The sequence below is a fragment of the Pleurodeles waltl genome, chromosome 12 (genome assembly GCF_031143425.1).
Source record: "Pleurodeles waltl isolate 20211129_DDA chromosome 12, aPleWal1.hap1.20221129, whole genome shotgun sequence".
In the NCBI taxonomy this organism is placed as follows: Eukaryota; Metazoa; Chordata; class Amphibia; order Caudata; family Salamandridae; genus Pleurodeles; species Pleurodeles waltl.
The window spans coordinates 659,070,004-659,214,182 of NC_090451.1; positions in this window are offsets into that span (position 1 = coordinate 659,070,004).

Below are 144,179 nucleotides of genomic sequence, written 5' to 3' on the forward strand. Positions count from 1 at the left end.
ATCCACCTCATCAAATAAAAAAACAAGTACTTACAGTAGTGGATCTTTATCTGATGGATGGAGCACAGATGAAAACCAACCACCACCATTCTTCCACAATCCGCCTTACCCCGTTAGTCACCAAATGGCGTGGCAACCTCCCTATCCATTTTTTCAGAGGAAGAGGCAGAAGGAGAGGAAGAGGCAGACATATCCAGTGGTCCCGAGAGGAACCCCAAATGGTAACGAGGAGCCAAGTAAGAAACCCCTGGCGAGAACTTAGTTGTAAATCTCTCTTCCAAACTACTCACGGAGGACAAAGTCAATGTACTAAATAAAGGCCTGGAATTTGTGCCTACCCCTAAGGAGGATTTGTTTTCGGTTACATTCTGAACTAGCCAAATTCTTTTGCAAAATTCGACTACACTTCTTTTTCCAGGAGAGACAGACTGATTCACAACCAGACGATTCTGGTTTATGAAAACCATCTACGTTTGTTCCTCCTTCCATTTCTATGCCGAGTGAAGATTTGACTTTTGAAAAGGCAGTACTAGCTGACTTGGACCAACTGTGTCCCAAACAGGTTTACATTAATACACCTACTAAAGAGAAAAAAGCATTACATTCCTTAGCAGCAGACTATTAAACAAGCCGATAAAGGAGGCGCCATTGTTATTTTTAACTCTGCTGACTATAGACACAAATATTTACGTCTTCTAAGTGATTCTACTTATTATGAAAGAATAAGGAGCGATCCTACTGGAAGATTACAACTCCAGATTAGGTGTCTAATTGAAGAAGCTAGAAATAATTAGTGGACTTCTGCTAATGAAGCTGAATTTCTTGATACCCCCCCCATCCCCGGACTCCGGACTTTTATTGTTTACCAAAGATTCATAAGGGGAAAACACCTCTGCCTGGGCGCCCGATAGTGTCCGGCCAGGGTTCAGTTTTAGAACCTTTATCTGTTTTTTGCGATCATTTCTTGCAACCTTTGGTAAAGAGATCTTCGACTTACTTACAAGACACAAAAGACATCCTAAATTTGATTGAAGTTATTAATAGCACTGGTGAGGTACAAGGAATCATCACCTTAGATGTCGAAGCATTGTACACTAACACCCCCCAAGAAGCTACTTTACAGGTTGTGGAACCTGCTCTTCTTGAATACCAGATCCATTATCTACTCCTGTTTGCTTCATTATCCAGTGCGCTACACTGGCTCTAACAGAAAACTATTTTCAATTTGAAGATCAGTTTTTTCATCAGATTAGAGGTACATCGATGGAGAGCACGTTCGCTCCTAGTCTGGCATGTCTATATATGTATGATTTAGAAAAGAAGCATATTTTACCTTTGACTAACCCCTTTTATAACTACATAAGATTGTGGCGACGGTACATCGACGACATCTTGATTATTTGGCAGGGTCCACTGATCGCGACCAATGAGTTTGTTGCTTGGATTAATACCATTGATCCCTTTTTGAAATTTACTTAGGCGTGTCATCCACCCATCTACCTTTTCTGGATCTCTTGATAACCATTAACGGTGGCAAACTGTCTACTACCATTTACCACAAACCAACAGACCCAAATAGCCTCTTGTTATACGAGAGTCACCACCCGAAATCTCTACGAGATAACTTACCTGTCGGACAATTCTTGCGGTTGAGAAGGAATTGTAATACCTCCCTTGAGTTTGATCGCCAGGCTGATGTGCTTCAAGCAAAACTCTACGGACGACACTATCCCACACGAGTTGTAGATCAAGCACCTAAACGAGCGAGAAATAACCATCGGGAGGCTTTGCTGGAAACTATTGTCAAACCACCCCAGACCAGATTAACTTGTGTGTCTACTTACATCCCCTTATCTAACCACATCAAAAAACTGATCAATAAAAGATGGTCTATACTAACTAGTGGCGGTGTGCAAGTTCCCAGACCATTGTATGCCTACAAACGCTCTGCAAACATTAAGGATATTGTGGTTCACACTCGCCCTCGCAATTCCTCGTCTACTTCCACCCAGAGGACGCTATGGGGACTACCTCCAGTGGTGGGGCACCACCCTTGCGGCCATTGTAATGTTTGTTCACTTACAAGACATCTCACAACAGTGAATTTAGACACCATTGGTACTTGGCAACTTAAAAAACATACCAACTGTAACACCAAGAATTGCATATACATGATAACATGTCCATGTGGGTTGCGATACATTGGTATGACAACACGTCCAGTGAAGATACGTATTAATGAACACAGAAGCAATATTAGGTGTAATAGGATTACAACCAAACTCTGTGGACATTTTTTAGATACCCACATACCCCAGATGATTTATGGTGGATGATTTTGGAAGCACCCAATGTTCGGTCCAATGACCCCAAGTTTTTATTCAGAACTGAACAAAGATGGGTATTTAAATTATAGACCAATGTATGGGGTCTAAATGATGAGATACCATGGTCACATTTGTCATGACTTCTCTAACTCCACCTCAATGTAGGTTAACCCGTGATTTTACAATACTGATTTCTTTTGTATAACCCGTTGAGGACTGATTAAACGTAGTCATTTTTTCTATGTATTTCACTACAACTTTTCATTTTTATTATATTTTTGTGTGGGCATTATTAACATTTATATTGCCTAATATTTGCTGTACAACTTCATTCTCTTTAGGATTGACTTCTTAGCCTTGAAGCATTTTTGCCATTGAATCCTCCTTTTGTTTCTATTATTGATTTCACTAACCAATTTTTATTATATTTTTGTGTGGGCATTATAAATTTTTTATTGCCTAATATTTGCAGCACAACCTTATTCGCTTCAGGCTTGTCTTTCTAGCCTCGAAGCATTTTTGCCTTTTTATCCTCTTTTTGTTTCTATTATTGACTCCTCCCGGAGCCGTGTGTCTGTGTCCTTCCTTTATTTTGATTATAAGCACTTTGACGCGTACACCGGAAGACGTCTTGCTTCCGTGTTTTTAAAACGCGTATATACAGCGTCTCCGACTGCGTTTCCCTGTCATTTGACGGGAGCGCACACCGGAAGGTAGGTCCACCATTCAGGACCATGGACTGAATTGTAAGTACGCGCAGTAGTTTTTTACCTAATTTTTTACCGATTTGTGAATACAGATTCGGCATTCATTAGTCTGGGCACGTTTGGATGTATGTTTTAACAATTAACTTTTGAAACAATGACTACTTTCCTGACATCTTTTTGTCGACTATACCTGAGTAAATTGCTCTCAGCTAGTTTGATTCATCATATCATTGTTGCAGTTTTTCTACATACCTGTGGTTGAGCTCACTGCATATTTCTGAGTTGATATTGATTTATGACTAATATGTTCAGTGTCCTTTCTAGTCCTGGGGTTGCGCTTTCCATGGAGCTACATCTCTAAGTTGGGGATGGTAAGCATATATTTTTATATGGTTCCCCTTGACTACTCACTGTATTAATTTGCACTATTGATTTTCACTTAATTTGATGCAATGTTTTTCTTATTATTGTCTTCTAAGGCGACCTTTTTCCGTGACATAATCAGTAGATTAAATGTAAGTGACTGGTTTTTGATAATTGTTAATTGGAGAAGCTTATTTTTGGTCCTGATGAAGCGTCGATGGATCCTGATGGACCACTAGACGTGAAATATGTCGACCCCATATTAAGAGGCACCACAGAGTTTGTGGTCCTCTTGTTGTGCTTTGAAAGTTGTTGAGCATTATACTCATTTCTTACTTTCATTTTTGTTTTTAACCTTGGTCTTCATTTCTTCTATACTGATTAAAATTATGATGTGATTGAGAGATGAATAACTAATTTTAACGTCTTTCTTTTGGCTCTCCCATTTGTACTGGCGGTCAGTATAGTCCGCATCTATTAGCCATCTTAAGAAACAATACGGTTTAGAGCCCCCATTAGGGGAGCCTGCCAGGCATTGCAGTGCCGGCCTGGCGTGGAGCATTTCCCGATGATGATGCCAGTCATCCATTGTCATGCGTGAGGGCTTTTTTTGTATCTGGAACAGTGTACCTTGGTTTTGTTCATTACTAAGTTGGGAGATTGTACACTGGACCATCAACCTCCCGGTCCCTCCCCCCTTTTTTGTTTTGACAGAGAAAATTAGTCTGTTCGGAAAATCTCTTGAGGAAAAAAATGCTTGTTGTGGAAGAAAGATGTTACAACATCTAATTCTGATACAGAGAGGAAACCTTTGGATTACAACAAACGGAGACCTAATAAACCCAAAGACTTCAATACTGGTTGTTACAGTTTTGGTACAAAGACCATTTTGACCACAATGAAAGTTGTGCTAACAAAGATGTGCTAATTGCGCATCATAAGCCATTATGCTTAAGTTTGTAGGAAGACATGTTATTCATCTAGTATTAAGTTTGTTGTGGACAATTTAAGTCTGGAATTGTCTGGTGGTGAAATCATACTTGGTAGTTTTGCTTCACATATTATGGGCGGCCCAGAATCACCTTACAAATTTCTGAAAAAAACACTTCAGTTAAATAATTTTGTGTGTGTGATTGGTAAGGTGTTAGAACTTATGGACATTTACCTAGAACGTTTCTTTGGTGAAACCATTCTCATGACAGGGTGCAGAACACTAACCTGAGGGTTTAGAGGTAAAAAAAGACAGGTAAAGCAAAGGGGTAGCTGAAAAAGGTACACCCGTTTTAAGGTGGAAAAAACAATGTGCACTAGGAATTACATTTGACCACAACAGTAAAGATCAAGTTTTGATGATCAATGACAGCATTGTCTCGAGCGGTTTTGGAATTGAGGGGGTGTTCCACACAAAGCAATCCTTAGATGTAATGGCATACCTGTCTCCCACAAGATGATGAATATACAATTGAAGGTGAGTAAGGAAGTTGTGTTAAAACTCAACAAATTAGAACAATGATTGCATATGCCAGTAGTTCTGGCTTATGAATGAAAGAGCCCTTTGTGTCACTCGTGTTTAGACATTCAATGAGTCATCATATTTGCACACTGTCACTTATCTTTGCACTCATGCATCCATTCATCCAACCATTGGCTCTTTCTTGTACTCAGCCTCTTACAGAAGCACAATAAAACACACATAAATACCAGCATATGCAAGATAAATTAAAAGACTTCAAGTAGAATAAGGAAAACATGCTGCCATCTAAACACGGCAGGAACTTACTTGCAATAATGAAACTAAATATAACAGCTGATGTCCATCTTGTAGAAACAACATATGTAGTCCATAGTTGGTTTAAAGTCCACATTAAGAAGCTATGTGTTAGCCATCTTGGAACGGTAAAACGATACACTGTAGACAACAGGATTCCACAAAGGTTGCTTGGTTTAGAGGAAGTGGTCACATGGAATGTGATACACTGCAGATGAAAGGGCAGAATGCAAGCGTTCCTTCAGCACTGCCTAGAGAACTTTGGCATTTGCTTAAGAACACTTCAAGAAAAAAGACAAGGATCAAAATAACTGAAAGGGGAACAATTAATGAAGGAAAATGAAAACTGGAAGACTACTCAGTCAGCTCTGACATTGAAGGGCATTAATTTTCAGGTGGATGAACACGTGATCAGAAACTGCAGTCAATCACATGGCAAGAAAGTCAATGACTGATGTGGACTTAACCATGGACCATTTAGGTGTCGCCAGGGGTCACAGCTGCGGCCCCTGGCTTGCCCTTTGTGACCCCTGGCACTGCTTCTGTGACCCCTTGCTTAAGAGGTGGTAAATTCAGTGCCAGGAACACAGTGTCGGCTCCTCCTTATAGACACCTGTTGGGATTCTGCTCTTTGTTTTCTGTCAATTTTTTATTACACTAGTAGTGAATAACAAACATATTAGTCAGTTCAGTTCATAATCTTTATTCGGCTATCCCAACAGTAAGTCATAAAAGCACATAACCAATAAAATACAACAGTAACTATAAGACAATAAATCAATAAGACTCATAAAATATTTAAGGTAATAAAATATATAAATTGTCGTGCTGCCTTCTGTCACCATTTGCAAAAATACAGTAGGTACTTTAAACAAGTTTTTAAAGTGCAATAAGGATCTTCCTAACATGTATGGCTTTTAAGATATAATGTGCCACCCTACAGCATATATTCGGGGAGTCCAAGGCTAACAGGAATTCCGTTGCATCCTGATGTGTTCTTAAATTAAGTTCATTAAAAAGCGGTTTGAGGTAGAGGATTCTAACATGTTCATAGAATTTACAGAATAAGACAAAATGCAATGTGCATTGTTTGCTGACTCCATCACAGTGGCATCTAGCTGACTCTTGCGGGCAATGCCTAGTTTGGGGAAATGCTACTAGGTGGTGTGCAATGCCCAGTCTTAGTCTAGTTAAAACAAACCGGTGCTGCATGTTGGTGACTATGGAAAGGTAGCCAAACCTACTTGCATCCAATGAGAAAGACAAGTAAAAGCCAACAGTGGTTTTAGTGGATTCAGTTAACTTCCTATCATCCGCCTTATATTGCATAAATGTGTCCTTAATAAAAAAATTTAGACAGCACGTCCTTTGGTTTAGGTTTTGTAGATCTATTAAAAACAGATTTAAAAGAGGAATCAATAAAAGCTAGCCATGGTATACTCATTGCATTATCCAATTTCATACAGTTTACTATGAGTTCTTTTGTAAAAACAGTGGCTTCCTTAGACCATATGCTGTGCCATAAAAGCAGAGGTCTCACCTGTAGCACATCTTCCAAATATTGTATACCCATTTCTTGATGTGTAATTCAGTTAGAGGCTGAGGTGGGTAAACACAGCATATGTTTCAGAAAACAGTTCTCTAGTTGTAGGGGAGCGCTCTTAGTGTATCCCCACACCGTGCACCATCTGCTACTGTGGAAACAACTCTAGCCCTGTAAATGTTCAACATAGTGCCTATGGGACAACTCCCTAGTTTACTGGCAAATCTAAATATAGCTCCTGAATTCTTTCTTAGCTTGTCCCTACCTGAACAAACCAGCTGATCCCTCTGCCCATTACTGAGAACAATACCCCCACATAGTTAAAGCAATTGACAGTACTAATTTCCATGTTCTCAATGTAGAAACTCCTACATTTCTTTACTTTCTTGCCAAATGCCATAGTACATGTTTTAGATTTGTTAATTATCATACCCCTTGATGACATGAACTGTTCATATCTGCACATTAACTTCTGGAGCCCCATGGGTGTTCTGGAGATCAGGACAACATAATCTGCATAAAGTAGGGCAGGCACAGGGGGTCCGCTCACATACTGGGGATCAGCCTGTGGTCCCTGCAAATGTTTATCTACCTCGTTAATAAATTCAGAGAACAATAACAGGGCAAGGACGCAACCTTGACGAATACCTCTTCCTATCTTGAAAGAGGTGGTGCATTCTCCCAGTTGGCTGAAGCAAGCTTTGCTTGTCATATCTATATATACGAGAGCCAAAAAATTTATGATATACCTTGCAGCACCCATGTCTAATAATGTAGGCCAATGGAGGGCCTGTTCCACTAGATAGAAGGCGCTACTGAGGTCTGCAAAACATAGAAATAGAACACCTTTTGGGCCTTGGTGTACTTCCCTATAATTAAGTCTAGGTTAACACATTGCTCTATGGTACCCAATCCCTTCCTAAAACCAAACTGTCCAGGAGGCAGGATGTTATTTTATAGGACCTAATAGTTTAATCTTACCAGAATGATTCTACTAAAAGTTTTCAGGGAAGAATCCAACAATGATATTGGACGATAATTTTTAGGGTCGGCCTCATCTCCCTCCCATCTTATATATTGGTATAATAATGGAGGTGTACCAAGACAACAGAATATCCCTAGATATGGCCAAATTGTATAGTCTGGTCAGACTTGGTACCCAAAAATTTCTGTTATGTTTAAAGGCGTCCACTGGCCTGGGGCCTTACCCTCTGCACTGGTTAGAATGGCAGAATAAACCTCTTCCATGGTAATCTGTGGATAAATGGGTGGCCCCAACTCGATCTGCCCAATTAAATCTACTGTCACAGTCCCTTCCTTGAAGACCTCTGAATAGTGGGCCACCCATGTTGCATAAGGTACACTAGATCCCAAATCTGGTGGCGCCCATTCTGAGAGGAAGGGGGCATTAATTGTTTCCCAAAACAATTTAACGTTGTTAGTTTCCGTCACCAGGGCTAATTTAGACCATGCCTCTTCCCTTAGTTCTTTCTTCCTTTGCTCCTGTGCCTTCTTATATTCTTCTCGGAGTGACTTAATTACTATCAAGTCTCTGGGTGTTGTCTGAAGGGCTAATTTAAGATTCCCCCTGGCTTTTGTGCAGGCGTGATTGAACCACCTCTTTTTATCCTTAGGCTGCCTATGTTGAGGGTTTTGGGTCAGGAGCCCCTGTATATAAACAGCAATTATACTAAAGCACCTTAGTAGCATTGGTGCTTTGATATCCTCCTGTAAGCAATAACCAATTTCTTGCGGGTAACCACCTATGACATTCCGCAGAAAGTCAACAGGCTCAATATCTTCCCATTTCCGTCTCACCCCATTTTCTCTATGTACCTCATCCTGATTAGGGGTAGTATAAAACACATCCCTTGGCCCCCCCCAAAAAAGACTGGGAGAAAGATCAGATCATGATCACTCGGGAGGGTCAGCTCCGGATAAGGTGTGTCACAACCATTTAGTGCAAAGGATGACACAATAATATGGTCTATAACCGAGGATGATTTGGGACCCCTATGAGTTATCTCCGTGCTTACATTCCATAAGCGTTAAATCAAATGTGGACAACATCAAATTAAGGGCCTCCCCATACTCATTGTGGCAAAAATGGTCAAACCCTGCCCCATCAGGGGTGGTAAACCCACAGGACCGAGAAAGGGTGCGGAGGCAAGGCTGGATATTAAAATCCCCAGCCCAGAATTTAATGGGATTAGTGCAGTTAGGGTGTAAAAAAAATTGTTTAAACTTTGGTCCAGGGTGTGAACAACCCTACAGCGAGTGGCGTCAAAAACGATATAATAATTAATTATGGCCACATCAGCCATATTCTTATGCTTAAGCCACAGCAATTGGAAGTGTGCGGACTCCATGTAAGTCTTTTTTACCACTACAGGGAGTTTATTAGAGATAAGCACCAGGAGCCCCCCTTTGGCCCTCCCAGGTTGTGATGGTGTAGCTGGCAGGAGGTGTGAGGTAAATCTGCGCACATAGACAGGTGAAATGCACCAAGTTTCTTGGATGCAAACCACGTCTAACTTGCTAATTATTGAGCCCCACTTTTCTGTCTCAATTTTACCACGTAGACCCTGTACATTCCACGTTGCAAAATAGTGGCGCCCTTTAGAGTTGTCGACAAGCACCTGAATCCGTGGATCCTCCATTCCGAGGGTGGCTGCTTTTTGAGCTACTTCTGTCGGTTCCCCATCCCCATTGTGGATTGTATCCTCAGCATCCATACCATCTGTGTACACTAAGAACGACTTGTTGGGGCTCACGACCATCTTAAACTTGACAATTCCCTCAATACAAACCCTTATCGTCTAACTGTCTACAGAACCCTTGTATGGCAGTCATTCATTATCTGCCAGTGAACTTAATGCCTTGGATTTATTACTTAGCGGTAACTGGGAGGTAGAATATAAGTTATCAATACATTCGGAAGCCTGGGTGTGCAGAGGTAATCCATGGCTGCATATGGAGCGAGTGTCTGTATCCTGGCTGTCCTGGTTGCAAGTGTCTATAGAATACACCTAGCGGGAGCAGTTCTGGGGTGTTTCCAGCTTGGGGGCGAAAAGAGGCCCTGGACAGGATATCCCTCACCAGCCGAGGATTTCTAAAATTGATAATTATACCCCTAATGTCTTTCCCTAGGGGGCCCACTCGCCCTTCTCTCCGTGTTAGAATTATCTGGTGAGCATGGTTAATTGAGAATAAATTGTTCTGCACTAGCCAATGCATAACCTTATTCTTCAGGTCCCCCTGTTGCTCATTCTAGTCAGGCCGTTGAGGGGGCACATTGGCCATAATAATGACATAAGGGCAACACTCTGGAGGTAGATTAACAGTAGGCAGTTCTTCTCTCATATGTAGGTGGGCAGACCCGCTCTTCTGGGGGTTCAGGGTGAATTGTTCAGATGCTTTGGGATTCTGTATAGGTCGTAAGCCATTTGAAACGAGACCCAGTGGTCTCTTCTTAGTGACTATATGCCACCCACTAGGTTGGTCTATATTTTGGGCCTCCCTTACTAACCCTTGTATAGGTGCCCTATATCCAGTGTTCAATACAGTTCCTGGCAGATCTATAGTGTCTGTGCCCTTTGATATATGTGTAGGACCTGTCTCGTTATGGGTAGTATTGTGTGCCACAGGAACCTGGAGGTTGGAGGACACCATTGGTAGAGGGAGCTTCTGGCAAATTGCCAGTATGTTTTCCACCTCTCCCTCCAATTTGTCCAATTTATCATTAATAGGCTTAAGCAAGTTATCAAGGAGGGATGTGAAATCTTTCCAAACTGCAGATACCATATTTTCAAACATAATAGGGCCCAGGTTACTATCAGCCCCCCTTCTGCACCTTTTTTCCTTTTTACAGTGGGTGACTGGCTTGCTGGTGTAGGGTTTATGTTGGATGGGGTCCTAGGCTCTATCAGGGCATCCCCGTTCCTCATGACCGTTGTATCTGTTGTGAGATGAATATCGGGTGCATATTCGTGGGTGCAAGGGTACCCTCTAATCCATCTCCCAATCCTGCTGCCCCCAAGGATAAACGCTTTTCGGCGAGGTCAATCGTGGTACTGCAAGGTTCCATATCTGCCATCTGTCCCCCCACCTTCCTCTTACCCATAGTTTGGATTTTGTGTTACCACCTCCTTGGATAGGCAACTTCTATCAGGGGTTGGGGGGATTACCCAATAGCGTAGTCCAATGGGGCCAGAGCTCCCAAGTTTGCAGGTCTATACTTATTTAAGTTATCAAAACTTCCAGATAAGTGACTGAAGAGATTTCTAAAAGCCAATAAATGTATAAGAATGAAATGCATAAAAAGAGAAAAGGTCACTAAACCAAGAGGGCAGGCCCAGCCCAGCCTCTGTTGGCTGCTGAATGGCACAGACAGGCCAGATCTTGGCCTGGTCTTTGCCCCGGGCACGCGCCCCGGCGTGTTCCGCGCAGCAGAAGCGCAAATCCCAATTAAAGTGTCTTGGGCGCGGCAGAGCGTCGTGGGTGGCCTCCTTCCTCTGGTCTCCTGGGAGGTTTGGTTCAGCTCAGCCTTCTGCCCCGTGTCTATGAGCAGAGTGATGCGCGCAGCAGAAGCGCGAGTCTCAATTAAAGCGCCTTGGGTGCGGCAGAGCGTTGCGGGCGGCCTCCTCCCTCTGGTCTCCTGGGAGGTGTAGTTCAGCCCAACCTTCTGCCCTGTGTCAATGAGCAGAGTGATGCACGCAGCTGAAGCCCCAGTCTCAAAGCGCCTTGGGCACGGTAAAGCGTTGTGGGTGGCCTCCTCCCTCTGGTCTCCTGGGAGGTGTGATTCAGCCCAGCCTTCCGCCCATGTCAATGAGCAGAGTGATACATATTAGTCACTACTAGTGTAATAAAAACGTGAATATGCCCTTCAATGGCAGCTGCAGTAAGTAAAATGCTTTTAAATATATGTGCTTGCAGGTGAGAGTGTGCTTATGTGAGAGTGTGTGTGTGTGTGTGTGTGTAAATGTGAATTTGGATGTATGTTAAAGTATGTGTCTGAGTGAAAGTAGAGGTCTAAGGGCACGTGATGTCACATCCGCTACCCCTGGCATTTTAGTAAATCGACGTCCATGAACGTAACCATGGCCTGCAGTATGCTGTCAAGGATGGAAGCAGAGTGTAAGGGGAAGACCAACAGAAGAAGACTGGATCACAGTCCCTCTAAATATCCCTAGGGATCTATCTATCTATCTATCTATCTTATTTAATGATTTTATCCTTACAAGATCTTGAGAGACAGCTAAGCCTGTCAAGCCTTCCGAAAGATTCTAGCAAGAATTATGACAGTGGGAATCTTCGACCCCTAGTGTTTGTCAGGTAACCAATACCAAAATCCTTCCTTACTACTGTATTTTTTGAGGTTCCATGTAACAAAGTACCTCTCCCCAGGCTTTAACACAATACACAATCTTATGCCTATTGACTTTATCTCATACTTTTCACAATCAATATGTCAGGCTTACTTTTTTTGTCTTAACTTTTCATTATAAACATATCATTCCTGTGGAATCTGTTGTATCTTTTCCCACTGAAATTATAAGACATATCGCCTCTTACATTGACTTAACACTATGACTAACACAGGCTTACCTAAGCATGCATAAGATGGCAACCATCATTCATACTGTTCTAAAATGACAAATATGTACATAGCTATAGTTGGCAAAACAACATACAGAAGCTCTCATAAGGGTCTCACAGCATTCATCACACAGTGAAAATCTACTTCCAGAGTTTGTCAAATTGGGTGACCAACACCGAAACCTTTGCCTACAGTGGTAACCTGTGAGATTATATGTAACCAAATATCATGTCTACAACCTTGATTCAAGCATCTTAGAGGTCTATTGGCTTTAATAAATGCTGTTCATAGTAAATAAACCAGTCATTTTGCCTTTGTCATAACTTTTCACAAGACCAGACCTATAGCATCTGGCATAATGTTTCCCTGTGTACCAATCAGGCCTACGACTGTTAATCATTGGCTCCTCACTGTAACCAACCTAGGCCTACTGTACTGAGTATAAGCGTGCCCATAATGCAACCGTCAGGCATGCAGTCAAAAAATGTAAACAATATTACAGGCAAAGCAAAATAATATCTGTTCTAAAACAGCTTAACCAGGATTCTCACAAATCTTCCATACCCATGGTTTGTCTGAGGGAGCAACAAACACCAAAAACGAAGCTTATTATAGAATCTGTGAGATTGCTGTGACAAAATGCCTACCTGTAGGCTTTAATACAGAGTAATAACAATACACCCTTAAATGCCTGTCAGCTTTAACATATGCTTTTCATGATAAATACAGTTTGCCTACTGCTTTTTTGTATGATTCCATGATAAGCAGATCAGGCCTATAGCCATGATCGTAGGCTTGCCACCGTAATCAATTTAGATCTGCTGGTGTGTTTATAAGTTTTCCCACAGTTCAAAAAGTGCAATACACTCAGGCCCTCATTATGAGTTTGGTGGTTTTCGGGCAAGACCGGCATGGAAAATGCCGCCGCCATGGAAAATGCCACCACCATCCCGCCAGTGTTGGCCGTACAGTGGGCGCCGTATTACAAGTCACATCACCAAGCAGATGAAACACCGCCAGAAATCCAACACCGCCAGTGCCACTGACGGCGAAAGAGCAACTGTCTGCCCGCTGGGCCTGCCACGCCAACACCATTCCAGCCACCATATTATGAGTCACGTTTCAGCACAGCGGAACATGGAAGGCGGGAAACCATTGGCAGTGCGCACCTTGGCGGTATAGAAAATCACCACCAATAGAAGGCAACACCAAATTGGACCGGTCGATTACCCAACACCTGAAACACATACACACACACAACTGTTCACTGCATTATACAACACACACCCTCAAACCCTTGCAAATACTATCACGACCCAGAAATAGACGACCCACTGCACATTGAGCGTTTATTTTACATGGTGCCCCGCACCCCCACAACATGTCACGCCACAAGCACCCATGCTTTACCGACAGTGTGTTGCGTGTCATGGTGGACGAGATCGTCAGAGTGGAGCCACAACTGATGGGAGCACATGTACAGCAAACATCTATGGCCAGGAAACCGAGCTATGGTAGAGGATCGTCGACAGGGTGAACGCAGTCAGCAGCTACCCATGCACAAGGGAGGACATTAGAAAGAGGTGGAACGACCTCAGGGGAAGGTCCATTCCATGGCGTCCAGGCACAACATCACCCTCAACAAGACTGTCGGTGGACCCCCACCTCCTCCCCTTGACTTCACATTCTGGGAGGAGAAAGTCTTGGACATCATGCACCCTGAGGGCCTGACTGGAATCATCGGAGGGATTGACTCTGGTAAGGAAGCAACAACCCCTCCTGAGCCCTAACCACTCCAGTCCTTCATGCCTCCCAAGGACCCACTACTCCCCATACTATCACAAACCACAAGACTGCCCCCACACTATCACCTCACCTTCCTACTCTGCATGCCACCACCCCTCTCTCACCATCCACACAACCACCATGCACAATGCACGCTAAACCTTCAAAATCTCAACTACCACTCCCGCAATCCATCACTATGCACGCCAGATCTGAGTCACACTCACACCTCACAGTGGAGCACCTGCATGGACAATCATCCAACAGCCCACCCTGACTGCTTTCCAACACCGCCTCCCTACCTATGGCAATTACAGGAATGTTAAACAGCAAACCCACAACTACATATGATATGAAAAGCATGGCCTAAAGCCCATTCACCATGCAGTGTCTGCATTGCTGCAAATGTCATAGCCATCCCTCGGTAACAAACCCACCCACTGCAAGCAGCACACCATGGCACTACAACGACATAGCCACGTACTAACTCTCACCCTTTCCATCCACAGCTTACCCTGCTACTGCCACCCAGCAGAGGATGGCAGGGTCAGACAGCCCTCCCAGGATGAAGGCCGCAGTGGATGTCTGGAGGACGACAAATTGCCTGGGCCATCTGGGGCGACTGGCCAGTCCACCCCCAGCAGCCCCAACCTGGAGACCCTGGACTCACCTTCCCATGTGGCTACAACACCTCAGCTACCCCCTCCACCCCAAATCTGTGCCTCAGGGACCATTCAATTAGAGGTGTGCCCCACAGTACAGGGGCCTGAGTCAAGGACCCCCGCCACAGACAATGAAGGTCCTGGTGCTACTGGGAGTGGGCACACTGTCAGGGGCACAGGCACAGGGAGCCAGGAGTAGTGGGAGGGGATCTGTGGTCCAGTGGGGGCAGCAACAACATCAGACTGGCCAGGAGCCCCTCACCTAAGTTCTGCGTGCATACAACCAAACCCAGAACACCATGGCTCAGATCCTCGCTACCCTGCAGGAGACCCAGAGGCTTGAGAGGGAGAACCATAAGGAGGCCATGCAGCAGTGGCAGACCCACAATGCCACCATGGCTACATAGCAGGGGTGCTGACAGAACTTACCACCATCCTGTGTCAGTCCACCTCCCACCAGCAGGCCACTAGCATTAGCCAGATCACATCTGAGTCCTCCATGTCAGCCTCAGCCAGTGGAATGGAGGCCCTGCCACAGGACACGCAGGACACCAGCACCCCTTCTCCTGTAGCTGAGGAGCCCCCATGCAAGTGAGGACGTCCAATCAGAACTCCAGCCTCCACTAATACCAAGACCACCGCCAGGACGAGAGCCACTTCTGAACATACCCCCTTGTGTGTCACGGCAACACCCTGTTGACCGTCCACTGTTGTAACTCCGTTTTCACATGGGCATCATACTGGACTTCGACTCCCCACAGGTAGGCTAAGTACTTTGATGATCCCACTTGCCATGACCCCACTCATCAGCCCATGCACTTGTCTAATAAAAATAAACACCTTTGAGCACAGTTATTGCCTATGACTTTATCTACAATGATTAAAAAAATAGACAGCCATGACATGTAACAGGCAGACCAATGTCCTACCAATTTATGTGACAGTGCCAGAAGGGGGAGCACTCATTTTCAAGTTCTGAAATACAGATAACAGCACCACATCTAAAGTTATGGGTTCACCCAAAACCCACATTGAATACAGAACCCTGGTGGCAGCCGTGCACACGGCAGACATTGCTACTGGTTGCATAGAATGGCTTTTACACATACCTGTATGTCAGTGGAAGTATTGTTGTATCAGCTCTGCTCTAGAATCAGCTGCATCCTTGTCATCCTCCTCATCACTCCTCATGTCCCTTTCAGCAGCCACTGGCACAGTTGCACCCACCTCAGCATCCAGAATATGATGTGACATCTGAGAGTAAAATTGTGTAACATGCAGCACGCTACAATGATCTGGCACACTTTAGTTGGTCTGTACAGTAGGGCCCCACCATTAAGGTGCAGGCACCGGAATCTGGTTTTCAGCACTCCAAAGGTGCGTTTGATTACCCGTCGAGTCCTTCCATGGGCCTCATTGAAACGGTTTTCAGCTGCTTTAGTTGGATGCCTGAGAGGTGTCAGTAGCCATGGCAGGTTGGGATAACCAAAGTCCCCAGTGTGCACAGAGGGAAAAGTCATATTGAAAAATGTTGGTAAATCGTCCAGGTGGTGTAGAGTGTTCACTATACAGAGGCACACATATGACACGATACATACCAATGAGCCAGGCACGATCCCTTTGCGGTGGTGCCATCAGGTGTGGGATGCTGCTGTTCCGCAGAATGTAGGCATCATGCACTGAACCTGGGAACCGGGTAGTCACTTGTGTGATGTAAAGGTCTGCGAGACATACCGGCTGCACATTGGTTGAGTAAAACTTTTCACGGTTCCTGAACACCTGTTCACTCCTCCTGAGTGGCACCAGGGCAATATGGGTCCCATCAACAGCCCCAATCACATGTGGCACATGTGGCACATGTGCTACAGCGTAGAAGGCTGCTATCACAGTGAGCAGATCGTCACGTTGGGGGGACCTGATATAGCTGCCTATATGTTTGAGTAGGGCACATTGGACGTTCTTCAAGATGTGGCTGAACATGGGCTAGGGCACTCTAGCAGCGCAGCCCACTGTAATTTGGAAGGACCCATAGGCAAGGAAGTGGAAGATTGCCAACACCTGTACTGTGGGTGTGATGGCATTGGGATGACTCATACCAGACCGCAGATCCTGCTCCAACAGCCTCACAAGCTCCATGATGGTCGGACGGTTCAGCCGATAGCACTGGAGGACGTGGCGTTCTTCAAGGGTCGCAAGATCTACCAGTGGCCAGTAGACTGCAGCATTCCTCACCATCATTCTACCATAGTAGCTGGGAATAGGAGGGAGTAGCAATCATTATGTGCATTAAGGACTATGTGGACGTAGTGGAGCTGTGCACAGGTCACTGTAAAACATCCATGACGCACCTCATAACCCCCCCATACACATTGTAGAAGTAAAATGGCAGCTGTCTGTCCTGCATGCACAGGACAGATGGAAGTGAGTAAATCCCGCCGGCGTAAGACGTCATGGCGGTAGGCGGTCGCAACCGCCGTGCAACTCCTCATTGGTTAACATGGTTGCCTATGGGAGACATGAGCCAATGGTGATCACTGCCGGCAGTGACAATGATGTCCGTGGCGGCCGTGACCGTCATTTCATGTGCTCATGTTCACTTGACTCCTGGCACTTGTGCTGAGAAGACCTCAACTGCATGTGCTGCTGGATGCTGACTCTGGTAGCCAAGATGCTACGTGCTGCTGGGGATAGGGCCCCAGCCTTCTCACAGGAAGAACTAGAGAAGCTTGTGGAGGGTGTCCTACCCCTGTATGCCCATTTATATGGGCTCCAGGGCAGCAGGTGAGTCCACTGTGATTGTACTGGCTGTGAGTGGTACGAATGTGGACAGGGCCCTTGGGACGAGGATGAGTGACTTGTGGAAGGACCTGACTAAGGGCTGTGAGGACAACTGGAATGTTGAAATGTGCATATGTTCATGAGATGTGTTGTGTCCAATGCACTCCCTAAGATGCCATGCTATATGACTGTCTCCTTTTCTCCGTGTCATCCATGCAGGTGAGCGCCCTTCAGAAAAAGGGGATTTGGTGTGCCATCGTCAAGCAAGTGCGGATCCTGGGGGTCCATGCCCGGCGGAGCAACCACTGCAGAAAGCGGTGGGAGGACCTAAGACGCTGGGCCAGGAAGACCTCTGAGGCCCAGCTGGGGATGTCCTCCCAACGAGGGTGGTGTGGCGGTCGGACCCTGACCCCCCTTATGTACTGAATTTTGGCGGTGGCGTACCCTGAGGTGGAAGGGCGCTTGAGGGCAGCACAACAGCCAAGGGGGGGTGAGTTCACATTCGTACATAGGTTATGTGGTGAGTGATAGGTGCAGCCTGTGCAGTGTGTGAAGGCTGTGGAACGTGTGCTAGATAGCTACTGTCAGACTAGGCTTGGGACACATTGAGGTCGGATGTGCTACATACATGTGTCAAAATGCCGTGCAGGATGTAAGTTGAGGTTAACTTAACTGGTAAGTAGTATTACGTGGACATGGTCCCTGCGACTGGAGTTCACACTCATTGTAGTCCCAACTATCCAAACAGTGTGGCTGGGGCCATATCCCTATCTGCTATCTGCTGGCATGTGGTGTATGTGTAGTCTGCGAAGTCTGAGGTTTCACATCACACAGCTATATGTGCAACAGTTATGTGGCTGTGCATGTATGCTTCCAAACGCCCGTAGAGTATTTAGTTTGGGTCTTGAAATCATAAAGAGCCATGACCCAATGGGCTGGTTCAGCCATGTGTTGAGGGTATGGCTTTCATCCTGTACAGGATTGAATGTGTGTCACCATGAGTGGAACACATGTGCATGACTGTGATGGCACGCATGGTCTGTTATTGGAGTGGCATGTGTGAGTGAAGGCACGGCATGTAAGTACATGGCATTAGAGTATGTTGTAGTGACTTCAGTGTGGCTGTTGTGCTGGCATTGACCAATGCTCCCTGTCTCTCTCTCTCTCCCACCTTGTCTCTCACTGTCCCAATCTCCCTCCCTCTCCTCCTCTGTCTTTGTGTGCATCAGCATCATCTGGTGAAGGAGAAGCTGCATCCCACAGGAACCAGGAGGCTGATACCATCAGAGCCAAGAGGACCAGTGGGACGGAGGGTGAGTGGAGCACCACAGGGGAGACAGGAACAACTACAGCATCATCAGATTCTTCCTCCGATGGTGATTCCCTGGTTGTGGCGGATCCTTCAGGCCCTATGCCTGCACCATCCTTGTCTGCCACCCCCCTTACCAGCACCGCCCTCCATGTAGCTCCCCACCCAGTTGCCCGTGCCCACTTGCCCAGGAGGGTCGGCATCTCCTTTGCCCCAGGCACCTCTGCCCCTGCCCCAGTCAGCCCCGCTGCCCTCAATGAGGAGGCTAATGACCTCCTGAGGTCCATCTCTGTTGGGCAAACAACATCGTGAATGCCATCCAAGGACTGGCATCCCAGATGCAACAGTCAAATGCGTTCCTGGAAGGCATTCACAGTGCCCTGTCTGCCAGTCAGAGATCGTTTCAGGCTCCGGCCTCCTCATTGACGGCAGCCAGTGTTTCTTCTTCTTCCGTCCCTCCTCCAACTACCTGTTCCCACTCCCACATCCCTCTCCCATTTCCCATCCAAAGCACACTTTCATACCAGCATGCATCCCCTCCAACAGATCCAGAGCACAGTGATAATCACATGCACCACAAATGCCACCACCGCCATGCACACACCCACCATTCAGACGCACACACAACAACATTAGATCCCTACACTGACTCCCTCGCTTCCTCCCCCTCACAGTCACATAGCCACTCACACCTGCAGACACCACATCCTCAGTCCCAGGTTCAGCCACATGTGCTGTCACTGCCACAGTCACCACAACAGCAGACCCCCATACATCCACCCCATGCACCACATGCGCACGCACCACAACAGTCAACACTACCACATGCAGCACATTCACCCTGCCTGCACACATCACCCCAACTTTCACTTGCACATCCTCCCTGCCATCTCCCTGTGTCTCCTCCACTCCTCCTCCCACTACACCTATACACCCACACTCATCCACCCAACACACACCCAGCACACATGTCATACACCCATGCACCAGCAGCCAAACCACATCCACGTACACACTGTCAACTATCCCCTCGTCCTCCCCTCTCAAACGCCTTACCCATGACCTACCCGCTGCCCTGAAAAAAAGATTCCTACTTGAGTTTTCCCTCTTCCTGTCCCCTCGTCCAGTCCCTGTTTTCCGCCCCCCCCAAATGCCCTGCTTCCCTTCCCAGAACCCTGCCTTCCACCTCCTTGTCCAACTCTGGGCTGAGCCATGCCCTGAAGACAGCAGTCTGCAGTGCTGCTACGACAAGCAGCCCTGCTACTCACACCTCCAGGCCTGGTACCACTCCATCTGGGACCCCTGCTGTCGTGGCCTGCACCGTCACCCCACCAAAGAAGGCAGGAAAGAGGGGGAAGGCTAAGGCGTCCCCCAGAAAGCAGAACAGTAAGGAGGGGAGGCCTGGCAACAAGAGGAGGGACCCCCCCATCCAAACCCTGATCACAGCCCCATTCCCCCAACCCCCCTTCCCTGAGGTGTCTGCGTGCCCCATTGATGCCCCTGCTCTGTGGAGGTCTGCACATTGCAATCAGGATTCAAGCTGGGTACTCCTCAAATGCCCAGTGTGCCTGGGACATTTGGACACTCATGCACTGGCCCTTGTGGCACTATGGGGCTCATTACAAAGCGGTAACCGCCGTGCGGCCGCCATTACGACATTCCCGCTGGGCCGGCGGGGATGAGGCCGCAACATAGGAGCCGGCTCCTAATGGAGCCGGCGGTGTTGCGGTCGTGCGATGGGTGCAGTAGCACCCGTCGCGCTTTTCACTGTCTGCTATGCAAACAGTGAAAAGCTGGCCGGGGCACTGTTAGGGAGCCCCTGCACTGCCCATGCCAGTGGCATGGGCAGTGCAGGGGCCCCCAGGGGCCCCAGGACACCCCTTACCGCCAGCCTCTTCCTGGCGGTGCAAACCGCAAGACCGTCAACAAACAGCTGACCACCTTCCTGGAAGACAACAACCTGCTCGACCCCTCACAAACCGGATTCCGAACCAACCACAGCACTGAAACCGCCCTCATCTCAGTCACAGACGACATCAGAACCCTGATGGACAACGGTGAAACAGTCGCCCTCATTCTTCTCAACCTCTCGGCTGCCTTTGACACCGTCTGTCACCGCACCCTAATCACCCGCCTCCGCTCCACCGGGATCCAAGGCCAGGCCCTGGACTGGATCGCCTCCTTCCTCGCAAACCGTTCCCAAAGAGTTTACCTCCCTCCGTTTCGCTCAGAACCCACCGAGATCATCTGCGGCGTACCTCAAGGCTCATCGCTCAGCCCGACACTCTTCAATGTCTACATGAGCCCCCTCGCCAACATCGTACGCAAGCACGACATCATCATCACCTCCTACGCCGACACCCAACTTATACTCTCCCTCACCAAGGACCCCGCCAGCGCCAAGACCAACCCACAAGAGGGTATGAAGGACGTCGCAGATTGGATGAGGCTCAGCCGCCTAAAGCTGAACTCTGAAAAAACGGAAGTCCTCATCCTCGGCAACACCCCGTCCGCCTGGGACGACTCCTGGTGGCCCACGGCCCTCGGCACCGCACCGACCCCCACAGACCACGCCCGCAACCTCGGCTTCATCTTGGACCCTCTTCTCACCATGACCAAGCAAGTCAACGCCGTGTCCTCTGCCTGCTTCCTCACCCTCCGCATGCTCCGCAAGATCTTCCGCTGGATCCCCGCCGACACCAGAAAAACCGTGACCCACGCCCTCGTCACGAGCCGCCTGGACTACGGCAACACCCTCTACGCCGGGACCACAACCAAACTCCAAAATCGCCTGAAACGCATTCAAAACGCCTCGGCCCGCCTCATCCTCGACGTACCCCGCAGCAGCCACATCTCCGCACACCTGAGACACCTGCATTGGCTCCCAGTCAGCAAAAGGATCACCTTCCGACTTCTCACACACGCACACAAAGCCCTCCACGACAAGGGACCGGAATACCTCAACAGACGCCTCAGCTTCTACGTCCCCACCCGCCTCCTCCGCTCCTCTGGCCTCGCACTCGGTGCCGTCCCTCGCATCCGCCGCTCCACGGCGGGTGGGAGATCTTTCTCCTTCCTGGCGGCCAAGACCTGGAACTCCCTCCCCACCAGCCTCAGGACCACCCAGGACCACTCCGCTTTCCGGAGACTCCTAAAGACCTGGCTGTTCGAACAGCGATAACCCCCCCTTTTCCCCTAGCGCCTTGAGACCCGCACGGGTGAGTAGCGCGCTTTATAAATGTTAATGATTTGATTTGATTCATAATCCCCAGGGCAGCGCTGCCCTGGCGGATTATCACCGCCGGGGCTAAAACGGCGGGAAACCGCCGGCCCCGGCGGTGCGACCGCGGCGCTACCGCCGCGGTCGTAATAAGGGCCTCCGTACCGCCAGCCTGTTGCCGGTACGGACGCTACATTACCCCTGGTGGTCTCCGACCGCCAGGGTCGTAATGACCCCCTATGTGATTAGATTTTTTCTTTACTGTTTTTAATTGTATAATTATATTTATCTACAACGGCACCGTTGGTGTCGATTCTACATAGCTTGTCATGGCTTTCCTTGCGCATGAATGTCTGATGAATGTGTGTGTGTGTACTAATGTCCTTCCCTCCAGTGTGTGCTAGGGTGGGGTACTTTCAGCTGGTTTCTGTTGGCATCGCTGGTCCTGGATGTCAATGGCCAGCATGAGCATTGCAAAGACTTGCAATTTGCATGCCATGGCACCTATGGACGTGCCTGTGTTCCAGAAGGTGGGTGCTTCCTTTTATGTTCATTTCTGGCATAGTTTTTGCGGCAGTTAGACCGCCCCTGAAGTCCTGGCACTGTGCAACCTTCTAATACGGTGAGTGGAAACTGTGTGACCGCCGGCCTGAAAGGGCCTTCCGCCGGCAACAGCGGTCCATCCACAACGCCGGTCCGGACAGAAACGTGACTATGTTCTGCAGGTGCCTTCCCAGTAATCGTAATATGGCGGTCCACTGACCATCAAACTTGTAATGAGGGCCTCACTCTTTTTAGTGGAAGCACACAACTTCAGCCAAGTCAGTTTCTTTATTCAGAGGACCCAAAGTGTGGGTGAAGCCTAAGCCACTATAGCAGTAGTACTTGGAAAGCTCTTTTTTTATTCATCGCATAAGGTCTTGCGACAGGTGACTGTCAAGGCTGACCTAAGAGTATATATGGGCCACTGTATCTCTGGACATCCCATATTGCTGTCAAGCACACAGCAGCACTCTGAAGCCTAAAGTTAATGATGGAAAGGGAAGTGGGTCTGTGCTGTTGCCAGAAAAAAATGTACACCTTAAATTACTGTCTAGGGCACTTTAACAATGCTATGTGTGTGTCCCGGGAGGTCAGGCTCCATCATATTGTAAGCTTGATGCTTTGTGTGATAGTGTGCCTTCTCCCTGCAACCCTACTGCTGTTGGCACATGCAACTGCATAAACAAAATAATCACAACTGCGTGAAGATTGAACACTTTTTCTGTAGAAGCACATAAATTCTATCCCAATAAAAACATGCATTCCTGTCCACCAGAATGTGGGCTGTGCGAAGGCCCCTCTCTGTAGTACTCCTGAAAACTTTTTTAGGTTGATCACATACGATCTGGCAAATGCACTGCTGTGAAGCCTGACCTAAAAAGCAGGCATTTTTGAAGCAGTGAAGCAGCTGAATAGATGGCTTCCTATGTCATGGCCAGACAAGTCAACATAAAAATCCATTTGTGTATATATCTTGGAGACTCAAATGGTAATATACCCATTAATAATTTTTTGTTACCCAGAATAATTGAATTTCTGGCCATGACCAAGAGAATGAACTAGTTCTCCGCATTAGATTTGACCTCGGCCTATGACCAGGTGCCCCTACACCTTGACAGGAAAAATAGCTTATCTTGATTTTCTGTGTTTCCAGTTCACCCACAGGGCTTTGGGGTGGTCCTGCGATGAATGTCTTCCAAAGGTTTATGTCTAAAATCTTTTAAGGTAGTGAATGGAGTCATTTTTCTCAAGTGCAATGGGCAAGAGTAGAAAAAAACATGACAAACAGCTGAGGAAGGTACTTAGGCCCTCATAAAAAAAAAATGGAATTATGACCACGGCGGAAACCGCCCACACAGACAGCCACTTTAACACACCGACTGCCACGGCGGTAACAACAAGCACCACGGCGGTAACTGCCAACAGCCAGGCGGAAGAAAATGTACCGCCCACTGTATTACGAGGCCTATCCGCCCCCATTTCCGGGGCGTTACCGATATCAAAAGCACGGCAGAAACAGTACACAGAAAGCAAAGGACTCATCTCTGGAGGCTCAGGGAAGAACCACGCCGCCACTGGTGTTCCCCATGCTAGTCTACCTCCTCCTACACCAGGAATACCAACGCCGGCGACGACCATCACAGTGAGTACTGCCACCTAGCACACAGGGGAGAGGGAAGGAAAAAGAGAGTGAGAGGCACACGCAATACCCCCACCCCCAACACCATACACACAAACAGATGCAACAACATTACACATCCACCCCGTACCCCTCCGGAATAATGCAAGGACAAAAATAAGTGATTGAAGTGAGTGTAATAAGATAAAATACTAGAAATACATCCTCAAAAATCAAAACAGTATTTAAATATATACAAATGGAGGGACACTGCCCAGTCCTTAATGTCTGTGGGTCACAGGGCCACATCACATAGACCAAGGCCCCACATTACTCCTGCATCAACACAGATGCTGGGGCATCATGTCGAAAATACACAGGCTCCTCAGGGGGACGGGGAATGGAGGGGGCTTTGTGCCCAGTGTGCTTCATCCTGGCAAGGACGGGGTGAATGGATGCCTTCTTCCACTGGTTCTGGAGGGGGCTTTGTGCCCAGCTTCATCCTGGCAGGGATGGGGTGAGTAGATGCCTTCTTCCACTGGTTCTGGAGGGGGCTTTGTGCTCTGTGATGCAGATCTTGGGGAGTGCAAGGTCACAGTCACTCACCTGGGTGCCAGACCCGCACGATTTGCAGTGGGCAGGATGCATTACAGTCCATGGGGGCAGGACTACACACTGCCCACCGGCGGCGAGGGCTGCACAGTGGTGGCAGTGCTGGTGCTGGTGTCGGTGCTGCCAGTGGTGGGGAGGGGGGGGCTCCAGCCCTTCCCCTGCAGCCTTGGACGGCTGCTGGCAGTGGTGCTGGTGGTGGTGCTGGTGGCGGCGCTGGTGTAGGTGCAGGCAGTGGTGGGGGGAGACTCCAGCCCTTCCCCTGCAGCCTTGTACGGCTGCCCACTGGGGATGCTGCTGCTGGCAGTGGTGCAAGTGGCGGTGCAGGTGGCGGTGCTGGCAGTGGTGGGGGGAGGCTTCCCTTGCAGCCTCGGATGGCTGCTCACTGGGGCTGCTGCTGCTAGCAGTCGTGCTGGTGGCAGTGCAGGCCGTGGTGGGGCGAAGCTCCGGCCCTTCCCCTGCAGCCTCAGACGGCTGAAGCGCCATGGTTGGTGTTGGGGGCTCAGATTCAGTCCAAGCACCAGGTCTCCTGCCCCTTCCTGCCTGCAGGGGCAGGTCCTTTGCCCCTGCCGTCTGGTGGTGCCTCCTTGCCCCTGCCGTCTGGTGGTGCCTCCTTGCCCCTGCCGTCTGGTGGTGCCTCCTTGCCCTTGCTGTCTGGTGGTGCCTCCTTGCCCTTGACAGCTCATGGTGCCTCCTTGCCCTTCCCCTTGTAAGCTGGTGGTGGCAGTTGCCCTTGCCAGCTGGTGGTACATCCTTGCCCTTCCCCTTGGCAGCTGGTGGTACATCCTGGCCCTTCCCCTTGGCAGCTTGTGCAGGCACATTGCCAGTGCTCATGGGTGTTTCCTTGGAGCCTCTCACACCTGCAGTAGCTGCCGAAACTACAGTGGCCATGGACTGGGTGGTTGAGGTGCTAGCCTGGGTTTTGCCCACCCTGGCCTGACGAAAAGGGCAGGGGGTGGGAGGAGTAGGGAAGAGGTCAAGGGCAGAGAGGAAAAGCTTCTTAGGGACACTGGGGCAGGAAGAGGGTGAAGGTTTGGGAGTGGAGGAAGAGGGAGTGGTGGTAGGAGGTGCCTGTCTGCTGTGTTTGGGTGCAGGTGCATGGGCTGGATGCTGTTGTGAGGTGGATGGCTGTTGGGTTTCTGAGTGCTTGCGTTTGTGTACTTTGGGAGGAGGGGGCATAGACCCAGTGGGAGAGGACACAGGGGATGTGTGCATGGATGTGGGGGTGGTGACTGCCAGTGAGGGGCATGTAGTGATAGGCATGATGGTGATGGAGCCAGTGGGTGTGGATGTAGCGCATGCAGGTGTGAGTGGAGATGCTACTGGGAGGGAGGTAGACGAAGATGAAGAGGGGGACACAGTGGAGGCAGTGGATGTTGGTGTGTCTGCATCTGGATGGTGTTTGTGAGTGCCTGTGGGATGATGTGTGGTGCTTGTGTTTGCCTGAGCCACTCCTGTGTGTTGTCTTGGCTGCATGTTGGTCTGAATGTGTGCTTGGGATAGGTTGGGGTTCAGGGCAATGGGACTGGGCAGAGGAAGTTGGAGGAGGGAGGCTAGAGACCAGAACAATGGCTGCCATCAGGGAGGAGCCCAGAGCCTGGAATGATCTCTGTTGGGCCGCCATGCCAGAGTGAATGTCCTCCTGGAATGCATTTGTTTGTTGCAAATGCCCTGCCAGCCCCTGGATGGCATTCACTGTGGTTGACTGCCCAACAGAGATGGATCGCAGGAGGTTAACAGCCTCTTCACTCAGGGCAGCAGGGCTAACTGGGGTAGGGCCTGAGGTGCTTGGGGCGAAGGAGGTGCCAACCCTCCTGGGTGAGCGGGCACGGGAAACTTGCTAAGGGCCTGCTGGGAGGGCGGTGCTGGTACAGGGGGGCGACTGTACCTGTAGTTGGGGTGGCCACAGAGCTGTCCGCCACCACTAGGGAGCTTCCATCGGAGGAGGTATCACTTTCAGAACTCTCACCTCCTGTCTCTGCTGTGGTGATCCCCTCGCCCTCCGTCCCACTGGTGCCCTCACCGTCGGTGGATTCGACCTCATGGGCCATGTGGGATGCAGCTCCTTCCATCGCCGGTACCTCTGCTCCTCCACCAGAGGATGTTAATGCACCGGACAGGAAGACAAAACAAAAAGGGGGGGAAGAGACAGAGGATACACTTGGTCAGTGGCAGCAACAACACCACTGTTGGCGTACACAACACACAGGGAACAGCCCTACATACTAGGCAATGCACTACCAGTCACAGTGCTAGTCACCATGCCATGGACAGTAATACTGAATGCCAATTGCAGCATACCTGAGACCTACAGAGCCCTGCCCAGCAGTGGATGCCCACTAGTTTGGTTGGAGGTGGAGTTCATCAGCCCCTGGCCAACATGGAACCTAGCCTGAAATGTCCGGCCTGGCCTAGGGGCACCAACAGGTGCACATCTCCCACCCGGAGACCAACCCACCCCGCGCAAGTAGTATATTGGGAAACTGCATTCAGCCCCTTGTGGCTGCTGTGATACCCTCAAGCGCCCATCCAGCTTCTGATAGGCCCCCGCCAGTATGCAGAACAATGGGGGTCAGGGTTCGACGGGCACCCCTTCCTTGTTGGGAGACCATCTCCAGCTGGGCCTCTGCCGTCTTCCGTGCCCAGCGTCTCCGGTCCTCCCACGGTTTGCGACAGCGGGTGCTCCGCCTGCCATAGACCCCATGGTCCGCACATCCTTGGCGGTGGCATGCAATATACCCTTTTTCTGATGGGTGCTAACCTGCAGAGGAAATACACATAGAAAAAGGGTATCAGTCATACCGTCTGGCCTGTTAGACTAATGGTCTCCAATCAAGTAATAAGCGCGGCTGTAGACTCCTCTGTGTTATCCGCACATAATTATTTGCATGGAATTTCTTTGAGAAGACATGCCTGGCTACGCCTTACTTCACTTAAGCCAGAGGCACAACAAAATTTGCCCTTTTCAGGCTCCACTTTGTTTGGTTCTCATGCTGACGACGAAATGTCGAAGATGAAAACGGAACTGGACACTCTAAAGGCAGTAGGCATCGAGAAACCAAGAGAGCAACGGAAAACATTCCGTCCCTACCACCGTAGACTCTTTACTCAAAGGTTTCAAACACCACTGTGGATGCCTTCAAGATCCCAACAACAACAACATCAGAGAACCTTTTCGACCCAACGAAAACAAACAAGGGATTGATCTACGCCACAAACTGCCCAAACAGCTCGTCAGGCATCAGCGTCTAAGCCCTGAATCCTCGCTTCCCCCTCCTCCGTTACCCACTCCGGTAGGGGGAAGTATCTCACATCATCTGGAAGAGTGGCAACGCATAACGTCAGACGCCTGGGTGTTGAATATTCAGCGGAATGGCTACTGTCTCAGGTTCATAAGCCCCCGCCTTCTATTCCACCCAAACCGGTGAATCACCATCTCAACGCTCTCAAAGTGGAAGTAACAACCCTATTACAAAAGAAGGCGATAGAACCTGTCCCTATCAACCAGCAGGGAAAGGGAATCTATTCGAGGTACTTTCTGGTACCAAAGAAAGACAAACATGAGTTCCGACCCATTTTAGATCTAAGGTAGCCAACAAATGGGTTTGCAGAGAGAAATTCAGGATGCTATCCTTACACCAAATCTATCCCCATCTTCGTCAAGGCGATTGGCTCTGTTTAATAGATCTCCGCGACGCTTACTTCCACATTCCTGTGATCAAAAAGCATCGCAAGTTTTTGAGATTCCTCGTCGGAAAAAGTAATTACCAATTTACGGTGCTACCTTTCGGCCTCAAATCAGCACCGAGGATGTTTTCCAAATGCATGGCGGTGGTGGCAGCCCATTTAAGGAAACATCGGATATTCGTCTATCCCTATCTAGACGATTGGCTCATAAAAGCATCCACATATCTAGAGGCTCAACAGCACTTCAATTGGACTCATCAGCTACTCCAGAGGCTGGGCCTTCAGGTCAACCTTTCCAAGTCCACGGCAGCACCTGTTCAGAGGTTGCATTACTTAGGCGCCATCATAGACACCACGCAAGGAAAGGTGTTTCCTTCGGAGGAACGACGGTTATCAATCCTTCAAAAGTGTCAGCAGCTCGAGAAAATGCCTCAGACCACTGCAAGAGTGATATCCTCTCTCCTGGGGTCGATGGCGTCTTGCATCTACCTCATTCTCAATGCTCGCCTCCATATGAGACCCTTACAGGAATGCCTAAAGGATCAATGGTATCAACTAGTGGACGATTGGGAGAACCACATTCTTCTTTCTCCCCATGCCATTCAATCTCTCAAGTGCTGGTGTTCTCCGAACAATCTTCTGAAAGGGATGCCGTTCCACTAACAGCCTCCAACTCAAACCATAGTCACGGATGCATCGCTGCTCGGATGGTGAGCGCATATGGATCACCTCCAAATACAAGGCTCGTGGTCGCAGAGAGAACGACTGTATCACATCAATCTTTTAGAACTTCGCGCAGTCCATCTTGCACTCAAATCCTTCCTCCCCCGCACTGAAGGCGAAAACTCTGCTTCTCCAGAAAGACAACAAGGCCACCATGTATTACTTGAACAAACAAGGGGGTACCAGATCCAGGACTCTGTCGACAGAGGCCCAAACAATTTGGCACTGGCTTCTAGCCAGGAACCTATCAATAGTGGCAACTCACCTTCCGGGCATACAGAATGTCCAGGCAGATGCCCTCAGCCGAGCAATGGACGAAAACGACGAGTGGGTTCTACACGACGACGTCATCCGCTCCATTTTTTCCATGTGGGGTACCCCTTCTATAGACCTATTCGCAACCCCAGAAAACAAAAAATGCCAAGACTTCGCCTCCAGGTACTACCATCCAGGAACATTGGGGAATGCCCTGTGGATAAACTGGTCAGGAGCATTTCTTTACGCCTTTCCACCGCTTCCCCTGATACCGACAGCCCTCCTCAAGCTGCCCCACTCTCACACCAAGATGATTCTCATCGCCCCAGAATGGCCACGCCAGTGGTGGTTTCCAGACCTTTTTCACCGGTCACTCAGACCACACGTCAGATTGCCTTGCCGCCCGACCTTCTCACGAAGTTTCTGGGCCAGATGACACATCCCAACCTCTCATCGTTGAACTTGGCAGCATGGCTCCTGAGCTAGTACAATATGGTCACCTTAATCTACCTCAGGACTGCATGGAGATTCTAAGGGAGGCAAAGCGCCCTTCCACAAGAACAACTTATGCCTTCAAATGGAAAAGGTTCTGTATGTGGTGCTTGGACAACAACGTTGACCCAGTAACATGCAGAGAAGAAGCTATTCTTCCATATTTGTTAAACCTGGCGAAGTCTGGTTTACAGCTGTCATCAAGAAAAGTACACCTGGCAGCTCTAACGGCATATAGGAAAAGCCCTTCCCAATCCTCTTTCTTTAAACCTCCAATCATAAAAGACTTATAAGGTTTGAAAAAGGTCTTTCCTCCCATTAGACGGCCATCTCCTCCATGGAAGCTGAATATTGTCCTCTCACGTCTGATGCTGCACCCTTTTGAACCAATACACAAAGCATCACTCCAGCATCTCACATGGAAAACTGCTTTTCTGGTTGCAATCACTTCAGCTCGCAGGGTCAGTGAGATCCAGGCCCTTTGCGCTCAAGAGCCTTATACCGTTTTCGTTCCTCAAAAGTAGTAATGAGAACACATCCAAAATTTCTACCTAAAGTCATTTCAGACTTTCACGTAAACCAGACCATCTCCTTACCGACTTTCTTCCAAAATCCATCTACTCCTGCTGAGAGAACCCTACATTCTCTCGATGTTAAAAGGGTTTTAATATTTTACTTGGATAGAACAAAATCTTTGCGCAAATCACAGCAGCTGTTTATTAACTATGGCCCAGTTAGAACAGGTCTAGCCACCTCTAAACAATCCTTATCCAGGGGGATTGTTTCTTGTATTGTATTCTGTTATCAGTTATCAAATAAATCCCTCGATGGCAGGCCAAAAGCCCATTCTACTAGCGGGAAGGCAGCAACTGTTGCTTTGATGAGAAACATTCCTTTGGCAGAAATATGCAAAGTGGCTACCTGGAGATCTGTCCACACCTTTACTAAGCATAACTGCCTTGATTCAGATGCTAAAGCAGATGCTCAGGTGGGACAGGCCTCTCTTAAGAATCTCTTTGCGTGATTTATTGTTTCTTTATTGCTCTGTCTACTCCACCGCGGTTATTGGGATGGGCTTGCTAATCTATTCAGTGCTTATGACTATACATGGAAATACCCTACGAGAGAAGGAATGGTTTCTTACCTGTAACTCCAGTTCTCTCGTAGGGGTTTCCAGACCTTTTTCACCGGTCACTCAGACCACACGTCAGATTGCCTTGCCGCCCCGACCTTCTCACGAAGTTTCAGGGCCAGATGACACATCCCAACCTCTCATCGTTGAACTTGGCAGCATGGCTCCTGAGCTAGTACAATATGGTCACCTTAATCTACCTCAGGTCTGCATGGAGATTCTAAGGGAGGCAAAGCGCCCTTCCACGAGAACAGATTATGCCTTCAAATGGAAAAGGTTCTATATGTGGTGCTTGGACAACAACGTTGACCCAGTAACATGCAGAGAAGAAGCTATTCTTCCATATTTGTTAAACCTGGCGAAGTCTGGTTTACAGTTGTCATCAATAAAAGTACACCTGGCAGCTCTAACAGCATATAGGAAGAGCCCTTCCCAATCCTCTTTCTTTAAAACTCCAATCATAAAAGACTTCTTATAAGGTTTGAAAAAGGTCTTTCCTCCCATTAGACGGCCATCTCCTCCATGTGAGCTGAATATTGTCCTCTCGCGTCTGATGCTGCACCCTTTTGAACCAATACACAAAGCATCACTCCAGCATCTTACATGGAAAACTGCTTTTCTGGTTGCAATCACTTCAGCTCGCAGGGTCAGTGAGATCCAGGCCCTTTGCGCTCAAGAGCCTTATACCGTTTTCGTTCCTCAAAAGTAGTAATGAGAACACATCCAAAATTTCTACCTAAAGTCATTTCAGACTTTCACGTAAACCAGACCATCTCCTTACCGACTTTCTTCCAAAATCCATCTACTCCTGCTGAGAGAACCCTACATTCTCTCGATGTTAAAGGGTTTTAATATTTTACTTAGATAGAACAAAATCTTTGCGCAAATCACAGCAGCTGTTCATTAACTATGGCCCAGTTAGAACAGGTCTAGCCACCTCTAAACAATCCTTATCCAGGTGGATTGTTTCTTGTATTGTATTCTGTTATCAGTTAGCAAATAAATCCCTTGATGGCAGGCCAAAAGCCCATTCTACTAGGGGGAAGGCAGCAACTGTTGCTTTGATGAGAATCATTCCTTTGGCAGAAATATGCAAAGCGGCTACCTGGAAATCTGTCCACACCTTTACTAAGCATAACTGCCTTGATTCAGATGCTAAAGCAGATGCTCAGGTGGGACAGGCCTCTCTTAAGAATCTCTTTGCGTGATTTATTGTTTCTTTATTGCTCTGTCTACTCCACTGCGGTTATTGGGATGGGCTTGCTAATCTATTCAGTGCTTATGACTATACATGGAAATACCCTACGAGAGAAGGAATGGTTTCTTACCTGTAACTCAAGTTCTCTCGTAGGGGTATTTCCATGATAGTCATAAGCAACCTTCCCTCCTCCCCGGTGGAGTTGACATAAGGATATCCACAATAATAATAACAATATTTTTAATTAAAGAGATATTCAGGTTTCTTCATGTCATATTACAAGTCTACAAAAAGAACTGAGGCAACTGCCTTTTGCTGTGCATGATGGGATACAGGAAGTCTTTCTTTTCTTAAAGGCACAGCTCTATTTACATTCTGTATAATGACAGCCTATGGGCTACACTGCCCTGCATTGTTTCATCCTCATTTGAAGTTGTAAATAAAGTTGGAGAACAGTTTTTTTTACTACATTTCTAGAATAAATATGTTTTAAAGGTATATCTGTACTACAGCTTCCTTTCTTAACAATCAAAAGAATGAACAATTTGGCCTTTGTAGCCTTTCACCTAGGCTGCACATTGATATTCTTAAGTGACTTTATAGGGCCTTTTTTCAAGAAAGGCAAACATCTACACTTAAGAATACACTACAGAACAGTGCTCCGGGTCCCCGCAGGTGTGCGGAACTATTCAGTGCTTATCACTATCATGGAAATACCCCTACGAGAGAACTGGAGTTACAGGTAAGAAACCATTCCATCTCTGCTATCAGTCACCCCACTGGGATTCCCCCCTCTTGTGCAAGTCCTATCTGTGCTCCATTTCTTGGCAACTAGCTCCTTCCAAGTGACAGTGGGCTTGGCAGCAGGAATGTCTCAACCAATGTTCTTAATGGTGCTGACCAGAGTGTTGTCTGCCCTGATGAAACACATGCGCAGCTACATTGTTTTCCCCCAGGTGTAGGATTTGGCCACAGTGAAAGCTGACTTCAATGCAATGGGACATATCCCCCAACATTATTGGGGCAATAGATGGTACACATATCGCATTTGCGCCCCCCCCCCCCCTTGGAGAAATTAACAGGTGTTCAAAAATCATAAGAGCTTTCACTCTGTGAATGTGCAGATAGTGTGCCTGGCGGACTAGTACATCTCTCATGTGAATGCAGAGTATCCTGGTTCTGTGCATGATGCCTTTATCCGTAGGAAAAGCAGCATTCCATATGTGATGGCTGAACTCCAGAGGCACAGGGTGTGGCTAATTCGTGAGCCCATGGTCCCCACCCAGTATATGTTGGTGTATGGATATGGGGTTGGCCCTAAGGGTTAGTGTCTGGCTAACAGGTATCCCTCTGTATTTGCAGGTGACTCTGGTTGCCACAACCTCTCATGGCTACTGACCCCAGTGAGGAATCCCAGGACAAGGGCAGAGGAGCATTACAATGAGGCACATGGGCGAACAAGAAGAGTTATAGAGCGAACCTTCAGCCTCCTGAAGGCCAGGTTTCGGTGCCTCCATCTAACAGGTGGTTCCCTGTGCTACTCACCCAAGAAGGTGTGCCATATCATCGTGGCATGTTGCACAACCTTGCCTTACGTCGCCAGGTGCCTTTTCTGCAGGAGGATGAGGCTGGAGATGGGCGTGTGGCAGCGGTGGAGCCTGTGGAGAGTGACGAGGATGAAGATGTGGACAATAGAACCACCATTTTTAGACAGTACTTCCAGTGAGACACAGGTAAGACACTGTAACTTCACCTTCCATTGCAGTTTTGTATTGTAAATTTTCACTGGCAGGCTGATATTCCCACTACTATTGCCACTTACTGTACCCTTTGACATGTCTATTTACATATATCTGTGCCCCACTCTGGCTCCTGGTGTATTGGCAGAATCAAACTACAGGTGATACCTATGTATACATTACTGTACAGTTGAATTGCAATGTCTACAGATTGTTAAACAAATACATAGTTCAATCACTTGACAGACCCAATACTTGTATTTTTTGCAAGGATGTTTATTCATGTGCTAATAAGTGGATGGGGTATTGCTATAGGCTGGGGGCTGGTGGAGGAGAGTCCAGTTAAGAGTTCCAGTCTATTTGTATCACAGGTGCATTGTCCAAGGGGGCATAGGAAGTGGAGCAATGGCAGTTTAAGGTGGACAGGGTGACAGAGTGGGACACAAGGGTGACAATCAGGAGAGTCTTATTTCCTGGCGGGGGTCTTGGCAATGTTCTCTGGCTTCTGCCTGAATCGCAGGGACCGTTTGTAGGGTGGTTCTCCTTCTGCAGGGGGTGGGGTGCTGGTGGCCTGTTGTTCCTGTGGCGGGGTCTCCTGTCCACTAGCGTCAGCGGAGGTGGAGGGCTGTTCATCAGTTTGGCTAGTGTCAGGGGCCTGTTGGTGTGCCACTGCCTCCCTCATGGTGTTGGCCATGTCTGCCAGCACCCCTGCAATGGTGACCAGGGTGGTGTGGATGACTCTCAGATCCTCCCTGATCCCCAGGTACTGTCCCTCCTGCAGCCGCTGGGTCTCCTGCAACTTGGCCAGTATCTGGCCCATCGTCTCCTGGGAATGGTGGTATGCTCCCAGGATGTTGATGAGGGCCTCGTGGAGATTCGGTTCCCTGGGCCTGTCCTCCCCCTGTCGCACAGCGGTCCTCCCAGCTTCCCTGTTGGCCTGTGCCTCTGTCCCCTGAACTGTGTACCCACTGCCACTGACCCCAGGTCCCTGATCTTCCTGTGTTTGTGGTGTACCCTAGTGTCCCTGTAGTGGTGGACACACTGCTGATTGACGTGCCCTGGGGACAGAGGTATGGGCAAGCTGGGTGGGTGCTGTGCTGGTGTTTCCTGAGGGGGTAGGCTCTGTGGTGGTATGGGACTGTGCCTGGGTAACCAACTGTCCGGAGGTCCCTGATGGGCCAGGTTGGTCATCCTGATCCAGGTGAGTAGAGCTGCTGTCATCACTGTGGGCCTCTTCTTTGGGGGGGGGGGGCTGGATGTTGCTGGCACCTCCTCTCCCGTGATGTTGTGTGGGGGACCTGTGGGGAATGTAAATGCAGTGTTATTGTTTCTGCATGTGACATCTTGTGCATGGGTGTGTTGCCCTGTACGGTTGTAATTGCCCTGGGAGCTTAGGCTTGTGTGAGTGGTGATTTTGTTGGATAGGTGATTGTCTCAAGTGTTCATGCTTTAGTGCTAGGTGTCCATGCAGGTCTGTGAGTGGTGTCCATGCATTGGTGTTGCGTGCAGGGCTTGGTATTGGGTTGGGTGGGTTGTGATGGTGGGGTGTGTGGGAGGTGGTGGAGTGATACGAGTGAGGGTGGTGGTATGTCATGGCATGCACGTAGGTGGGGTGATAGTAATAGAGATTTGACTTGCCAGAGACCAGTCCTCCTGCTACTCCAGCCAGGCCCTCAGGATGCAGTATTGCCAAGACTTGCTCCTCCCATGTTGTTAGTTGTGGGGGAGGAGGTGGGGGGTCCAACGCCAGTCCTCTGTACTGCTATCTGGTGTCTTGCAACCACAGAACGCACCTTCCCCCGTAGGTCGTTCCACCTCTTCCTGATGTCATCCCTTGTTCTGGGGTGTTGTCCCACGGCGTTGACACTGTCCACGATTCTCAGCCATAGCTCCTTCTTCCTAGCGATGGATGTCTGCTGCACCTGTGATCTGAATAGCTGTGGCTCTACCCTGATGATTTCCTGCACCACGACCCTTAGCTCCTCCTCTGAGAACCTGGGGCGTCTTTGTGGTGCTATGGGTATTATGTGATGTGTGTTGGTGAGGGTGTGTTTGGTAATGTTTTGCGGTGTGTGAAGTGGGGTATGTGTGGGATGTATGGGTGTATGTGGTGTGTGTATGTAGTTGTGGCAGTGGTCTTGGTGTCAGTCTCGTGCCAATGATTTGTAATCGTAAAGGGTTGTGGGTAATGTGGGTGGGTGTTTTATAGTAGTGTGGGTGTGCTGTGTGTATGGGTGTCAGGTGTGTGTTGGTTGAATTGTCCAAAGTCGTGGTGTTTTGTGTGTGGGTGTCCATTGTGAGCACGCCGATATGTACCACCAATGGTTTACCGCCGATAACTGTCCGCCATGGTGATTCGTGGGTCATAATGTGGTGGGTGTTGTTCTGTTGGCATAACGGTGTGAGTTTTGATACCGCCACTTTATCACTGACCTTTGGGCTGGCGGATTTGCGTCTGTGGCTAAATTCTGTCGGATTGGTGTGTGTGTGTGTCATAATATGATGAATGGATATCCGCCGCCGCCGTGTTAAGTTGGTGGCCGTCAGCGTGGCGGTAAGCGGGAGTTAACGCCAGGATCATAATGAGGGCCGTAGTGACTTGCCCAGAATCACAGGATGTTGAGCCGGTGCTGAGACTCGAACCATGTTCCCCAGCTCCAAAATCGGCAGCTCTGGCCCTTACGCCACATCCCCTCCCCTTGGGTTCTTAGTTTGGTACCTGTTGGGGTGTCTGGGAATAACTTCTGTTTTTTATATAGTGCTTGATAACAAAGCTTTTGCCATTTCATAGCGCTGCAAAGGTGGTGCCATTCTTAACAAAATCACTATAATTCATTTGCAGTTAAGCTGCCTCTTCTGGTGTTCTTTGTATACAGTCAATGTTTTAAAACGTGTGGCTGGCATTGCTACTGTAGAGGAATAATTACTTCAAAAGTTTACCACATAGAAATATATGGCTGCCCCTTTATCTTTGTTCCTAACTTTTTTGATCCCCTTATTCTCCAGATTAAATGCCACAAAGGTGCCTCTTTGTGGGGTGTTTGGTGCTATAAATGTTTAGGTAAACACACTAGAAAGGGGTGCATCTCTAGGGTATGACTACCAGTCTGTAGGAATGAGGCAAAAACACTCCCAAGATGGCGGCCTTGTTTGTCCTCTCTCCTGCAGCGATAGGCTTGGAAGGGTTGCTGTGGCACTTGGCATACATCCACTACCTTCCAAACCAAAACACATCATCATTTATAGTGCCAATGGCTCTAATTTCCACAAATATGAGACCTATTGCATTGCAAATTCTTGTTCACTTTTTCCCTCAAGTCAATTTATGTGGTTGTTTAATCTAATTTTGGCAAGAATGTCTTAACTAGGAATACCTGGGTGCCATATATCAATTGGGGTACCGGTCTAAGGAAGCTTATGTGTTCCCTTAAATGCCTGCAGCCCCAGTACTAAAAGATGTGCATGTACACATACATCACAACCAACTTTCCATAAAATGCACACATCATCCCCCACATGTACATTCATAGTGCCTGATTAGCATAGCTATCTGTGCTTCTAATTCCAACTTGTACATGCCAGGGCCTTTTTTACGAGCACAAACAATTCACAAAAGATGAACTTCTACATAAAATACATTATTACATGTGTAGTATTACCACAAAATTTACATGTGGAGAACCTACTCTAGGGGCAGAGACTGACCATTCCAAGTTGGATGCCTTGGAAAATTGGGGACCCCTGGGCACAAGTCCTAAAATAAGAAGTTGGGGGCCTAACCAAGGTAGGCAGTATGCAAGTGACATCACAGCTTGTGACATCACAGCTTGTGACATCATGCGTGACATTACAGGAAGTGACATGACAGAAAGTGACATCATACCTTAAGACCTCACACATATGTTTAGCAGGTCTGTCATAAGTACCTTTGCGCACATTATGACTTTACATGCAAGCACTCCTGATTTAGGGAGAAGATTCAGGTTTATGTAAGCTAAACATTAAAACGAGGATTGTTTTTGTCACTGTATAGCTTCCTTTACCCAAGGACACAACAATCTGTCTCTACCAGGAATAATAGTACATATGCAGCACATTTCCATGTAGGTCAAATTGCTTATGTTGCCTGAGCATTTAACACCTACCTGACGCAAGGTAATGCAATGCAGGGCAATGTGCTACCTTGCGTTTATGTTTCTTTTCAACAAATCAACACAGCTGGGATGTGTGTGGCACTGTAAATCGTAAAGCAGTTTTTGCAGCAGGGGTGTGCCAGAAAAATGACACAAATCTGACACAAAATCTGCACCTCAACTTACACATTTTGGGCATATTTATACGCAACGTGGTACATGCATGGCGTAAACCACTAAGTCATATTTTTGAAGCCATGCAAAGCCACTTTACATGGCTTTGAATGGCTTCAAAAATGTGGAGTAAAGCAACGCAGTGCAAATCCATGGGCGTTGCGGTAGGTGTTCCCTCACAACTCCCATGGATTTTGACTCATTCCCAATTTACAAAGACTTGTAAACCTGGAAATGTGCCAAAATCTTACACCTACCCAGGAGGGGTGTAACGAGGATAAATATTTTTATTTATTCTCATGTTTAGCTCTTTCTCGTTTTTAACTCATTCTATGTGTGCTGCATCCTGCTACACACATAGCAAGAGGAAAAAGCCTCTCAGGATTTTTTAGGTGCAGGGCGGTGTCCCTTGTTGCACAAAAACAGACCTGCAGACAAAGCAGACACCCTGCATTGACGCTAGGCTGCCAAAAGGGAGCCATTGCAGGGGTAAAGGACAGGAATGCGCCATATTGAATAAATATGCTGCCTTTCTGCCCTTTCCCTGTGACTCAGCACAGTGCTGCAGGGGGACTTGTTGTGCTGCTCTGCACCACAACGCCTATAAATATGAGCTTTGTTTTGTAAAATCTCTGCCACAAAAAAAACAGGCAACCAAGAGAAACAGGACAGTAAATCTGTTCTTAATTGGTTGTAGAGTCTGAATTTTAAAACATCTTATGGGGTTAAGGTCCCTACTGCAGGGATCCTTGGGTTCCCAGTAAATCTGAGGGAATAATAATAATGGTAATGGTGGTATTTAACGTATATGCTGGAAAGATCTATGTTTTCTCTAGTGCCCGTTTTGACTCATAGTAGCATAGAGTGTTAATGCGCCTCTTGCAAAGCACATCATGTAGCATGTAAATGACAGATTTTTATTTTATGTTGATAGGCAAGTGAGTTAATGCTTTTAACACAGAGATACTTTTCCTTACATACAGTTCAAAAATTGTAATACTTCTGATATAGCGCAGTGAGCTATGAAGTATAATATTGTAACCCTCACTGTCGCACTTAACATATCTTGAATATTGATGTACAAACGTGTATGATTTATTATCAATGTAATGAGCATGTGTGATGTAAAACGCTAAGACACCCTGCATTTTTATTAATAGCGCTATAGCAGAAATAAAAAAAGCAGTATTTAATTTGTTATTATGTGTAAATACTGAAACAGACCACCACATCTGACATTCTTACAATGCGTGCATATCTCTTATAAACAGGGAGGGAACAAAGTCAAAAGCATGTCTCCATGTAAAGTGCTGACAAGCTTTGTGCCTTTCTTTCCCCTCCACTGCATTTCCATCTAGTGTGAACCTCCAGATAGCTTCCACCCAAGGACGCTCCAACAAAAGGAGGCCTTCTGGCCTCTTAAATTCTGCATTTGAGTCTTGAATTGGAAAGACCCCCTCGCCGCCTACAGACAACGGTGCATGTGCTGCTGAATGTGTTCCAGTGTCTGAAAATTACACCAGGGTATATTCAGCGTTTTATCGTGGTGCCAAACTTCCACCCTGTGAAACTAGTGGGTAGATGCCACCCACCAGCATGTATCCCCGACTTGTACCCTGGGGAACACCTACAAACTCTCAGATTTATGGATATTCAAAAAGTTTTTTCCAACCCATTCCCGTCATGTAAATGAGATGTCAAGGCAGGAGTAATTCCATATTCAGGTTGGAACGGGAATGCAAGACCTACAAAAATGCTCAGGGTTTAAGGCAAGTGGTGACTACTCCTGAAAAATATGTTGTACAATAGAAAAAACAGAAATTTTGCAATCGCACAAATTGAATTGCATTTGCTGGGCCTCAGTTGTGCAAAATACATTCGGAAATACCTCTGGGTGGATGGAATCTGAAAGTCACAAACCCTTCCAAGAATATTCTTGAAAACCTGCAACACAAGGCCTCGTGGAAGTGTGTATGTACATCTTCATCTATGTCAGGTATTAAATAAATGTTTTGGTGAATGGACTAAAAAAAATCTTCTCCCCAGTGTTTTCGCTCTTTGTTTCTCAGGGATCCTCTCAACCCCACCCCATTTTATGTTGGTTCTGTATTTGTTTTTCTTTGTTGATCATGCTCTTCTTCAGTCATTTATGGTGACCTAGTGCAAAGGAGGAAAAAAAGTTGTAGAGCAGTGTACAAAAATTAGATATGCTTGGGGTATCATCATACTTTGGCGTGAATCATGCCAGGCTTTAGGCATAACCAGTATATAAGCCCATAAAAATTTGTTGCATGTAAATTTATTTTATCCAGATATCCTGATAATTCGGCACGTATCTGGGCCTATGAAAATAGACACCTAGGATATATATTTTAAAAAGTGATCTATGTATAGAGAGGGAGTGTAACGGTATTGGCGGGTAGTAATCACACATGAATCGGTTGTTCTATGTACGTGATTTTTATTTGAGGTATTTTGGGTTCGAGCTATGGTAGTTCCTGGTCTGTCCTCCTTTTTTTTTTCCTTTCTTCTAGCTTGGTTGGATGTTGTGGTATCGGATTGCATTTCACACTTCTCTCGTAGGGGATTTCCATGTATAGTCATAAGCACTGAATAGTTCCGCGCGCCTGCGGGGACCCCGGAGCACTGTTGTGTAGTATATTCTTAAGTGCAATCATCAGCTCCTTGACAAAAAAGGTCTGTGAAAAACACTTAAGAATAACAATGTGCAGCCTATGTGAACAGCTACACAGGCCAAATTGTTAGAAGAAAAAACAGTTGTAGTGTAAATTTCACGTTTAAACCTCTATTTATTCTATAAATACATAAATAAATACATTCTCATATTTTATTTACACCTCTCATGAGAATAAAACAATGTAGGGCAGTGTAGCCCATAGGCTGCCATTATACAGAATGAAAATAGAGCTGTGCCTTTAAGAAAAGTAAAGTCTTCCTGTTTCCCATCATGCACAGCAAAAGGCAGTTGCCTCAGTTCTTTTTTCCGGCTCCTGCTGACAGGACCCTGAAGCATTGAGCTCTACCTCACAAAAGCTTTTGTGACAGAAATTCATTGAAATATCTTCTGAATTTCATTTTCACTCGACGTTTTTACCTTTGAGTGATCATTTTCTACTGATTTCTGTTAAATTCTGACAGAATTTTGAGGTTTTTCTAGTTAGAAATGCCTTCACTTTTTGATAAATGTCCTTCTTGTGGAAGAAAGAAGGCTAAAACAGATCCACATAGGGTCTGTATAATTTGTCTTCCATCCAGCCACAAACCGGAGTCGTGTGACATTTGTAAAACCTTCTCTAGAAGAACCCTTCGTGATAGAGAGAAGATCCGACTTCAGGCGAGAGAGGACAGGAGAAAAAGTGGCCATTCCACTACAGAGCGAGGAGAAGGTCAGACTTCTACCAGGGCTCAACCTGTTTCCTCCATGACTCCTTCCAGACCTGCTGAAAAACGACATAGATCTCCGACGACGTCGAGAGCGTCGACGTCGAAGCAGGGAACGGCGCCAACATGTTCGCCGTCGAGGAGTGCTTCGCCGGCGAGAAAAAGACATCGTTCGCCGTCGACAGCTATTTCGCCGTCGAGGCGGCGAAGGCACCCGACGTCGAAAGGATCTGGGTCGCCGTCGACACGGCGAACACAGTCCACGCCAAGGAGATCCGAGTCGGGCTCGCCGTCGACACGGCGAGGGAGATCGCCGTCGAGAGAGAGTGTTCGCCGTCGGAGGCGTTCACCGTCACTGCACCGACGTCGAGGTTCGTCGTCGAGAGGTTCTCAGCGGCGAGACGAGTCGACGTCTAGAGGCACTCGCCGTCACCGCAGTTCGACGTCGAGGAGTGCTTCGACGTCGAGAAGACCATCTAAGAGGCCTAGAAGGGTTTATACAACCTCGGAATCCTCGGCCTCGCTTATCCTACTTCCAGCATCACCACAGCTCTCGCAAAGGCAGTCACCGTTACCACAGACGCCGGTAACACCTACGGCTCCTCTTCCGGCGCCTCCTCCAGAACCTGTTCCGAGGACTCCAACGCGATCTGCAGGGCGTTCTGGTTATTCCTCGAGGCGTACATCTACCTCTAGGCACCGTCGTCAGGAATCACATCATGGACATTCTTCATCGTCCACACGAGACTACTCTCCAACCTTATCGGACTCACCGTCCCCAAGAGTGTCTCCCATAGATGATGTCAACACATTTCAGGAGGTCTTAGTGAGAGGGGCAACCAAGCTGAATATCCCGCTAGCAGCTCCGGCCCCATCGACATCAGTGATCTTTGAGACCTTACATCAAAGGACATCTTCACGACCTTTACTTCCACTGGTTCCGGGTCTTATTGAGCCAGCAATGGACATTTTTCTCACGCCGGCTACAACAAAGTCTGCTCCTTCCAGACTCATTAAAAAGTACCGTCCACCAGAGCAAGATCCTCTATTCTTGAGGTCGGACCCAGTACCAGACTCGGTAGTTATAGTGGCAGCGAAGAAATCGCATTCGACGTCACCGTCTTCCTCTGCTCCCCCAGACAAAGAGAGCAGAAAGATCGATGCTGCAGGAAGAAAAGTATGCTCGACGGCATCTATCACCATGAAAGCAGCCAGTGCCACTGCTTTATTAGGGAGATATGATCGATCCCTCTGGGACTCTATACTGCAGTTCGCGGAGCATCTCCCTAGGGACAAAAGGGAAGATTTCCTAGAGGTCGTGAGCGAGGGAGCTATGGTTTCTAACCAGATTATAAGTGCTGCGGCGGATTCTTCAACACTATCCGCACATAACTATGCTCATGGTATAGCGCTCAGGAGACATGCATGGCTGCGGCTTACATCGCTTAAACCCGAAGCACAGCAGAGGATACAGAACCTGCCTTTCTCAGGCTCCACTTTGTTCGGCTCTCATGCCGATGATGAGATGGCCAGAATGAAGTCGGAGCTGGATACCCTGAAAGCGGTAGGCATGGAGCGACCTAAAGAACAGCGAAAAGGATTCCGCCCATATCAAAGAAGACTGTTCACCCACAGGTATCAGGCTCCACATTGGTCGTCTTCACGCCCTCAGCAACAGCAGCAGCAGCAGCATCAGAGGGGCTTCTCCAGAAGGTCGACAAGGGGTCGTTCAACACCTCAGACCCAGACACCTCGACAAGCTCCCACGTCTAAGCCCTGAATCTTTGCTTCCCCCTCCTCCGTTATCCACTCCGGTAGGGGGAAGTATCTCAAATCATCTGGACGAGTGGCTACGCATCACAACAGACGCCTGGGTATTGAATATTGTGAGACATGGTTACGCTCTCAGATTCACCAGTTCTCCACCATCTGTTCCACCCAAAACAGCCAACCACCATCTCGAAGCTCTGCAGTTAGAGGTCAATATCCTATTGCAAAAAAGAGCCATAGAACCCGTTCACATCAGCCAACAAGGGAAGGGGATTTATTCGAGATATTTCCTTGTACCGAAAAAAGACAAACAAGAGTTTCGTCCCATCTTAGATCTGAGGACAGCAAACAAATGGATTTGCAAAGAAAAATTCAGGATGTTAGCCTTACACCAAATTTACCGACATCTACGTCAGGGCGACTGGCTATGTGCGATAGATCTTTGCGACGCTTACTTTCATATCCCAGTAACCAGGAAACATCGAAAATTCCTAAGGTTCACCTTCGGAAAACGCCATTACCAATTTGCAGTTCTACCGTTCGGCCTAAAATCAGCGCCAAGAACTTTTTCCAAATGCATGGCGGTAGTAGCCGCCCACTTGAGGAAACAGCGAATATTCGTCTACCCCTATCTAGACGATTGGCTCATAAAGGCCTCCAGCTATCTCGAGGCACAGCAGCATTTCGAATGGACTCTACAACTGCTACAAAAACTTGGTCTTCAAGTCAATCTTCTGAAATCTACAGCAACACCTGTTCAGAGGTTGCATTACTTAGGGGCCATTGTAGATACCAGGCTAGGAAAGGTGTTTCCTTCGGAGGAACGACGGTTATCAATTCTCCAAAAGTGCAAACAACTGCAGGAAAGACCTCAAGCCACTGCAAGAATAATAGCTTCTCTACTGGGCTCGATGGCGTCTTGTATCCATCTGGTTCCCAATGCTCGTCTCCATATGAGACCATTGCAGGAAAATCTAGAGGATCAGTGGTGTCAACTGAGGGACGATTGGGAGAACAAAGTCCTACTTTCTCCTCACACCCTACAATCCCTCAAGTGGTGGTGTCTACCCAGCAATCTCTTGGTGGGGATTCCGTTCCAACAACGACCTCCATCTCAAACCATCGTAACAGATGCGTCACTGCTCGGATGGGGGGCGCACATGGAACATCTTCGAGTCCAAGGCGAGTGGTCACAGAGAGAGAGTCTCTATCACATCAACCTGCTGGAACTTCGCGCAGTCCACCTTGCGCTCAAAGCCTTCCTTCCCTCTCTGAGAACGGAAACTCTCCTTCTTCAGACAGACAACGTGGCCACTATGTACTACGTGAACAAACAAGGAGGCACCAGGTCCAGAATTTTATCCAGAGAGGCTCAGACAATCTGGCATTGGCTTCTAGCCAGGAACCTGTCGCTAGTGGCAACTCACCTGCCCGGCATCCAGAATGTTCAAGCGGATGCCCTCAGTCGGGTAATGAACGAGAACCACGAATGGGTACTACACGACGACGTCGTTCATTCCATTTTCGCACTCTGGGGTACCCCCTCTACAGACCTATTCGCAACCCCAGAAAACAAAAAATGCCAAAACTTCGCCTCCAGATATTACCATCCAGGGACACTGGGGAATGCCCTGTGGATAAGCTGGTCAGGAGCATTTCTTTATGCCTTTCCACCGCTTCCCCTGATTCCGGCGGTTCTCCAGAAGCTGTCCAATGCTCAGACCAAAATGATCCTAATTGCTCCGGAGTGGCCACGCCAGTGGTGGTTCCCAGACCTTCTTCACCGGTCACTCAAACCACACATCAGGCTACCATATCGTCCGGACCTTCTCACGAAGTTCAGAGGGCAGATATCTCATCCCAACCCCTCATCGTTGAGTTTGGCAGCATGGCTCCTGAGCTAGTGCAATATGGACACTTGAACCTACCTCAGGACTGTATGGAAATTCTGAAGGAAGCAAAACGCCCTTCCACACGATCAGCCTATGCAAGCAAGTGGAAGAGATTCTGCATTTGGTGTTTACACAACAACATTGACCCGGTTTCCTGTGGAGAACAATCTATCTTGCCATACTTGTTAAGTTTGGCAAAATCGGGCTTACAACTGTCGTCAATAAAAGTTCACTTGGCGGCGATAACAGCATACAGAAAGAGTCCTTCACAAACTTCCTTTTTTCGGATTCCGATTATTAAGGATTTCCTAGAAGGTTTAAAGAAGGTTTTTCCTCCCATTAGAAAGCCTTCTCCTCCATGGGAACTGAACGTTGTCTTATCACGTCTGATGCTGCCGCCATTCGAGCCGATACACAAGGCATCGCTGCAGCATCTCACATGGAAAGCTGCTTTTCTGGTGGCAATCACTTCAGCGCGTAGGGTCAGCGAAATCCAGGCCCTTTGCGCTCAGGAACCCTACACGGTTTTTCATTCTGCAAAAGTGGTAATGAGAACTCATCCAAAATTTCTACCTAAGGTAGTCTCCGACTTCCATGTGAACCAAACAATTTCATTACCGACTTTCTTTCAGAATCCAGCTACTCCTGCTGAGAGAACTCTGCACTCTCTGGATGTAAAGAGAGTATTGAAATTTTACTTGGACAGGACAAAAAGCTTACGAAAATCACAACAGCTTTTTATTAACTATGGCCCAATCAGAACAGGTTTGGGCACATCTAAACAATCTTTATCCAGGTGGATTGTTTCATGTATAATGTTATGTTATCAGTTAGCAAACAAATCCCTTGGTGGTAGGCCAAAAGCCCACTCTACCAGAGGGAAAGCAGCTACTGTAGCCTTGATGAAAAATGTCCCTTTGGCAGAAATATGCAAGGCTGCCACTTGGAGGTCGGTCCATACCTTTACTAAGCATTACTGCCTTGATACAGACGCTAGGGCAGATGCTCAGGTTGGACAGGCTTTGCTCAAGAATTTGTTTGCATGATTCATGTTTTTCTCAGTATTCTTATATCTACTCCACCGCGGTTATGGGGATGGGCTTGCTACTCTATTCATTGCTTATGACTATACATGGAAATCCCCTACGAGAGAAGGAATGGTTTCTTACCTGTAACTCCAGTTCTCTCGTAGGGGTATTTCCATGATAGTCATAAGCAACCCTCCCTCCTCCCCGGTGGAGTTGACATAGAACATGAATATTATAGAGGTTGGTACTCCAACAAATGTTTTGTTTTTTCTTCATGTCAGGTTAATAGCCTCCAAAAAAGAACTGAGGCAACTGCCTTTTGCTGTGCATGATGGGAAACAGGAAGACTTTACTTTTCTTAAAGGCACAGCTCTATTTTCATTCTGTATAATGGCAGCCTATGGGCTACACTGCCCTACATTGTTTTATTCTCATGAGAGGTGTAAATAAAATATGAGAATGTATTTATTTATGTATTTATAGAATAAATAGAGGTTTAAACGTGAAATTTACACTACAACTGTTTTTTCTTCTAACAATTTGGCCTGTGTAGCTGTTCACATAGGCTGCACATTGTTATTCTTAAGTGTTTTTCACAGACCTTTTGTGTCAAGGAGCTGATGATTGCACTTAAGAATATACTACACAACAGTGCTCCGGGGTCCCCGCAGGCGCGCGGAACTATTCAGTGCTTATGACTATCATGGAAATACCCCTACGAGAGAACTGGAGTTACAGGTAAGAAACCATTCCTTCTCCTTTGTCCCCTCGTCTCACAGGTTCCCCGTTAAGCGTATGTGGAGAGAAAGAGAGGAATAGAGGTAAGTGGTTTGTAATGCACTCTGGGTATTTTCTTATCTTCTGTCGCCTGCCTGCCTTCCCTTCTTTCTGTTCCGTTCCACTTTTGTGATACTGGTGTCGTTTTCTTCTTTTACTCTTTTCCTACTTCTCTGATCTGTCTCATTAGAGTGGGTTTATTAATATGTCTACCCTCTTGCCCTTGTTCTTTTCCTTCTGCAGAAAATGGTCTGGAGTTCTTATTTTCCTATTTTTATGTGTGGTACTCTGTGCGCGGTGCCTTGGTGCTGAATCTCACTGAAATGCCTTTTTGGTTTTGTGCTCAATACCTTGGTGATTTCATGCAGTAGTGCTCTCCCACCCCTTTTATCCCTTCGTACTTTTACCCTTCTCTTTTCTCCCCCCCCCTCCCTTCTCCCCGCCCTCCCACTCCCTCAGGGGAGGGCCCACACACTCCTGGAACTGCCACGCTTCTCCGGAAGCGTGGCAGGATGCAGTGTTCCGTCTTCCCGGGTTCCTGCTGTGTCAGGGATACCGTCTGTGGTGTTCGTTCCCCGTCGCTTGGGTAGACGCCGCTCTCCCGTCCTCAGGCACCTCTTGGTTCTCCGATCTTCTTCGTCCTCTTCCTCGTCGTCTTCTTCGCCGTCTCCTCCTCCAATTCCGCTTCCGTCTCCTCCACTACACTCCTCTGGTTCTGCCACTGATTCTTTTGACCTCCCGGCTTCCAGCGTCAGAGATGCCGCCAGACAATCACGGGAACGGAAGCCGGGGAGGTCCGGAGCAGCGCAGGCAGCGCCAGCACCAGTCTGTCTTATGTGCGGGCGGTCCCCAGCTAGCCCGTCACAGGGAGTTAGCACAAGGCTTTTGTCTCAATCTTGCCTCCCTTATATTTTGGTCTCCTTCACCACTTCTTACTGTGAAAGGTTTTCCTTTTCTCTTTCTCAAATCTGAGTTTGCAGCACCTCACTCACAAAGAGCTTTGCTTCTTTCTGTGGGAAGCGATGAGGCTTACTTCTCATTCAGCCCTATTCTCCTCGCTAAGTAGGCCAGAACCTATCTCCATGCAGCAACTACATTATTTTGACGAAGTGAGCAGCCCTATTTCGTGCTATTTATATATAGATTAAATGTTTTGTGGCAGGGCGGTTGACCTTTCTTGCACATCTATGCTTCAGAATATCAGGAAGATTAGATTTTATTTCTACTAAAGTGTGAAAAAAATGATAAAATAGAGGGGAACTTCACGGATGAGAAAGGGCATTTACACAGTTGTCAAGAAGTGCAGAAGCAGAACTTTTCTGAGATTGCAAGTAGGAAAGACGCACTTCTTCAAATTGGTCCAACAGAAATGGGTAAAGAAGAATGAAATAGGCTTGATATGAGATATAAGCAGAGACAAACCACAACTGGCGGCGAGGAAGCAACCGGCCTTGAAGGAGATTGCAAACGAGGAGATATCATGGTAGGACATTTACATAAATAACTCCAGAATACCTTTTGTGTGAGAAAGGGAGACAGAGAGTGTGAAGGTGCGTGTGCTGGGGCGTACTCTAGACGTTATTGGATAACATCCAGCCATTGCCTCAACAGATTAAAACACGTGTGTGTTGATCCCAGCCACATATCCACCACATGATCAGCAGAGATTTGTGTGGACGGGAATTTCATAGTCGTTCTGCACTCTGATTTCCATTCGAAAATCTTGGAGGTATCAGGGAAGGCTTCAAGATATGCAGGCTTTGATTAAGTGCGGGGTGAAAACCATCTTATTTGACCGAACGCATTCCTCTCAGTATTCTGCTGTACATTGACAGCGGTAAACAAACATGAGTTACTGTGCTCCTGTCCTCTCAACTGACTGGCCAAGGAGAACTGGGATTGGCCCAAGGCCATAACCTATCACCATCCTCCCTTTCTGACAAAGATTATTAAAGAATCAGACTCAGATGAAGACATCTGGCTCTCCAATAGATGGAACGAAACACCGCAAAACACAATGTTATGTTGTCTTTTATCACTGGTTTGTTTTCTGCTTGTGGTTGCCTTGGATTTTTTCATTTGCTGTGCTGCCTTATGATTTTTGTTGTTTTTGTTGTGCGCTCTGAAGCCTTTCAATGCACTATACATAAAGAAAATGTCTTACCACAATTCGTTCCTTGGTAACCTGAATTATTATTTCTTCCTAATTAATATGTTATTCTGTAAAGCAATGACATTTTGCTTTCTGACCACATCAGAGCACTTCATTTCAGTACTTTCACATCCATGCTAATACTGTTGGTAATAACATCCTAGGTGCTGGTGCATGGTCTATATCCATGTGGCCTTGTTTTCTCCACATCCCACAGTTTTCACCCTGCTCATCTCTCTTTCTAAACCTTGCATCGGATATGTCACATCTTACTGATCTTCCTATGAGCTTGGTGTATGTTGAGGGAGTCATGGGGAGAATTCATCACACAGTCTAGGTACCTAATTTCGTTCACAGAATCCAGTAATGAGCAGTAGCCCTAATGCAGAGCAGGAAAATGGTTGAAAAGAAAAGGCAGCCATACTGGGGTCCAGTCGACCCCTTAGATCTCTGGTCCTCGTTGCTACAGTGATTGCTGGACAATTCATAGCTATGCCTCTGGTAACGAGCCTTCTGCGTAGATGAAAATTGCAATAATTCAATCTCAGAGACATAAAGGCTCTCATTAGAGTCCATCCAAAGCTGATAAGCAGATAATCGAGGTTAATAATAAAATTAGTGCATTTAACAATTTTATTATGAATGATCAGGTGACGCCTGAAACAGAAAATAAACGCAAGACGGGGGGAATTGATTTTTTGGTCTGATATTTTTTATAGTAAAAATCTGGTACCGTTTTTCAGGATTTCAAAGCTGAACCTAAAGTTTGCCGTTTTTTTAAAGCAGTCACCAAGTGCCCACATTACTGTAGCCCTTTCATTACAATGCTGGCACACAACCTAATCGCTCACCTTATATTTGTGTTATTTTAACTGTTTCCATAACCCTTGCGCTTTCTCTGCAACCTTAAGTCCAACCCTACTCATTATCTTAATCCTTATTCTCACACTTAGGGCCAGATGTAGGTAAGTAGGAAATTGCGACTTGCAATTTGCGAGTCATAGCGACTCGCAAATTGCAACTCGCAATCCGAGATGCAGAAAGGTGTCTCAGACACCTTCTGCGACTCGCTATGGGGTCGCAAAGACCCACCTCCTGAATATTAATGAGGTGGGTCGCAGTTTGCGACCCCATAGCGAGTCTAGGCACTCACAGGGATGGTGGCCTGCTGGAAACAGCAGACCACCATGTCCATGACTGCTTTTTTAATAAAGCAGTTTTTTCTTTTTCTTTTTGCAGCCCGTTTTCCTTAAAGGAAAACGAGCTGAAAAAAGAAAAAATACCGAAACCATTTAGTTTCGGTTTTTTCAGAGTAGGCGGTCCATAGGACCACTGCCTGCTCTGAAAAAATATTTTTTTGGGCATTCACAAAGGGGAAGTTTTGCGAATGAGTTACCATCCACTTCAAGTGGATGGTAACTGCGAGTTAGTTTGCGACCGCTTTCGCGGTCCCAAAGCAACTCTGCATCGCGATGCGGTCGCAAATAGGAAGGGAACACCCCTTCCTATTTGCGAGTCGGAATCACATTTTGCGAGTCGGTACCGACTCGCAAAATGTGATTCTGCATCGCGTTAAGCCTTTTGCGCCTCGCAAACTGCGTTTTTCGCCGTTTGCGAGGCGCAAAAGGCTTCCTACATCTGGCCCTTAGTCTTTATTAATTCGTATTATTATCACTATCTCTACCCCTACTATAATCCTAAACCTTCGCCTAGAAGTAATCCTATAAATCACCCATATTCTAATTCTAATCCCAATCATCATCCTATTTTCTAACGTTCATTGTTTGCATACCCTTTACCAAAGTATTTTATTACACTGGTTTTGATATCCGAATTTTTTTCCAACTTTGTGTTGTGCTTTCTGTTATATGACTTGCCAACTGGAAAGGCAGTTTCAGCTCTCTGCACTACTCGCTATCAAAACTGTGGTACAGCGCCTGAATATCAGCTCCAGAATATTGTTTGACTGTAATATTGAAGTAAAAAATATCTGGAGAACAAAAATAAGTATTTATATATTGATATTGAGGGTAAATATATATTCCCCTAACCAAAGTATAGTCACATTCCGAATTTGCTTTTGCTTAATTACTTGAAAATCTGGGAAACTTTTACTAAATTCCAGGAAAATTACCTGAAATAAAAATCTGTAATTTTATGCTATATTTTAGCACACATTGCGTCCCTGCGTTGATTTTTGATGCAAGGACACATTTTATGGTAAGCAATTGCACGAAAAGTACAAGTGGTGCTTGCACTTGGTGCTCGCATCTGGCTATTCACATTATTCCTGAGCACTAGCAGTTTAAAAAAAATATACTACTTTCAAAATATAAATTGTATTCATATTTTTAATAAATGTGAAACCTGTTTTCAGTGTATTAAAAAATAGAGAATATAATCAATTTGAATAGTATTTTAAATGCACGTACGAAATAATTATTTTTACAGCACTGTTTTTGTAGTAGAAATATCGGTTGATTTTAATTATTCTAAAAATAATATAGTATTATAGAAATAATCTGGATAGAAGATAGTTTGATATGTTCTATATTATTTACAGTCACTATTTTTGTAGTACGTCTTTGGCAATTTGAATTTTATGCAATAGAATGTCGATATTTTGGTGATAGATAATTTGACATTGATTTAAAAAATATATATATTTTTGTACTGGATCTTTCTGACTACAACTTCATAATCCCTATGCCACTGTTGGGTTTGAGATTGTCCTGGATATTGTTAGCCAATTGTAAGGCATGTAACAGCCTCAACGTAGCCCACTATCATGAATGTCCCTTGAATCTGTAAATAGTTTTTCTTGAATAGTTACACTGCATTACTTTATTGTACGAATTCTAGTCATTTCTATTAACTAACTTGTTTTTAGCTATAACGTCTTGGTATTTCTCAAAATTACTACACTAAGGCCCTCTAATTCAAGACATTTGTTCATATTTTTTTAATATCAGACCTATTCAGTAGTTGAGAGGTAAAGGTAGTTAAAGATAAAGCAATTTAAATAGCCTTTTAAAGGTCTATTTGTAAGTGCGAGAAGACATAACAGTCTGATACACCTTGCTGCAGATCTTGACCCTGGAGAAAAAGTTGGGATTGGTGCAATTATTAGAGGAGGGTATAAAAATAGATAATACACCTCCCCCACTGTTATGGACATGGAGACACAGAGCGGTTGGGCAACAGAAAACGTCTGGCCATGCACCCGCACGTTAAAAATGAAAAAAAGTAAAGTACACAGAGGGGAACATCTAAACAAACAGAAAATCCACACAGTCTACTGTGCCGGGAGTGGGACCTAAGTCTAATAAATAATTGAGTGATTAAGGTTTTGTGCAAGGTCCCTTGTGACGCAAAGTGATGCAAACGATTTCAGCAACTTACTTACTAATAAAAAGACAAGCCCAGGGGCACCTCAAATTGTAAGGAAACAGGCTTTTTACATGTTTCTCCCCACTTTTTGCCCCCATTTGGACTAGTAGCTGATGGTTTTCGGATTTTAAGAGTGCACTGAAGCCTGCCAACCAGACCTCTGTGCCATTGTTCTGACCCATTACAAAGTATATGTTGAACTGGCTATACACATTTGACAAGTACTGACTTACTTATAAGTCCCTGTTATATTGTACCCAGGGTACCAAGGGCTTGTAAGGCACAGTGTCCACTCAGGGCTGCAGCACTGATTGTGCCACCCTGTGTGTGACAAAGAATAAACATGACTCCCAGCCTGCCACTGCAGACGGAAAAACAGGGTCACCTTGAAAGCTTGACTTTGCCATTACCATTAATGACAAAGTCTCCAAGTCATTACAATATTCATGTCTTCCCTGAGATTTGGAGAAAGAACCAAAGAAGAACCATCCTGGTGCCATTAAAAGCGCACTTTGGGCCAGTAAAATTAGAATTGTGTCTGTAGCTTCTTGCTCGACAAAATGTTAATTCTCCACTATTGAATCTTCCATAGATTTACATGCTTGAATCATTCCCAGTCGTCAAAGTGGGAGTGCATCATAGGCTATAGTGGCAAAACAGTGTCAGTTTAATAACCTATCTATGTACTTTCCACAAAAAAAAAAACTTGATCTATAACCAGTCAACTGACAGCGCCCTTCAGAAAGTTCCCAACAGAGTCTGAATCCCTGAGATTTTCTACTGCACGCCATGTGAAGGGAGTCTCCCTAAGTTCTGCTCAGTATTTCCTATTTAGCCCAACCTTTCTTTATCTACAATGTCTGAGTCTTCTAAGAAAGGCCTCTTGAGGTCCTGCAAGTCCTTTGGGAAGAAAAGGCCACATGTGGAGGACCCAAACAGCGACTTTCTCTATTGCTTCTACCCTAAACATCAGGTAAAGGAGTGCAAGAGTTGTTGCACATTTTCTTCAAAAACCTTGAGAGACTACTTCTGTGGTTACGGAACTCAAAATCCTAAAAATCCAGTTCTTCTAAGAAGGACGGTGATACATCTGCAAGACCCCACAAAAGGTCAAGATCCTCTGACCATGGGGCTTCTGAGGAGAGTAGAGGCGCCTTGAAGGCACATCATAAAGACCTTCCAAGAAACTCAAACTCACCTCCACAGGATCGGCCTCCTCCCAACCTTCTACTTCATCTGTGAAAAAGGAGAGCACCAGTGTTCTCTCTCCTCAGAACAAAAAATCCTTTCAGAACACTGTCGACCACAACATCACTGGCGACGTATTGACGACAATGACAGTCACCACTGTCTTATCCACAAAATCGTAGTAGTTGAGAACCCAGCTATTAAGACTCTTATTCCATCGATCAAAGTGATCTCCTCCACTAAGTCACAGTCAACAATAGATTTAACCCCCCCATTACCACAGTCGACGAGATTACCGTCGATAAAGACACCATCAACAGCGGCACTGATGACATTAGCGCCATCGATGTCATCACTGTCAACAAAAGCTTCGACAGCAACGTCTACAACTACACTGCCTTCAACAGCACCATTGACACGGGCACCGTCAACGACTGCACCATAGATAAGGGAAATCTTACTGTTGACGCCGAAGTTTACATTCACGTCATCAACAACATAGTCGACAGGACTGTCCACGAAGAATAAAATTACAAAAATATCCAAGACTGCTTTAAGGCCTGAAGTGACATCAGCAAGCAAGGTCTCGGCTTTTCTACCCAGTCATTTATTGGACTGGGAAGAGTTGGATGATGACAGACCTTTTGGGGACGCACATAGTCCTTCAGAGCTCTAGGTGAAGTACCAGGAGGAAGATGATGATGATGCGGAGGACAAACAACAATGTTACCAATCATACTATGCCCCCCACAACCCCAGGTGCCATTGTGAACATTATGAATACCACCCACATCCTCAGCCTAGGCAAGATGTTATGGAGATGACTATTTCTCTAGTTCAAGATCTACAGGCCATGTTACAGGATTACAGAAAGAGATTTTTCTGAATCTCCATAGGAGCAACCACTCGCACCACCCCCAACCTGTTTCTCCTATTACGCCAAGGAATATGCCTCTGAGGGTAATGCCCAGGTGACACCTGCCTCGAATTTTGCAGCACCCTCAAAAGAGGATCTCTCTTGCTCAGAAGATGGGAGGGAGGAAGGCGAGATCCCTGATCCTCAACATCCACGAGATGAGTGGGATGACTACTTTGTCCCTACTCCTTCCTCCAACTCATCCTTCGGACTCTTCCCTAGAGGACAGCGGGGGTTTTCACAATCAGATGGACCAAGCTGCAGTACGATTCCATCTTCCAACTTCTATTAAGCAGTCTGACTTCTTTCTTCATGATTTTAAATAGCAAGCCAAGAAGTCTGTGAGAGCCACTCCCATTACAGACTATATCTGGGATGAGGGACTAAAAATCATGAAGAATTTGTCTATGGTACCACCAGTCCCACCTCGCCTGCACACAAAATACAAGGCCACAGATTATTCCCCTGCTTGGCTCACCAGTCATCCAAAACCCGACTGTCATCTCACAAGCTACACAAAGGCGCACAAAAAATCCTTGTGCTCCCATCTCCATGCCACCAGACAGGAAGACAGACACTTGGACAACATAGGGGAAACAAATTCTGTTATTTTTGCTGTCACCATTCGAGCAGCCAGCTCACTACCGATTGTAAAGCTCTATGACCACCAAATATGGTAAGATATCATCAGTCTGCTCAATTTGATCCCTGAGGACAGAAAGGTGCAAGCCAAAAAGATTTGTAGGAAGGCAAACATACTACCTCAGAAATTACAGACTGTGCTCTCGACATCACCTCCACAGATTTCTGTCAGTTGACGGGGCAACGGTTTTGAAGTGCCAAGGATGGCTCAGGGCTACCTCTTTTAGACTGGAGGTCTTATCAAAGATCCTGGACATGGCCTATGATGGCAACATTTTGTGGGGAAAACATATAGATGACACCTTATTGGCTATAAAGACTGCCACTGACACCACTAGGTCTCTTAGCACTCTTCAGTTTAAGAAGCGGCCTTTTGGAGGGCCTGCAGGGAGAGGTTTCTCTATCTACAGAGGGGGCTATCAGCGACCTCAGCATTATCAACCTCAGTCTCAATATAGGTCTTCCTACCATCAGTCATATCACAAGTCGTCTTCAGCAGTCTACAGCACACAAGGTGCGCACCAGAAGCAGCCCCCCCTAGGGTCCCGATACAACCTGCAGAGAATGACCTGGATCAGGTATTTGCTACATCCGCTCCTTCCTCCCCTGTGGGCGTGAATATCTCCAACTCTCTCGCTCAGTGGAAGGAGATAACATTGGACAAATGGGTTTTGGATTTAGTAAACTACGAACATCACCTGTAGTTTGTGCAAAAACTACCAAACAATCCTCCAAAATGAGCACACCCACCTCATCTTCACCTATTGAGAAAAGAAGCCCTAATAATGCTGGCCAGGGGTGCTATAGAAAAGGTTCCTTTTCATCAAAAGGGCATGGGATTCTACTCCCGTTTTTTCCTTGTAAGGAAAAAAGACAGGTTAATGGAGACCCATCCTAGACCTCAGGAAACTGAACAAATTTCTGTGCACGCATTCTTTCCATATGATTACTCTAGCCAACATCCTCCACCTATCAAACAACGGAGATTACACAACATCCCTAGATTTACAAGATGTGTGCTTCCATATTCCCATACATCCCAAACATCGCAAGTATCTCAGTTTCACCGTAGCTGGTACCCATTACCAATTCAAGGACCTTCCCTTTGGCCTCAAGTCCGCTCCTTGGATTTTCACAAAATGCCTTTCCCTAGTTGCAGGCATACTCCGCAAGCAAGGTCATCAGCTACCTAGACGACTGACTGCTAAAAGACTCAAAAACACAGCAAGCTTCCAAAGCGACTGAAGCCTTTCTTTCGCTGTTTTACAAGCTAGGACTCACTGTGAACTACTCAAAACCCTCCACCATTGCAAGTCAACCGATAATGTTTTTGGGTGCCAATCTTGATACAATCAAAAACAAGATCTATCTATCACAAGACAGGCAACAAAGATTGTCAAGCCTGGCTCTTCAGATCTCCAAAAGAAAGTCAGTTCCAGTGCAACTGTTCAAGTCGCTCCTCCTGGGCATGATCTCCTCCACAATAAACCTAGTCCCTCTGGCGCGACTAAAAATGAGGCCATTACAGGAAGAACTCCAGATACAACGGATCCAATCACCAGGCTCCTTCGAAGACTTGATTACCACTACTCCAAGGATGAAGGAGACACTAGCATGGTGATCTCACATAAATCATCTCTCTCAAGGCCTTCCATTCCTGACTTTACTACCATACTTTGTCATTATGACCAGTGCCTCCTTAGAGGGCCTGGTGCCGGCCATTTGTAGGACCAGTAAATACATGGGAAATGGTCCACACCTCAAAAATCAAATTACATCAATCACCTGGAGCTAAAAGTGATATCTAAAATTACAAGCCTTTCTATCATGAATAGCAGGAGCCTCTGTGCTGGTCCGTACAGACAATACGACCAGCAGTGGCGGCTGACACAATTTAAAAGTAGTGGGGCGGGTGAGGCACTGTAACTGTAAGTGATATTAGTGTCTTTATTAAGGTATATTATGTCGTTCTTTAAGTCATAATATTTCTATATTCCTAATGTTACATTTACAAAACAAAAGCTGTTACCCAGCATTCATGAGGGCAGTGTTCTTCAAACTCTTAAATGCTGTGCCCCCCAGTGGGGAAAAAAAATGACCGTGGCCCCCCTCCAGAGTTTTAACAATTATTCTATTAGATTGGAAATGTTTTAAATGTCTAGACTTATATAAACATTGCAGTTATGTTACCGTTTTAAAAATGCAGCAAATACATGATGCCAAACATAATATTCTGGTCAGGTAGGCCTTACTAATGTGTAAAAGTATCCACAGTGTGATTATCTGAAGTGAGGGTGTTTCTTAAGAGTATTTGGAGTCCCTACCTCTTTGACACATACTCCCAGCTTGGGTATAAATGACTAAACATGCTAGTATCGGCCCATTACAGAGGATGGTTTAGTGCTGCTCATTTTTGTTTTCAGTTTAAAACAAAGCCCTGTTTAATGATATTTGTGTTTTGACCACTGACTCCACGTTGCACATAGCCTAGCAGCACACCATCACAATAGTGACCACAAACGTCATTTTTCCTATTGTCTTTATTTTAGAATTAGCCACTGCCACATTAAAAGCTGCAAGTAGTTTTCCATGATGCAATGTGCTTGTTGCTCATGTTTTTATTCTGCATGTTTGCGTGTTCTTTTCTCACCAAAGGCTTAGGCTGATAAGAATGTACTAGGGCGGCAGGGAACGGTTTTGTTTTGATAGAGGGCACCTTGGGATTTTGGCCAATTCCCGATGTGTTCTTCTCAAAGCTGACCTAAAGTAGCCGGCATTTTTTGAATAATAAACTTATGTAGTGAGAGGGAGTTTCTAGAATTCGCCGCTTTTGTTTGTTCAAAGTATAAGAGGCTGAGACCAGATAGACCGGGGAGTGGCTCAGATCTTAGCCATGCTCAGGACACTCAGGTGTGTCGTCCTTCCTGTGAGGATAATTGATCTCTGCCTCCACGATCAATTCTGGGATCTGGCGATCCGATGCAGATTAGGAGGGAGATGAAGCAGATTTGCCCTTGCCTCATGGTGATGCATTTTTAAATTCATTATTTGCTTTGCATTATAATATAGATACATATGTTTGCTTTGTATATTGCGGAGGAGAATCATTTGTACATGTTTTAATTTCATTGCTGTGACCATTTTTAAACGTGTACTTTTGGCATGCTAATCCCCTTTACGAACCTTGCGCAGTGAATTAATAAGAAGCGCATTCCAGAGATTTTTGTCAGTGCATGAGTGTTTCAGCTCGGTCATTATTGAAGCAAAACACCCTGTTATCAGCCTTATGTTTCTCTTGGCAAGAGCCTGGCCCCCTCCTTGGGAGGGGAGAGAGAGAGAGAATTAAGACATATATATTAACAAAATCGCAGTAAGATATAATGCAATTGATGCACAAGTAAAATCAGACAGCTTATCAATATCGGATTTTTTAACAAATGTCTGCAATAATGGGGCTGGGTTGGTCCCGAAAAAATAATAATAACGGATCTTATTATGGCCTCCATTTTTTGCAATAGGTGTTAACAGTATGTCGGTAAATCTTTGATACAGGTGTTGTGATTTGTAACAGGTTAGCTAGGAGAATTTATTGTAACATAAGGGTGTTCTCGATTTATTTACCACTTTTTCTTATTTTGGCTGTCTCTAGCTCATATACATGCTATTTAAATGGAATTTTAGATGGTGTTGAATGTAAAACAAACAATTTGAATGTATACATATACTGATTGTGCAAGAGCATAGCAAAATCTATTCGCTCTATTATTAATGATTGTTAGTTTTGTGCAAAAATTATAGATACATAGGATAATGAAATATTATTTAATTGAATATCAGGAAGAAATTGTGGTGATGGTTGTGAGAAAGTAGCCTCTTTCTAGCCTTGTTACCCCCACTTATGGCCTGTTTGTGAGTATATGTTAGGGTGTTTTCACTGTCTCACTGGGATCCTGCTAGCCAGGGCCCGGTGCTCATAGTGAAAACCCTATGTTGTCAGTATGTTTGTTATGTGTCACTGGGACCCTGCTAGCCAGGACCCCAGTGCTCATAAGTTTGTGGCCTATATGTATGTGTTCCCTGTGTGATGCCTAACTGTCTCACTGAGGCTCTGCTTACCAGAACCTCAGTGGTTATGCTCTCTCTGCTTTCCAAATTGTCACTAACAGGCTAGTGACCAATTTCACCAATTCACATTGGCATACTGGTGCACCCATATAATTCCCTAGTATATGATACTGAGGTACCCAGGGTATTGGGGTTCCAGGAGATCCCTATGGGCTGCAGCATTTCTTTTGCCACCCATAGGGAGATCTGACAATTCTTACACAGGCCTGCCAGTGCAGCCTGAGTGAAATAACGTCCATGTTATTTCACAGCCATTTACCACTGCACTTAAATAACTTATAAGTCACCTATATGTCTAACCTTCACCTGGTGAAGGTTGGGTGCTAAATTACTTAGTGTGTGGGCACCCTGGCACTAGCCAAGGTGCCCCCACATTGTTCAGGGCAAATTCCCCGGACTTTGTGAGTGCGGGGACACCATTTCACGCGTGCACTATACATAGGTCACTACCTATGCATAGCGTCACAATGGTAACTCCGAACATGGCCATGTGACATGTCTAAGATCATGGAATTGTCACCCCAATGCCATTCTGGCATTGGAGAGACAACTCCATGATCCCTCGGGTCTGTAGCACAGAACCCGGGTACAGCCAAACTGCCTTTCCCAGGGTTTCACTGCAACTGCTGCCAACCCCTCAGACAGGTTTCTGCCCTCCTGGGGTTCAGCCAGGGCTGGCCCAGGAAGGCAGAACAAAGGACTTCCTCTGAGAGAGGGTGTTACACCCTCTCCCTTTGGAAAAAGGTGTGATGGCTGGGGAGGAGTAGCCTCCCCCAGCATCTGGAAATGCTTTGATGGGCACAGATGCTGTCCATCTCTGCATAAGCCAGTCTACACCAGTTCAGGGATCCCCCAGCCCTGCTCTGGCGCGAAACTGGACAAAGGAAAGGGGAGTGACAACTCCCCTGACCTGCACCTCCCAGGGGAGGTGCCCAGAGCTCCTCCAGTGTGCCTCAGACCTCTGCCATCTTGGAAACAGAGGTGTTGCTGGCACACTGGACTGCTCTGAGTGGCCAGTGCCATCAGGTGACGTCAGAGACTCCTTCTGATAGGCTCTTACCTTTCTTACTAGCCTATCCTCCTTCCTAGGTAGCCAAACCTCCTTTTCTGGCTATTTAGGGTCTCTGCTTTGGGGAATTCTTCAGATACCGAATGCAAAAGCTCACCAGAGTTCCTCTGCATCTCCCTCTTCACCTTCTGCCAAAGGATCGACCGCTGATTGCTCAGGACGCCTGCAAAACCGCAACAAAGTAGCAAAGACTACTACTGCAACCTTGTATCGCTTCATCTTGCCGGCTTTCTCGCCTGTTTCCTGGTGGTGCATGCTCTGGGGGTAGACTGCCTCCTTCTTGCACTAGGAGATCTGAAGAAATCTCCCATGGGTTGACGGAATCTTTTCCCTGCAACCGCAGGCAACAAAAGACTGCATCACCGGTCCCCTGGGTCCCCTCTCAGCACGACGAGCGTGGTCCCTGGAACTCAGCAACTCTGTCCAAGTGACTCCCACAGTCCAGTGACTCTTCAGTCCAAGTTTGGTGGAGGTAAGTCCTTGCCTCCCCACGCTAGACTGCATTGCTGGGTATCGCGTGATTTGCAGCTGCTCCGGCTCCTGTGCACTCTTCCAGGATTTCCTTCGTGCACAGCCAAGCCTGGGTCCCTGACACTCTAACCTGCAGTGCACAACCTTCTGAGTTGTCCTCCGGCGTTGTGGGACTCCCTTTTCTGACTTCGGGTGGACTCCGGTTCACTCCTCTTCTAAGTGCCTGATCCGGTAATTCTGCTGGTGCTGCCTGCTTCTGTGTGGGCTCCCTGACTTGCTGGGCGCCCCCTCTGTCTCCTCATCCCAGTGGTGACATACTGGTCCCTTCTGGGCCACAGCAGCATCCAAAGACCCTAACCGCGACCCTTGCAGCTAGCAATGCTTGTTTGCGGTCTTTCGGCGTAGGAACACCTCTGCCAGCTTCTTCACGACGTGGGGCATCCATCCTCCGAAGGGGAAGTTCCTAGTCCTCTTCGTTCTTGCAAAACATCAAGCTTCTTCCATCCGGTGGCAGCTTCCTTGCACCCTCAGCTGGCATTTCCTGGGCTCCTGCCCACTCTCGACACTGTCGCGACTCTTGGACTTGGTCCCCTTGTCTTACAGGTACTCAGGTCCGGAAATCCACTGTTGTTGCATTGCTGGTGTTGGTTTTCCTTGCAGAATCCCCTATCACGACTTCTGTGCTCTCTGGGGGTTGTAGGTGCACTTTACACCTACCTTACAGGGTCTTGGGGTGGGCTATTTTTCTAACCCTCACTGTTTTCTTACAGCCCCAGCGACCCTCTACAAGCTCACATAGGTTTGGGGTCCATTCGTGGTTCGCATTCCACTTTTGGAGTATATGGTTTGTGTTGCCCCTATACCTATGTGCTCCTATTGCAATCTATTGTAACTTTACACTGCTTGCATTACTTCCTTTTGCTATTACTGCATAATTTTGGTATTGTGTACATATATCTTGTGTATATTTGTCATCCTCATACTGAGGGTACTCACTGAGATACTTTTGGCATATTGTCATAAAAATAAAGTACCTTTATTTTTAGTATATCTGTGTATTGTGTTTTCTTATGATATTGTGCATATGACACCAGTGGTATAGTAGGAGCTTTGCATGTCTCCTAGTTCAGCCTAAGCTGCTCTGCTATAGCTACCTTCTATCAGCCTAAGCTGCTAGAAACACCTCTTCTACACTAATAAGGGATAACTGGACCTGGCACAAGGTGTAAGTACTTCTGGTACCCACTACAAGCCAGGCCAGCCTCCTACAATGGTAATATGTGGTTTTAATATTTTTCACGGTACTTTAAATGTATAGTAATTTGGGATTTAGATATAGGCCCTCATTCCAACCCTGGCGGTCTCTGACCGCCAGGGCGGAGGGCAGCGGAAGCACCGCCAACAGGCTGGCGGTGCTTCCTGGGCTATTCTGACCGCAGCGGTAAAGCCACGGTCAGAAAAGGGGAACCGGCGGTTTCCTGCCGGTTTTCCCCTGGCCCAGGGAATCCTCCATGGCGGCGCTGCTTGCAGCGCCGCCATGGGGATTCCGACCCCCTTCCCGCCAGCCTGTTTCTGGTGGTCTTCACCGCCAGAACCAGGCTGGCGGGAACGGGTGTTGTGGGGCCCCTGGGGGCCCATGCACTGCCCATGCCACTGGCATGGGCAGTGCAGGGGCCCCCTAATAGGGCCCCACAAAGATTTTCACTGTCTGCTTAGCAGACAGTGAAAATCGCGACGGGTGCCACTGCACACGTCGCACCCCTGCAACTCGGCTTCATTGTTGCAGGGGCTTTCCCGCTGGGCCGGCGTGCGCTCTTTTGGAGGGCGCCCGCCGGCCCAGCGGGAAAGTTGGAATGGCCGCTGCGGTCTTTTGACAGCGGGGCGGTCATTCGGCGGTGACCGCATGGCGGGCGGCGACCGCCTCCCGCCGCGGTCCGAATGACCGCCATAATGTTATATTGATTTATGGTTTTATATGTTTATATTCCTTTAGCCCTGAAGAAGTCCGTTTGGACGAAACGCGTTGGCTAAGGCTATGGATTATTTATTTTCAATTTGGATTAATGAAGAACAGTGATTTTACAAGTCTTGACTTTCGAACAATGTGATTTGTGATTACATTTTAAGATATGGGACAATACTTTTGTGGATACTAAGATATTTTGATGTGTCGGTGCTCTTTTCATAATATATATATATATAATTATATATATATATTTATATATAAACTAAGGTTTCAGTGACTTTATAGTTAGGATTTGAATTTACTCCTACAAAACCATAGAAATTCAGCAGTTAGTTATTTCATGGCACGGGGTTGGCCTCATGGCCTGCGGCCAACCCCCGATAACCACCCAACTCTACGATGCACACGGTCTTTGGCTGTGCGCGGCTGGGTTGGCCGCAGAGCCTGACTTGCGGCCAGGCCCTGCAGCTAATCCCCATAACCACCAAACCCCACACCATGCACAACCGAATTGTCTGTCTCTCTGGGTGTGAGAATAGGTGTGAGAGGGTGTCTCTGAGAGTTGGTGTGTGAGGGCCTGAGTGGTTCTCTGAGTGGATTTGTGACAGTCTGAGTGGGTCTGTGAGTGGGTGCACCAGTGTCTGAGTGGGTTTGTGAGAGAGTGCGTCAGTGTGGGTCTGTGAGTGGGTGCATGAGTGTCTGAATGGATTTGTGAGTGGGTGCATGAGGGTCTGAGTAGGTCTGTGAGTGGGTGTGACAGTGTCCTGGTGGGTTTGTGAGTGGGTGTGTAGGAAAGTAGCCTCTTTCTAGCCTTGTTACCCCCACTTTTGGCCTGTTTGTGAGTATATGTCAGGGAGTTTTTACTGTCTGACTGGGTTCCTGCTAGCCAGGGCCCCAGTGCTCATATGTTTGTGGCCTGTATGTGTTCCCTGTGTGGTGCCTAACTGTATCACTGAGGCTCTGCTAACCAGAACCTCATTGTTTATGCTCTCTCTGCTTTTAAAATTGTCACTGCAGGCTAGTGACTAATTTTACCAATTCTCATTGGCACACTGGAACACCCTTATAATCCCCTTGTATGTGGTACCTAGGTACCCAGGGTATTGGGGTTCCAGGAGATCCTTAGGGGCTGCAGCATTTATTTTGCCACCCATAGGGAGCTCAGACACTTCTTACACAGGACTGCCACTGCAGCCTGAGTGAAATAACGTCCACGTTATTTCACAGCCAATTTTCACTGCACATAAGTAACTTATAAGTCACCTATATGTCTAACTCTCACCTGGTGAAGGTTAGGTGCAAAGTTACTTAGTGTGTGGGCACCCTGGCACTAGCCAAGGTGCCCCCACATTGTTCAGGGTAAATTGTCCAGACTTTGTGAGTGCGGGTACACCATTACACGTGTGCACTACATATAGGTCAATACCTATATGTAGCTTCACCATGGTAACTCCGAACATGGCCATGTAACATGTCTAGGATCATGGAATTGTCAACCCAATACCATTCTGGTATTGGGGGCACAATTCCATGCATCCCCGGGTCTCTAGCACAGAACCCGGGTAGTGCCAAACTTCCTTTCCGGGGTCTCCACTGCAGCTGCTGCCAACCTCTCAGACAGGTTTCTACCCCCCTGGGGCCTGGGCAGCCAGGTCCCAGGAAGGCAGAACAAAGAATTTCCTCTGAGAGAGGGTGTTACACCCTCTCCCTTTGGAAATAGGTGTGAAGGGCTGGGGAGGAGTAGCCTCCCCCAGCCTCTGGAAATGCTTTGATGGGCACAGATGGTGCTCTGGCGCGAAACTGGACAAAGGAAAGGGGAGTGACCACTCCCCTGACCAGCACCTCCCAGGGGAGGTGCCCAGAGCTCCTCCAGTGTGTCCCAGACCTCTGCCATCTTGGATGCAGAGGTGTTGGGGCACAATGGACAGCTCTGAGTGGCCAGTGCCAGCAGGTGACGTCAGTGACCCCTCCTGATAGGTGCTTACCTTTCTCAGTAGCCATTCCTCGTCTGAGGGCTATTTAGGGTCTCTCCTCTGGGCTATTCCTCAGATAACAAATGCAAGAGCTCACCAGAGTTCCTCTGCACTGGAAGCCAAGAAGAAATCTCCCGTGGGTCTATGGAATGTTCCCCCTGCTAACGCAGGCACCAAACCTCTGCATCACGGGTCCTCTGGGTCCCCTCTCATCCTGACAAGCATGGTCCGTGGAACACAGGAGCTGGGTCCAAGTGTCTCCCACAGTCCTGTGTCCCTTCTGTCCAAATTTGGTGGAGGTAAGTCCTTGCCTCCCCACGCCAGACAGTAATCCTGTGTACTGCGTGATCTGCAGCTGCTCGGGCTTCTGTGCACTTTTCCAAGACTTCCTTTGTGCAAAGCCTAGCCCAGGTCACCAGCACTCCGTCCTGCATTGCCTAACTTGCTGCGTTGGACTCCGACGTCGTGGGACCCTCCTTTGTAACTCTGAGTCGACTGCTGTCCTCAGATCTTCCAAGTGCCTGTTCCGGTACTTCTGCGGGTGCTGCCTGCTTCTGTGGGGGCTCTCTGAGTTGCTGAGCACCTCCTCTGTCATCTCCTCCAAGGGGCGACCTCCTGGTCCTTCCTGGGCCCCAGCAGTACCCAAAAATCTCAACCGCAAACTTTTGCAACTAGCAAGGCTTGTCTGCGGTCTTTCTGCATGAAAACAACTCTGCATCCTCCAGCACGCTGTGGGACATCTTCTGACCAAAGGAGAAGTTCCTGGCACCTTCCGTTGTTGCAGAATCTTTGGCTTCTTCCACCTGGATTCAGCCATTTTGCACCTTCATCGAGGGTTTAGTGGGCTCCTGCCCCCCACCCGGACACTTGCGTGACTCTTGGACTTGGTCCCCTTCCTTTGCAGGTCCTCAGGTCCAGGAATCCAACTTCAGTGTTTTGCTGGCAGTTGTTGTTCTTGCAGAATCCCCTATCTCAACTTTACTGTCTTTCTTGGGTAGTAGGGTAACTTTACTCCTACTTTTCAGGGTCTTGGGGTGGGGTATCTTGGACACCCTTAGTGTTTTCTGACACTCCCAGCGACCCTCTACAACCTACACTAGGCCTGGGGTCCATTCGTGGTTCGCATTCCACTTTTGGAGTATATGGTTTGTGTTGCCCCCTAGGCCTATTTCTACCTATTGCATCCTATTGTGATTCTACATTGTTTGCACTACTTTTCTTACTGTTACTTACCTGATCTTAGTTTGTGTACATATAATTTGTGTATATTACTTACCTCCTGAGGGAGGGTATCCTCTGGGATACTTTTGGCATATTGTCACTAAAATAAAGTACCTTTATTTTTAGTAACTCTGAGTATTGTGCTTTCTTGTGATATAGTGCTATATGATATAAGTGGTATAGTAGGAGCTTAGGGCCAGATGTAGCAAAGGTTTTTCCCCATTCTGTGTCTATGGGAAAAAGTGTTGGTACATATGGCCCTTTGAGGCTTATCTCATAGATCGGAATTATTATTCCCACTTGTATTTGGAAAATCGGAGGGATTCAGCCTCTGTTGGTAGCATTCTAGAGGGTGTTGTCTCCTGATTGGTCATAGTTCAAGTTTGGTCCTTTTTTAAAAATAACTTAGATAGGCTATTAAACTGACTTTACATTGCCATTATAGCATATGATTCTATTACATACTGCTTTACTATGGTACTGTGGGACTCCCACTTCAACGACAGGGAATGATTCAAGCATGTGAATTTATGAAAGATACCAATTCTAGAGAACTGCAGTTACAGGTAAGTGACTTATTTTCTTCCCAGCCCCAGATCAAAGCAGTGGTTTCAAGGGTCAGACGGCTAACCCTTTGGAACAGCACCAGAGACATCAAAGCTGGAAGAAGCCCAAACTGGCAACAGTTGCATCCAAGACTGCTGGACCCAGGAATGCCATCAGAGACTGGATTCGTCACCCAAGAGGGACAGTAGCCCCCACCAAAGGACTTCACCTGAACCATAGTGCAAAGAAACCAGTAGTCCAGCATCATCTGGCCAGCTCCTACATCGATGAGGACTTTGTGGAACCCTGACCTCCCTGGCCAAAGTCACACCACATCACCCTTGGGCTCACTCTAAAGTCGACCGCACCTCAAACGGAGCATCCTTAAGCATTACTTCATCTTGTACCCCTAGCATCAGGACCACTCCATTGAAGTCTATGGTCGTTGTCTTGTAAAGTTAGGAACTCAACTTAAAAATGCTCTGATGGCTAGGTAACTATCCAGAGTATTCTTTCTGGCCCCCTAGACCTCCATCATGTCAGATTTGGTCGCCCAAGCGGGCTGGAGTAGCCGAACAATCTTTCAAACTTTTGAAAAGTTTGCAAACTTTTTTTGACCAGTACTTGCTTGCAGTTCCATTTAAAAGTACTAAAATGCTCTAAAATCTGTATCCCAAAACCCTCAGATGAATTGCTCATCTAGGTCTCTAAAGTTTCATACAAAAATATACTCTATTTTTATAAAGTGGTGACCTGGTTCTTTCGTGTTGTGTGATTTTCTTCTTTTTTTTGTTTGGTGCTGGTAAGTTCTTTACACTAAGGCCCTCACTATGAGGCTGGTGTCATCAGACTGCCAGCCTCGCCGTGGCGGAAGCCGGCGGTACGGACCGCCATATTAAGATTTGTGGGGTTTGGCAGACACCAAGCCTCCACAATCCCGCCTGGCCCGCCGGTGCGGTCGCACCGCCGCGGTTGGCGGTGAGCTCCTCCAACCCGGCTGCAGACCTCAGCTTGCTGGCCGGATTACAGGGCTACAAACCACCAGGCTTTCTGTGGCGGTCACCCCGCCACAAAAACCCTGGCGGTCACGCACCCGGCGACAGGAATCTTCATTCCTGTCACCGGCACACACATGCACACATGTCCCCACACAAGCACACATCCCTCCACCCCTTCACGCATGCATACCTTCACATACACACCTATTCAGCATATGCATACATGCACTCAGATACCCCGACTCACTCACATTTATCCACACAGACACCCCAAACATGCGCACATACACGCATACACATTCACTTGCATGCACGCACACATTCTCCACCCCCCTTTGCAGACACGCACACACTCACCCATACACACAGGCACCCTCCCCCACCCCTTTTTGGACACCCAATTACCTTCTCCATCAAGGATGATGTCCGGGATGGGGTGGGTCCTGGCGGTCTTGCATCGCCAGCACCACCACGCCAGCAGGGTTCCTCCAAGCCGTAATTTGGCTTGTAATATGGTGGGCGGAGTCCTGCTGCCGTGGCGGTACTGGCGATGTACCCGCCTCTACACCGCCGACTGCCAGCACAACTGCTGGCGACTTTCCACCACAGATATGGTGGACGGCTGCCAGCACTCGTAGTATGGCATCCTGTAGACTGCCAGCACTGGCGGCAGGTTTGGCTTAGGCAGTCAAGCAAATTGACCGCCAAAGGCAAAATGAGGGCCTAAGTCCTTTGTTAAGCCTTGCTGCTCGAAGTCACAGCTGCCCAGGTTGAGCTAAAGATGATATAGCAAGCGTATTCCATGAGGCCCCTAAGCCATTTCATATAATACATCCAGTTCCACAATATTGTGCAGCACCAAACTAGTGTCGGTGCAACCCTTAAATAACCTACCTACTGTGCACTGCCACGTGGACAAGGATGCAACTAGAGAGACGATCCAGAGGCAAAGGAGGCAAGTGGTAGTTTCTTTGTGAAATAAAAATGAAAGATTTGTTATATAGATTAATGCAAATTAAACCTTTATGGGCAGAGATGCATGTTGAAAGTGGCTTGGGTGTCATGCGGTGGAGCTCCGCCCTTCCATACAGATGTAATAGAAATGAATATTCGATCTGGTTAATACAGCCTGGTGATCATATCTGCATATGCATTGAGAAGGTGAATTCTAGTTGATTAAGTAACCTAGAACGCCCTAGCTAGAGACTATAAGCTTATTTTGGCCAATTATCCACTGTCATCTTTTCACGTCATCTCTTCATTCTGTTTTATAATCTGTTCCCAACAGGAGGAATTGAGATTAGATAGTTGGATGAGTAACAAAAAGATACTCAGGTTTAGTAACTCTGTTTTTCCTTGTCTAAAGTCTGCCTACTGTTATTTCTTAGGTTAGCTACAGCCCCTAGTGCTAATCTTTCTAATTGTTTTCAGTTGTAAAAGTTGAAAACTAAAGTACCATTCTTTGAAAGATTCCGGTGTGTGAGAACCAGAATTACATGTAAGCAATTTTAAGTGCTGTTAGTACATTTCTTCGGGTAGTCACAAATATCTGTGCTTGTTCAAAAAACTTTCCCTGTATTTTCAGTACTGGCTTTATCTGAGAAATTGGCTAAATCGGAGGTTATCCCTAGTGGTTGTAGGAGGATGGTAACTCTAGTACAACAGCAAGGAATTATTTTTCGTGAATTTGTTGTTTAAAGTAGTAGATAGTTTAGTATTGACCACTTGGAACAGAAGATCAAGAAATGGGATATCTTTGTAACTCAAGGATGTGAACCTCGGGTTACTCAGCTGCAAATGGAAAGATAGTCATTGTAAAATTCTCCAACTTTATATATCTCCTGTAGGGGTTTGTGTCTGGGTAAGTATGAATATTCTCAAACTATTAAAAACACAAATTCACCATGGACCTGATTTAGGTTTGACATGTGGCCCACCATCCATCAGTGGGGCGGAGGAGATTAGGGTCGCTACCTTGACGGCCTACTGCCCATCACATTGCACACCATATCACAGTCAGCCTAGCATTTCCTCAATGCCTTCAGAGAAACCACCACAACAGCATTTCATCTTAAGGCACTACAGGCACTAAAGTTATTTTATTTTTCAAAAGCCAGGTCCCAAAGTGGGTTTGTAATTTTGGAGAACAAAAAGGTAGTGACCTTCCAACCAGGGAGGTTTCTTCCCAGGGTGTGTGGGTTAATTTGTATTTTTTTTTCTGTCCATCACTGCCATATTTTTCCGGCTGGTGATGGACACAATAAAAAAAAAACTCATACCTTCTGCTCTAAGTAGGGTGGGCGAGCTGATGTCCTTATTCTGATGGCCCCTACTTTGTCAGCCTTTGTAAATTATGTTTGTGATGACGGAGCCAGCAGGGGCACCAACATCGGAAGGATTACTTGTCGTCCGACTGAGCAAGAGGACAGAGGATTTGGCATACTGTTTATTCTGCCACATTTGTAATGGAGTACCCTGTCTGCCAAACTCTTAGTCAGACCCCATGTTTGGAGCAAATCAAGTTTCCTTTATTTGTAGGTGAAATTTACCAGGCAGGGGAAGTTGTTTTTAGTAAGGGCAATCTCAGTGAAGTACATAATCCATTCCTTTGAAACCTGGAGTGGAAAAGCAGCATGTTTAGTATTTCATGGATTACTGTGACGGCCAATCTTGTTGCCAGGATTCTTCTGTTAAGAAATGGATATCAAACGTGTCCTTGCCAGGCAATGCGTGCTAATCACTTAAATTAAGTGAACTAGACTCAACTGCTAACTCCGCCTCTTGATCCATCACCAGCCTACAAACCACCTCTTGCATTCTCCACTTGAGTGGAATAGGTTCAAGATGTTCTTCAAATGCATTGCTTACCAAGTAGTGCCTAACTCTAAGGGGATATACAAATATCATAACCCATAGAACCACCCTCCTGCTTGCTACAAGTTACTTGCAAGCTTCACAAAATACCAGCAGGGGTGTAGTTTGGTCTGTATGATTCAGGGAGGGGGGGGAGATGTGGGGGTGAGCTTTAGATTTCCCTACAATCACGTTGGGGCATCTTGTGAAAACACATAACATGAGAAGCAGGCCACGAGGGGGCTTAGGGTGAGGTGGAAAGAGAGGAGTGTTTTTCAAACTAACCAACATTTTTTTAAGGCCTTCAAATTATAGGCGAGGGAGAGTGTGTGTGTGTGTGTGTGTGTGTGTGTCAGTCAGTGTGGGCATGTAAACATTCAAGGTTAAATCCAGCAGATATTCCACATTACCCGACTGAAAGCACTTGTACCCAACTACTTATTACAGAATATGTTTTTTAGGGGGGTGTAACTCCCCAAACACCCCCACCACCAACGCAGAGCTACGCCCCTAAATACTAGATAACATGAAGAACATTATTCTCCCTGGGCCACCTATCCACAATACAATATCATGCCCAACTCTATATCCTGCAACATGCCTGTAGCAAATTGGGCTACTGGTTGGTGGGGTGAAACCCTACTCAGGCAGCAACCACAAGCTCTGTCACAGTGACAAACAAGCAAACCCCAAATTAACCCAATGTTATCCTATGGGAGATGCAGTCTTTGTAGTAGTGAAAAACCATAGTTTTCCGCACCCAGGACATGTAAAAGTTAAAAGTACATGTCCATAATTTTAAATACACTGCACCCGGCCCTGTTGGCATATGGGCTGTTTAGAGCTAACCTAGGGATGACTTGTATGTATAAAAAAGGAACGTTTAGGCATGGCAAAAGGTTTATTTTGCCAGGTTGAAATGGTATTATAAAACCACATACAGACTGCAACGGAAGACCTGAGACATGTTTAAAGACTACACTAGTGTGTCGCACAATCAGTGCTGCAGGGACACTAGTAGCATTAACTTTACAGACCCTGGGTACATGTAGTATAACTTTAATAAGGGCTTATAAGTAAATTAAATGTGCCAATTAGATGCAAGGCAATTTCACATGTATAAAGGAGACAGCACTTTAGCACTGGTTGGCAGTAAACTATGCAGAGTCCTAAGGCCAACGAAAATGAAATCAGAAAAAATGGAACACTAAGGCAAAACATTTGGGGGAAGACCACCCTAAGGCTGACAGGTCTAACACGTGCACCCCCCAAAAAAATCTGAAAGTGGAGAGAACTACCCAGTCTCCTGGAGTTCTCATCACTACGGCGGAATATCCCGGAGAGACCATAACCATTGGTGTGTTCAGACCCAGGACAGTGTTTCCATAAGGTCCATTTCCTGTAGAGAGATGGACTACCACAAGAGCTTGATATTTTTATCCTTTATTTTCATAAGCCATATGAGCAACCTGTGGTCTGTCTGAACCCGGAAGTGAGTTTGAAACAGGTATGGTCTTCTTCAGTGCCTACCCTACATCAGAGCCCTCCCTCTCAATAGCACTCTGCCTCTGTTCCCAGGAAAGTAACCTCCTGCTAATAAAGGCTACAGGTTTGCCTAGGCCTTCATCATTTAACTATGCTAAGATAGCCCCTACACCATGCTTCGAAGTGTCCATCTGCACAAGGAACTCCTTGGAGAAGTCTGGAGCCTTTAGTACAGATGCTGTATGCATGGCCTTCTTGAATGAGTCGAAGGCTTTCTGACAGGCCTCTGTGCAGATCACGATCACCTTTTTCAGCTGCTTCTTAAAAGTCAGCTCAGTTAAGGGGGCAACATATCCTCTAACAAACCTCCTGTAGTATCCTGTGAGGCCCACGAAGGCACTCACTTCAGTCTGAGTTTTGGAGGTTTGCCAGGCCAGGATAGTCTCAAACTTGTCACACCTAAGATACTTGAGTACTATAAGAAAAAAGTCGGTCTTGCCCTGTGTGTGAAAGTAGTGCCCTAAAAGGTCATAAAAGATATTTGAGAGGTTGCCTTTCCCATAACTTATCATGACATGCTTCGTCATAGTTCATCATAGGTGACCTCTCACACTGGAGTTGGACAGTGCCAGTCCAGTAGGCTCAACCAAATAAAATTAAGGATTCATAGATATCACTTTACAGGACAAATTTGCAGGTCCAGGTTCAAGGTTAGAAATAGTTAGGGGCGTACCCAAAGGAAGTTCCTTTATTACAGAGTACCCCTGGTATAGGTTCAAATCAGAATTGTGGTCTGAAGGTAGAATATGATGGTACCCAGTATTTGTGGATTCCCCTGGAGGCGACTGAAAAGTTAGCCAAAATATAGGATTTTTTTTCTCTGAAAAAAGTGCTGCAGAAAAAGTCAGTTTTTTTTCCCTGCAAATGGCATCAACAAAAGTTTTATGGTGCCAAAATCACCATCTTCTCTTCCAGGGGATCCTCATCAATAGTCATAAACATTGAATATTCCCGCCCTTGTGCGGGGACCCCGGAGCATATATAAAATATACACATATTATACATGTGTAACAAACAGTCATGCAGGCTATCATGTTAAAAACAGGCTAAAATGCTTTATTTCTATGAAGTTTTTTTTTTATTTTTTATTTTTTATATTAAATACTACAATAGAGCATAAATATGTACCCAAGCTCCTAAAACTAGGCTTAGGGAGTAAGCAGTAGCAAACTCTAGAGAAAAAATAGAAAAAACTGCATTGAAAAACAATGAAGCATTCTTAGCCAATAGGCTGCATGCAGGTTAACACAGGAGAACCATAAAAACTTTGGCACCGTGCCTTTAAGACCCTGAGCACCTCCAGTATCGCACCATGCCTCAGGGGTGAAGGAAAGGTGACAGTTGGTTCACAGTTAGGTCAGTTCTTTTTTCCGGCTTCTTCTGAGAGGATCCTGGAGCATTGAGCTCTCAGTTTTTCTGAGTTTTTTTCAGAAAAATTCTTTAAAAAAGCGTTTTTTCACTTTTCACTCGACAAATAACACCTTTGTCTGAGCTAGGCAGGTTTTTTCTGACAGAAAAATGCCTTCACTTTTTGTCAAATGCCCTGCTTGTGGGAAGAAGAAGGCCCAGTCAGATCCCCACTCTCTGTGCATAGTGTGCCTGCCTCAGAGTCACTGCCCTGACACTTGTAAGTACTGCAAGAACATGTCTAGGAGGACTCTGAAAGACAGAGAGAAGATCCGGCTACATGGGCTTCAGGAGAGGAAAAGAACATCGTCCTCCTCACTTCCCAGACAGCCAGAAGGCCATTCTCAGGAGAGAATGGCCCGGTCGACGTCGACAGGTAGGAAAGTACCCGACATCGAAGGGAACGGCGTCGGAGGGACATCAGAGCAGGGGCAGGTCTCCGTCGACGGCAGCCCGCCGATCGACGTCGAGCCATCGCCGGCGTGCCCGGTCGCCGCCAAAGGCTGTGCGCCCCCCGACGTCAGGACACACGACGTCGAAATCGCCACAACGGCACGAGAGACATCCGCCGTCGACCTCCCATCGCTCCACGTCGAGGCACACGACGGCGAGCAGGTCGAGGTCCAAGGATCGCCGTTCGACGTCAAGGCACTCAACGTCGAGGCACTCAACGTCGAGGCATGAGCAACCGGCTGGGCGTCCATCGACGTCAACACAGGTTTTACCTGTCCCACAGGGAGCAGAACATCGCCCCACGCCAGACAAGGCGCCATCTCCAGTGGTCTCCATACCGAGCGACTCTTCTCGGTCAAGAGCGGCATCTTCTGGGCATGTCTCGCCCATCAACCTATCTCCGAGATGGCTGGAGAGCCTCAACAGACCAGCGGCCTCCCCAGATTCGCAATATTCGCGAATGTATTCACCTACTGCCTCCCTGCCAAGAACGCCATCACCGACAGCCAGGGCAGAACGGGCTCGTTCAGCTCCTCGCCAACCGACCGCGAGGCCTAGACACTCGGCTACAGCGTCTCGCAGCAGGTCTCGCTCTCAACGAAGATCCAGGTCGCGGTCAAGAAGAAGATCACCCTCTTGGTCTTCATCAGGTTCATCTGTCGGGCGTTACTCACCCACCCTAACAGATTCACCACCTGCTAGAGTCTCACCGGTGGATGACATTACCACATTCAACGAGGTGTTGCTAAGAGGAGCGCAGAAACTCAACATAGACGTTCCAGAACCATCTACCTCCTCATCGGTCATCTTTGAGACTCTACAACAGAGATCAGCGTCAAAAAAGTTGCTGCCTCTAGTGCCTGGCTTGTTGCAGCAAACCATGGACACTTTTCTGGCCCCAGCCTCGCTTAAGTCTGCCCCGGCTAGAATTCTCAAAAAATACAAGGCTCCAGAACAGGACCCTTTATTCCTTAGAAAGGATCCCCCACCGGACTCGGTTATCATAGCTGCCGCCCGAAAGACCCACTCGGTGGCATCTTCATCCACGGTACCCCCGGATAAAGAGAGCAGGCATCTAGACTCTCTGGGGAGAAAGATATGCGGGACAGCGGCTTCAGCAATGAAGGTCTCCAGTGCGTCTGCGCTCCTGGGCAGGTATGATCGTTCTCTGTGGGACTCCCTCAGTAGATTTACAGAAAAATTGCCCAGAGAAGACAGACAAGATTTCCAGGAGATACTACAAGAAGGATGCCTGGTATCCAACCAGGTTATCAGCGCGGCAGCAGATGGGGCGGATTTGGCTGCTTATGGATACGCACATGGTATCTGTGCGAGGAGATCTTCCTGGCTGAGGCTCACTGGCTTGAAACAGGAAGCACAACAACGCATCCTGAATCTCCCATTTGCCGGGACCTCTCTATTCGGTGCCCATGCAGACGAAGAGATGGCCCGCATGAAGACCGAGGTGGATACCATGAAGGCGGTGGGCCTCGAAAGAAAGATTTCAGGCGGAGGTACAGGCCGTATGACAGGCGCCCTTTCCAGCAGAGGGTTCAAACCCCTCATTGGTCGCAAAGGTCACAGCAACGACAGGGACGCCCTCTTTTTCAAAGGAGAAACACAAGGGAGCGAGGGTCAAGTAGACCTCAACAGTCCACTCCGAAAGCACCCACCAAGCAATGAAATCTCGCTTCCCTCGACACTGTACACCACTCCGGTGGGGGGAAGTATTACGGCTTATCTTCACGAGTGGCACTCTATCACAAGAGACAAATGGGTGCTCAATATTGTCGAACATGGCTAATCTCTTCTTTTCAAACAGCCTCCACCACGCTTGCCACCAACCAAAGACAATCCATCTCATCTCAGCTTGCTACGCAAGGAGGCTCTCGCCCTCATAAAAAAGAATGCCATAGAAAAGGTTCCACCTGCACACAGAGGACAGGGGGTCTACTCCCGTTACTTTCTAGTGGCAAAGAAGGGTCGAGAGGGCGTTTTCAGGCCAATTCTGGACCTACGGCTGCTGAACAAATACATAAGGAAGCAGAAGTTCAGAATGCTAGCGCTTCACCAGATTTTCCCTCAACTGCATCAGGGAGACTGGATGTGCTCCATCGACCTACAGGATGCGTACTTTCACATCCCGATAGCTCCCAAACATCGAAAATTCCTGCGCTTCCGAGTAGCGTTACAGCATTACCAGTTCAGAGTTCTACCCTTTGGCCTGAAATCTGCCCCAAGAGTTTTCTCGAAATGTATGGCAGTGGTGGCGGCACATCTCCGAAGACAAAGGATATACATATATCCATACCTAGACGACTGGCTACTAAAGGCTTCTTCTCCGGAGCAGGCGAGAAGCCATCGGGACATTGTACTAGGAGTTTGCGAAGCTCTAGGTCTTCAGGTCAATTACCAGAAGTCAACCTTGATTCCAACGCAGAATCTTCACTACCTAGGAGCTATCATAAACACAGAACTCCAAAAAGTGTATCCTTCGGAGGAACGACTATCCTCAATAGACAGGAAGTGCCAGGACCTGTTGAGAGCCAGCGCACCTACGGCACGTCAGGTGACATCACTGCTGGGCTCCATGGCATCGTGCATTTTTATTGTCCCAAATGCCAGACTCCACATGAGACCCCCCCAAGAGGCATTGGAGACCAACTGGAGCCAAAGAACAGGTCGCTGGGAGGACACGGTGCGGCTACCGGCGGTAGCACTTCAGTCATTGAGATGGTGGATGCACAGACCTCACCTGTCAGTGGGTGCTCCGTTTCACCAGGTGCTTCCATCCGACACCCTAGTAACGGATGCATCTCTTCAGGGATGGGGGGCTCATTTGGGTCCTTTTCAAGCGCAGGGTCTGTGGTCAGACAAGGAAAAGCAGTACCACATCAATCTGCTAGAACTCAGAGCGGTCCATCTGGCTCTCAAGTCTTTCATACCGCTAATTCAGGGGAAAACTCTCTTGATACAGACGGACAATACAACCACGATGTATTACTTGAACAAACAAGGGGGAACGAGGTCCCTACCCCTATCGCGAGAGTCCCAAGCGATATGGCATTGGCTCCTGGCCAGAGGAATGTCAATTACAGCAGTTCACCTGCCAGGTCAGCAGAACGTGGAAGCAGACTTTCTAAGCAGACACCTGGAGGACGTTCACGATTGGGTCCTACACGGCGAAGTCGCAGAATACATCTTTGCCCAATGGGGTCGGCCTCAACTGGATCTCTTCGCAGACGAAGTAAACAAGAAATGCCCAGACTTCGCATCCAGGTTCTACCGTCCGGGATCTCGAGGGAATGCCCTGTTGATCGACTGGTCAGGGATATTTCTTTACGCTTTTCCGCCGATTCCCCTCATTCCGGCAGTGATCAGCAAACTTTACAGATCCAGGACCAGAATGATTCTTATAGCGCCACAATGGCCCCGACAGTTCTGGTACACGGATCTCCTCAACCTGTCGGAAAAACCTCACAGGAGGCTGCCGTGCAGACCGGATCTTCTGAGCAGAATGGAGGGCAGGATTCTACATCCCAACCTACCCTCTCTGAGCTTAACAGCATGGCTCCTGAATTCCTGCAGTATGGGCACCTAGGGCTCTCGCAGGAGTGCATGAACATCTTGAAAGAGTCCAAACGGCCTTTCACGCGGCGTTCTTACGCTTTTAAGTGGAAGAGATTCTACATATGGTGCTGTCAGAAAGGTCATAATTCCATACGGGCGCAGGAGGATGTCATACTGTCCTATTTGCTTCATCTAGCGAAGTCCGGTCTGCAGGTATCATCTATTAAGGTACATTTGTCTGCTATTACAGCCTATCGCAAGTCACCTTCTCAGGAATCCTTCTTTACAAAACCTGTAGTCAAGGATTTCTTAGAGGGTTTGAAGAAAGTTTTTTCCGCCAATTCGGAGGCCTTCTCCTCCATGGGAACTGAACATAGTCCTGGCAAAACTTATGGGCCCTCCTTTCGAGCCTATACATAAGGCCTCTTTACAACACCTTACGTGGATATCGGCTTTTCTAGTGGCCATTACTTCAGCGAGGAGGGTCAGTGAAATCCAGGCCTTGTCTTCAAAAGAACCGTACACGGTTTTTCATGACAATAGAGTGGTTCTTCGAACTCACCCATCTTTCCTTCCGAAGGTGGTGTCAGAATTCCATATTAATCAGACCATATCTTTACCGACGTTCTTTCCCAATCCGGAGACTCCGGCAGAGAAAGCATTGCACTCATTAGACTTGAAAAGAGTGCTGAAATTTTATCTGGACAAGACAAAATCGATTAGACACTCTAACTGCTTGTTTGTAAACTATGGTCATTTAAGGACAGGAGAGGCAGCATCTAAGCGAACAATATCAAGATGGATAGTTTCTTGTATTGTTAATACTTACCAGCTAGCTAATAAACAATTACTAGCGCGGCCTAGAGCGCATTCCACAAGGGGTAAAGCGGCTACTGCTGCTCTCCTTAACAATGTTCCGATATCTGAGATTTGTAAGGCTGCTACATGGAAGTCTGTCCATACGTTTACAAGACATTATTGTTTAGACTCAGATGCAAGAGCGGATGCCCAAGTGGGGCAGGCCTCTCTAAGAAATCTATTTGCGTAAGACATATCTATTCCTGCACTTCTATCGGACAGTCCGCTGGGTTTAGGGATGGGCTTGCTAATCTATTCAATGTTTATGACTATTGATGAGGATCCCCTGGAAGAGAAGGATAAGTTACTTACCTGTAAATCCTAGTTCTCTTCCAGGGGTATCCTCATCAAAGTCATAAACAACCCACCCTCCTCCCCGGACGCACGTCTCCTAGAAGTGCAGGACAGACTGTGTCTGAAATCAGTTATACAAATTGTCACCGTAAAAAGAACTGACCTAACTGTGAACCAACTGTCACCTTTCCTTCACCCCTGAGGCATGGTGGGATACTGGAGGTGCTCAGGGTCTTAAAGGCACGGTGCCAAAGTTTTTATGGTTCTCCTGTGTTAACCTGCATGCAGCCTATTGGCTAAGAATGCTTCATTGTTTTTCAATGCAGTTTTTTCTATTTTTTCTCTAGAGTTTGCTACTGCTTACTTCCCTAAGCCTAGTTTTAGGAGCTTGGGTACATATTTATGCTCTATTGTAGTATTTAATATAAAAAATAAAAAAAAATAAAAAAACTTCATAGAAATAAAGCATTTTAGCCTGTTTTTAACATGATAGCCTGCATGACTGTTTGTTACACATGTATAATATGTGTATATTTTATATATGCTCCGGGGTCCCCGCACAAGGGCGGGAATATTCAATGTTTATGACTTTGATGAGGATACCCCTGGAAGAGAACTAGGATTTACAGGTAAGTAACTTATCCTTCCCAGCTTTCAGGAACGGGAAGGCCTGATTCAGAAAACCACATTTTTCAACACAATTGTGGCATTTTACTGGGAGATAGCCAATTTGTCCTATTTTTGTGCTTCAGGGAATTTTTTAATTCATCAAGGGTCGTTTGTGTAGATCGTGCAAGGTTTTCCCAAAGTTTAGTTTAGTTTAACAGATTTTAAAAAGCACATGGCTACCAGAAGGCCTCCCCTCGCTAAAAAAACAAGTGACAACTCAGAAGCAGGAAACACACAAGAACTATGTTGAATATAAGAAAGTTATGTCGAATATAGGAAGGTCTTTCATTTTTTTTGGAACGGTAGTTCCAAGGGTTCTTGCCGAAGTTCTAGGGTTAGGGAGTTCCAGAGGCGAGCTGCCTTAACTGAGAAGGAGTTACCTCCCCATGACGATCTCTTAAATCGTGATATGTGAACTACCTGGGTGGTGGAAGATCTCAGGGTTCTTGTAGGAATATTGGGTGAGATGCTTTGTCTGAGAAAGTTGGGACCTTTATTATGAAGAGCTTTGTGTATCATGCATAGGGCCTTAAAGCGAATCCGCTGTTTTATTGGTAACCAGTGAAGGGAGGCTAAAGCTGATTTAGCTGATTGATGTCTGGGTATATTCATAAGTAGTCTTGCGGCCGCATTTTGTACAACCTGAAGTCTCTTCACTACATAATCAGGCGAGCTGAGAAAAAGGGAGTTGCCGTAATACAGACGTGAAAGTATCATGACCTGGGTAAAAATTCTTCTGGCGAGAGGCGGTAGGAGGTTAAAGATTTTCCGTAAGGTTCTAAGGAGACCAAAACAGGATCAAGAAATCTTTTTTGATTGCTGCTCCATTGTGAGGGGACAATCTACCCAGAAGCCTAAGCTCTTTAGATGATCCTTGGGGGCGGAATGTTACTGAAGACCTCTGGATATAGTGCCAAAAGGTTGGAAGGAGCACCATTGCCCACAATCATTACTAAAGTATCTGCGTAAAGCGCATCCTCTCGTTGCCCCCCTCGAGTATGCTACAAGCTATAATAGCTGAATGTCAAATGACGGCGTGGACTTATCTGGGCCTACAAGCTGCACTGAAGTTCTGGTTAAGTATAACAGATGAAGGTATCTGTAAGATCGCGAGATTGTGTAAAAAATAAATAACAATAAGTGAGTGACATTGGGCATTACAAGTGAGAGGACGGTTAAAAAAGATCTGTGTCATCTTAGGTCTACCCGGTAACCGATGGTGTGGTGCACACATTTCAAAACATAATCTAAGAATAATAGCGAAGGAAAGGGCAAGAGAATTAGACCTGAAGTGCTTAGAAAGTAAAATATCAACTCAGGCTATGGTAATCGGATGGAGGAATCCGGAAAATCTTCCGTATATAGAGGCTCTACCTAATCCAGGATTAAGAAATTTAGTGTTACAGTTCCGAATTGGGCTGAACCCAGGCTATGTGGATCCCAAAGCAAAAGCATTTCTTAAGGATGGCCAGGGCCTATGTACATGTGGTTTACAACAGAAATATACCATGCAACACTTACTTTTGGATTGTCAATGGTTCTTAGGAGCGCGCAAGAAGTTTTTAAAACCTATTTTTAAGGAATATAATATTACTAATCAGGACCAAGCACTTAGGTTACTTATTGATATGAAATGTTTAAATGTAACCTGTGCACTGGGCCTATTTTTAAATGACTTAAGAAGGGAAATATCCAGACTTACACTGGTTGATATAAGGTAGGGAATAATGCGGAATGTAGAGTTTTAAATATTATAATTGATTATTATATTACATTGGTGGATGGTATTTTAGAAACTTTTGCCACGTTAGGAGAAGGCAAGAAATAAAATGTAGAGCACTTTATATTGAAAATAGCACTTTATGAGAAAGTAAGGAATGGGGCCCTTTCAGAACTGTATATGGGATACATTGGTTGGCATGTTGCACTTTATGAAACTGTAAGAACTTGAATTATGTAGGAAGTAAAAGGAAAGAAGAGCCCTAAAGCTCATAATCGATTATCCTAAAATTGCATTGGTTGATGGTACTCTAGACAATCTTGCCACGCTATAACAAGGCATGAAATAAAACGCGGAGCACTTTATATTGGAAATTGCACTTTATGAGATCGTAAGGACCAGAGTCTAATCAGAAATGCAGGTGGGATAATCTAGTTGGCATGCTGCACTTTAAGAAATTGTAAGAACTTGAATTTTAATCTAATGAATTATGTAAGTAGAGTTGGTTAACAAGTACTAGGGTGATTTAAGAACCTTGTATGTCAAATTAATATGTAATGGAATGGTTTTAAATGAACTTGTATACTTTATTGTTCTTATACTTTTAAGGCTTATGCTAAATAAAATAATTTTTGAATGAAATGAAATGACAATCATTACTTCTGACTTTCCATCATTGAGTTTCAATTTGGACTTATTCATCCATTTGGCAATCTCAGCCAAGCAGAGAGAAAGGTGCCATATGGTTTTACAACTTTGGCTAGAGAAGAGAGGTAGATTTTAAAGATAGTGGGGCTCAAAGAGGAGCGCTGTGGAACACCACAAGTAAGGGGTATACTTTTGGACAGAAAAGAGCGATCAAGGACTTGTAAGGTTCTGCCTTTCAGGAATGAGGAGAGCCAAGCCAGTGCTGTGCCTTCCATCCCTATATTGGAAAGCCTATGAAGGAGGATATTGTGATCTACAGTGTCAAAAACGGTGCTGAGATCAAGTAAAATGATGGCTGCATGCCCTCCATGATCTAACAGTTGGCAAGTGGTTTCTGTGGCTGCTAGTAGGGCCAAGTCTGTGCTGTGTTGGGGTCTGAATCCCATTTGAGTAGAGTCTAGAAGTTTGTGATCCTCGAGAAAACATATCAACTGCTTGTTGACATGCTTTTCCATACTTTTGGCTAGGACTGGAAGAAGAGCAATAGGCCTGTAATTACTGAGCAAAGTAGGATCAAGTTTAGGTTTTTTCAATAGGGGTTTGACGATAGCGTGTTTGAGGGATTGATGCAGAGATCCTGAGGTTAAAAGGTGATTGAGGATGTTTGTCAGGTGTGGGACAATAGTATTGGAAGCCAGCGCAAGAGTAGTGGTAGGGGCAGGATCAAGGGGAGATCCTGATTTAATATTATGAATGAGGTTCGTAACCAGCGTCCCTGTCAAGGGCTGAAAAGCTGCAAATGAAACCGATGAGGACTGGAAGTTGACCAGATAATCACTATTGGCTTCATGGTGGGGTATAGCTGGAAAAGAGGAGTATATATTAGTAACCTTCTCCTGGGAAAAAAAATGCCAGTTTATTACTATACTCAATAGATGCTTCTTTAGGCGACTCATCTGGTGGTGTATGGGTGAGTTCTTTGAAAATATGAAAGATCTCTTTCTGTGAATTAGCCGATTGCTCTGTTCTGGTGCTCTAAAATGAGGATTGTGCTGATTTAATGCTGTCATGATAGTTTCTAATGGCTGCTTTATATACTTTTTTGCAGGAAATACTGTAGTCTTTCCTCCGGATCCTTTCCAGCTTCTTACACTCCTTTTTTAGTTCTAACAGTTGAGGTGTAAACCAGGGTTTAGGCTTGTGTTTGGGCCTTTTTACCATCGTCTTGACCGGCAGGATAGAATCTATAGAAGTGGAGATCCAATTGTTGAAGGAGTCTACGGATTCAGAATTAGGTTAATTATAGTTAGAAAGTGAAGAACAGAGAGTACTCTGCCCTTCTCTGGGGTCAAGTTGTGACCATTGACGAGACGTTGTTTTTAAGAGAGATTGGCAGCAGGGGGAGACTTCACAGAATGGTGTAAATGAGAGTAGGTGGTGATCTATCCAGATGAGAGTCATAGGAGTGTGAAGGGAAAGATCCGAAAGATTACAAAAAAATAAGGTCAATGGTGTGGCCTTTATAATGAGTAGTTCCTGTGATGTACTGAGTGAGATCTAATGTCGCCAGACTAGATAGGAGCGTTTTGGCAGAAGAACAATGCATATTGTCAATCTGGATATTAAAATCCCCAAGTATGGTCAGGTTGGGTGTTTTGCACAAAACACTTGCTACAAAATCTGGCAGGGCCTGTCGAAAGCTCGCGTAGGTGGGGAGCAGACGAGTACTCCTGTGAAAGTGGATGTTGCAATAAGATATAACAAGAAAGACAGGATTTCACATCCAAGGATATCTATGGTGGTGGTAGTGCATTTAATGGACTTTTTGTAAATAATGGCAATATCACCCCCTCTAGCCTGGGGTCTATCTAAATGAGTGATTGAATAGTTTAGTGGTAGCGCCTTTAGGATTTCGAAGGAGGAATCTTCATTAAGCCAGGTTTCTGTCAAGAATAAAGTGTCAGGGTGATGGTCTTCTAAAAAAAGAGAAGATATAGAGGCTATAGGCAGGCAGGGAGCGACAATTAAGCAAAAACAGTCTTCCTAAATGATTGTTACTGCTAATGATAGGGGACGGCAGGTCAAGGAAAGGAGTCCAGAGACAGCTGTGGCAGGACCAATTTGCAAAATCAGGAGTAAGAGTCGGTGTGATGGGCTTATGGGGATGTTATTGTAAGCTAACAGCTGTTGGCGAGAGTAGACTAACCTTTCCAGGGTCTGCCCAGCAGCATGACTGGCTTCTGGGCTCTCCCGGGCGCAGACAGGCTAGCCTTTGGCATGCCTTCTGTGCACCAGTGGCGCACCAGCTGCGCGTGTCCGCTGTGCGGGCGGCGTGGGGAGTCGTTTAAGTACTGCATCCAAATTGGATGCCTACTGACCAACAACTAGACCGCCGACTAACATGGAGGCCGAAAAACGGACCAGCCAGGTAGAGATGGCGGTCTAATATCGAGTAAAAGCTTAGGGCCAGATGTAGTAAGCCTTTTGCGCCTCGCAGACTGCGAAAAACGCTGTTTGCGAGGCGCAAAAGGCCTTACGCGATGCAGAATCACATTTTGCGAGTCGGTATAGACTCGCAAAATGTAACTCTGACTCGCAAATAGGAAGGGGTGTTCCCTTCCTATTTGCGACCGCATCGCGATGCAGAGTTGCTTTGAGACCGCGAAAGCGGTCGCAAACCAACTCGCAGTTACCATCCACTTGAAGTGGATGGTAACTCATTCGCACAATGGAAGGGGTCCCCATGGGACCCCTTCCCCTTTGTGAATGCCCAAAAAAATATTTTTCAGAGCAGGCAGTGGTCCTATGGACCAAAAAAACAAAAGTACGCAGTTCCAGCCACTAGACTAGTACAAATGTAAACAGTAAGTAATAGAGTCTATGAGTCTGCTCTCATTAGAACAAGAGCCCTCACTCACCAAATGGTGACATGCTTCATCATCGGGCTTTTGCTCCTCGTCAGGCCGGCACTGCAATGCCTGACGGGCCCCTCGTGGGGGCTCTTTGCCAGAGATCTTTTGAGTGTAAAGAATGCCGGTAGCTGAGTGCTAGTATGTGGGATTGGTATATGGGTATGTGAAAATAAAAATGGCTAGGGGTCTGGAAATATCATATTTAATCAACCCAGACCCCTGTCATGATTAAAAACAGAGTGTGGGTAAGGATTAGAAGTAATGTCTAGTCCACCCTCAGAAACAAAAAACTGTGAGTCCCTGAATTAGGGGAATGTGGAGAGTTAGAGTACAGAACTAACTATACTTCTATCATCGGGGTCAACATGTTTCTCGCAAAAAATGTCTGTTAAGATAGGTGCGATTCGTCAGGACCAAAAAACGTACCTAATCCACATGTTATAACCCAATATGGGATTTCTTCGTACCACAAAAACCTACAAAGAGCAAACAAACAGACTCAAAATACAAATATAACCATGTGCACAGTGAGCTCATTCCGGTGAGAAACCCTAATGTGCAGTGTATCACACAGTGATATATAAATCAAACGACTCCTCTCAATTCAGAGGATGAATCCTTACCCTCCTTGTATTAAAGGATGGGCCCCATCGGGATAGCGATAAGCATCAGTGGTCCAGGCTTGTATAGTCAACTAAGTATAGATATAGATGACATGTCATACATAACAAGTATAAATAACTCAAGGATTATAAATCCATTCAAACTATTCAGGACAAACTTAAATCATGGCTCAAACATGTCCAATAACAGAAAGTCCTAAGTATGAGGATACAGGTAATCACCATAACTATGTGGAATATTGTTAGTCAATTCAAATTGTCAAAATAATCTTAAATCACAAGTCAAACATGTCCAGAAAATGTGTATAGTGTAGACAATCGCCAGTCCAATGATGTACACCAATAGTATTAATAATAAGGACACAGGGTCATAGTAGTGTTCAATGTTTAATGACAGCCCCCACCAAGGATCAAGAAGGGGCAAAGAAAGTGGTCTGCAATTTAGATAGTTACTCTTCTGCTCCTTAAAGAAAGGTAACATAGGACTTACCCCGCTTGTGTGGCCACCGGGTGGATAAATTACCCCTGCTCCGCGTCCCAGAAAAAGTGAGACATAGCTGGAGAGGGGTTTATAAGTGTTGGTGGGGCATCAAGCTAGAAAGAGGACTGGAGAAAAGCGGCGGCCATCTTCAAGGAATTCCCTAACAGTAAAAGAGTGGCAGCCATTTTGTAATGGGGTTAGGAATAGGAAATAGTGGCGGCCATCTTGAAGGAATTCCCTAACAGTAAAAGAGTGGCGGCCATTTTATAATGGGGTTAGGAATAGGAAATAGTGGCGGCCATATTGTAGAGATGTTTTTGTAACAAAGAAATGGCAGCCATATTGTAATGGATACCAATAAAGAGGGGGACCTGTGGTCAAACAAGGGTGGCAACCAATAGCTGTACCCCCAAAATGGTAATCCCAAAGGACTGTCTGTAGAAAGATAATAGAAAATTTCCCAATCATACTGAAATGAAAGTTGCCATCAAGGGGGCATAAACAGTGTAGGAGGGTGCACTATGCAGCCATTGACGACAGAGGGAGTCATAATAGAATCAGTTGTGGTAACACAATCATAAAATGATGTCGAACCTCAGAAATGGTTATATATTCGTAGATCCAAGCATTATGGAGGCTGCCATTAAAAAAAAAAAACTATATATTGATTGTGATATCTCCATAGTGAAAAGATCGAACCCTGTGACTATTGATTAGTAAATTCCAACCAGGGTATATCATCATTTAGTCCAGTCTGATGTGTTCCTAACCTAAACACCCAGCGTTGTTCTCTCTCAAAGAGTCTCTTGGTACAGTCTCTAGTGTTTGTAATGCGTTCCAATACAACCCATCTCAGGTCGTCAGGTGTATGTTGGAATTCAATGAAATGTTTAGTCAATTTCGTTGCGGCTTGTTGACATCGTATAGTGCTCCGATGTTCATTGATACGTGTTTTGACCATTCTAGTGGTCATCCCGATGTATCGGAAATTGCATGGACAGGTGATCATGTAGATGCAGTTCTTTGTGCGGCAGTTAGTATGTGTCGCTAATTGCCAAACTAAATGGTTTCGGTATTTTTTCTTTTTGCAACTCGTTTTCCTTTAAGGAAAATGGGCTGCAAAAAGAAAAAAAAACTGCTTTATTAAAAAAAGCAGTCACGGACATGGTGGTCTGCTGTCTCCAGCAGGCCACCATCCCTGTGAGTGCCTAGACTCGCTATGGGGTCGCAAACTGTGACCCACCTCATTAATGTTCATGAGGTGGGTCTTTGCGACCCCATAGCGAGTCGCAGAAGGTGTCTGAGACACCTTTCTGCATCTCGGATTGGGAGTTGCAATTTGCGAGTCGCTATGACTCGCAAATTGCAAGTCGCAATTTTCAACTTACCTACATCTGGCCCTTAGCTCTGTGGAGATACTGCCGGGTGCCTCTGAACATGGGCACCGGCAGAGTCAAAATGAGAGGATTGAAGAGAGTACAGGAAAATATAGTATCTAAAATAGATTAGGAATTCCTTAGCAACACTGTTAAAAAGGTTTTAAAAAGGTACCATTTTAAAATAGTAAGTGCTTCCTGCTGCCAGAGATGTCACATACAAAGAAACTAAGGGCCAGATGTAGCAAACTTGGAAATTGCGACTTGCAATTTGCGAGTCGGAGCGACTCGCAAATTGCAAGTCGCAATTTCCAATGCAGAACGGTGTCTCAGACACCGTCTGCGAGTCGGTATGGGGTCGCAGAGACCCACCTCATTAATATTAATGAGGTGGGTCGCAAATTGCGGCCCCATACCGACTATGGGCACTTGCAAACATGGAGGCCTGCTGTAGTCAGCAGACCTCCATGTTCGTGACTGCTTTTAAATAAAGCAGTTTTTTTTTATTTTTTTAAGTGTAGCCCGTTTTCCTTAAAGGAAAACGAGCTGCACTTAAAAAAAAAAACGAAACCTTTAGTTTCGGTATTTTTTCACGGCAGGCAGTGGTCCCTTGGACCACTACCTGCCCTGAAAAAATTGTTTTGCGTCCATTCACAAAGTGGAAGGGGTCCCATGGGGACCCCTTCCAATTTGCGAGTGGGTTACCATCCACTCGAAGTGGATGGTAACTGCGACACCATTTGCGACTGCATATGCGGTCGCAAATGGTATTGCATACCACTCCGAATCGCAAATAGGAAGGGAACACCCCTTCCTATTTGCGATTCTGAAATGCATATTGCGAGTCGGTCCCGACTCGCAATATGCATTTCTGCATGGCAAAGAGGCATTTGCGCCTCGCAAACGGCGATTTTCGCAGTTTGCGACGCGCAAATTCTTTGCTACATCTGGCCCTAAGTGCCAGATTTAGAACTCAGCTGAGAGGTTACTCCATCACAACGGTGTCGGCTATCCCCTCTGCCAAAATCTAAATTTAATTGAAAATAATGGGATTTAGATTTCTAAATCAGGCCCTAAGTATTGTAACAAAAGAATATTGAAAAGTAGTAGAAAAGCTAGGTGGTGGGAATTTTGTGGATTCTTGTTGATTCCAGAAGCTTCGAGCACAGAAATGTGAGGAAAATGTGTTTTTTTAGTCAGCGTTTGAAATTTGTAGGGCATTGTGGGTACGAAAATGGTATGATGTGCATACGAAGCACACCACCCTGAACTCCCCCAGATGTCTAGTTTTCAGAACTGTCTGGGTATGGTAGCTTTTTCTAGGTGGCAGCCTACTCAAGCCCAAAAAGTGCACCTGTTCACCATTGCAAGTGGGATGATACTGGGAGTTAGACAAACTCTCCTGGCCTATTTGTAAAAACAACACCCAAAAGAATTGGATATCCTCTTGCTTGCCATTGGAATGATATGCTTTGGTCTGCAGGGGAGCAGAAAACTGTTGAGGTATTATGGGTGAGGGTGGGGCCTGATGTTAGGCTGGGAAAGAGCCAACCCATTATTTTATTAAAAATATATATTGCTGACATACAGTGAACTTTCTGCCCCCCTGGGGGTGGCGGGGGGGGGCAGATTGGCAGTAATTGTCCAGTATTGAATCTTTCATAGATTCACATGCTTGAATCATTCTGTTGTCAGAGTGGGAGTCTCACGACACCTTAGAAAAGCAGTATGTAAGAATCACATAGGCTATAATGGCAGCAGCCATCAATTGAATAGCCTATGTATGTCCTTTTGAAAAAAGGAACAAACTTTAACCATGACCAATCAGGCGGCAGCACCCTCTAGAACACTCTCAAGAGAGTCTTTTTCCCTCAGATTTTCTACTGCACGTCATGAGAAGGGAGTGTCTCTGAACTCTGCTCAGTGTTTTCCCGTGGAAATCCTTTGTCTCAATCTAAAGACGTCAGACCATTCTAAAAAAGGCCTTTTCGCCTTTGTAGATCCTGTGGCAAGAAAAGGCTTCATAATGATGGCCCTGATAAGGATTTTCTTTATTGCCTGTATCCTAAACATCAGGCAAACTACTCTAAGATCTGTCGTACTTTCTCTTCCAAGACTCTGAGGGACAGAGAAGGAAGACTTCTTTTGTGGCTGTAGGCAAAGACCAGTTCCTCAGGTGAGGAATATGACAAATTTTCTGGACCCCAGAAAAGGTCAAGATCTGCTTACCAGGGGCACTGTGAGGAGAGCAGGAAGGCTGCTAAAACTCACCACAAGGACCCTTAAAAGGAGAGGTCACGTCTACTCTCCACTGGGTCTGCCTCTTCACAACCATCTTTTACTTATTACAAGAAAAAGGAGACTCATTGTCATCGTACTCCTATATCTGAGCTGTCAAAGTCAAAGAAAGCAGGAGTCCAGTCGTGTCATGCACAGCTGCCCTAGCAGGACTTCCAAGTCTTCCCTTATGTGAACAATTGGCTGCTCAAAGCGCCAACATCTCAGCAGGGATCTCTTGCCACCAACACCTGTTTAACGTTTTCGCAATCTGGGACTAACAGTGAATCACCAAAAGTCATCTCTCATCCCATCACACAAGATGATATTCTTGGGTGCAAAGATTGATACAGTCAAAAAACAAGGCCTGTCTCTCAAAGGATTGACAGCTAAAATTAACTGCCATGGCTCTGAATATATCCCCCAAAAGTTAGTTTTTGTGAGGCTTTTCAAGTTGTGGCTGGACATGATTTTGTCATCAATAAATCTGGTGCCTTTAGCAAGGCTGAAAATGAGACAATTGCAGGAAGAACTCCAGCTTAAGTGGATCCAGTCTCATGGGTCCTTCAATTACTTAATCACTGTTAGACCAAGGATGATAGAAGCATTGCAGTGGTGGACTCACAACAACCATGTTTCCCAGGGTTCAACATTCCAAGTCACAGATTTGGACTTCGTCATTACTACAGCGCTTCTCTCAAGGGCTGGGGCGGTCATTTACAGGACACGTGTATCCAAGGAAAGTGGCCCAAGAATCTAAAATTGTTGCACATCAATCTCTTGTAATTGAAAGCCGTATTCCTCACACTGAAGACCTTTCTTTCACGAATCTCAGGTTTGTCAGTGCTGGTTTGCATGGACAACAAGACCAGCATGTACTATATAAACAAACAGGGAGGAACACAGTGCCTATCCCATTTGCAGGAGGTTCAACTTCTGGGCCTGGCTAACATTGAACAACATTTCCCTCAGGACAGAACAAGCATCTGGTGTCAACAATGCTCTAGCAGACACTTGCAGCAGGACAGAATACAGTTGTCCTGAGTGGGAGCTGGATCAGCAGGAGGTGAACAAGATATTCTCGTGCTGGGGTCGACCACATCTAGATCTCTATGCCACAAGAGAGAATGCCAAATGACAGTTTTACGCCAGTTGATACCCTCTCCCAGGATTGTGAGGGAATGGCCTTTCGATGCAATGGTCTAGGATCTCTGTACTGTATACTCTTTTCCCCTTTTACCATTTGTAGGAGGCTGGCCTGGCTTGTAGTGGGTACCAGAGGTACTTACACCTTGTGCCAGGTCCAGTTATCCCTTATTAGTGTAGAAGAGGTGTTTCTACCAGCTTAGGCTGATAGAAGGTAGCTATAGCAGAGCAGCTTAGGCTGAACTAGGAGACATGCAAAGCTCCTACTATACCACTGGTGTCCTATGCACAATATCATAAGAAAACATAATACACAGATATACTAAAAATAAAGGTACTTTATTTTTATGACAATATGCCAAAAGTATCTCAGGGAGTACCCTCAGTATGAGGATGCCAAATATACACAAGATATATGTACACAATACCAAAAATATGCAGTAATAGCGGAAGGAAGTAATGCAAGCAGTGTAAAGTTACAATAGATTGCAATAGGAGCACATAGGTATAGGGGCAACACAAACCATATACTCCAAAAGTGGAAAGCGAACCACGAATGGACCCCAAACCTATGTGAGCTTGTAGAGGGTCGCTGGGACTGTAAGAAAACAGTGAGGGTTAGAAAAATAGCCCACCCCAAGACCCTGTAAGGTAGGTGTAAAGTGCACCTACAACCCCCAGAGAGCACAGATGTCGTGATAGGGGGATTATGCAAGGAAAACCAACTCCAGCAATGCAACAACAGTGGATTTCCGGACCTGAGTACCTGTAAGACAAGGGGACCAAGTCCAAGAGTCGCAACAGTGTCGAGAGTGGGCAGGAGCCCAGGAAATGCCAGCTGAGGGTGCAAGGAAGCTGCCACCGGATGAAAGAAGCTTGGTGTTTTGCAAGAACGAAGAGGACTAGGAACTTCCCCTTTGGAGGATCGATGTCCCACGTCGTGAAGAAGCTTGCAGAGGTGTTCCCGCAAACAAGCTTTGCTAGCTGCAAGGGTCGCGGTTAGGGTTTTTTGGATGCTGCTGTGGCCCAGGAGGGACCAGGATGTCGCCACTTGGATGAGGAGACAGAGGGGGCGCCCAGCAAGTCAGGGAGCCCTCACAGAAGCAGGCAGCACCCGCAGAAGTACCGGAACAGGCACTTAGAAGGGGAGTGAACCGGAGTCCACCTGAAGTCACAAAAGGGAGTCCCACGACGCCGGAGGACAACTCAGAAGGTTGTTCACTGCAGGTTAGAGTGTCGGGGACCCAGGCTTGGCTGTGCACGAAGGAAATCCTGGAAGAGTGCACAGGAGCTGGAGCAACTGCAAATCATGCGGTACCCAGCAATGCAGTCTAGCGTGGGGAGGCAAGGATTTACCTCCACCAAACCTGGACTGAAGAGTCACTGGACTGTGGGAGTCACTTGGACAGAGTTGCTGAATTCCAGGGACCACGCTCGTCGTGCTGAGAGGGGACCCAGAGGACCGGTGATGCAGTCTTTTGTTGCCTGCGGTTGCAGGGGGAAGATTCTGTCGACCCACAGGAGATTTCTTCAGAGCTCCTGGTGCAAAAAGGAGGCAGGCTACCCCCAGAGCATGCACCACCAGGAAACAGTCGAGAAAGCCGGCAGGATAAGCGATACAAGGTTGCTGGTAGTCGTCTTTGCTACTTTGTTGCAGTTTTGCAGGCGTCCTGAGCAGTCAGCGGTCAATCCTTTGGCAGAAGGTGAAGAGGGAGATGCAGAGGAACTCTGGTGAGCTCTTGCATTCGGTATCTGAAGAATTCCCCAAAGCAGAGACCCTAAATAGCCAGAAAAGGAGGTTTGGCTACATAGGAAGGAGGATAGGCTAGTAAGAAAGGTAAGAGCCTATCAGAAGGAGTCTCTGACATCACCTGATGGCACTGGCCACTCAGAGCAGTCCAGTGTGCCAGCAACACCTCTGTTTCCAAGATGGCAGAGGTCTGGGGCCCACTGGAGGTGCTCTGGGCACCTCCCCTGGGAGGTGCAGGTCAGGGGAGTGGTCACTCCCCTTTCCTTTGTCCAGTTTCGCGCCAGAGCAGGGCTGGGGGATCCCTGAACCGGTGTAGACTGGCTTATGCAGAGATGGGCAGCATCTGTGCCCATCAAAGCATTTCCAGAGGCTGGGGGAGGCTACTCCTCCCCAGCCATCATACCTATTTCCAAAGGGAGAGGGTGTTACACCCTCTCTCAGAGGAAATCCTTTGTTCTGCCTTCCTGGGCCAGGGCTGCCTGGACCCCAGGAGGGCAGAAACCTGTCTGAGGGGTTGGCAGCAGCAGCAGCTGCAGTGGAGACCCCGGAAAGGCAGTTTGGCAGTACCTGGGTTCTGTGCTAGAGACCCAGGGGATCATGGAATTGTCCCCCCCATGGGGATCATGGAATTGTCCCCCCCATGCCAGAATGGCATTGGGGTGACAATTCCATGATCTTAGACACGTTACATGGCCCTGTTCGGAGTTACCATTGTGACGCTATACATAGGTAGTGACCTATGTATAGTGCACGCGTGAAATGGTGTCCCCGCACTCACAAAGTCCAGGGAATTTGCCCTGAACAATGTGGGGGCACCTTGGCTAGTGCCAGGGTGCCCACACACTAAGTAACTTTGCATCCAACCTTCACCAGGTGAAGGTTAGACATATAGGTGACTTATAAGTTACTTATGTGCAGTGGTAAATGGCTGTGAAATAACGTGGATGTTATTTCACTCAGGCTGCACTGGCAGGCCTGTGTAAGAATAGTCAGATCTCCCTATGGGTGGCAAAAGAAATGCTGCAGCCCATAGGGATCTCCTGGAACCCCAATACCCTGGGTACCTCAGTACCATATACTAGGGAATTATAAGTTTTTCCAGTATGTCAATGTGAATTGGTGAAATTGGTCACTAGCCTGTTAGTGACAATTGGGAAAGCAGAGAGAGCATAACCACTGAGGTTCTGGTTAGCAGAGCCTCAGTGAGACAGTTAGGCATCACACAGGGAACACATACAGGGCACACTTATGAGCACTGGGGCCCTGCCTGGCAGGGTCCCAGTGACACATAGAATAAAACAACATATATACAGTGAAATATGGGGGTAACATGCCAGGCAAGATGGTACTTTCGTACACCATTGATCCCCAGGGTTCTCAGGAAAATGAAGGTGGAACTCTGTCAGCTCATCTTAATAACTCCCAGTTGGCCCAGACAACATTGGTTCATGGAGCTGATTCTCTTATCTGTGACCAAGCCCATTCTACTGTCCAAGAAGCGAAGACTAATGTCAAGGAACCAAGGGCAGATATTATATCTGGAACCAGCCTCTCTCCAGTTGCATGCTTGCCTCCTGAATTCATTGAATTTAGAAACATTAATATTGACTAAGAATGTAGAGAGATACTCTAGAGCTAGAGCCAAAAGTACTAACAAGACTTACAAAATGTAGTGGAAGAGATTCTGTGCTTGGTTCCAACAAAATAATCTGCATCCTTTCCAGGCTTCACCTGAGCAAATCATACCTTATCTTCTCTCGCTTGCCAAGTCCGGACTAGTCTTTGCATCTGTAAAGGTCTACATCAAGATACCGACGCAGTGCAAACAAGACTTCTCTATGCTCTGTCAGGTTCGTCAAACTGTTTATGCAAGGGCTTATTTCACACTTTTCCTTCTGTGTGGTCTCCTCCTCCAGAATGGAATCTCAACATTGTTCTCGCTCAGCTAATGAGATCTCCATTCAAGCTGATATATAAAGCTGAGTTCAAATATCTCACATGGAAGGTCACTACTTTTTCTCACCTCTACCAGGAGACTCAGTGACATACAAGCTTTAACGATTCAGGAACCATTCCTACATTTCACAGCAGACTTTATGCTCCTCAGAACAAATCCAAAGTAATTCCAAAAGTTCCATATCAATTCTATATCAACGAACCCATTATCCTAAAAACATCCTTTTGAAATCCAACTACACCAGTGGAAAGAGCTCTGCACTCTCTAGACATAAAACGATGTCTTAAATTTTACCTCCACCACACAAAACAGTTCTGCAAAACGGATCAATTGTTAGTCTTATACAGTCAAGGAGCTAAGTGAGCTCCTGTAAGGAAACCAACGATAGCAAGAAGGATTTAACAGACTATTCAGTTCTGCCATTCTAAAGTTGGCATACCGCTGAACAGAAAGCCTAAGACCCATTCCACAAGGGCAGTGTCAACCTCAACTGCTCTTTTCTCAGGCATATCATTGGATAGATATGCCAGGCTGCAACTTGGAAAACTACCCATTCCTTCACGCAGCACTACTGCTTGGAGTCAACACACCGCAGCGATTCCACAGTGGGACAGGCAGTGCTGCGCAATTTGTTTAAGTAAGGTGAGCCTATTTTTAAGGTAAGCTGTGATCACGCTACTATAATGTTTTCCTTTTTGTATCTATGCAATTTAACAATGTATTTATAAAGTTTTATATATGGGTGTGTTTGTATATATATATATACCGTGATCAAGACCGAGAAGGTCGAAACGCGTTGGTGTTAGTTGGTGGGGCTGTTTCTTTATTAAATAAAAGAGGATTAATCACAATTCTGTGAGTGCGGCATCTTTAACTTGAATGTTAAGCTGGCCAAATGATTTATGGGAATAGGTCCTTCCCTGATGCCTGCACCGACGAGAAGAGCACTCCTTTCTTCGTGGATCTGTTGGAGCTGAATATATATATATATATATATATATATATATATATATATATTTACTTATTATATTCTTCTTAAAGACTATCTATGAAAGATCCAATACTGGATAAGAAACTAAGTTACGTACCTGTTACTGCAGTTATCCAGTATTGGTATCTTTCATAGATTCATGTACGACCCACCCTTCTCCCCATTAGAGGCTCTCCTTTTAACTCAGTATATACTTTACTCCTGTGCTTGAAAATCTAAGGGAAAAAGCCTCTTTTGGGAGTGTTCGAGAGGCTGCTGGTGCCTGGTTGGTCATGGGTCAAGTTTGGTTCCTTTTTTTCAAAAGGACATAGATAGGCTATTCAATAGATGGCTTCTGCCACCATAGCCTATGTGATTCTTACATACTGTTTCTAAGGTACAGTTGGACTCCCACTCCGTGACTGGGAAATGATTCAAACGTGTGAATTTATGAAAGATACCAATATTGGATAACTGCAGTTACATGTAAGTAACTTATTTTCTTACACTATCTGAAATTTTAAGGGGGTGAGGGCATGCCCATGCTAAGCAGCCTCCACCCCCTACTGTTAACAAAAATGAAATCCCTGGTGTCTAGTGGGCTTTGTGTCCACACGGGGGGAGCAAATGGGGGTAATTGCTCCTGTTGGCTCATCTCACTTTCCCTTTCAATGTAATGACGTCATTACATTTTTTTAAATGACTCGGTCTGCTAGGGAAGCTCTTCCCCATCACCTCAGGCTAACAAGAAAAAAGAAATCTTTCTGCTGTACACAACAGAGGGATTTCCTGCCTTATGTGCCAGGGCAGCTTGGAGCTGCCCTTGGCACACGAGCACGGTGGCTGAGGGCAGCTCCAAGCCGTCCTCAGCACACAAGTGGTTAAGGATGTCCTTAGTGTCCCATACATATGATGGTATTTTTGTTACTAAAGGTCTCAGGAAATGGTCCACAAACTTAGAGGTTCTAATGTTAAGCCTATACCTGCCAATATAGGCCAGCCCAAAGAGGGATTTTTTCCCTTAATGATTCTATGGTAATATATAAAAATAAGGGACTGTCGGGTTAGATTCAAGCATGAAATCTGCCTCATGTTTTGTGATCCACTGGTTGTCCTCTCCCTACTTAATCATGTAGAAGAGGTCCTCAATGTAGTACTGTGTGGAATCTTTACTGAGTTTTTTATAATTCCTAATGTCCCCCAATAATATCAGACATTCTTGTCTATACCTATCCATTGGCATTATTACAATGGCTCCACCCTTATCAACTGGTTTTATCACTAGCTCTGGTTTACTGGCAAAATCTACTAGTGCTTCCTTTTTTGCTTTAGATATATTATGAAAGTAGTGTGTGTTACTGTTATGCAAGGCATCTACCACTTTGGCCACTATATTTTCGAAGATTAACACTTCAACAAGTTTAGCATTCGTAGGTGGGTTGAAATTTGACTTCCGTCTTAGGCCTTCTTATGCCAATATTATCTCCCTCTTTTCAATTGGTTTATCCTGGAGAAACAAATTTAAATGGATAGCGCAGTAGAATTCCACCAGTTCTTTCTGAGGTTCAAAAATATCATGTTTCTGTGTGGGGACAAATCCTAATCCCTTGTTTAGGACCTTCAGTTGTGTTTCATTCAGTAAATGGTTACTCAGATTATTCACTACACCCATTCCTTGCTCGTACTGGGTTGTGGGGACAGCTCTTGACGTTCTTGCTAGGCATCCCCCTGTACTCTGCAATCTTTTCTCCTTCTTCTGCCCCTTCCCCCGCCTTTTGCTAAAGAAGGCATCAGTGGCTGAAACCATTGCAAGTTCCCAAATGAGGGTTGCAAGAGGGTTCTATCATAGGGATTTCATTCAATTGGGGGTTGTTGCGATTGTGGTGGGACGAAGTATTGTTGTGGGTGTTTTCCCCTTCTGTGTTGCGGGCCCCTTGTTCTAGGGATTATGTGGTCTGTGTTGTATTCCGACTCGGAGGAGGAGGATTTGTTAAAGGAACTGTCTGATTTCTCTCTTCATTTATCCTGAAAATCGGGTTTGGAATAGGTAACCCCCCCCTACAAGACAACTTATAAAGTTTTTCTGAAAATGCTGTAACTTTGATGTTGTTAGGTAGTCCTTAAACTCATAGATGACCTTAGTGGTTTCGTCAAGTTTCTTTTGAATACAGTGTTTGAAACCTATGTTTTAAGGATGTCTCACTTGTTTTGATCTTTATCAATGAAGCATTGGACAGTTTTTTGGCTATTTAAATGATTAACACTACCCAGTCCTTAGTGCATTTCCATGCTACTAGAGACCAGTTGTTTCTAAATTCTGTGTTTTCTAAGAAGATTCAGGATTCACTTGTCACAATAAGACCCCTAGGAGCAGCATTCTGTTGTCAATACTGAGTCATTACTCAACTGTGTAGTAGTGTCTTAATTTGGTGATATTTAAGGTATGTCAATGCCTTCCAGTTGTTTCCATTAGAGATAGTTTGGTTAATTGCTGTGCCACTTAAAAGGGGTGGGGCAGACAGAATAGAAGAGACCACTTCGTCCTCAAAACCAAGGTCTTCCACTATTGTTAAAAAGAGATCTGTGGGACAATCCCACAAGGAATAGAGCAAATTGTCTCATGTAATTCTCACGTAACTCTAGGAGCCGACATGCTCCTCACCAATCTAATCCCCTTGGGAGAATCAAGAGGTAAATAAATACAAGTGCACCCTCCTGATTACAAGGTCATCACACCTGAGGTACTTGAGTACTATAGGAAACAATTCAATTTTGTCCTGTATGCGAAATTAGTAGCGTAAAGGGTCATAAATAGATACGTGAGAGATCGCCTTACCAAGAACTTATCATGGCATGCTTCATTATAGGCACAGTCTCACCCGGGAGTAGGACAATGCCACTCTAGTGGACTCAACCAAATAAAATTGGGAGTTCTTAGATATTACTTTACAGGACAAATTTGACAGTCCAGATTCAAGATTGAAGATAGCTAGGGGTATACCAGAGGGAAGTTCCTTTATTACAGGGTACTCCTGGTATAGGTTAAAATCAGTAATGTGGTCTAAACGTAGAACATGATGGTTCACCTAACCACTCAAAAATACTAACATATTTCAACCTACTCTTGGTGGCAGAAATAGGTCACAAGGGGTCTGTCTTTGTCAAGGTTAAAGGACTCCCTGCATTGCACATGCATTTCATACTGATAAACTGAGACTATGTCCTCATACCTGTGGGGCGTCCATTGTGAAATGAACTTTCACAGTTAGACAAGACCCAATATTCATATATTAATTAAGGAAAAAGGATGTCCTAAAACACATATGATGTATAATAAGATAAACATGCATTATATAAAAGCTATCTCTGTGTGGTGCCAAATCAGGCCATGCATTCATGTTTAACTCTCACCGCTCGGTGAACACCGCAATCTCATCTCTAGAGGGAGTATGGAGTTCATGTGCAAAACGAAATCTGACTACTATCAACTCAAGTATAGTGTGCTTACATGCTTATGCTGTGCTCAGTCAAGTGCCTCCCAGATGCCACTTTCCTGAGTTTATTAAACTAAAGGCTTAATTCATGGATCAGACAGGGGAAGGCTTCACCTCTGTAGACACACATTAGTGACATAGTAGATAATCAAAAATTATGAGTAATTCTGATGGATACAACTACCTGTGGATTCCTCACCTAAAGAATTTTCCCCTCACGCTAGCTCTCGACTGAATTTTTTTTCTAGCTCTGCACGTCGACAATGACGTCACAATTGCCCAACTCCCACGCGACGCCGTATGACGTCATCCAGGTAATAAGAGGTCCTAATCGACGTGCAGACGTCAGTTCCCTTTTTTCTGTACCTTCAAATAATGTTTTTTTCTTCGAGGCTCCTAGGGAGCTACAGTTTCACTTCGGTGTAACAATGTCGCAGCCAAGGAAATCGGGTTTCAAACCCTGTAAGCAGTGCGGAGGTCGGATATCGGTCACGGACCCACATAACAATTGCTAGTGGTGTCTTAGGTCTGACCATGAAGTTGAGGCGTGTGGTTCATGTCAACGCATGAATCCAAAGGCCCTGAAGGAACGGGAGGCCAATTGTTTCTGGCACGGTCCAAGAAGAAGAAGGAGAAACATCATCACAGGGAATCTTCTTCTAAATACTCGAGGTCTCATCGGAGTCATCGGGAATCTCGGCGCCGGCATGGATCACGGCGCCGGTCGAGCAGGGACCGCTCCCGTTCGAGGTCACCATCGGCTAGACCTCGACCGACTTGGGAGGTCAGCCCAACTGTTATGCCTCTACATCTGACGACTCCAGCTTCACCGACGTCTCCACTGTCAGTGTATGAAGTTGATCCGCATCAGGAGCCGAGGGTTTCTCCGGAGCTGATGGAGATGCCTGAGCCGACGCGGGCTCCGCCTCAAGCACCGGCTCCTCAAAGTTATCCGGCGTTCCCGGCGCCGGGCACAGATCCGGCAGCATTCCTTAATGCAATATTTAATATCTTCGCCACCATGGCGCCGGGAGGTGTGCATGCGAGGCCGTCAGGTCCTTTGGCTTTCGACATGGGTGTTCCGGCTTCTTACAGGCCGACGCCCTTCATGCCCTTTCTTCCTTCAGGAAGTACTGGTTCGGCATCGATGCCTATGGCGTCGCCTAGAAGACCGGTGACGCCGATGACGTCCAGCGCCCCGGCGCCGATGGGTTCACCACGGATCCAATCGACTTTAAAGATGCCTGTGGCGCTGAGGGATCCGGCGTCGGATGACTCTGAGGATCAACGCCGTCTGAGGTCTTTGGCGTCGGCTGACGCCTTATAGACGCCAGGGATCGAGTCCAGGCTCCGCTCCAGAAGGTTGGCTCTGAGGCTGCTAGAGGAGCAGGAATATGAGAAGCAGCACTTGGAGGAAGGGGAGATCATGGAGCCGTCAGGGGACCTGCAAGGGTTGGACACGGCAAGTGGTCTAGACACTTCCGCGGAGTGGGACTTGGCTTCTCCGGGGGAATATACAGAGGAGGCTGCCTCTTTTCATGCCGTGGTGCGGAAGGCAGTAGACTTTTTGGACCTTCCTCTTCCAGCTGCGGATGAAGACCAACATCCTTACCGAGGTGTTACATCCAGCATCAGCTGTGGCGGAGCCGCTTCTTCCATTCAATGAGGCTCTTATGGACCCTATTAGGGAGGTGTGGAAGAAGCCGGTGACGTCGACTGCCGTGAACAGGTCGGTGGCAAGAAGATGTCGAGTGGCCCCAGGTGATCCGGTGTTTTTGTCCAAACACCCGGCTCCGGAGAGTTTGGTTGTGCAGGCTTCGTGTTCCTCTCGCTCTGCTCCGGGATCGTTTCCAGGAGTTCCCGCAGACAGGGAGTCTAAGTGAATGGACCAGTCAGCTAAAAAGGCCTTCTCTTCATGTAGCATGGCTTTGAAATCCACAAATGCCACTTGCATTTTAGGACGATACATTTATGCCCTTATGGACGAGGCAAAGGGGCACCCTGGATTGTCTCAGGAGGTGCAGAACCTTTTGTCGGACGCTCAGGCGGCAACCCAGGTGATTCAATCTGGGCTGGACACCTCAGGCTTGGTGGCCAGGGCTATGGGCACGTCCATAGCAACGAGGCGGCATGCCTGGCTGCGATCGTCAGGGTTCTCTTCTGATGTTCAGACCACACTTCTTGACCTGCCATTTGATGGAGACAAACTTTTTGGAGCAAAAGCCGACTCTGCCTTGGAGCGGTTTAAGGAGAGTAGGGCCACTGCAAGATCTTTGGGACTGCAAGCAGCCACCTCCTCTTCTTTAAGATCATTTAGGAGGTTTAGAGGATTTGGTCGTGGCGCTTCCTTTCGTGGCAGGCTCCATGCGGCAGGACAGCAATCTTCAGGAGCTCTTCCTTATAGATCCTTCAGGGGCAGGGGTAGAGTACGCACTAGAGGGGCCGCCCAGAAGCACTCTGCCTCTTTCTCTTCCTCCGGAGGGGTGCAGCAGGGAAAGCAACCTTAGTTCTCCATCACTCCCTGTTCACACATCTCCTGTAGGGGGGAGACTGTCTCACTTTCTTCACATGTAGGAGCCAATAACATCGGACTCCTGGGTCACCGATATTGTGGGGAAAGGTTATACTCTTTCCTTTCGGGAGTGTCCTCCTCCCATCCCTCCCCGCCCATCCTTCTGTTCGGAAGACCACCTTCTGTTACTGCAACAGGAGGTGCTATCCCTTTTGTCGAAAGGCGCAGTGGAGTTGGTTCCAGAGCAGGAGAGGGGTCAGGGCTGTTATTCAAGATATTTCCTGATCCCCAAAAAGGGTGGTCGGTTGAGGCCAATCCTGGACCTGAGGATTTTGAATTGGTTCCTCAAGCAGAAAAAGTTCAAGATGCTGACCCTCTAACAGGTTCTTTTGGCGTTGAACGAAGGAAATTGGATGGTGTCTGTCGACTTGCAGGATGCTTACTTTCATATTCCGATCCTCAAGTCGCACATGAAGTATCTCCGGTTTGTGGTGGGGTCGCAACACTATCAGTTTGCGGTCCTTCTGTTTGGTCTTACTTTGGCACCTCAAGTCTTCACAAAGGTGATGGCGGTGGTTGCAGCGGAGCTCAGAAGAAGGGGGATAGCAGTATTTCCTTATCTGAACGATTGGTTGATCAAAGCCAAGTCTCCGGAGCTCTTGCGGCATCACTTGCAGTCGACAACTCAGTTGTTGTTTGATCTGGGCTTTTCCGTGAACGTGCCCAAGTCTCACCTAGAGCCTTCCCAACGCCTCCTGTTCATAGGGGCAGTACTGGACACAACATTGAATCAGGCCTTTACTCCGCCGCAGCGGATTCAGGACATTGAGGCGTTGATTCCAATGTTTCAGAATGGAGCGGTCGTTCCAGTCCTCAAGGTCCTTCGTCTGCTCGGTCTGTTTGCTTCTTGCATTCTGCTGGTCACTCATGCACACTGGCACATGAGGGCTCTTCAGTGGTGTGTCTGCAGGCAGTGGTTTCAACACAAAGGAGATCTTGAGGACTCAATAAGGATCTCCAGAGACGCTGCAGCGGATCTTCAATGGTGGGGTGTGTTCGGCAACCTTTTGCAAGGAAGGCCGTTCTCGCTACCTCCTCCGCTGGCCACAGTTGTAACGGATGCTTCCACTCTACGGTGGGGAGCTCATCTGGGGGACTTGGAGGTCAAAGGTTGTTGGTCTCCAGTGGAACAGAGGTTTCACAACAATCTGTTGGAACTGCTGGCTCTCAAGGCCTTCCTCCCTTTCCTTCGCGGTCAGTCGGTTCAGGTCCTGACGGACAATACTACTGCGATGTGGTATATAAACAAGCAGGGAGGAGTGGGGTCGTATCTTCTCTGCAGAGAGGCTCTTCGGCTCTGGTCCTGGCTCCAGGACCATCTGATTTGCTTGGTAGCAAATCATTTGGCCGGAGTTCTGAACATGCGTGCGGACAGTCTGTCGGCTCATCTTGACCGATCACGAGTGGGGTCTTCATCCAGATCTGGCCCTTTACATCTTCCACAGGTGGGGATATCCACAGATAGATCTGTTTGCCACACGGGAGAACGCGCACTGCCCTTCGTTTTGCAGCCTCCAGTATCCGAGGAGCTTTAGGGGATGCGTTTCAGATGTCCTGGAAGGGTCAGTTGCTTTACGCGTTTCCTCCCACACCCTTGATTCCTCGGATTATGAGGAAGATCCGCCAAGATCGGGCCCAAGTCATCTTAATAGCCCCGGATTGGTCAAGAAGGGTGTGGTATTCAGACCTTCTCCAACTCTCTCTCTGCCCTCCGCTCCGTCTCCTTACAGGGCAGACCTCCTCTTGCAGTCGCAGGGGCAGCTTCTACACCCCCACCTCCAGAGCCTGCACCTTCATGCTTAGAGATTGAATGGGGCAATCTGAGTTCCTTTTCTCTCCCGCCGGAGGTGGTGGAAGTTATTTTATCAGCCAGGCGACACTCCACCAAAACGATCTATGCAAGCAGGTGGGCCAGATTTGTGAGTTGGTGTGGAGAGAACCAAATTGATCCCTTGAGGGCCCATTTGTCTGACGTATTGTTATTTGCTCTATCCTTGGCACAGAAGGGTTGTACAGTTGCCACGGTTAAGGGTTATTTATCAGCGCTGTTGGCTTTTCCATGCCTTCCAGATCAACCCTCCTTGTTTAAATCGCCCATTGTATTAAGGTTCCTTAAGGGTCTCACTAATAAGTTTCCGCCCACTCCGTTTGTTATGCCACAGTGGGATCTTAACTTGGTATTGGCCTTTCTTATGGGATCGCCATTTGAGCCAATGCACTTTTGTCCATTGAGACTTTTGGTTTTGAAGACTGTTTTTCTAGTGGCCATAACATCGGCTAGAAGAGTGAGTGAGCTCCAGGCTCTTAGCGTAGAACCCCCATATACTTCCTTTTACAGGGACAAAGTGGTGTTAAGGACCAAGGCAGCTTTCCTTCCGAAGGTTGTTACACCCTTTCATTTGGGACAGTCCATTACGCTCTCTTCCTTCTATCCTCCACCTCATCCATCCAAGGAGGAAGAGAGGCTTCACCGGCTGGGTCCACGAAGAGCGTTGAGCTTCTTCGTCGACAGGACGAGGGGGTTTAGACAAGACGATCAGCTCTTCGTTGGTTACGTGGGGAAGAGGAGAGGCAAAGCTGTCCACAAGAGAACGCTGTCCAGGTGGGTCATTCTTTGCATCAAGTTATGTTATTCTTTAGCAAAGAGCCTCCTGTGGGGCTCCGGGCCCATTCCACCAGAGCTAAGGCTGCTTCATCTGCCTTGGCTAGAGGTGTTCCTTTGGTTGACATCTGCAAAGCGGCAACTTGGGCATCCCGCCACACTTTTGCCAAGCATTATTGTTTGGACTCTGAAGTTAGGAGGGATGACCATTTTGCACGCTCAGTGCTGCAGGATTTCTTGGTTTGACCATTCAGGCACCCACCTCCGGGGGTAGTACTGCTTTGGGACTCTATTCTTTAGGTGAGGAATCCACAGGTAGTTGTATCCATCAGAAGAACAAGTTACTTACCTTTGGTAACGCCTTTTCTGGTGGATACACTAGCTACCTGTGGATTCCTCACGGTCCCACCCGCCTCCCCGTTGCCTGACTGGTCTTACCACGAATTCCTTGGGTGAGTGCCCGTATATTGTACATATGTATATACTGATGTAATATTTATATATATATATATATATGTACGTATGTATATAGTTATTTCTGTATATATATATAAAAAAAGTGTAGATATGTATATATATTCATGCACATATTTTGTATTGTTTATTTCTATTAGTTATGTTTCATATTATTGAAATAAAAGTTGGTATATAAGTTTAATTGATGTGTTCATATCACATCTGTAATGTCAATGTTCTCCTGTTTGCCTCAAAGGCACGTAAAAAATGATGATAACTGACGTCTGCATGTCGACGAGGACCTCTTATTGCCTAGACGACGTCATATGGCGTCACGTGGGAGTCGGGCAATTGTGATGTCATCGTCGACGTGCAGAGCTAGAAGAAAATTTCCGTCGAGAGCTGGCGCAAGGGAAAAATTCTTTAGGTGAGGAATCCACAGGTAGCTAGTGTATCCACCAGAAAAGGCGTTACTGAAGGTAAGTAACTTGTTCTTCTGATCTAATGTTGTCCAATCTTGAAAGGAACATAATGAATGAAACACATATGTATGCCGCCAGTAAAATTCAACTGCTACCTCTGGTGCCAAGGTCTCAAACATTCTAGGATCTCAGTATGGGAGAAACCATAATCCCTGGCAAACAATTGTCGTTGGGTGTACTCTGAGTATGTCAATGGGGGTACCAACAGTGTGGGGGGACACTAAATAATAAAAAGACAAACATGCATACATAAAAGACTGTGGGGACTCTAATTGACATATGCTGGGTACACCCATCAATAGATGCTGTTTCTTCTCACATGGCCTCTACAAGTCGTGTCAGCCAGTAGGGTTGGCTTCCTGCAGGTGGGTGTATGACTGCCTATGAATGGTCCAGTACATGGAAAAGTCTGCGTTCTATTTTGGGAGCCCCATGGCTAACTAGAGGAACATGAGGATGTAGTGGAGTCCAGGCAAATTTGTGGATTGCTGTATTCCTGTGAGCTAGATGGGAATTATTGGAGTAAGGGAGAGCCAGGCTCTTCATTATACTTCAAAGGGTGCTTTTTGACTCCTAGAGAGGGCATTGGAAAGGGGCCTGGACATGTTGCTGGAATGAGATGGGGCTAATATTGGAATCATAAAGAGTAGGGTTGAGGCCCTAGAGTAACCTTTTGATACACATATCACTGTGACTGACATCCAGGTGTGAATCCCCTGTCATTCCCATGGCTTGTGTTGAAGGACTGTGAAATTTGGAGTCGCTCCTGCTGGGAAATTCTGCTTTCTGAAGGAAGGGCTTAACAGGGGACATGGCACTTCACAAGGAAGCCGATGGCTAACATGAACTACAAAGACTCAGACTCTAAATCACATTTGGTGTCTGGAAATGGACAATAAAAAGGGTAGCTTGAGGTCCACAGCATCATCAACTGTCAAACAGCCAGTTGGGATGTGCGAGGGCAAGCTCTGTAAGACTTCTGCCTTCGATCAGGGCTGGAGGTTAAGGCTTGCCCATCTCCCAGCTGGGTGAAGGGACATCATTCAGGGAATCCAAAATCTCGTGCCTCTGGAGCCTGAAGCACCAGTTTCTGCCTGCTTACCAAACCAAGTGTGCCCTGTGAGGAAGAGGAGCGCATTGGAGGGAGTGAGGTCCAGTGGGGGGTCCTGGCTATTGGATCCCTATAGCGAGGTGTGAGGTGTAGGCTGCTGCACCGATCGGGTCATTGCCTGTGTGCAGGTTTGAGTCATTGACCCTGTATGCCAGGTGGGGCCGCTGTAAAGATTACTGCTGTGCGGATTGGGCTATAGCCTGGGTTTGGAATGAAGTAGTTGACCCTGAATGCCAGATAGAGCCATCTTGAATATTGCTGCTGTGTTGGTCAGGTGATAGCCCGTTAGCAGAATGAAGTTGGCAACCCTGTATGCTCCGAGGGTCTGGCAAGAAGAATGTGAGTCGTGTGGTCTGGGTGACATCATTGTCAAGAGGGAGAGGATGCCAAGGTAACCGTGCTGGCCCAAGCTTCGACTAAGGATCTTCACCAGTAGTGTTTAATTCCTGCCAACCTGTGGGGAGAATGCCAGAAAACGTACCAGCATCTCCAGGGCTGCTTGTGTGGTCCTCACTGGAGACAGCCACTGCAGCTTCAACAAGTTCAGAGAGCCTGGTTGTGCAGGTCCTTCTGGGGTGGGTGATACTGATTAACTGGCTAGAAGGCTTCAGTGGAATGCTTATGACATATAGCACTTCAGCGCTGGAACACTTTTGACCTTAATTAGTGTCGGAGTGGGAATCCTGAGACTCGGACTACTAGTGGGCCTATATTCAATGGGGAATAACCGCTAGCGAACTGGGAGTGGGACTCAGGAACTACATATTGAAACACTAGATCCCTGACCCCCGGGGACTTTGTGTATTGTTTGTGAATGCCATACTTTACTTTGTATTTTTATATAATACTCTTTTTTTCATAAATGCAATATTTGACAGGACAGTCATTTATTGCTGGCACCGAACATATTTTGAGGTGTGAGCCTGTGTTTACACCCTTGTCTCTACCTAGCCCAAGAAACCTTGGACTGTTCGACCCTCACTACCACTGAGAGTCAAGTGCGGAAGGGGTATATGCCTAGTGGCTCAGGATTCGTAGTAGATCGGGCCCAGGGGCATCAGGAGTAAAAGGCCTCAACCACTACCATTTGGCCCTGTAGCTTCCGCTTGCCCTGCGGCCCTCTGAACGGGGTTCTGAAAAAAAAGTTCTTAAAAGTTACTGAACTGCAGCAACATGATTTGCCACAGAGCAAGCGGTCCTTCACAGACGGTGACTGGTCACCTTTCAAATGCTTATTTTTGTATTTGGGGGATAAACCGGTACAACTGAGGTGAAATATTTGCCCAGAAAGTATTCACATGTGTAAAAATGAAATATTGTTATATAATGTGCCCTTTCTTGCATTCAACACTGCTGTATAATTTTGGTCCATCCCTGCTGCATAGTGTTAGTGTCCTTGCTTTCTGGTCACACACAGATAGCTACTGAATTAGCCAACTGAAGTTGTATAGTAAAATCAAGTAATTTAACTTGCATTTATTTTTCATTTAATGTGGACATTATTTTATATGCAGTTACCTGAAAATTCAAAAATAACAAAACAATTAGAGAATACATTGTTCTTTTTAGTCACATCCTTGACTTCAACTACTCTGTGTAAATCAAGACTCCCTGCAAATGCGCCAAATAAAGTCACGCTTCCAGGCCTTCTTCATTTACAAGTACTTGGAGAACCATTCCCACCACTCTGGGAATGCAGCCATGGAACCCAGGGAAGTGTTCCCTACAGTTTGAAAATCTCTGGTCTAGATGATTTTGATATATCACTTCTCTCTATAGTATTTGTAACTAGAGATGTGTTTTATTGCACAGAATTAAGGCAGGATATGAGCCTTGACAAAACACCATTCTATTGGGAAATACTTGTTAGCTGTATTTTACATCTGTGGGATCTTATTTTTTTAATCCTATCCTATAATTTAATTTTGAGGACCATTGAGGTTGACTAAAAAGTGTGAATATTTGTAGACACAGACGTTTGAGAATCTATTGTATGAAAATTGTTAGATGCCCCGAAAACTATGTTGATTCTTGTGATTTCATCATAGTATGGTGATTTGTGAGTGTATCAGATGATGTACTTTAATCTTCCAAATTTGACCATAATTATGTTAACATGTCATAATGCACTCTTTAAAGACATCAGAGGGTGTTTCGCAAAACCCAGAAGGAGAGCAAGTCAGCAGAAAACTCAAGAGTGGATTAATCCAAATTCCCGCCTTTAAAAGGTGAGTCTTTTTAATGCCATTGGGTATGGTGAAAGAGATTTAATAAAGGAAGTCTGGTCTTTGTACAGGAAAGCCATATGGGCAGCAAAAAGCCTTTAGAGCATGTGAATATGGAAAAGCTATTAGAAGCAACCTAATATAAGGACCCTAAGCTATTTTGGCATTTAGTCACACAGAGGATACAGTAAGGACATAGTAAACCAGTGGCACATGTTCTAGCCAGTGAGTGGGTAGCACACTTTGGAGCCCTCTATTCAACAGAGGCTGGTGACACATCTCCCGCTTCCAGTAGCCACCAGCCTGTATGCCAAAATACCATTAATACAGGATAAACCCTCACTGTTTCCATGGCCGACACTGCAGTAGCCCTTTAGGCACACAAACCAGGGAAGGCACCTGGCCTGCATAAGATTACAGCTGATCTTTCGATCTAATCTTTAATTATTGGCACCATATATAAATGCCCTATGTAATATAGTCTTGCAGGGAGGCCCAGTTCCAGACATGTGTAAGAGTGTGGAGATCGCCCCCAAATTCAAAAAGGGATCCCGCAATGAATCAGGTATTTATCAGCCAATCACCCTCATTGATCATTTACAAAAAATATTTTGCAAGCAGATATTATTATAACTTACTGCTTGGATGATAGAAAAAAATATTTTAAGCCAATGCCAAGCTGGTTTTAGATCCAAAATAAGCACAATAGACCAGACTTTCCTATTTCATTTACAACTTTAATAGGCCACCTTGCAATTTTGGGATAAAATGTAATTGCATTTTGATATTATAGCCTGTAGATGCTCAAATATCACTGTTCCTAGCTGTATGCTGGAAACCCTCCTGTTTCGATCTTGGCACTAAGGCTCACCCAAATACTGAAACAACCACTTCTTGTAGGAAGTTCACATTTGATGGATTTCAGTTCTTGGTATCACTTCTGAGACTTCTGGCTAAGTAGAAATGTTTCCTTTGTAAGTACTTCAAGAACACAACGATGTTACTAGCAGTATTTATGCATCTACCACCCTCAAAAACATCCAATTAATTACTCAAAGCTCTACATTGGACAATCAATTGAATAATACATTCGGAAGAGGCTTTTATACATAAACTCTTCATGTTGCTCCTGTTTTTCTCTTTTCTTCTTTATTTTATTTTTCTTCTTCCACAGCATATCTTTCTTTTACTTTAATAAACTTTTAACATTACCTATTTGTATGAGTTTGTTTGTAAACCATTTGTGAATTATTTTTTATATAAATGTTTCATGTTCATTAATTGTTATTGCCTTGCATTTGATTGATGCCATGTATTTTGAAAACCTTAATAAAATTGTTAACCAAAAATGTGGAATAGGCAAGTAATTACCTATGTATTTGTAATATGTGTACTGTAAATTTTAATGTGTCCAAACAGAATATAAGATGTTACAAAACTTAGTGCACTGGTGGCGTAGAGTTCACGTATATAAACATGCAGGAATTACAAATAAGTCAGTTAGAGCACAGTATGATTATAAATTGCTGTCTTCTTATGGTACATCAGAAACTCTCGATTAATCTGGTTATCCTTTCTCTTGACCATTAAACGCAAGGTATGGCAGTCCAAAACTTTAGTTGTCAATGTTTCGGGCCAGTTAACAATTACATACAGGGATCATAATCTTAATTAGCCTTGATCATACTTTTCAGAAACCCATGTTTGCATCTAAGAGAGGACAAACATAAGGGATATGACTAAGGACAAACACCAGGACCATCCGTCATCTCTCAATGGGGCCTACTGGCATTTGTGGTCATCAGACACGTGTCTGCTGCACTGCTTACAACTCAGCATTCAATAGAAAGATATTCAAACAAGAGGATCTTAAGATCGCACTCAAACAATAAACCAACTGCAATTCCTCAAATGTATGCAAAACACTTTATTATCCCTGTGAAAAGATGGGTGAGATCATATAGAAAATAAAATAACACATTCTAAAGCTTGAAAGAATTATAGTTTGACCTCAAATGGCATCTCTGTTGCAGACGTTCCTGGAATACAAACACTCGCTAAGTGATGTGCACTGACAGGATATTAACATGTAATATTGATGGGAGGGAATTTGTCAAATGAATTCTCCCAAAATGAATATCAATCAATTAATCAGCTCAAGTTTGTGTAGCATGAGCTCAGGGACTTCCCTTTATTGGGTAACTTCGCAGTGATATTGCCATAAGGTCATTTATTTAGACTCCCACAAGTCGTGCACAGCTTTCTAAATGTACTATACACTTACATTGCCTTTAGCTTATTGCACTTAGTCATTTGCTTTTGTCACAAATATGTAATCTATGAACTTTTATGCTGTCCTCCGTAGCTTGTTGATGCTGTGTACCAGTTTTTAAATAATTGTACAACCACTTGTAGGAAGCTGGCCCAGTGTGTGATAGACACCTATGGTGTTACACCTTTTACTGGGTCCAGTCAAACCCCAGTTAGATAGTTTTACAGTGTTGAGGCAGCAGTGGCTCTCTAGGGTAGCTGTAGTGAGCAGCCAAGACTTAGAAGGCATGTGAAGCACTTGCCTTGCCATGCCACAGTAGTTACACAGTAACTTATCACACATGAAAGGAACCACACAGTGTTGCAAAAATAAAGGTACTTTATTATAGGCACACTATACTAGACTACCATTGGTATACCTCCCTTTGAATGTATGAACACACAAGATATATGCTGGTAAGTACTCAGGAAAAGCATAAATTAGCAAGGGTCATATGGTAGGGCAAACCATATACTAAAAAAAATTGAATGTGAACGTGTGTCCCCCACCAAAGTGAATGGAGTAGTTAGACAAGCGCTGGGAGAGAGTGAAACCCAAAAGGTAACTAACAGAAGATCCCCAGTGGCGGGGTGCAGAGAGGTAAGTTACCCGGTTTTCTGATAGGCTAACATGGGGACGTCGCAGTTGGAAAATGCAGAAGCAGGACGGGACCAGTGGAACCCAAGGGCAGATTCTGGATGAAGAGGACCTGAAGAAGAGTGGGACAGAGTCCAGTCCATGCAGGAGTGCCCAGGTAGGGCAGGAGCCAATGCCCACCTGTCTATAGCTGAGGATCCGGGTCAACGGTGATGGATGAAGTCCAGCTGTGGGGTCCAGTTGCTGCAGAGGAGTTCCTGAAGTTGCCTATGAGCTGTCCCTTGACAGTCACCAGATTGCAGATGGGTCATTGGTCAGTATGGCCACCAACAAGCAAATGCAAGAGGACCTGTCTGACGTTTTGCAGAGCTGTGGAGGACCAGCAAGGTCCTGGGAACTCAACCCATGAAGGAGAGTCCGGGCTGACCCTCAGAAGACAGGAGAGCGATAAGAAGCAGTTGGAGCCCCCACAAGCAACCCACTTGCAGCAGGCACAGTAAATCACACCTGAAAAGGAGTCCCAGGTCACCTGAGCAGCACAGAGGAAACTGTCCTTGCAGAGTTAGTGCTGGTGACTGAGGCTACTTGGAGCCTGAAGAACCCTCAAAGCAGGAGTCAACAAGCCTTGTTTGATGCAACAGTCGTGGTGCACATGGATTCTGTCCCATTGCCAGAGGCAAGGGCTTACGGTCTCCCACGTTGGATGGAAGGCAGAGAGGACCCAGGGGATCCCTCAGAACCACAACCTGTGTTAGAGAATCTTCGCAGATCTGGAGGACAGAAGATCCCACCTTCTGCTCGTTGTTGCCTTCTGTGACTGCGAATGAAGGAGAATGACTCCTTCACTCCAAGGGAGATTTCTTCTTGCTTCTTTGGTACAGCTGAAGTCTTGCCGACCCCAGAGGATGCACAGGCATGGGAATGTTGCAGATTGCTCACAGGAGCTGTGGAAACAATGTTGCAAGGAGAAGTCTTCTCAGGCGTTGCAGTCTTGTTCAGTTCCAGTGTTGTCCAGCAGCAGTTTTGGAGGCCAGGAGCCGAAGATGTCTTTGCAGAGAGGTCCTGGTGGAGTCTTGCATGATGAATCTGGGGACCCACCCTCACGGGAGTCCCTATATTACCCAAAAAAGGGGGCTTGGTCAATCTCTGGAGTGACCATCTATCAGGAGGGGTCTCTGACATCAGCTACTTGGCCTACCCAGTCAGATGCTTCCAGAGGCCTCTGAATATCTTGATTTCAAGATGGCAGAACCAAGTGGCAACCTGGAGGAGCTCTGGGCACCACTCTAGGGGTGGAGCTGGATAGGGGAGTGAACACTCCCCTTTCCTTTGTGTGTTTTGCACCAGAGCAGGGCCAATGGTCCCTGGACTGGTGCGAACTGGATTATGAAAGAAGGGCACAAAATGTGCCCTTCAAAACAATCCGGTGGCTACCCCTCCTCAGCCCAGTAACGCCTATTTCCAAAGGAGAGGAGGTAGCATACCCTCTCCTACAGAAATCCTTTGTTCTGCTGTCCCCTGCCTTAGCTGGTCAAGCAACAAGAGGGCAGAATCATGTCTGAGGAGCTGCAGCAGCGTGGCCTGCCCCAGACCCTGGAAGACTGGTAGGAACCGAACTGGGGGATCCTCTAAAGAACTCCAAATGTGCATGGAATCATGCCAACAATACTGGAATCAGTATTGGGGTATGATTTCGAAAATGTTGATACCAAACATGCCCAGGTTCACAGTACCCATTATGGCTAAAATGGCTTCCCTGCACTTTCAAAGTCTAGAGAATTGGAACTGGAGTTTGTAGAGATACCTCTATCATGCAGGGGTGCCCACACACACAGGGACTTGCACCCTTCCTTTAGGATGATAGGGCCTACCATAGGGGTGACTTAAAGTGACCTGGTGTAATGATCAGCATCGAAAGGGTACATTCACCTTTTCACGCAGGCTGCAAATGGCAGGTCTGCAGTCAGAGTTTGCATGGGCTCCCATGGGTGGCATAATACATGCTGCAGGCCATGGGGGATCCCTGGTGTACCAATGCCCTGGGTAACAAAGTACCATCTACCAGGGACTTGGAGGGCTACACAAGTATGCCAATTGTGGGGTGTAAGAAGTACCAAGACAACCAACTTTAGAGGAAAAAGCACAATCACTGGAGTCCTGTTTAGCAGGATCCTGGTGAAAACAGTCTAAGCACACTGACATTAGGCAAAAAGTGGGAGTAACCATGCCAGAAGAGGGGACTTTCCTACACCACTCTCCTAATTTCATAGTTTCATTTGCATGAAGTTGTCCAGCAGTGGATGTTATTTGTACTTCTGAACATGAATAGCAACAGTTCTGTCTACCTCTGGAAAAACAAAAATTGCTTTGAAATCAGTGATAGCTGACACCTTGTTGATTCAATAGTTGACATTTTGTTTGCCTATGTTGTGTATTTCCTGTACATTTTTCTCGCCTCTTGTATATTTAGCTACACTCTCATGCTTGATGCTGCTAAGAATTCAGAATAACTATCTCTGCGCTGGAAAGTCACTTTTCTTGTATCTTTGTTATGGTCCTTTTTTGTTGTTCTGTTGTGAAAGATGTGCACCTGCTATCTGAGTTTCAGTGTCTGTCACATATATTCTCGACTGAAATATGTATTAGGAAAACCTATTTAAAAGCATGCTACTTGGGAGGTGTTAACATTAGATGCCCACAAGTTACAGAGGAGAGATGATTGCACCTTCCATAGGAGAGTTTCTCTTAGTTTGACATGCTGAATAGATGCATGCACAATTCATGTAGTCATACAACTAGTTCATCTTATCTTTGACACCCAGTGGAAACAGTTTTTAAGGCTGAAGGAATCACAATTTTTAATGCATCTCATACATACAATGTATAGTTTTTTTTATGTAACATAGTTTTTGGTGGTGTGGGTTGTTACTGTGGAGGATAGAACATCAAAGGGTCACAATATTGTGACTGGAATATCAAGGGATACAATTTTGAAAGGTTAAATTTTATCGATTTTCTATACCTAAATACATATGTACACACCCCAACGCTCCTTTTCTAGTTCAGCATAGATGGGACTGTGTTAATCCTATCTTTAAGAACTTTGCTAGAAAAAGAAACATTGGAGATGAGAAGATTCAGCATGTCCCTGGTGTTGTAGGGTGCTCTACAGAGGAGCAGCTCTCCATCTAAACTTGGGAACTACCCAGAATTCTCTGCTTCTTTTATGCCACACTCTAAGCCTGTAAGGATATTATTTTGACTTCTACTGTTTGCCCCCTTGTGTCTGGGCAAAGCTAAACCTCTCTGAAGTGCTATAAGGATAGCTAAACATGTATATGGGGTTGCTTTTATTCATTTCAGGTTGGCTTGGATGGTATTTAAGATGTAATACTGTGCCTGGGTGGTAAAAGGCTGTTGTAATTGTACAGCTCAGCATAGATGGTGTTGTGCTAATGCTATACTTAAAGACTTTGCTTTTAAAATGACAAAATACTTTGTCCCTTTCTAGCTGGGCATGAATGGCACTGTGCTATTCCTTCACCTAATAACTTTGCTAATTAAACAGCCATTTGAGGTGAACAGCTTCAGAGTGTGCTGGTGTTATGGGGTGCTCTACACAGGAGGTGCTCTCCCCCTAAACGTAGCAACTACCCAGAGTTCTCAGCTTTTTTAATGCTTTTTTTAAAACATAATTTATGCAGCGCTGAAAGGGTATTGTTTTGAGATATTATATATCTGATAGAGACTTTTACCTGCAGATTCCTTACTGTAGTTATATTCCTTACTTCAGAATTTGAAGGCGCCAGCTTTGAATCCGGAACATTTTGCTGAGCCATGCCCCTGCACACCATCGGGTGGCTCTGTTTGGATTTGCGTGGCATTGTTGAAGCAGTTGATGACATCACAGTTGCCTATAACTGCACAACTCAGGCACGAGTATGTAAGTTCTCCAGTATTGTGGTATCTTTCATAGACTCACATGCTTGAATCATTCCCCGTCGTCGAAGTGGGAGCCCCACGGTACATAGAAAGCAATAAATAGATAAAGAAAAAACATATATATATATATTTTTTTCATTGTAGTCAATAGAAAAAAACACATTCAGTTTTGTAACTATCAGCCTCATTAGAAAAAGCCCAAACTTCAGCCAATCAGGCGAGACCACCCCTTTAGAATCCTCAGCACAGAGGCTCAGTCTCTCAGATTTTCTACTGCACGTCGTGTGTAAGGGAGTCTCCCTGAGCTCTGCTCAGTTTACTTTCTCTTCAAGAGATATTCTTCAGCTTTCACTTTTGTTTTTGCTGTAGTACTTCTTCCATCATGTCTACAGCAAGAAAAGGTTTGTTTAGACCTTGTGGTACCTGTGGAAAGTTAAGGCTCCATTGTGAGGACCCTCACATGGAATGCATATACTGTCTCCATCCAGAGCATAAGGTCAAAGACTGTAAAATCTGCAGGACTTTTCCTAACAAGACTCTCAGAGACAGAGAAGCCAGGCTCCTACTTTGGCTTCAGAAAAGAAAAGACAGAGAAGCTTTTTCTGAGGAGGAGGACAGCGACACATCAGTGGCCTCAAAGAAGAGGAAAAAGTCTGTGGAGAGCTTCTCCCCCAAGAGCAGTAAGTCAGCCAAGAAGCTGCATGCATTTGAGGACAGACCTGAGGAACATGCTTCAACATCCAGGGAACTTGGTGGTAAGGTTCGTTCAGAGCCATCTACACCTGCTTCCTCCTCAAAGAAGCTCAAAAGATCTTCGAGTTCCCTGCCACCGTCGACGTCCAGGATATCCACACCGTCGACGAGCGCATCGTCGACGGCAGGTCTTCCTTCATCGATGACGACAACAGCGACGGCCACATTTACGGCTCCGTCGTCGCCAATGATTGTTACCTCGTCTCCACTGTCATCTACGACTATAACGTCGGTGAGCTTAAAATACGGTCCCTCACCTGCTCACACCTTGAAGATCGTGAAGAAACCGTCAACGGGTAAGAAGATGAAGTCTCTATCGTCGACGATCCCACCGACGGAAGCAGCGACGGTGCGGCAATCCATTTTGCCCTCAGAGACGACTACCCAGTCGACGGCACCTCCGTCGACAGCAGCCCCGTCGACGGAAACTTCATCGACATTGGCACCGTCAACGGCAACTCCGTTGACGCTTGCATCACCGATGACGGCTCCACTACCGACGGCTCCGTCGACGCCTACACCGTCGATGAGAACACCATCGACGAACGTACCGTCGACGACAACTCCGTCGACGGCTCAATTTCTTGATCCTATACCCAAGCATTTTGGAGCATCTCCTTACCTACCTCAGAGAATTCTACCAATAAAAAGCAAGTCTTCTCTCCTACTACCATCCCATACATCACCTAGTAAAGTCACACCAGTACCTCCACAGCATCTCTTTGCTGACGAGGAGGAGGAGGATGATGTATATTCGGATGAGGTTTTTTTCCCGGTGGCACGTAGCCCCTCAGAACTACGTATTAAATGTCAGGAGGAGGATGAAGAGGAAAGTGACCAGCTTTATTTAGATCAGCAGAGGCAGAGTCACCTGCAACCTCAAGAGCAGCAGGAACAGACAGTTCAGATGCCTGTTTCTTTGATAGCTAATCTACAGCAAATGATGCAGGACTATTATTCTAGATTTCCTCCACCTGGCTCCTCTACCCCGGTGCAACCTCCGCATACCCCAATATCCACCCCTGTTCGGCCATCTGAGTCTACGGAACCTATCCCAGGTCCTTCATCTGGACAGGATGTTGATCCACCTTCGTCTGAGGATGAGCAGGAAGAAGGTGAAATTCAGGACACTGACTCAATCATTCCAGAATGGGATGAATATCAGATTCAAACACCATCTCCTTCTACGCCTCCACCAGTCGACTCTCCACCGCAGGACATTGGTGGTTTATATAGTGTGATGGAAAGAGCTGCAAAAAGATTTCAACTGCCAATAACAGAGCAGTCAGACTGTTTTCTATATGACTTCAAGGAGGATACTAGGAAGTCAGTAAGAGCTATACCCATTGTTGACTTCATTTGGGAAGAGGGGGTTAAGGTCATGCAGACTCCATCTTCCATACCAGCAGTATTACCAAGACTTGAGAAGAAATATAAAGCACCGGACAATTCTCCAGCATGTTTGGTTAGTCACCCTAAGCCAGACTCGGTCATATCACAGGCTGCTCAGAGAAGGTCCAGAAATCCATCTTCATCTTTGACTGCCCCCCCAGATAAAGAGGGACGACGGTTGGATTTGATTGGGGAAAAAGTTCTCAACAATGGTGGCCACTACAGTCAGAGCAGCAAATTGCCTAGCAATCCTGGGAAGGTACGACCGTCAGATGTGGTCCGATATGTCGCAGTTTATAGATCTGTTACCGGAAGATAGTAGAGCAGAAGCGCACAAGATTTTACAGGAGGGTGAGAAGATCTCGGCTGAGATAATAGACTGCGCCATAGACGTCTCGTCTACAGGTTTCCGCCAGTTAGCCGGAGCAGCTGTACTCAGGCGTCAAGGGTGGCTGAAAGCTACATCGTTTAGACCAGAGTGGTGAGCTCTTGTTCGGCGAGCATGTAGATGATGCTTTGCAATCTATTAAAACAGACACCGAGACAGCCAGATCTCTGGGAGCATTACAATACAAAAGACAGCCCTTTCGGGGAGCGAGAGGGAGAGGAGGTTTTTCTTATAGAGGCGGCGCACATCAATACCGTCAATACTCTTCTTACCAGGGACAGTTTCGTTCCACCTTTGGCCAGCAACAACCACATACCTTTCGACAGCAGTCATCCACACATTTCAGACAGCAAGCGAGAGGAAAGTCGACTTATAAAGCCAAAGAGGCAGCAAGGAAGCACTGACCTTCATCAGATGCCTGCATCCAACCCCTATACCAACACTCTAATAGGGGGCAGAATTTCCAAGTTCCTCCACCAGTGGTCCCAGATTACTTCAGATAAATGGGTGCTCGATATTGTCAACCGAGGACATACACTAGAATTCAATCAGCCTCCCCATCATGTACCACCAAGAGGTCCCCCGCCGGCCCATCTCAGCGAACTTCTGGCGCAGATTGCTATCTTAATGGAGAAGGGAGCAATAGAGATCGCACCAAGGTACCAGAGGGGAACAGGTTTTTACTCCCGCTTCTTCCTTATACGGAAAAAGACAGGAGACTGGAGACCTATTTTAGATCTTCGTTCTCTCAACAAATACCTCAAGAAGCAATCTTTTCGCATGATCTCCCTTCAAGACGTCCTACGCCTACTCAACCGGGGGGATTTTATGACATCCTTAGATCTCCAGGACGCATATTTCCACATTCCCATTCACCCCAGTCATCGGAAATTCTTACGATTCAGGGTTGCAGGCACTCATTACCAGTTCAGAGTGTTGCCCTTTGGCCTCAGATCGGCCCCAAGAGTATTCACCAAGGTTTTGGCACCAGTTGCAGCCTACCTCAGGCAACTAGGATTCAGGTGTTCCCGTACTTAGACGACTGGCTAATAAAAGCACGAACAACAACAAAAGCTGCCAGGGACACGAAGACATGTTTATCTCTCTTCGGGACACTAGGCTTAACAGTCAATTACCCCAAGTCTCATCTAGATCCTTCCCAGAGCATCACCTTTTTAGGAGCCGTCTTGGACACAGTCCAAGCAAGAGCCTTTGCTTCGCACGACAGACGGAAGAGACTTCAAGATCTAGCAACACGTCTCAGCAGAAGAAGGTCCGCTTCTGTTCGGACTTACAAGTCTTTTCTGGGGATGTTTTCGTCTTGCATTCCATTGATAGAAAACTGTCATCTGCACATGAGAACACTTCAACAGCAATTAGACAATCAATGGAAACAAACAGAAGGATCTTTCGACGATGTAGTTCGAATAACCCCATCAGCAAAACAAGCTCTCAAATGGTGTAAGGATACCCCCCTCATCTTGGAAGGTCTCTCATTCCTGAAGGACAAGCCAGTGCATATTATAACAACAGATGCATCCTTAGAGGGATGGGGCGCACATTTACAAGATCTATCAGTGAGAGGGACATGGTCCACTCAGGAGTCGACTCTTCACATAAACGTATTGGAGTTAAGAGCAGTTTCCTTGGCGCTCAAGTCCTTCCTCACCAACATCAGGGGTTCCTCAGTCTTGATAAGAACAGACAACACCACAGTCATGCATTACCTCAACAAACAGGGGTGCACAAGATCGCAGGCATTGTCGCTAGAAACACAGAAACTGTGGCATTGGGTGATTCAGCATCAGATATCCATCAGAGCAGAACATCTCCTGGGGATCTCCAACACCTGGGCAGATGCCTTAAGCAGGACTCGAACCAGCTGCCACGAATGGGAACTCAATCAGACAGTTCTCGACCGCCCCTTTCGTCGTTGGGGCAAGCCCAGTCTGGATCTGTTCGCGACCAGAGACAACAAGAAATGCCAACACTTCGCAAGCTGGCGACCGCAGAAAGGATCAAAGGGGAATGCGTTTTTGATCAAATGGTCAGGGATTTATGCATACGCTTTTCCCCCGCTTTCACTCCTCCCGAGACTTCTGCAGAAAATGAAGAGGGAGCCATGCCGGCTTCTATGAATTGCTCCCAAATGGCCACGCCAGTTTTGGTTCACAGAACTTCTATTACTCTCGGAGCAGCCTCACATACGGCTGAGAACACTGCCGGACTTGTTAACAACGAATCAGGGGCAGGTCCGTCATCCCAACCCGACATCTCTTCGATTATCAGCCTGGCTCCTGAATTCTATGAATTTGACGGCCTAGATATCCCTTCAGATTGCAGGGAGGTACTTGCCTGTGCCAGAGCTCAATCTACAAACAGGACGTATAAGTTCAAGTGGAAAAGGTTTTGCATATGGTGTTCAACTTCCAACGTTCATCCTCTAAAGTCCTCTCCTGAACAGATTCTCCCATATCTGTTGCATTTAGCTAAATCAGGCCTTTCCCATTCGTCGATCAGGGTCCACCTCGCTGCTATATCCCGTTTCCGACGAACATCACACTCACCATCTTTATGGTCATCCAGGATAATAAAGCAATTTCTAAAAGGATTGTTCAGGATGTTCCCGCCGATTCACCGTCCTCCACCTCCGTGGCATTTAAATATTGTGCTCTCCCAATTAATGAAGCATCCGTTTGAGCCCATTCATAAGGCAGACCTCAAATATATTTATTTGAAAACAGCCCTCCTTCTGGCCCTCACTTCAGCGAAGAGGGTTAGTGATATCCAGGCTTTCACAGTCTCACCACCTTTTCTCCAATTCAAATCAGAGGTGTTCATTCTAAGAACTAATCCAAAATTTATCCCCCAGGTTCCATCGACTTTTCATTTAAATGAGCCGGTGGTTTTGAGAACATTTTTTCCAAATCCGCAAACTCCAGCGGAGCGGGCATTACATTCTCTAGACATTAAACGATGTTTAAAATTCTATATACAAAGGACTAGCAGTTTCCGTAAATCTGAGCAACTGTTTATTAGTTATGGGCGGATCAATAAAGGCAAGGCCGTTACTAAGCAGACCATAGCACGCTGGATCTCTTCTGCCATACAACTCTGCCACCAGTTAGCAGGGAAGCCGTTATCGTCCAATGTCAGAGCGCACTCCACTAGAGCGGTATCCACTTCGGCAGCTCTATTCGCAGGAGTCCCTCTGAACCAGATCTGCAGAGTGGCAACGTGGACACGTGCCCACACCTTCACCCAGCACTACTGCCTGGAAGCTACTGACAGGATGGATGCCGTGGTAGGACAAGCAGTGTTACGTAATTTATTTGCATAAGGTGAGCCAATAATCTCTTTACCCTCCATCCTCTATGTATTACCAGACTAATATTTTTCATGTAGATATATATATCTGTATATGTATATATTCATGTATATAATCTTTTACAAGGTTGATTAGCATAATTTAACTACCTATATGAGTCCACATAGGAAGAATTGTGAACAGACATGCTTCTGGTGTTCAGAACTCAACCATTTTTCTTACTGATGACTACTCTGATTCAAGCATGTGAATCTATGAAAGATACCACAATACTGGAGAAGAAAATAAGTTACTTACCTGTAACTATGGTTCTCCAGTATTGGTATCTTTCATAGATTCACATGCGACCCACCCTCCTCCCCATAGGGGCTCACCTCTTTTATTTTCTTGTAATCGCTAGTGCAGAGAAATCTGAGAGACTGAGCCTCTGTGCTGAGGATTCTAAAGGGGTGGTCTCGCCTGATTGGCTGAAGTTTGGGCTTTTTCTAATGAGGCTGATAGTTACAAAACTGAATGTGTTTTTTCCTATTGACTACAATGAAAGAAAAAAAATGAATAAAAAAAGTTTTTTCTTTATCTATTTATTGCTTTCTATGTACCGTGGGGCTCCCACTTCGACGACGGGGAATGATTCAAGCATGTGAATCTAGGAAAGATACCAATACTGGAGAACCATAGTTACAGGTAAGTAACTTATTTTCTTCTTTTCCTTCCACGCTGGTTAACAGCAGATCCGGGATAGAGCTACCCCTGTCTTTTTTTGACAGGCCTTTTTTTGACTGTTTATCAACGTTTTTTCGTGTGTGTGGGGATGTCATTGAGGTAGACCAGATTCAAGCCGTGTGGTGCCTGCCATTACGCCATGTTGGGGGACGGATCCCTATCTAGTATGCCTTTGGTGTCTCGAGCTCGACCACGACTGAGTCGTGCTCAGACTGCCGGGCCATAGCTCTGAAAGCTTTGAAGGAGTGGCCCCTGAAGCTCCTTACGGCCCAGCAGTCATCACTGGGAGGCATAACTCGAGCCCCAAGTCCTCTTCATCCCACTCGAGGTCCTCCAGGTGCTCAGGAAAGAGGCACAAAAAGAAGAATTCCAAACTTCACATCTTCCGTCGCCTGATGAGGCACGTTGGGAATGTCGACGTTCCAGGCACAGTTCAGCGGAATCAGTGCCAGGGCCAACTCCAAGCCTCCCCCCCTTTCCGGGAGCCAAAGCAACCCCCGCTCAGTTGAATACATTTTACGAGGCCATATACTGCATGTTTGAGCAGGCAGGCCCAGTTGAAGCACCTTCAGGCCCGCAGGGTCATAGGAGGCCCCATCAGGTTCCTCGGCTTCAATGGGGCCTTAGGGATCCAATTCTGGATCCTCAACGGCTCCAGCTGCACACAGTCAACCTTCTCTGGCACCGTTCCTAAAGTAAGCTCCCGGCACCATTGCTGTCCACCGGTGGCACCAGCCCGAGTTTGATCTCCGATGACTTAGAGCCAGAACGGCATTGCACAATGCCAATTCAGGTGTCTACGGTGCCCACAGGTGCAAGGTTATTGCCTGAGCCTTTGATAGATAAGCCAGGCACTGGAGAGGAATGGGAGGGATCTCTGGACCCTTTAGAAACCCAGATGGAGCCTATGGATTGGTTTGAGGAATTAAGAGAGGCCAATGGACTCGACACCTCTACAGATTCTGGCATGCTATCTCCTACTGTGGCCATGGAGGAGGGAGCGTCCTGTGTTATGGTGGTGCAAAGGGCAGCAAAGGTCCTGGACCTCAAACTGAGTCAGTACTAACCTACTGTCAGAGGTGCTTCAGCCAGGGCTTCCTCATCTGAACAACTGTTGCCCTTTAATGAAGCCCTCACTGATGTCCTGCTAGAGACCTGTTCCAAACCCAGCACAGGGGCTCCTGTAAACAGGACAATTGGCTGCCGTCATCGCCCCCAGCTCCGGACAACCCTAGTTTTCTCACCCAACACCCTACCCTTGAGAGCTTGGTATTCCAAGCCTCCACTTCCCAGGCTGACTTCCTTTCCGCACCCTCGGTAGGGAATCCAAGAAACTGGATCAGCTTGGGAAGAAGATGTTTTCTTCCAAAAGCTTGGCTTTGAGGACGGTGAATGCCTCATGCTTATTGGGCCATTTTTCCCACACATTGTGGAATAGGGTGGTGCAAGTGCTGCCCGGGTCATGGAGGACACACGGGCCATTCTCTCCCAAGCAGTGAAGGACAGGAGAGGTGGTTTGAAGTTCACCATACGGTGTGGTTTAGACACGACTGATTCACTGGGCAGAGCAATTTAGTTGACGGTGGCCCTTCGGTGCCACACCTGCGACGAACATCTGGCTTCTTGGAGGATGTTTAGGCAAACCTTATGGACATGCCCTTGGATGGCTCATGCCTATTTGGTGAAAAGGCAGACTCAGCGCTGGAGCACTTTAAAGAGTCCTCGGCTACTGCCAAGTCCTTGGCCTCTCGGCAGTCCCTTGCCACCCACAGGCCAGCCACCGTCCTCTGCCAGGCTAAAGCTTGTGTGGGGATGTGGTTGTGGTGTCTTCAGACCCAGAGGGTCTGCCCAGAAATCGTCCACCACCCAGCCCCCTACCTCCACAGCGTCCAATCCCTCCTAGTGTGATTCTGCAAGACCTTACTTGTCCAGTTGGAGGAGGATAAGTCATCATCTTCCTCACTGGCGGTCCATGATATTGGACAGATGGGTCTTGCAGATCATACAGAAGGACCACTCCCTCCCCATCCATTATTTCCCTCCTCCAATGCCTCCCTCAAAAGAACGGCTGATGGAGGATCATTTGGTTTTACTCTGTGAGGAAGATATAGCTCTCTTGGCCAAGGGAGCCATATAAAGGGTCCTGATATCAGAAGTAGGCAGTAGGTGTTATTCCTGCTACTTTCTGACACCCAAAAAGAACAGAGGTCTCCGCCCTAGTCTGGATTTGCAGGATGTCAATCTCTTTCTGAAAAAGGAGAAATTCAAAATGCTCACTCTAGCTCAGGTCTTGTCTGCCCTAGATTATGTCATCAAAGATGTCAAGAGTGCTGTAATTTGTGGGGTAATTAGCAGTCCATGTCAAAGGTGTGAGTTATAGTTACCTTAGGGCACAAGTTATAGTTACTTGAAATAACTATAACTGGTGAATTTCTATGGTTTTGTACGAGTAAATTCAGAACCTAATTCTAAAGTCCCTGTAACCTATGTAAGTGAATATATATGTATATAAATATATATTTATATATAACTATATATATATTTTTCAGGGTATGCACATGTGGAGATGTGGAGTTAAGAATAGTAAATCCATACCTCCCTGTGTGCAGTTACCATTTAAGTGTTTTGTTCCTAGATATTCTGGCTATGATATGTGACCCTTGGTTATTCTGCCTTCAGTATTCCCTATTTGTGTTTCATGGAACTTTGATAAATTTCTTAGAAAAATGTGGCTATAGATAGATGCTGAACCATTGACCCTAATGTTAGTGTTCTTGAAGTGCACTGAATGAGATCATTGTTAGGTGGCCACTTTATCTCCAAGTTTCTCTTAATTGTAAAGTTACCCCATTTTTGTGAATGATTGTACTACGCCCTCCATCATGGGTACAGTAAACTCTTAAAAGTAATTGTTAGCAATATCTGATGTCTAGCTAATTGTATGAGGTTACTAACTCAAGCCGGATAATCTGGAATCTGGTTCTTCCGTTGAAACACATACTTTAGAGGCTTGAGTCTAACCTATAGGTTAGGTCTTTGATCACATTTAAGAGCATTCTACTTAAATGTCTATTGAATCATGGGCGATGTAACAGTATATAAGAGGAGGATTTCTGTAAATAATAGAGAATGATCAGCAAAGTTCACTGATGTGAAGCAAGTCACATTGAGTACTTATTGGCGTTGGCATCTGACCTGAGGAGCCAACCCTACACCTGAATACTCTGGAGAAGCTGGCATTTCTTTCAAGTGTATGAATACAAAAAGAGCGAAGGAACCATTTTCTGAAACCTTCCAGACTGGCCTGCCGGGCTCTTCCATCTCATGGGACCCATGCAGAGCAGCTAGAACAGATCAAATTAGAATGTTCTCATCTGAAAAATGACTCAGTTAATGGCGGATGAAAGATGACGGGGCATTTTAAATAGGTAAATGGGCCCGGGCTTTTGCCAAAGTTAATGATGTAAGTACTTTTCAATTTCATGGTACACTAAGATCTCTTGGAGATGGGCGGGCTGTGAAGATGGCAAGAAGACGCCACGACTCTTCCTTTCAGGTGATTCTACCTGTTTTCTTGCCACAAAATATGCCTTTTTCTACCTTCAAGGGGCCATCTCTCTGTTACAAAACTACCTACATCATTTTAGATAGCATGAGCCACGAAAGTGTTAAGTAAATGTTTTCATCTCTTCTTATGAGTGGATTACATACAGGTGCAGTGAGTATGCTTACTTGGCACAGAGTAGTGCTAGACATGATGGTAGTCATTACACATCTGTTTGATGGAAGCTTTAATATTCATAATGACAATAGTTATAAAACGTTTACATCTGTGACTGCGGCAGGCTGGGTAGCAGCTATTGTTGAGTAAAGTATGAATAGGGAATGTTCCATGCAGAGTTTAATCCCCACACATAGACACTTACTTTCTGTACAACTCTTACTGGAATTATATGTGTATACACACACAGACATATACAAATAATACCACCCAGTAATGCGAGCTCCCGAATCCTTATTTCTCCCTTCTTCTACAGGAGGTGATTTTCACCCTATGTTCCCTCAAACAGACCCTTACCCATTCTTCTCTCGATGTGAGTAACGTTTTCACTTTTGCTCTATCTGCCTGTGTGTTTGTTAGATGTGAGCATCTGTCTAGATTACTCTGTCGCTTTTTTTCTTGTACCGTTTCTCTTTTTCTCTCATCTTTTCTTTCTCCCTCACATTTGGTCCTCTCCTCACTTTGCCCCACTCTTTCCTTTGCTGCCTTTCTCTTTCTTTACTTTTGGGTATCTCTCATTCTATTTGTCTATTGTTGTTTCTATCTAGTTCTAACCTTTTCGTTCGGTAATATTTTTTATTTTCTCGCTTTCGTTCAGTGTGTAGCACTCTGTGTGACTCCCGCTTTTACTCTCTGTCTCTAGGGCAGTTGCGTAACAAGGCCCCGCGGTGCGTGTGGGGTGGCGAGCACCAGGGGCCCCGCTCAGCATAGTACACTGTAAATAGGCGTCAGGCCCAGGAGGGACCTCCAGGTACTTTGCAGTGGGGCCTCCTTAAGTTTCGTTCGCCACTGCTCTAGGATTGCGTTTTTATTGCCCTTTTTTCCTCCACACTCGGTTTATTCTTTCTCTCCCTCCGCTGCTGCAGGATCTTGTCTCCCTACCCCCACGCTGCACCCCTCTCTTTAGTCTCTCTTCATAGCTTGTGCTCACTGCCGAGACAGTAGGTAGTCCCTTAGTTTAGTGAGTCGGATTCCCTGGACCCCACTAGTCCCTCCATCCTCCCCAGGTGTCGTCCCAGCTCTTCCCCTGAGAGAAGGAAGGAGCTGGTGAGTGGAAGAAATGTAATTTTTCCACGTGGGGCAATTTCCTCGTTCCTGGAGACAATTTTATGGTGTTATTATTGATATGGGGGAAACCTTATGACTCATAGTGACAATTTCATGCCGATCGTTGGGTAATATCATGATGCTATGGTAGCGATTTCACACTGATATGTAGTCAGTTTTATAGGTTGGTAGGTTAATTTCTTGACTGCTGCGGCGGGTCACAGAAATGGCTCAGGGTTATAACCGTAAAGTGACATTAGTGGGTTTTATGGATATTTTGTGCCTTTTTATTAATCTATTTCAGCTATGTGCAAACTTCAGATTGCTTTTGGAGAGTATATTTTTGGTGTTTTTTTTCTCCTAACAATATTCAGAGGACCCCCCCCATTCGGTTTTCTTTCTGTGACAGCCCAATAGTACTATAGTATCCTATACATTTTAGGATATTTGGCAGATATTCAGCGTTCATTATCAATTGGAATAAGTTGATACCATATCCCCTGTCAGAGTGGATTCAAATCTCCGACAGGGCCACCGGAATTTGTGGCCACAGCATTTTCTGCATAATTATGGATTTGCTGCATTTGCCACGTATTCCATCATTTGCTGCACAATCTGCAGATTTCAGTACAAAAAAAATAGTTTGTAGCTCAAATGGATCAAAAGTTATTAAAAACTTGGCGGCCCTTGTCACCATTTGGTGGAAATACCTTCATAAAGGTTGACTGCTCCTCTTTCAATTGCTTAATGCTGTATTTGGATATTAAACTGGTATTAATAAGGTGAAATATTTTCCCTGACACTGCTACCATGCGTAAAAATGACATAATTAAGGAATCCTGTTACAAAATGTGCTGTGTTACACCGCTTAATTTACCTTTCCTTGCTACATAAGTTAGTCAACACTGCATAATTTGGTCCTCGCTGCCACATAATTCCATTAGCCCTTATCTCAGGGTAGTCACCTCCTTCCATGGTAGCGGTAGCAGGGTTTTAAATATCTGGAAGTCTGTGTGACGAGGCAGAAAGTAAATTCTATTAAAAAAAAAAATAATAATAATACTTTATAGGTCCATGGTGGATTTCCGAAGTGCTGTTCATCACTGGAGGTCACTGACTCTTTGACTGCTTGGCAGAGCTTCACTCCGCCAAAATGATTGCTCTCACAAGATTTCTCCTCTTCCTCCTGACCTCACTGATTTGGTTGCTAGAGGACTTTTTTTCTAAAAATGGATACCCCAAGGCGCCAGATTGCATCCAGAGGTTTTATCCGCATTGCACCATCTCACCAGTAGGTGGCTTCATGTAGCTATGTGTTGACTTCGTCCTGCCAAGAAGTGACGCCAGAGCCACATATATGTGCACCTGTGTGCTTTGAAGTCAGTTCCATTCTTTCTGTGCCTTTGGACGCAGATCCGAAGCTTGCTTCCTCAACTTTTATTTTGTCATTATTGACAAGTTTATTTGTACAAAATTCTCTCTACTGTAATCCAGGGCCATTTCTCATCTGAAGACTAAAGGGGTTTAAACCTTTCAAGGACATCCTCAAACAGCTGTCTGTGACAGACCCTCACCAGGTATGTCTCTGGTGCCAAGGGTCCTTGCATGACTCCAAGGCTTGCGGAGAGTGCACCAGGATCAATCCTAAGGTCATCTAGGACCACTAATATAAGCACCATATCACCGAAAACCATTAGAAAGCATGAAAGGGCCAGCCCCAGTCGAGGAAGTGGACCATTCTTCTTCTCGAGGCCTTTCCCGCAAATGGTCCTCTTCCCACTCCAAGTCACCAGGTTAGTTCAAATGGAAAAAGAAACATAAGTTGAATTGCAGCTCTCCATCTCCCCACCACTCATCTGGAGAAGTAGTGTGGAAACGTCAAATTCCTCTCGATCTCGGGCCCGGTCTCCTACTTCGCAACCAATCCCACAGCTTTTGCCTATCCAACCAAATATCTGGGTCCATCACCAACATTGCAACAGGTTGAAGCCTTCAATTATGCCATTTTGCACATCTTTGCCGCTCTTGTGGCTCCCCCTTGTGCATTTGGGCCCCAGGGGTCTGATGAGACCTTCAGTTGGATTAGCATTGGTGGGTCCATTCTTAAAGCCATTTGTGCCTTTTGACCCCTCTGTGGGGTCTTGCCCGACTCCAGAGTGGATGACCAACCCAACTTTAATCCGGGGCCAAGATTTTCACTGCTCCCCCATGCATCAATGCTAGCATGGACGCTGAAAAAAGAATCCACTGTTTTATCTGTCTCTGAAGCAAATCAAACCCAACCACCACCAAAGTTGTGTCTTACACAACCACGGGTGCAACCGGTCTAGCCTCTTTCAGACGTAGATGGAAGTCTACCTTGCCTAGTGCACTTCATGTTCCTTTTGCTTCTGATTCCGAGCACAGTCACTATGATGTTTGAAATAACAGGGATAAAGCATCCCACTTTTTATGGACCTTCAAGATGCCAGTGGGTTAGACACCTCCAGAAACACTGGGTTGGACTCTGCACCTGGTACCTCCATATAGGGAGCAGCTTTGTTTGCTGTGGTAATAAGAAGGACTGCTGAAGCTTTAGACCTCCAACTTTCATCTGTTGTATTGAAGTCTGATGTCCTCAACGACATCCTGCAGTCTGGACAGACTTTCTCAGAACCACGTTTTACTTTTAATGAAGTTCTGACGGACAGACTAATGGCCACTTAGACCAAGCCTGGCTCTGCCCACCAGTTAATAGGCAGTTTCCCAGACAACATAGACCTGTGCCTTCCTTCTACAACACCCTAAACCTGAAGGGTTGGTGGTCCAGACATTGACAAATACACTCAACCCTAACTCATTTCCCACCCTGTCCTCCTCAGCCAGCCTCACCCTGCACTCAGGGAACAGTAGTTGCTTCCTGGTATGCTATTTGCATTTGTTGTGGGATATACTTGATGAAATATTGCCAGCCGTCCCTGAAGAATTCCATGTCAACCTTTTGTAAATTATACAAGATGGACAGCACAGTTGGAACCAGAGTGGTGCTTGTTGCCGCTAGTGAATGAGATCCACAAGCTTTCCAAATGAGTCATCACTAATGGGCATGCCATTAGATGTCCTCCATCTTCAAAGAAAAGGCAGACTCAGCCCCAGAGAGCTTCAAAGAAAGCAGTGCCAGGGCACAGTTCCTCTACCTTTCCGCACCCTTGTGGCAGTATCCCCAGCAGCTTTGCCGCTTTTGAGGCGTCAGAAGAGGTTTGTCACAAACACAATGCCAAAGGGCACCTCCACAACAACAGACACTCCACTCTTGCTTAAGGCCAAAGTTGTGGATGCGGCCGACAATGTCCACGCCCTCTGGGGCAATGTATTACTCAGTCCCCACCTTACCCCACCACCATACCACCTTAGCTTGCCCTTGGTGCATTTGGCTATCCCACAGGAAGCAGGATAAGGGTTTACCTTTACTGGCAGCAGAGCATTATGTCTTTCCAAAGGGTGCTTCAGATAGTCCATAAATGTCCCTCAATTCCTTTCCAACCCGCTGCATATTTCATCTACACCAGAATGGCTGTCGGAGAACCCTTTGTTCATCGTACAACAGGATGTCCAGACTCTTTTGGACCAAAGATCCATGGAGAAGCATCCTGCATTATTTCCTGGTACTGAAGAGCAGGAGAGGCCTTTATCTTATTATAGATCTTTGCACTCTCAGTTTCTTCCTGACAAAGGACAGTTTCAAAACGCTCACATTGGCCGAACTTCTGTCTGCCTTGGACCCAGTAGACTGGATGGTAGTTCTGGACCTACAGGATGCCTATTGTACCATTCCCGTTCCAGAGGCATCATCTGTGGGTCAGGAGCATTTTCCGTTCCCCATGCCTCCCTTCGGCCTCACCAGTGCAACTTGGGTGTTCACAAAAGAGGTAGCGTCATTGCATTACATCTTCTGAGGTTGGGATACCAGTCTTGCCCTACCTTGATGACTAGTTGTTGAAGGTCTCTCACCACAGTCAGTGGAGGAGCAGAAGAGGAGCTGGGGCCTTTATCTTATTTTTGATCTTCGCACTCTGTTTCTTCCTGACAAAGGACAATTTCAAAACACTCACATTGGCCTAAGTTCTGTCTGCCTTGGACCCAGGAGACTGGATGGTAGCTCTGGACCTGCAGGATGCCTATTTGACCATTCCCGTTCCAGGGGCATCATCTGTGGGTCAGGAGCATTTTCCGTTCTCCATGCTTCCCTTTGGCCTCACCAGTGCAACTTGGGTGTTCACAAAAGAGGTAGCGTCATTGCATTACATCTTCTGAGGTTGGGATACCAGTCTTACCCTACCTTGATGACTAGTTGTTAAAGTTCCCTCACCACAGTCAGTCATAGACCCCCTACAGACTATGGTGGACCTTCTGAGATCTTTGGGGTGTTTGATCAACATACCAAAATCACACCTGACTCCTACACAGAGGCTTATGGTGATCAGAGACGGTCTGAAGATGGTGCAATTTTGAGCCTTTCCTCCTGATCAATGAGTACTGGGTATTTGGGCTATGCGCCTGATTTTTCAGCCTCTGTCCTGGTCTCAGCGAGAGTGGCTCGGAGACTTCTTGTGCTCTTGGCCTCCAGCATTCTGCTGGTGGGCTGTGCCAGACGGCACTTGCGACTTCTGAAGTGGGATCTGAAGTTTTAGTGGGCTCAGCTCCTAGGGAACCTGTTGGATTCCTTTCATTTTCGAAAAAAACTGCAGGAGACCTGCAGTGATGGCTGCTTGACTGCAATTGGGCCAGCAGCAGAGCCCGCTGTGTACCTTAGCCAGAGCTTTTGATGGTGACAGGTCCATTACTGTTGGGTTGGGGAGGTAATATTGGAGAGGTGGAGATTAAAGGACTCTGGTCTTTGGCAGATACCTGCTTCCACATCAGTGTGTTGGAGCTGCAGGCCATTCACTTGGCATTGAAGGCCTTATTACTTGGCATCAAAGGCAGGTTGATCCACGTGCTCAAGAAAAGCACCACTGCCATGTGATAATGCAACAACAATGGCCGAGTGGGTTCTGTGCCAGGAGGCCCTGTGCCTTTGGAACTGGCTGAGTCAGCAGTGCATTCACACCAGTTATGAAACACCTGATGGGTTCTTTAAATGTCAGGGCAGATTAACTCATTCAGTGAAGCTTCGAAGATCACAAATGGAAACTACATCAAGAGGTATTATAGGACATCATCCAGAAGTGGGAAGAGACCTCTTCACGGCAGTGAGAACACACAGTGTCAACACTTTTGCGCATTGAAACTCCTAGGAGAGCTCTTTCTCAAAGACATTTTCTGCTGAGAGTGGAGCACTGGACTCCTGTATACCTTCCCAACACTACCTCGCCTGCCACAAGTTCTCTAGATCAGGAACGACCGAGCCCAAGGCATCATAATAGCTCCAGATTGGGCCATGAGAGTGTCATAGCTGAAACATCTGGGCAGGAGCCTTTTTCCTCCAATCAGCCTGTTGCTTCAGGAAATCTTTTGTTGCAGCAGTAAGGCAGGGTCCAGCACCCTGGCCTGTGCAATCTACCCCTCCATGCCTGGAGATTACGCAACAACAGTTGACTCCCTTCAATCTGCCACCTGAAGAAATGGATACCATTCTGGCACTGGCAGCCAGACATCCATCTATTAAATCTGTTTACTCTGGACAGTGGGACAAGGTTGTGGTCTGGTGTAATTCCAGCTGTACAGACCCACTGCAATCAGAGATGTCTGGTGTTCTGTGTTTTTTGTGTTGTCTTAGGCCTAGAAGAACTTGCTGTTGGCGAAGCTAAAGGTTACATGTCTGCTCTGTAGGTCTTTTTGTGTTTACCGAACCAGCCGTTCTTGTTTAAATCACCTTTTGTGATACATTTCCTTATAGTTCAGGTCTGTATGTTGTCACCCAAACCTTTTGTGATGCCACAGTAGGGCCTTAATTTGTTTCTCACCTTCCTGGCGTGTACTCTAATTTAGCTGCTGCACAGCTGTCTTTTGCATCTGAAGACTCTCAGAACAGTCTTCCTCATAATGATAATCTCAGCTTATCACGTGAGTGAGCTACAAGCTCTGTTTGCTCAGCTACCATACACCACCTTTTTTATTGACAAACTGGTGTTGTGCACTAGAGTGGTGTTTTTGCCGAACGTTGTGACACACTTATATGTTGGAAAATCCATCACTCATCCTTCATTCTTTGTTCCAACTCACTCACTGAAACAGGAAGAGTGACTCCACCACTTGGACCCCAAAAGCTTTGAACTTTTACATTGATCTTACCTGAGACCATCTGATGGACAATCATTTTTTGTGGGGTTCACAGGAGTGAAAAAGGGTAATGAGGTGCAGAAAAGTACTACTTGAAGGTGGACAGTCCTCTGTATAGGCAGCACCCCCAGGCTTTGACTAAAGCCAACAGTTCCCTGCACCCCTGCCGCCCCACAGGGGCTGCTGGGGATAATGTTACAACACTGCTGAAATAGGGGGTGATTCTGATTCTGGCGGGCGGCGGAGGCCGCCCGCCAGAATTCCGCCCTCCATTATACCGCTCCGCGGTCAGAAGACCGCGGAGAGTATTATGAGTTTTTCCCTGGGCTGGCGGGCGGTCTCCAAAAGACCGCCCGCCAGCCCAGGGAAAAACTCCCTTCCCACGAGGATGCCGGCTCGTAATCGAGCCGGCGGAGTGGGAAGGTGCGACGGGTGCAGTGGCACCCGTCGCGTATGTCAGTGTCTGCAAGGCAGACACTGAAATACTTTGCGGGGCCCTCTTACGGGGGCCCCTGCCGTGCCCATGCCGGGCCCCGCGACCCCCCCTACCGCCATCCTGTTCATGGCGGCTTTCCCGCCATGAACAGGATGGCGGTAGGGGGGGTCAGAATCCCCTCGGCGGCGCAGCGAGCTGCGCCGCCTTGGAGGATTCTTAGGGGCAGCGGAAAACCGGCGGGAGACCGCCGGTTTTCCTGCACTGACCGCGGCCAAAGCGCCGCGGTCAGAATGCCCTGCGGGGCACCGCCGGCCTGACGGCGGTGCTCCCGCCGACCCTGGCCCCGGCCGTCTAAGACCGCCGGGGTCAGAATCACCCCCATAGTCTCTCTCATGTCTGGCAGGTGCTTAACAGGCAAACCTTGACAGAGCTGGGACCACGTTTGGACAATGTGGTGGATTTGAAAGGCCCTGCTGACAATACCAAACAATTTTAAATATCTGCTGTTAAAGATCCGATTTTGCTCAAACAGCATGCTTATCACCTTCCTGTCTCATCTGTGAACCCTTATGTACTGTTCTTTTCTCTGTGGAGCATGTAAAGTAAAAATGCTTTATTTTTCTCTGTCTCAAAGAGTTTCCTGTGTAATACTGTGTAATTGTTATTACAGCCCTTTTCTTCTTCTACGGTATGGTGCACAACTCTGTGTTATGCCTGGGCAGCTCTGTAAAACTGTGAGCAAAGGTTGGATAACATTTAGTGCAGATGGATCCCAGCATCAATTCTCTTAGCTTGGTAGGGCATACATCTGTAGTGATTAGAGTTATCTGTTACTCAAAATATCCCTTGTCTGCAATCACAAGTCATGGCCATTCTATTCACCAGTACCCAGGCATTAGTTCTTTGTTCAAATGATGCTTCGCTTCTGTTCAGGAAAATGTGTAGGGTGTAGAACTTCTTAATGTTGGCACACCTATTGGAACTCAATGACAACAAACAGATCTATTTTGAAGGTGGAATAGGTTGCACATCTTTGGTTTCCCCCTATATTATTAAAAACGTTAGTAAGCCAAATTATTAACCTCTCGTTCGGACAAGATAGAACTACTGATTTTATTGGTAGATATGCCATACCTAATTCCTACATAATCCTCTTCTTTCTCTGAGCTTGCCTTTCCTTCCTCCTCCGCCACAGGAGTTCTTCCTTGATTTCTTTATCCATTATCCAAAACGAATCTTCCCTTCCCCAGTCAAGACCTTTACTGAACCTTCACTATTTCCTGTTCTGGGAACTCCCTTTCTCAGAATATGACCTGGATGTAATAACCTGTTCGTCCACTTAATCAATGCTACCCCGCCTTTGACTTTGCATTTCTCTTCTGCCTCAACAGCTTGTTGATGTGTTACTAGATTTTACGCCAAGGGGAGTAACGATTAAGTGACTGTTGTTTCATTCTGCCAGATCAGCGTAGAGATGTACGTGAAGCACTGAGGTTCTATATCCGGTCTGTTTAGAGGACTTTGCCACAGACCCCCCATGGACTGAAGCTTTGCTGTATGGGTGCCATATTCAGAGCGCCTGCAAGGCACAGTTTTTGTTTTCCAAAAACAAACGTCCAAAGAGGGAGTATGTTGTTGAAAAACGAAAAAACGACTGACCCTGGTGCACCAAGAGGATTTTCCCGAGGGCGGGGGCAATAAACACTTGTCCTGTTCTGGACCGCCAGACCTCACTCTTCTGAGTGAGGGATAGACTGTGCAGTGCAGAGCAGAATATAGACTTCCATGTCATGCTTTCTTGCAGTTTCTTTGGTCCTTTGGAATGTACTTGGAGGTACTTTCCAGAGGTCACTTCTGAATGACTATATTCTATGTGAAACCCACGAGGAAAGCTGTAAATAGTGTTAGAAGTTTAAAATACAATTAAAAAACGACCAAAAAGAACAACATGGACTGAGAACATTGTAGTGGAATTTTAGTATGTATTTTTGGGTTGTCCAGCGAGTGTTGTGTATTCATTGTCCTGTGTGTCTGTGTTTTTTCGGTTTGCAATATTTCCTGGCAGAGACCTTCTCATTGACACCATTTCTTAACTCTCCAGCTGTGCCCTGTAATTGTAAGAAACTGTTGTACTGAAATATCACACTAGGGCACATGAATTGCTTTGAATCGTCTATTTTCAAGCTCTGCTACTCTGTCTATGTCCCAGGCACTTGTGGTTGCCTGGAAACGGTACTAATGTGTAAGGAAGGGCCACATACTATCGTGCCACGAGGGAGGTACACCTCACAGACGCTCTGGGGGGTGATCACTTCAATCTCCTGTAAGAGGGAGCAAAGCAGAAAATGCATGCCATATGCGGATGTTTCCTTGAATGTTCCCTACAGTACCCACCCCGCCCCGTATCCCCATTCACCATTACACACTGAATGCTGTGGTCTAGGATTATGGTTTTTTCATTGTCGTTTAAGTAACTGTTGTATTAAAATTCCTAAAAGTTTTAATATTAAAAGTGGCACTTTTGCAGGGGGACAGATCGGTTTCCCTCGCGTGGACTCCGATATTTGTACAAACACATTTTTATTTAAATGGTATGTTGACATTCCTCAAAGTTTTAGTGTTAAGTGGCATAATTGGAGGGGGGGGGGGGGGGGGCGGGTCTGTTGTCCTCTCACAGATACTGATATTGGACAAGCACATTTTTATTTAAATATGCTATAAGTAAAATGCCAAATTCTTAAAGAAGCAGTATGCTCCGTGGAGACAAGCTTGCAAATTAAGGACAAGAAGGAGGCAGAGCAATGTGCCACTGGAAACAATCAGAGCAGCGACATAGGAGTGGAGTCCAAGGGGTCAGGCTGAACAGCATTGGTGCGGCATAATGTAATGCCCCACCGAAAACAAGTAAAGGAAGCAGGATACCATTGGTGGAGACATGAATGCACTGGTGGTTCATAGGAGGGGGTCACTGTGCACATACGCAGTACAAACAATACCAAGGACAAATGGTGTAACTATTCCAATGAAGGAGATTGGCAAACTGGTAGCTTACAACTGTAAATTTCCTCAATTGTCCCATTACCCATTTTAGCATATTATGTGTATTTCTTGCTTATCTTCTGCTACCTGAGTCTCCTTTTTGCAATTATTAGCACTGTACTTCTTTGTCCCCCAGCCAAGACGTCACTCTTCTCCATATATCACCATCCTCACTACATTGAATTCTCATCCAACCACTTTTCTCATCTGGAGTGCTGTTCCATGTGCTACCTTTAGCAATACTCTTTGCCCATCCTGTTACTACTCCTGCTCAGCCACATCCTCACCCTTTACTACACCCTTCACCAAAATACCTGTGGGACCGCACTGCCCACCAACTATTCTCATATCCTTCTCTATTCCTTCTGGTGCATCACTCTATAACAACTTCTTAAATTGTGGTGAAATCTTTCTTCTCTTATCTCAGTTCCCATGCTAGGTTCCTTACACAGAGCCACCTCTTGTAGAGGAAGTAATTACATCTATTGGGGTTACCTTGCTCAACCACTGTTCCTCTACATTTTGCACTCTCTACAGGTCTGCAAAGAAATTGACTCATCACAATACTCACCTCAGGTTTTCCTTTTAACCACCATGCTATTGGGATGGAAAATGTTCCGTCTATGAAACAGGAGCGCATGTGCCCTACCTCAAGTTCATCCTATCCAGTTTTTCATTGGTTTTGGTTTCTTCCTCTGCCCACATGAAAATCATGCATGTGCGCTGAGGGCTTTGTGTGTTACAGATTGCAACCGAGCAGTGAGCTCTGTGGCCTGTAGGGACAAAATACGCACCACATGCACCTTCTTTCTAACTGTGCATGAGTACTGTCAGATCACTGGGTCTTGGATGCCAACAGTGGTGGTCGTGGCAAGATCATAGTGGCAAGACAGGCCTTTTCCTCTTCCTAGTGGCACTTGCCTACTAGCCCCCGTTGTCTTTTTAAATTAGCCTGCTAGTCCACCTATACCCAGGTCCTTCGATGCATCCATGTCGGAAGTGGATGTCACATGTATGTGCTGTGTATTGCATGTCTCTTTTGCATGTGGCTGTGATATATTTACAGAAATATTTTGTAGTGAGTCAGACTCTAGGGTGTGTAGTAGAGGAGAGAGAGGGTCCCTCTGAAGCTCGAGGAAATTCCCCTGCCTTTTCTGCCCTAATATCCACTGGAAGGGATGCCCGCCCCTAGGCTAACAGATAGGTAATTGGGGGAGCCTCTTGTGTGTCCTTGTTTTGATTCTTTCCTGACAGGAGCCTACCAACATCACTCCACCTACGTGTTGACACCTGTAGGCAAAGCTGATAGCAGGAGCAATCTGGATGCAAAAAGGAAAAGGCAAGAGCTGCCTAAAGCTGGTCACAGAGCTGACTATTAGTATATATTCATGCTGTCTTCCACCTTAGTATAAAGAGGGGGCAGAAACATCCTGCCAGTGTGCAAAGATTCCTTTGCCACAATTTGGGGCTCCCATACCTGTGGCCCCTGAGAAACGTTTTTGTGCTCCAGGTTAGGGGTATCTATCGCCAACTCCACTTTGTCAGATTTGGCACCAGAAGCTGGGAGATATACAGCATGCCAGGAAAAGCTGCTTTGGAGCCTGCCTTGAGGTAGGAAGCTGAGGAATTGCATAGGAAGGGCCTTGGAGATTTCCTTTTATGAACAAGGCACTGTCTAGAACAGGGGTCTCCAACCTTTCCTGTAACAGGAGCTACTTATGTTCAATAAAAATTATGCCGAGCAACTGATACTATTAGTGTTGTATAAACATTACATTACATTAATGGCCACCTTATACAAAACTGCCAGCAGTGATTACCTGAGTGCATCAGGCAGGGTTGCCAGTAGTAATGCAGGAAACGTTTTATCAACTTGGAATGTAGATATATTTTGAAAATGAAATCACTTATCTCCAAATATCATCTCATGAGCTCCAAAAATACACACATTATCATCTTGAATATGCACTTTTCAATTTTAAAATACTTATGGTAATTCATCCAAGCAGCAGCCTTAAGTTTAATGGGCTGGACTTGCACATGGGAGAGCTACTTACTGGTAGCTCAAGAGCTACCAGCAGCTCATGGGTAACTCATTGGAGATGCCTGGTCTTGAAGAGGGAGGACAGAGAAGGAACTGAGGTGGTGACAAACTGAGATTGCTGTTGCAACTCAGAGAGCTGCACTGCTCATACTGGATGGTGAGATGTGGTTGACCCAGGTGATCCTGCAGTATGTGATGAACTGTGGAACTGCCTCTGACTGTAAAGCCGTCTTGAAGATTAGCTAGGCTATCAAATAGAGAGAAGGTAGTGCCTAGAAGCGTTTGATGCTGCTGAGTAACTCATAACCACATACAGCAACCTCATTTGACATGTGCCAAGCAGGAAGGCATCCTTTGTCAAGGAAATGGAAATCGACTGAAGCCCGAAAATCATAGTGACTTGGGGTGGTCTCCTAGCTTTGTTTTGGTGGGTAGCTTGTGTTTGGGCAGGTACAGATGCAGCGAAGCAAGATCCCCTGGACCGCGAGTGATGCAGTTTGAGGACAGCTGCTGTGGTGGCAGTGCTAGCGCTGCAGACTCGCACCTGACTGAGCATGTGCAAGCCCCACACAGTGGACCATGATAACATTGACTGGGCCAAGACAGAGAGCAGGCGATCCCTATTCGGTCGGCCCTGCATGGACCACACCACCTTGAGCGACAATGCCCCGCTGATAACTGACAAGTGTAGGCCTGACCTGCAGGTCACAAACATTTCTCAGGATATTACAAGGTACTGTGCAACTGTGACTCTGAAAGAGAAGAGAATCCTTATCCGAGTGAACTTGAACAGGGTTGACTCCATGGCGAAAGAGCCATCCATGTAACGGGAAGCAGGTATTACCCGAACCATACTCCTGGGGTTCCCTCAAAGGGTCTGAAGGTCCATTTGTGCATTGGTGATGAATCACTGTCCTAAAGGAATAACAGGGGCTGTTATGAAGCTACACCTCAACCCATATGTAAGACATTGGTGTAACAGAAAAAGTACCTTCTGATTTTTATGCACATTATATTTAGTGCGAAGGAAAAATACTTTTCCTTTTTACTGGCTAAAGCTCTGGTTAAAAATAGATTTTTTGACTGATGCTCTGTTGACATCTGTGTTACCACTCTGCTGTCCCATCTCTAGGGGGTGCTGTAAACAGACTATCTGTAGCCTGGGAATCATACTTAACACTCACCCAGAGTCCCTTTTTTGACTCCTGTTTGCTTTCCTTTTCGATATGGCATGCTCTGGAAGAACTACATTTGTTCCCATAGACTTCAGGTTCCATAAAGCACTGCCTGGTAGTCCGTAAGACATGTAGGCCCTCATTCTGACCTTGGCGGTCTTTTCGCAAGACCGCTGAGTTACCGCCGCGGTGAAGACCGCCGACCGCGGCGGTGTGCCGCTGTGCGCATTCTGACCGCTGGGAGCGTTCCGCCGGAAAACCGCCAGCAGCCACACTGGCGGTCGGCGGGAAAGTGGAGACTGGTCAACCTCCACCGCCACGCCAGCAGAACACCGCCCACAGAATTACGACCCACATTTCTGTGTGGCGGTCTTCTGTTGGCGGTCTTCTGTTGGCGGTCACGTCCCTATGGCTCCCGTCGCCTCCCGGAGGACCAACGCACAAGGTAAGTTGATCGTCCGTGAGGGGAGGGGGTGGGGGGGTGTTGTGTGATGTGGGCGTGCATGGGGGTGTGCGTGTGAGTGTGTAGAGTGGGTGTGTGAGTGCGTGTATGCGGGCGGGGGGTGCTGCTGTGTCTATGGGTAATGTGTGCTGTTCGGCAGGTGCGCATGTCGGCATGTATGTGTGCGGGTATGTGTCCCCGTTGTGTATGTGTGTGTAGGGGGCGTGTATATGTGCATGTTGGGGGTGTGTGCATGTCGGGGTACATGTATGTGCATGTCGGGGTGGGGGTGGGGAGGGGGTTCGTACCACCTCTGGGGGGTGGCAGGGGGGTGGAGGGTGTGGGGGGAGGACTCGGGTGGGTAGTGGGGGGTGGGGGAGACCCCTATCAGTGCCAGGGAAGGAATTCCCTGGCCCCGATAGTGCTTACCGCCATGGTTCGCACGGCGGTTCCCGCCCGCAAGAAACCGCGGCGGTAGGCAGGGTCATAATACCCTTGGCGGTCTTGGGACGACCGCCGGGCCGGAGTGCGCAAACTCCAGCCCCGCGGTCATGACCGCCGCGGCGGTCGGAGTGGAGAAGTAGCGGTCGGTCGCGGCGGGGACCGCCGCGGTCAGAATGCCATTTTTAATACCGCCGGTCTGTTCGCGGTCCGACCGCCGTCTCTCCGCCGACCGCCAGGGTCAGAATGAGGGCCGTAATCTTCTGCCCATTGCTTCCTATGGGAAAAGTCTGGTTGTTCCTTTATAATAGATTCTCTCCTCCAGGAATTGTGAGAGACTGAAACTGCACACACCTGTGACCTCTCTTGTACAGCCCAGCCATGTGACTCCACCCTGGGTTTGCTGCTGCCTGGAACTGCTTATAAGCTGCCATTCCCTGACGTGCATTGGAGTTTGATTCCATTGTGTACCAGACCCCTTGTTGGATTGTGTTCCAGTCCTGTTCTGCTTCAGTCTGAACCTGCTCTCTGTTTCTCAGCCCTGTTACTGCTTGTTTCAGCAGAGCCTGCTTCCTGTTTTCCAGTCCTGTTCCTGCCTTGTTTCAGCCTGAGTCTGCTCCCTCTTTCTCAGCCCTGTTCCTGCTTGTTTCAGCCAGAGGCTACTCCCTGTTTTCCAGTCCTTTCCCTGCCTTGTTTCAGCCTGAACCTGCTCTCTGTTTCCCAGCCCTGTTCCTGCTTGTTCTAGCTCTGTGTTTCCCAGTCCTGTTCTTGCTTGCTCCAGTCAGAGCCCGCTCTCTATTTCCCAGTCTTGTTCTTCCTTGTTCCAGATAGAGCCTGCTCTCTGTTTCCCAGTCCTGTTCTTACTTGTTCCAGTCAGATCCTGCTCCCTGTTTCTCAGCCCTGTTCCTGCTTGTTTCAGCCAGAGCCTACTTCCTGTTTTCCAGTCCTGTTGCTGCCTTGTTTCAACCTGAACCTGATCTCTGTTTCCCAGCCCTGTTTCTGCTTGTTCTAGCTCTCTGTTTCCCAGTGCTGATCTTGCTTGCTCCAGTCAGAGCCTGCTCTCTGTTTCCCAGTCTTGTTCTTGCTTGTTCGAGTCAAATCCTGCTCTCTGTTTTCCAGTCCTGTTCCTGTCTTTGCTTCAGCCTGAGCCTGTTCCCTGTTCCTCCCTTTGCCTCCTGGTTTGTTCCTTCTGCTTCTGTTTCCTCTTGGGCTATCATGTCTGGTAAGTGTACTATCAGTCCTCACCTGTCTATAAGTGTTTTCCTTAGTACTGGGGTTGGCTCCTGGTTTCCAGGAGGCAATTCCAGCCCCCATCCTTTGTCTAGTGTTGTATGTAGTTTTTAGTGCCTAACAGTGCAGCGTGCTAGTGCTGTTTTCCAGGAATTGCCACTGTGTTTCCAGCTGGACCTACAAGGGCTAGTCTTGTGTATGTAAGTACAATCCTTGTTTGTGCCCTAAGGGTCCAGAGACAGAATCACTTCTGCTGCCTCCTTTCTATGGGGCTTACGGGGTGACTATCTGTAAGAGTAATCTGCACAGAGGCATTGACGCTCCCTGTTGCTGTGGGAAGTTCTGAGCCCTACCCTGTGTACAACCTTAGTGATAAACCCAGCGTGTTTATCCATTACTGATCCGTTCCTTGTTTGTTCACACTAAGGTTGCTCTGCCTTCACTTTCCTGTTTTTTGTGCCTTACTATAGCTGTCCTTTCCCCGTGTATGCCTTTAGCTTCTCTTCTGCTTTGGTACACTACCTCCTTGGGAGATATTCTGTGAACTCAAGGGGTGCCCATACCAGAGTCCTGACTAGACCCGCCCAAAACCATGACAATCTGAGTCTGTAAACCCAGGTCCCCCCCTGAGTAAGCCTTGCATTGCTCTACTTTGCTACCTAAGGATCAAGTGTCAAAGAGTGTATGTAGGCTCAGTTGTTGGCTCAATAGTGAGGTCAAAACCCTGGACACCCATGGCAGACTTCTCTGACTGTTGCAATCAGCCCAGTAACCTTGGTCTGCCAAGGGGCTCCTGAGAACGCTCCCAAGCACACACTTCCTCTCCAGCCCACATTGCTAGAGCCATGTTATCATTTGCTTATGCAAATGGAGCTGTTGAATTTTTATGGGTTGTGCTGATTTTCAAAGTGAGAAAAATTGCCTCGGCACTTCGCTGGTGGCAAACAGAAACCACTAGCAATACACTTGTTAGCACCGGTTATTCCTCGTGTTTGCCACCGAGGAGTAAAAGCTGTAGTAATGTAAACAGGCATGCATGGCATTTCATCTGTACGTGGGCGCAAAACAGGCAGTGGCCCTTTCCTGGATGGGCGCGAATGACCAGAGGTTGTTAGAGGTAATTATTACCTTTATTAGCTTAAAATGAGAATATAGCTTTCCTGTCTGTTCTTTGCATCCTACGTTTACTGATTTGCTTTGGGGGGATTGGAGCTCACTTTCTTCCCTTTTGCCCTTCTGCCAAGGCTCTACCACTTTCTTCACAGAGAGCCATTAATTTACTTCGTAACTCAAAGGGCGATTTTTTTTCTCATGTTGAAGCTGCTGTGGGTTAGGAAAGCAAACAGCTGGAAAAATTGTTTCCTTTCCGTGGGCAGGAGCAGTGCGCCCGACAGCTTCTGTCAGTGGGCGATTTATCATGTGCCGCATGTGTAACAAACCTACCCTGCGTCTCTCACAATTTTTTGAGTCTTGTTTTTGTAAAGACAGAGGTTTTCAGAAGGGCTCCAGTGGGCGATTTTCGCTGAACGGGGCACTGTGCGCCATCTGTGCCCCATCACTCACTTTTAACACGCATGCTCTGGGAAGAAAAAAAAACCTCCACAGATCTGCTTTCAGAGGTTTTCTGTCTCTGTTCAAACTCCAGTTTAAACACTTAAGAGCTGATCAGCCTCCAGCTTAGTTCGGATGCGTAGAGTTTTTATCCGAGATATTGGCAGCTTCCAGTCGGGTCCGTTGTAACTCCGCCGCGTCTGGGAAGCAGGCCGCGGTTCACCATCCTCGCCTTGGCAAAGAGAAAGGCGCTAAACAGAGCTCCGGGCTGGGGCGAGTAATCCAATTATTGACGAGAGCCAGATGTGCGTCGAGCGGCGCACAAGGCAAGCCGTGCGTCACTTGGATACGTGCGCCGTGATTAGACGCTCTCTCGTCTGTCTCCCCACACCAAGGGCTTAGAAGGGGTGTCACGGGCCCGCGGGCTGTAGTGGAACCACCCAAGCCTCCTACTGGACAGTAGAAGGCAGCCAAAACTGGCAGGCCGAGGCCCTCTCACACCACTCGGCAGTGGACTCCAGGGTAATTCCTAAGTGGGGCCCCTCCGTGCACTTTGCAGGGGGAACCCTTCAATTTTCGTAACGCCACTGCCACTGGGCCTCGGTGCAACTGCACACACTACAACTCATAGCTGCGTCCCTTGCTCCAATAACCTAAATTCTGTGAAAATCTGCCAGAGCAGAAATAGTAGTCCTGGGTCTCATATAGTAGTCCCTCAATCCTTCGAATCTTTACTGTAGTTTTCATAGGTTCCCCGTGCCTGATATATTAATAGCGCTTTGTAACTCTGAAAGAGTAATTCCCACAATAATTATGCGATTGTTCTTTTGTAGGTGGGCGCAAAACAACCCGCCGAATGAATGCATTACAGTCGTTTTGTCCTTTCAAAGGGGTGGCATAACAACCTGCCTAATACATGGGCAGGTTGCAGTTTCTGACCCCTTGGAATTGGATGTG